Source organism: Telmatherina bonti (genome assembly GCF_933228915.1).
Source record: "Telmatherina bonti genome assembly, chromosome: 7".
Classification (NCBI taxonomy): domain Eukaryota; kingdom Metazoa; phylum Chordata; class Actinopteri; order Atheriniformes; family Telmatherinidae; genus Telmatherina; species Telmatherina bonti.
Genome location: NC_136625.1, coordinates 17,755,902 through 17,871,222, shown reverse-complemented (window position 1 = coordinate 17,871,222; position 115,321 = coordinate 17,755,902). Strand labels below are relative to the sequence as shown.

The window sequence follows — 115,321 nt, the reverse complement described above, 5'->3', positions numbered from 1 at the left end:
TATATATATATATATATATATATATATATACACACATTCATTCATTCATGTAAATCTTTTGAATATTGTGTTTTCTGACTGTGACTGTTTACCATCTAAAAATTGCATAGATCCACATTCTCATAAATGTGTTTCACGCGATATGTCAAACCGACAAATCAAGCACTTGCTCAAGAAAGTCCTTTGAGTCTTTAATGGACACTATAGTTTTCCCTACATGGTCGGAGAAGGGAGGGAGAGACCACAAGTATCCAAATGATTCACTGTGTAACTGTGTAACAGATGTAACCAAATCCTCCAAACTGTTCCTTCTTAAAAAAAATAAAAATAAAAAAAATAGAAAGAAAGAAAAATATCTAAACCTTTTAGAACTGTCTTAGATAAATAGAAACATTAATGTGAAATTAGTGTTTGTCTTTCTGTGGTATTTTTTTAAAAATAGTTTTTGTATAATTTTAAGAAAAATAAATCTGAATTTAAAATTGCATTAAGTTTAAAAGAAGGTACATTACAAATGACCCTTTGAGATAACAGCCCACCGAGACTGTAGATCTTTGTAAATCATTTCATATTTAATAAGAAGAGGGGAAGTTTAAGCTTTACATACCAGGTCAAATACTCATCAATGTAATTTTCACATTTCAGCAATGAAAAGATAATGAAAGATGTCAAACAACAGAAACAATCTAATGTAGGTGTCATATTTTGTTTCTGAGTTATGTCCCACTGAGTGAATAATGGAGTTCTCACATACACATACACAAAAGATCAAGTGACACTTTAGGCTTAGTGTTGAAAAAAAAAAAACAGTTGTCATCGATTGTTTTGAGAGCATGACACATCATACAAATTGTTTGAACTCGCATGTGTTTGATGCGAATAAGTGTTTTGTGGTAATGTGAAATTAGTGAACATCCTTATCAAAATAGATATGTAGACAATTTATTAACCTCTCAGGGATCATCCTCTGGAAACAGCAGTATTTTCTGCTTGACCAGATGGTTGACTTTGACAAGGCCTCAATGTCAAAACATAAGCAGCCGTCTTACTCAAAAGTAGAATTTTGTGTTGCGTTAAACTGTTATGGGATGTGACACTGCTCCACACATCTGAACATTGTCAGCTGTGAGTCTGTGTGTCACTGAGGAGATGTTGAGAACTGTGCATATTGTCATAACAGCATCTTCTCATCGTGTCTATAACTACATGGGCAGAGGGCTCCGAGGCAACCATATGAACTAAAAGTTCTGTATATGTACACTAAACTGTATGATAACAGGACTATAGATGTTAAAGTTGATAGTTATGGTAAATTTCTGCTGAAATGTTCATCTTTACTAAACAACTGTGCATTTGCCTGTGCATTTATTGCTGATAGATGTGATAATGGTTGGGTATTTAAATGCATGCATGCTTTCAGCTTTTTACATCATTGGGTTGTTTTTGGATTAAACAGGCTTTCCAATCATTTTGAACTAGTAAATGTAAACAATTACAGGATCTCTCACAGTATTTGTTAGTCTTATAGTTTAAGATCACATTTGTGTGGGTATTTAATGTTGCTTCATTTCATCTTACTGTAATTGCTCATTTGACTGATTTACTCTCTTTGTTTTTGTGGATTATGGTCACAGAATCAACTAGACTTATTTGAATAGATGTTGAGCTCAGCGTTGATATACTTATCTGTCTAAATTTGATGTTTTTAGTCTACAGTAGTTGCAGCAAAAAGGTGTTTTTGTGCCTTGTTTGTGTGCCTTCAGCCTTCAAGATCAGCAACCAGTCACTTCTATTTTGACAGTTTTTGAGCTTGATACTTATAGTTGTTGTATAATGTCAGAATATTACATTTAGCACAGTTTTATGGAGGATATACCACTGTTCAGTTGGTTAAAGTGTGTGTCTCTTGATTATTTCACTGACTTAGTAACTAGAATCTTAGTATAATAGTAGAGAACTAGTATTCATAAACAAATTCAACCCAGTTTTGAGCCTCAAAGGTGTATAATGTACTGCTGTTGTATCGATTAACTATTTTTGATGTACATTTCTGTATCTTCGAGCTTTGAATGTCAAAACATGCAACATACGTGCACATAAGTGCTAATAAAGTTGTAAAATGGGTTTAAAAGACATAGTATAAGTATATCTTATTATAATTGCAGCCCAACTAGCTAGGAATTCTGTTTTTCAGTCTTGTATTTGCTCCATTCAATTCCTACCAGTAGTGTTTCCATGGTGAGTAGGCTGACTGAAAAGCGGAAATCCATCGACAGCTGTATTAATTGTAAAGTACTTTGTGTTTTGACCTTGCAGACAAATTTGCAATGGAATCAAAGTGTTTCTATGAGATAATAAAAAAAAGCACTTTCAATTAAACAGAAACACCAAAGGAAAGGCGCTCTGATACCATGAAAACCACAAAAAAAAGAAAGAAAGAAAGAAAGAAAGAAAAATAGACCTCCCAGCCAAAACAAGTTGCCAGCAAGACAAAAGGTTACATGCTCTAATATTTCATTGGACTGCCTTCATCTTTGATTAAAACAAGTGTCTATCGTTCATTGTTCCTTTTTCAGCAAGATCTTGTTTATGATGGAAGAGACTGACTATTGCATGAAGCCTTTCTCCAGCACGTCCCAAAGATTCTGAATAGGTTCAGGTCTGGTCTCTGTGGTGGCCAATCCATGTGTGAAAATGATGTCTCATGCTCCCTGAACCACTCTTTCAAAATTTGAGCCCAATAAAACCTGGGATTGTCATCTTGGAATATGTCTGTGCCCTGAAAGAAGAAAAAAATCAATAGATGTAATGACCTGGTCATTCAGTATACTCAGGTGGTCAGCTGACCTCATTCTTTGGACACATAATGCTGCTGAACCTAGACCTGACCAACTGCAGCAATAGATCATAGCACTGCAACTGCAGGCGTGTACGCCTGCATCACTTCATCTGCCTTGCTTCTTGGCTTGAAGCACCCATCACTTTGGAACCGGGCAAATCTGACCTTCCATTTCTCCAGAATCCAATCTTTATGCTTCCTAGAAAATTGAAGCCATTTTTACCTCACTGATTAGTTGTTTTCTTATGGCAACGCAGCCTGACCCAATTCCTTGAGTTGCCTTACATTGTGCATTTGGAAATACTTTTATTTTCACTGTTAAACATGACCCTGACTTCTGTTGTTGTTTTTCATCTGTGCGATTTCACCATGATTTCATCATGTTTAAGTGACTCCCGATCACAGTCGTTCAGAATGTTTTTCTGGCTCCTTGCTATCCCTCCAGTTTTTAACAATGTGTTGGACCATTCGTAACCCTGTTTTAGTAGTTTTTCCTATCTCCTTAAATGTTTTCTCTGCTTGATGCAGGTCAGTGATTTGACCCTTCTCAGACAGACTAACGTCTTTCCACGACCCATGAGAAGTGTCTTTCCACATGGTTGTTCAATGTGGGATTACAGTCTTGCCATAATCTGAAACTGAAAGAAAGTGTTTTGAAACTTTGAAAGTGAGTGTTTGAAAACTGAATACCTGAAATATAATTTTGCAGATCTGAAAATAAGTTTTGAAACCTTGAAAAGTTTTTGAAAGTCTGAAAAAAAGTGTGAATGTCGGCAAGCATAATTTTGTACTAGGAATTTTACTTGTCATAATTGCACCATGCAGATTACAGAGTTTCAGTCTCGCATTTCAGAGATTCAGACCTCTTGTTGCACCCATTGGTGGAATTGTGGCATCTCATTTTCCCCACATCTTCTGCATTATGGTCCATAGACCTATTATTGGTCCATAGACAACAAAAATGTCTGTTTGAGTTTCAAGTCTCCTCAGGCTTGGCAGGGGAGAATATTACAAGATAGTATAAACAGATAAATAAATAAATCAGATCAAATTTACTAAAGAAAAAAAAAATAGGTAGTCAAATTACACATTTAGTCTAGATAAGTATGTCACATGTATTGAATCTAAAATACCTTTTAAGTAAAGATGGGCACCCAACCACTCCAGAGACGAGAAGATGAAAATCTTTCTCAACAAATTTATTTCCAAAGCACAAAACAGAAAAAGGTGCACTAATTTTTACTGTTTCAAGTTCCTGCTGAGATGCTTGCATTTTCTGCTACAACACAGCTATCATTTTAATCATTTATTTCCCGTAAGAGGAAATAACCAATTTTTCTTACTTGTAATGCAGCTAGTAAAGGTAGCACAATTTGAAATCATTTGACATTTAAGTGCAGTTGCGTAATGGTGTAGTGTGTGTTGGACTATTAGAATTACAACCAAAGTGTTTTAGCTGCTGCTGTCAGGCTTCTAAGAACATGTTTGGGAGACTAAAAGCATCCATGTCCTTTTCATTACAAGTTCTTTTGACATACTTGAAGGTACTGAGCTCTTTGTAGGAAGTCCTTTTTCACTGGCGATCTTGAATCTTGCATATTTGAGCAAACAAATCTCTCTTTTTCCTGCCCTGGCTATATGATTTATTGCAGAGGGATTGTATTCTGTCATTTTAGTAAAGTCTAGCTGCAGAATGACTTTCCATATAGGACAATAAAGATCACTTTGAACGTTGTAGAGGTCGGGGTGGAAGGCTCAACAAAGCATTTGTTGTGTTGTGAAAACACAATTTGCATCTCATTTCCTTTTCAAACAGTGCAGCTTAGAGCTACTTTGTTATACTTTGTTTTCAGAACTGATTGTGTCATTGTTAATGGATTTCTTTACAAGGTTCCACAAAGAAATAACTGAACCAAACCTAACAAGAATTGTATTTATAATTTAGTAAATCTTTAAATAAAAGCAACAGGCTGATAAAAAACAAAGAATCATGTCTAAAAGCCAGTATAGTAGGTTTGTGAGGCACATGAGAAAAAACAGAGAAAGCTGACTGTCAGCCACAATGAAGGAAAGCTAGGCTTCAGTGTTGCAGTCCTGTAAAATTTGTATTTTATTTTTACTTTACTGAGATCCTTGTCTGGTGACAAGCTGGTATTTGCAAAACCCTTCAGGATGCGGTGATGCTCTTTACAACAGTTGACAGTTGTAATTGTGCACAGATAAGAGGGATTCTTAGAGTTCTAAGAGGCTAATCAAATCATTTCATCCTTAGGTACACTGATGAAGCTGTCAGCTATAATTACTGAGATTACTGCCTTTTTCCCCCAAACTCTTGTCTGTCAAGGTGCTTGTGAATTAGCAAGCCATTACACATCGCAGGTTCTGTAATAGGCTCTCAGTCTTATTATGGATCCAACAAGCGTCATTGTTTAAAGAAAACTGGGCATTACTTTAACCATAAGGCACTGGACAAAGATACCAATGATAGAAAAATAAACACATTTAGCTCCAGATGTGCTGCAGAGCTTTCACAGAAGGCTAGTGATGTTAATGTCCACTGATTTTTTTTTCTCCTTATATTTTATATAAAAAATTATAATTTAAAAAAATAAAAGCCTATAACTTGGCCTGTTTCCAAGGTTACAGAGATACAGATGTCCAATTTTGTCATGTGTTCAAGGATGTATTTGGATAACAAACATATTTTAGCTAATTCTGATTCACAATTTCTTATCACAAAATCTGTCATTTCTAATCACTGGAGCTTTCATTTTATCTCCAAAATGGTGTTGGAGCAATTCTTCTGTGTGATCATTTCCATTCATCTGAGATTATTTTTAGTTTTCTCCATAGATGTTGAATAAGATTCAGGTCTGGATGCATCACAACCTTTTTAACCATGTTGGCTTCATGTTATGGATCCTTAGCAATTTGGAAAGGCCAGTGATGCTGCCCAGGAGCTAAGTTTTGCTGCAGGGGGAGCTGATCTTTACCTTGCATCCATTTATAAAGCTAACCAAGGTCACCCTTTAGAATCTAGTTAAGAAATACTTAAGCAAATAGTGAATAACAAAAATTTCTATGGACATTCCCAAGAAAAACTTGACTTGAGCCAAGAGAAGCACAGAAATGCTTAATTCGCTTTTTTTTTTTTTTTTTTTTTTTTTAAGATGATCAATTCAGTTCAGCACTTTATTTATCGACAAGGGACATAAATCCATGAATAAGAACAAAGCTTTAAGTCATCAAATGTGAGCTAGATCAGACTAACACATACTTGTCTGAACTTCCTTTATTTAATGAAAGAAAGGACATTGCTATTATCTTCAAGCCAGGGGGGCAGACAATCTTGTCAAAGTGGGATAACAGAGCAAGATTAAAATTCTGTAGGAAACATCATGCCCTCAGCAAATCTTAGCCTGGGGCTGTACTGCACTGTCCAACATGACAATGATCCAAAACAAAGATTAATTCTTAAAAACATGATCAACATTTTGGAGTGATCCAGACAAAGTCCACTCTTTATTAAAAATACACCAGTAAAATGTGAAAATTAAAAGTTTTATTCCCCCATTTTCATCTCATATTCAAGTCAGAGAAAACCTATTCAGTCATTAAAGTATTGGCAATTGAATAGAAATAATTAGTATGGGTTAAATTGGTTCTTAATTCACATTAACCATACATGCTACTGATCTGCAGTATACTGATCTGTAATAATATTAAACCATTATACATAAATAGATCAATTACAGCAGACACATATCTACAAAATAAAACTCTTAATTTACTTTTGATGTTTTCATATTTTTGTATCAGTGCACTTAATTCAATAGTGTACCTAAAATCTTCATTCATGATAAGAAAATAATCTTTAAACGAACAATAATTAACAACCCTTAAATTCACTAAAAATCCGCTGTTGTAATGTGGAGAGATCACTGTTTAACTTGAGGCATTTTTTAAAATTATGTTTTATCAATATTTCATAGTCATATTCACAGAAAGAACTAGTTTTAGTCAGCATCCTGATTTAACCCTACATTTATGACAATTCATCCGCAGAGGAGGAGTTAACAAAGACTGGTTGGTGACAGATTCTATCTACGGGGACAAAAGGCTTTCTCTGACTTGTAGTACCTCCGCTCGCCACTGGGAGGCAGCAGCGCGTCCAGACGCTCATTGGTCACGATCGTTCCCACCAGCCAATCCGATTCCTTTGCGTCTAGCCCGTCGCTTCCGGGTGTCTTGAATGCAAAATCCTCTACGTTTGATGCTTTTTGTATGATCTAAGAAAAGCTGAGGGCTTCGAGGCGATTAATCGTTTTGAAAATGAACAGAATATTTGGACGCGGGAAGCCTAAAGCGCCCCCTCCAAATCTGTCGGACTGTATCGGCACTGTGAGTACAGTCAGAACGAGTGGTGTTATTGTTTACGACTACATGAAGTGACCTAACGGTGCTGTTATTAGGCTAACACGGCCACAAAAGGGTAGTCAAAGCAGCAGACCATGCTAACGAGCTCTCGTGCTTCTGTTAATTCATTTTAATGAAATACAATACAAACACGGGCTGTCCTTTTAAAATGCTCGCTTGCCTGAATGTGGAAGAGTGATGTGTTTGTTAACCTTAAGCTTTTACCCCACTAATGCACACAGACACACAAGCAGAGCATATAAGCACTGTGATGGGTCCGTCTGGATGTTGGAAATCATTACCTCTAATTGATCTTCTCTTCTTTAAGGTGGATGCCAGGTCAGAGTCCATAGAAAAGAAAATAAGCAGGCTAGATGCTGAACTTTTGAAATATAAGGATCAGCTAAAAAAGATGAGAGAGGGACCCTCGAAGGTAGTATATGTCATGTTGAAATGATTTCAAAGGTTGCAAGACAGACGTAGCAAATATTCATATTTTCTATTTATTTTCTAATGCAGAATATGGTGAAACAAAAGGCGATGAGAGTCCTGAAGCAGAAGAGAATGTGAGTCCTTATGCAGTAACACATTTGTTATAACAAATATGACATGTACACTGCATGTACAATTGTAAAAGTAAATAAATATCTGGCCATGTGAATATTTGCAGTGCATTTTAAATCTCCAAACCTTACAAACATAAATGCATATAGGACTGAATCATTTTCAGAATGTGTGTGAATTGTAATGATGTGGACTACGATGGTCTGGCCCTTTATATTGAGTATTGGATTATTTGGCAGCTGAGTTATAAAAGGTACAACAGTCCAAATTTGGTTTTAGCGTTTCTTTTAAGACAAATGCAACTCTTGTAAGGCAGCTAAACTACTGAGGTGTGACTACTCAGTAATTACATTTTTCTTGCAAATTAAGAGGGTCACAGAAAACTCATGGAGGGAAAAATAATTGACATGATGAAAATAAACTTATATATATATATATATATATATATATATATATATATATATATATATATATATATATACATGTACACACACACATATATATACATATATATATATATATATATATATATATATATATGTATATATATATATATATATATATATATATATATATATATATATATATATATATATATGTGTATATATATATATATATATATATATATATATATATATATATGTGTATATATATATATATATATATATATATATATATATATATATATATATATATATATATATATATATATATATATGTGTGTGTATATATATATATATATATAAGTTTCTGCGACTTTAACCAGTGTCATGATGTAGCCATGTAGTCCACAGCTTAACAAACTAATAAAGACTACTGAAAGATTACTGAAAGATCTGTACAGTTGTCACCAGACCCTTAAATCCTATTGAAAACACGTGGGCCTTGTGAGATTAACATCAGGCAATAGGCCTGTTTGGACAGCATTTGACAAACTGTCATCGCTGCTTCAGAGAAAGTTGATTGTAAACAGATCATGACAAGAAATCAACAGACCACATGGATTAAATGTTGATGGTAGCTACTCAAAAAGAAGGGTTCATATATTTGCAACTGAGTATTGTAGAAATGCCAAAAGAAATTTTAAAACATTTTTATTTTGCTAATTAGTTGCATTTCCTCTAAACAAACCATCAATTATATTAGTTTTTATATATGCCAAATTAGTTGTTTTTTTTTTTTTTTTGTAATTGCAAACACTCAACAATACTAGTTAAAAATTAAAACATCTCCCCATTTATTTTAAATGGATGAATGTGGCCAAGGGGAGCCTTGCCACATTTTGTTAACTTATTGTGTTTATACTGTAAGATAGTAATTGAATTATCAAGTAAGACGGATAGCAACTTCTGTAATATCATCTCATTAACCTATTGTAATATATCAAAAGTGAATCTGGAGTATTAACCGCACTAGTCCAGTTTTGGACGACTGAGATAATTACAGAATAAAAAATAAGGGTATAACATGTGCTTCAAAGGCTATTGTATTGTTTTTTAACAGGTATGAGGGTCAAAGGGAGCAGCTGGCTCAGCAGTCATTTAACATGGAGCAAGCAAACTACACAATCCAGACCTTAAAGGACACAAAAACAACAGTAAGAGGACCACAGCTGACCAGGATATCAAGCGGCTTGACTTTCTGTTAGATTTATACTCTTCGTAGCATCCCAGATAAGTTTGAAAAGACTCTTGAGGCACTGTTTTGTGTTGGCCCTTTGTGTTACATGTACGGATTTTGTTTAGTACTTTGAAAAACAGATAAATCCCAGCCAGATACGTCTGAATTCTGGGCTTAAACTAAGAATCAGCTTCACCAAGTCCTGGATTTATGAAGTTATCTTGTTAAATAAATCCAGATAGTTGGGATGCAGCTAGGGGTTAATATGATGCTGGTTTTTAAGTTGCAAAGGCATGATTGCAAATGTCTAAATTCTGTGCTAGCTAGACTGTACAATTTAGGATTTCTTTTTATTATTTTCTTTTTATAAATAACTGGGTCGTTTTATGAAATGTTCATAAATTGAAGCCATTTAAATGGCTTGAAATTAAACAGCCAAGAAAACTTTGTCAACTCAGTTATTTTAATTTAAAGTCAGTGCTCGCCTCTTAGCTAAAGCATAACCTGTGCCGGAGTTTAGATTTCCTGCTTGAGTGGCAAAACACGCTGCTACGAAATGAACCACCTTTATTACACTGGAAACACAGGAGTTGAACCCTAAGTTACCTCACTAAGCCACTAATCCTGCTTCATTGTGCAGCTATAGGACTGATCTGCAGACACAGAGCTGTCTTGATGGCTGTCAGCGTGTGCTTTTACCAGCAACCTGGAAAGATGGATGGTGCTGCTTGGGACTAAACATACTTTGTCTTTACCTGTCTACTGTTCACAGGTGGAGGCCATGAAGATTGGTGCAAAAGAAATGAAAAGGGCTTATAAGGATGTCAAGCTTGATCAAATAGACGTATGTTTATTTGGACATCATGGTATTGTTTTTTTACTGCAATAAATTGGGTCTAATTAGGATAATGACGATGTCTTGTTCATTTGCAGTGTCTTCTATGTGCTCATCTGTCTCTGGAAGCAGTTATTTTTTTTATATATCTTTTTTTTTTTTTTTTTTATCAGTGCAACTGGTGGGTTTTTAAGCACATAAAACCAGCAGACAGCTTAGATCTTTGTCAAACAGGTTATTAAGAAAACAGGCAGGAAAACACACAGCTGGAGAACTAAGCAAACACATTAAAGCAATCTGGTCATGACTCAAAGTGGAGAACAAGAGTCTGTAAATTTGCACCATCTTGCAACTGTGGAATTGTTGTGAAATGGTGCACAGTGCACTTTAAATTACTATTACTATTGTTATGTAATGTGTGTGTCAGATGTGTTACCCATTCGGCTTAGTCATGTTTTTTAAGTTGTGTTATGGGAAAGGGCTATAGATTGATGTGAGTGGAAACTGGGAGGAGGTGAGATGGGCGTGTTAGACCTGTGACTGAGCCCAGGCTGAAAGACTGAGGACATCTGGTGGGTGGAAGAGGTTCTACAGAAAAACAAAACAGGACAAGTGGCTGACCTGTGACAGTTTTTTTTCTACAAGTCACAATCAGCTGTAATGTTAAAAAAAAAAAAAAAAAAATTGCAAGCCAGTAGATTTCTGAAACTAAAGGTGAGCTTATGGCCTTTTAGGACTTACAGGACCAGCTGGAGGACATGATGGAAGATGCCAACGAGGTACAGGAAGCCCTGAGTCGAAGCTATGGCACTCCAGAGATCGATGAGGATGATCTTGAAGCAGGTAAACTTTACACTGTGATTTTGTTTATAAAATCAATTTAAAATAAATTGTGACAAGTAGTTTGTGTAAAATTGTCTCAATACGCTGCTGCTCTGCCCTCTGTTGAGACATGTGAAGGCAAGAATGCCCGGCCCATCCATCATGATTTTAATTACACTTGGATTAATAATTGTTATTTTCTAAGTATTTTAAGACCCCCAAACATAATGTGTTACACAGACAATATAACTGTGATTTCAGAGCTGGATGCACTGGGTGATGAGCTGTTGCTGGATGATGACAGCTCCTACTTGGATGAAGCCTCAGCTGCCCCATCGATCCCTGAGGGAATTCCCAGTGACAGCAAGACAAATAAGGTGACGGTCCACAAATCACAATGCTCTGATGTGACATTAAAGGCTCTTAGTGAAGAGTCGTGAAAATACACGAGTCAGAAAATCAAAGACAGTTTGGTGATTACATCACCATGCCCATCATGCTTTTAGGATTATCGAAGTTCCAGGCAGGTACTTGTTTACATACTGTACAATCAAATGTCATCAAATCACATGTTGGCTCTTTCTATACAAACATTTAGTGTTTTATTAGCATTTAACACTCCTAATGCTTGAAATAATCATATACTGTGATAGCACGTCCATGCAACTGTGGTTTTGTCTTGTTTTCAGGATGGTGTATTGGTGGACGAGTTTGGCCTGCCACAGATTCCCGCAACATAAACCAGGAATTGATCAAAACAACTGCACTTCAACAGTTAACACTTTTTTATGTAGAGTAACATTTATACATGCAAAACCATTTGACCTGAGAACAATATGATTTTGAAGTTGTCCCGGTGTTGGGTTGTGTATTGTTACTACTACCATGCTAGCATGTGGCCTTGTGACATACTGAAACTCCTTTAAAACCTCCCTTTATTTTCTCCCTGTCAGTCTCACAAACCTTTAGTATTTGGATTAATTTATTTGTACATTTGACTAGTTTTGTGTTTCCTTTAGCCATTATCATCTTGTTTGGGTTTTAAGTAGTGGAGATAATTCATGCTTGGTCTGTTTGAAATATCGGCCGGGGGTACTTGAAACATGCAAAATAAAAAAAAATATGTTTTAACTTTACCTTGTGTTGTAGACTTATTGATCTAACTTGCTCCTCTTTTCTTTGTGGGGTTTTAACCTCCAGGTTTATTCTACAGGGAAAGCAATCCTATTACTTGTGGTTCTGTAGCTATTAATAATGCTTGACAGACATGTTCTGAGCAGTATCTCTTTATTGTTATGTCTTTGCATGCCAATATTTTTTTTTTAAAAAGGGACATGTCTGTTTCATTCAGAGGATTTTACATGTCTGTTTACATTGTCACTAAATTCTTGTGTAGTTTCTTTCTGACAGCTTTGTCACGAAGCAATTGGACAACATGCCCACCGAACGTGTACTCTGTCAGTAGTACCGCGGTCAAAAGTCCGACTCTGGTGGGACTCGAACCCACAACCTTTGAATCACTCCTCAAGTGCTCGACTAGAAGTCCAATGCGCTATCCATTGCGCCACAGAGCCAGTTAGCTTGAATGCTAGCTCTCACAGGAAAATTTTTCACGATTTCCCGATATATATCGCTTTCAAATGTTGTATTTTTTTTCTTTAAGATACAGTTCACGAATCTAAAAACTTATTCCACGTCACAGCTTAAAAGGAAAAAAAGTATGGAATCGAAGGTCAAACTGCGCATTTTGTTCATAAAATATATTGTATACTAAACACGTTTATAGGTATAACAATGCTTTTTCTTGTCTTGCAGTGAACACACGAGTAACTTCGGTGTGAATTAATAAAATAAATATATAAATAAAAAAATAATAATATAGCAAGTGTTTCCGGTGTTTACCGGAAGTAAACTAGCTATCTATCCAGCTAGCCGTGTGATTTTATGAAGTTGTGATACTAAACAGACTATAAAGACCAAGATGTCAGAACCAGCGCTGACTTTGACAGTGGCATACGGTAATACATCTTTTTACGAAACTAAACAAAAGATAGAGGAGAAATCTTAGTCTCTTTCTGTAAACCTCAGTTTAGAGATGCTCAGCTAACGTAGCTTTCACCAATTTCTTAACGATAACTTATTTAATCTCAAACTTGTCTTTGAATGTAGTTTACCTAAGAATTGAACTTTTTGATATTTGACTCATGTTGAATTTACAACTTTAAACCTGAATTTTTAGAAATTATATATATATATATATATATATATATATATATATATATATATATATATATATGTGTGTGTGTGTGTGTATGTGTATGTGTGTGTGTGTAGTATTGAGTTGTATTGTAATATAATGTGTTACTATTGACAGAATGAATTGTCCAATTATGTTGGTTTTTTGGGGTTTTTTTCAATGAAAAACTATTTAGTGGTGTGATTAGAGTTTATTTGTTCTTTAGGTTTGCTGAGCAATATGTAGCTATAAATCTGAGGGATTCATCATCTTTTTTTTTTTTTTTTTAAATTATACATATGTAAAATGTAAACACCCTTCTCCTCCCACCCCTCCAGGGTCAGCAAAACACAGCATCACACTAACAAACCAAGATGATGGAAAGGGACCTACTGTTAAAGACCTGTCAGATGCTCTCTGTCAAGCAACCGGTGTCCCTCCCACCTCACAGAAACTTATCTTTAAAGGTACTCTGCTGGCCTTACTTCTCTATAATTCCTGCTTGCCTTCAAGTATCCTGTTCTAAACTTGTTTTTTTGATCCTGGCATTTCAGGGAAATCACTGAAGGACATGGAGGAGAGTCTCTCTAGTTATGGAATAAAAGAAGGCAGCAAACTCATGATGATTGGAAAGCGGGTAAGGCCATTACCTGTTTTTTGTCCCTAGAATAGCTATGTGTATATTGTGCAATAATGACAGTTATGTCATAACAGAACAGTCCTGAAGAAGAAGCAGAACTGAGGAAATTGAAAGAAATTGAAAAATCAGTGGAGCAGATGGCTAAAAAGCTGGAGAAAGTAGACGGGGAGTTAACTGGACTGAAGAATGTAAGTAATGAATTATAACCTATTGAGCATTTAAGGTCTTATTTTCAAGTATATTAGTTGTATAATCTCTTTTTTTTTCCCTCATAGGGCTTCTTGGCTAAAGACCTCCAGGCAGAGGCACTGAGTAAACTAGACCATAGAGTGAAAATAGCAGCTGAGCAGTTCATGAAGATCCTGGAGCAGATAGATGCCATGGCAATATATTTTAGTATTTATTTTCAAGAATCTATTTCATTTATGTCTTTAACAACTAACCACAAACTGTTTTTCAACAGAATGTGCCAGAGAATTTTAATGATTGCAGATTAAAGAAAAAGGGACTTGTAAAGACAGTGCAGGTCAGCTTGTGTCTTAGCAAAGTCCTCATAATTTAACTGAAAACAAGGATGTAAAAGAAAACTTTTTTTTTTTAATGTCCATAGGATTTTCTTGCCCAGTGCGACAGGATCGAGGCATGCATATCAGACCACCTATCAAGGATCCAATCGAAGAACCTGGCGCTGACGGAGTAGTCAAGTCTCCAGTAACACGTGTTATTTGTTGCTCTGTGAGCAGTGGTGAAGTGTACAGAAAGCTTCAACTGTGAAGCAGATCCTGGTTTATTTATTGTTGGTGTGATATGTTTGAAACAACCTTCATAACAAAGATTCCCGTTAAAGAAAGATCCTGGATGTTTTGCAGACAGATTCCCAGGGTTAGACAGATATGAGGTGCTGTGTGAGACTAATATAATCAGACTACAAGCAACACCAGGTCAGATGCTTTGAAATTCAGTAGAACCCATTCAGACTAAGTGTTATATAGAATTTAAAATGCCCAAAGGCAAAACTGTGACACCAGATATCATAAAATATTAAGTAACTGTTCATCAGTGTACACCAACTTCAGTAAGTACCATGTGAGCCAGAATTATGTAGGTACCCCAGCATTGCACTCCTGTGTAAATGCTGACATACTAAATTTACAAGCAGTTGTTTGTTATAATGGAAAACATTTTACTGAAAAAGCTGAGTACATGCTGCAGTGCCTTTCTCCCATCCTGTTCCAAAAACTAATTATGCATAATTATATTTGGTCTACTTTTTAATTCTATAGGTGTTAGATGTGAGGTACAGATCAAGGATATCTATTCCTAGATACTCTCACATGACCTCAAAGGGAAATGTGCTGAGATAAAGGAAGGATGGAAAGAGGAATTGTTTTAAACTTTGGGAAAAAAAATCTAACAACCAATAAACTCAACTTCAGTGTTTCTCTGCAGTGGTAAAACTGAATCTGTTCCAAGGATGGCTTACAAAAATAGAAAATAAAAATACTGCAGTCCAGGTATTTTGGCTGATAATATACTTGCTCTCTATTGTCAAAATATCACTTCAGGATTCCACTAGGGGAAACACTAGTGTAATTTGATTTAGAGAATTTCAAGATCATAAGACTTAAGAAAGAAAGTGGATTAGTAATAGGTTTATGATAATATAAATGCACAAACAAAGAGGGATTTTGGAAATGTAAAAGGTATTTGAGATTATTAAGTAAAAGTTAGAAAACTCAAAAATAGTATATACTCTATAGCTTCTTACATAATCAAGATGCAGATTTTAAAGATGTGCACAACAGACCTTACAAACATACAGGGAATGCAAAGTTGTGTTTTCTGCATAATAAAACCACAAGTGTATTCACAGCCATAGCCATTGCCCTATAAACGATATAATTCATTATCAAGGCTGGTCAATAAACACAGCAAAGACAAAAATATTTGTATTTTGAACAGAATTTATAAAAGAAACCTCTTCCTGACCACCAGCACCTTTTGAAGTATCTGATCCCTTGTAGCTGTCTTTGAAACTTGAAGTGTTGAATTGTAATTGCTTTAAACCATCAGACTGACAATGTCCATCCATTATCTTTTCATTTAAAATAAACCTTCATGAAAAGTCAATACAGTCTTTGTGATTCATCCCAGAAGACAATTTAATCTTCAAACTTTACATTTGCTGCAACTGATTCAGTCGCAATAAGACACATTGTGTCAGTTTACCAGCTTTATCCATGAGGGTCTCTACTTGTTTTCTCAGACCCTATGCTAATGTCATCACACATGTGCAAATGAGTTTTAAAAGTAGAAGTGGAAGAAGACCAAGAGGTTCAAAAAGCAGCTTAAACAAATGACCTCAACACTGGAATTTTTCAAGAGCCAACTACAGCATATAGCTGATCTAAACTTGATGGAAACCCATTAAAGGATACACAAAGTGCAGAATGAAGCTCGTACGGTAGCACCTCCGCCTTTAGTCATCTTTGTCTTTTGCACCATGTTTTAAGATGCGTGTGAATGCTACATAGTTGAAGTTGCCTTTCTTGTCAATGGGCGCCTCACGGAAGAGCTCGTCAACGTCTTCATCTGTAAACCTGTCTCCCATTGTAGTAAGCAGCTCCCGCAGATACTCCTCCTGAATCACACCTGTGAAAACACATTGAAGTCTAATGAATGCACAAGAGTTGATGCTAACATTGAGCTGTCGAGCGACTGTTGCCACTGTCAGCCCTCCCATCTGATGACATATTGAAATAAAACATGACATGTTAATACAGAATAAGCTTATTTGTTTGTTTAATGTAAAAAAAAAAAAAAGTCCATTTTGCCTGTGCCCTCTTCGTCAAAGCAGGCAAAAGCGTTGCGGATCACATCTTCTGGATCTGTGCCGTTCAGCTTCTCCCCAAACATGGTAAGGAACATTGTGAAGTTGATTGGGCCCGGTGCTTCGTTCATCATGGCCTCCAGGTACTCATCTGTGGGGTTCTTGCCTAAAAAAAATAAGAAAAAAAGGTTAAAGAGCTGCTCTGGGTTGATTAGAAATTGCATCTAATTTACATACTACAAAAATCAGAATGTCTGAACAAATATTCAGAGTACCTAAGGAGGCAAGCATGTCATGAAGGTCTTCTTTGTCAATAAAGCCATCTCTGTTCTGGTCGATCATATTGAAAGCCTCCTTGAACTCTTGGATTTGAGACTGATCAAACATTGCAAACACATTGGAAGTGGCACGTTGGGGACGCTTCTTGGTGTTTTTCCCCTTGGCTCTTTTGCTTGACATATTGATGGTTGATAGGTCCTCCTTCCCAAAAGAAACGATGCTGTGACTGTCAGATGAGCTACAAGATCAGCTGATGTAGTTTAGTTACCTTTATGGACAAAGGTATGGTGTTGCCAGGCAGCAGGATGGAAGTCTGGAGAAAGAATTCTGAAGGTTATCTTATGCACACGACTTTTTTTTTTTTTTTAAGCAGAGAAAATGGACATTTTGGCAACTCAAAAAAAAAAGTCTGGCTATGTCAGGCAGACTATAACGTCAAATATTTTTCATATTATGAGGTGTATCTGTAAAGATGGCAACTTGTAGCTTGCAGTACATCCGTGGCAGCGAATTTAACACTGACAACACAAACAATCATAATAGTCATAAAGCTTAAGCGGAGGTTAATGACATTTTACCGTTATTATTTGTGTTCACCGTGAAACATAACTGCTAACAGGCCTTATACTTATTGCAACACAAAACTCTTCCCAAATTAATTACAACGCTTCCTTTATCACTATTACCCTTTTGACCTACATAGCTGGTTGATATAACCAGCTTTAGCGTGTTTGTAGAGATAAGTCTAAAGGTAAAACACACGTGTTTCCTTAGGATATGTTGTCCACGCAGATAAAAAAAAAAATGTGAAAAATCTACCTCAGACGAAAATCTGAGCTTCAGCCAAGAAGATGTACAGACCGCTATCAACACATTCAGAAAACGATGAAGAACCATCAATGTTTGATTTCCTGTTTCAAAAATTGGCCAATCAGAAGGAAGCCTGAGCTTTGGACGGAACCAATGATCTGGAATATTCCATACCATCACGCCTGCCTCTTATTATTCTTCCTATCGTCGTTTCTCTATGTTCTTTTCTTTTCTTTTTTTTTTCTTTTTTTTTTTTTCTTTTTTTTTTTTTAACTCCAGTGAATAGGAAACTTTTAAATACTATTTCCCGAGGATACGACAAAAAGGATAAAATTGTTCATTGAACCAGAGCTAGGGCAGCTACGTGAAAATGATTTGTTTGTTTATCTCACCTGGTTTTAGAGAATGTCCACCACCACTCGGTGGCAGCAAACACCTGCGTGTTTATTACTGCTAGGCGTATTGACTGCTGTAAGAAATCTACCACACATACTAAGCACAGCAGAATGACTTTCAGAACTTTCTCCTACATCAATTAAGTTGGTAAGTTGAATTTTTAGTCCTAAGAAGTGTTTAGTTATTTGTTTCCTTATCTTTGTGTACATATCGGCTCTTAGATTTGCCTGCTTAGTATTTGTGGCAGAATTCAGGGCCTTGCCAGGAGTTTGATTCAGGCAGATTATTTGAGATGATCCACATTTCATCCCTGAAGTAGGCTACAGTAACCAACAGAGGGCCGGGCCCAGAGACTCGTATAGCCCTTCTCATGGTCTCACGGTCTAAATTTAAAGCTGCCCCAGCCTTAAAAGGTCCTGACGGTGTCTTGTACATTCTGCCGAGTGGCAGCATTATTTTTGTTCTGTGGACTGCCTCCTGTCCACTGCCCCTCACCCTGCTGCTTTGCCTGGATCTGAACTTGCTTTAGCTACTTTTGGAATAAAACATCCATTTCCCAATTATTATCTGTGGTGGATTGGTGGATTTTCATTTGTGGTGAGTGGTTTCAGTCATCAGCAGCTTTGTCTCTTAATAAAAATTTTTTCTAATAAATGTATTTTTAAATTTCAAAACCCTGAACTGATGAGGCCTGAGGCCTTATTGTACTCTATCCATATTTGTTTATTCATTCCATATTGCTTTAATCAATCTTTCTGTTGCCTCCTAAACTAACAAATGCTCATTTTGACATGGTTTTGTAGATTACATTGCATGTGTTACTCTGGTGAAACTTCTAATCAAAGTAATCTATTAATTAATTATTATATCCTCAATATATTTTATGACCTAAATCTCCCTATTTTTGCATTGTGTATGCTCAAGCCTCACTACTGAGTTGAATTTGTAGCTCTTTATGACCAATAATGCCTGCAGAAAGTATTGCTTAAGCACGTAACTAGGATAAAATACATTCCTGCTGTTAATGGTCATATTTGGCAGTGTTATGGTCTGTGAATGCATCATGATGGTCTTTTCTCAGAGCTGCATATGTTTTCAGCCTGTTGAACTTGAGCAATATCTAATTCTGATCATTTTTGCAGATTAATTGCAAAATAGTTCTGGGCATCAATACTGATAATTTATGTAATTTTTTTTTTTTATTCCAACATTTCATTTCGTTTAATTTCGTTTCATGTCAGAAATTTCCTCTGATCATGGACACATTATGAAAATGCGGCTCCTGGGTCACAAATGTGTAAAAGTGCCCCAGTTCATCAGATGAGATTCATTTCCTTTAATCTAAATGTTGTTGCTTATTTGTAATATTTTCCTTTGACCCATCCCATTTGTCATGATGAAGGATTTTGGGCCACATTTTGTCTACAGTAATCAGTTTGGTCTGTGCTTTTTATATGGGCCATATTAGACTTACTGATGCTCACATTGCTTCTCATATTGGTCATTTACATGTTCATTATGACTTCACAAGTCTGTTGTATGATTGTTCATTTAGAATTTCTTTAAAGTTTTCCATCCACTTTTAATTATCACATTATGGTAGTTTTGCATTTCCTCTTTTATTCTCTTTTCTCTGCATTATTTAATTTTTTTCTTTTGATGGGTTTGTTTAAGATGTAATTTCTTATATTATACCTGGAGGCTCTGTCTCCTTCAGCCGGCTAGGTAGGCCTGTTTAATAATCTGTTCATGATTCTGACAAAGATATCATTTTTATGTCTGTTTTGGCAAAAAACAAATACATTTAATCTCATCTCCAAATAGCATAATATTAAAATATAATCACCCAAAGTTTGCAATTGATTTAAACTATTTACCCTTGTATTAAGAAGCTGACATCATATCACTTTTTAGTGATATCTTTAAATAATTCAGTTCGAGATAATCCAACATTAGGTTAACATTTTATCAATGCAAACATGTATTAATGAGAAATGTTAGCTAGTGAGAACTCACCGCTGCCAAAGATAAATTCCCTGCTGCTTCATCTAACACAGTAGATATAGATTTTAGTAGAGCTAACCCTTCAGCTGCTAGCACAAACAAAAATTAATCATAACAAAAAAACTTTTAAAACCATATTTTGAGTATTCGCTAATTCTCTAAACCACCACTCCTAATATCTAATTACCATCCTCTGCTGTCAACTAACCTCTAGTTGAGAAATACATTTATAATGATAACAGTGAGATTGATTTCCAGAGCTGGTAGAAAAAGGAGTCTCATTATAAGTTGGCGGAGTGGCCATCAGGATGTCAGGATCATTACAAGTGACGCAGAAACAGCTGCTGCATCAACAGCTGGAGAAGCAGCAGCAGAAGCATCACTATGAGAGCAGCTATTACCTGAGCACCAAGTCGTCTGTTAGCAAGCAGGCGTTCTCCACTCACAAGACCACCAGCCATCGGTAAGAGTGTGAGAGTGCAGCCATTACAGCAAAGATGGGTGATGATACTGAAATCAAAAGCAAGTTTCCTTAGATGCAACATACCATTTCCAGGGGTGCAGACATGATAAATGCCTTAAAATGTAAATGCCTTAAAAAAGACCTCAAATATTGAACACTATACTTGCAGCCTGAAGGGAAGTGTGTTCAGCAACTGGAAGGAAGATGCATGTAGGTCAAAATGGGTTTCATAGACAGCAGACACTTTCTGTTCTTTCACTGACTGATAGAAATGTTTTATGACCTCTGTATTTATTTATTTTTTATTTATTTTTCTCTTGATTTTATTTTACACTGTTGCAAATTGGTCTTCCTGGATCCATGTGTGGATCCAGTTTTAGTAATAACTTTTTTTTTCTTTTGTACATTTTTCATTGAAACTGTTATTTTCCTGCATTTATTTTTTTACTTTTATTATGTCCTTACCTATTTTTTTTTTACTTTTAACCTTTACATTTATTTATTTATTTATTTATTTGTTTGTTTATTTATTTATTTATTTATTTAACTAACTAAGATCAAAGACCAGGTCCAGACAAGGTGTAGGTGCTGAATGACAGAGGTATCTTTGTGTACAAGGTTATATGATTGCTACTGTTTGTTCGCAGGATTTTCCAGAGGTCATGGATGGATTTACGAGGAATCTGTAATACAGATGGGCCTTGGCCCAACTTAGACATGAATAAAATTGGATGTCAGACCGCATCCTGGTTTTTATTCTTGTACTTTATGGAGCATTAAACTCTCAGACTACTTATTTGCCACAATGTTACAAGGCCAAATTTTAGTCAAACTTGATTATCAAGCAATAATCTGTTACTTTATATTTAAATATTGTATATTTTTACAACTTTCCTGGTGTGCAAATGTACCAAAAGAAGCAAATGTTCTATTAATATTGAATCATATAAGTCTGAAGGCAGTTCGAGTTCTACTATTAATTTAAACTGTGCAAATGCAAAACACCATTAATACAATGACACAAGCAAGAATTGAGCTATTTTTTGAGAAGTGTCACAACATGTTTTAGGTCAACATCTTTCGCTTAGATTTGAATAATAATATACTAAGTTTTTACATTTATGGACTATTAATTAAGTTATATTTTTCAGTTTTTTTCTCCTATTTTTTAAAGTATTGGTTTATGACAAAAATTAAATTAAATGAAATAGAAAGTACTTTATTAATCGTAGAGGGAAATTACAAAAACGACAGACAGTCAGACAAACAAACTGATACCGTATTTCATATAAGATGGTAGATTATGTTAACATTACCTGCTTTACTCTGATTATATAGATGTTTAGAAAATCCAAAACATTTCTGATTAAACCACTGAGCCTCAAAGCTGTGTTTATATATGTCCAGGTGGGAGTTTTCTTCATAAGGTGACATGGTTCAACATGGTACACGAGTTTAAACCCATCGGTTCAGCAGTAGAATTATTTATTTGTGTGTATTTTCCTATTTGTAACATGGTGAACGTCTTTGTCCTTCATGCTGAGTGCCTTATTGTACATGCTGGAACCAGGCTGGCTTTCTAAAAACGGGTCAAGGAAAGAATTTCAGCTGTGGTTAAAGGCTGCCAGATATATTTATAGGCAACTAGGCTATTTCTGGGCACACGATATGAGATGCTGGCATCAAGCCAACTGTAAATAAACTATATGGAAGTCAGGAAATTGTTCTTGGCTTGAACAGAAGGCTGACACTGTTTGGAGCAGTGTCGACACACTGCTTGTCAGTGTATACCTGCATTTTATACGTGTATGTATTGCACTAAGACTTAGTCGCACATTGCAGCTTGATGAAACATTTATCCCTTTGATGCCCTGTTCAGTGCACCTGTTCAGCTAGCTGCCAAAGTCATGTCTTGATGCTGTGGAAGTCTTTTATGATACTTTCTCAATTTATCCGTCTCTGCTGTGCACGAAGCCCCTTTGTATTAACTTGATCTTGCTCTGCCGGTCTGAAATGGAGTTGACCAAAGCCATGACATTCCAGTTCTCCTCTAGGCCACAGGAATAGGCAGGGGGCACTTGGCAGAAACTGTGAGTGAAAGCAGGGCTTTAAAATGAACCTTTTTGCCATGTTGCATATCCATCAGATCCGGTTCCATTTATAAACCCTGCTGGCCAAAAGCAGGTCTGAGGTGAATGAGTCAGAGAAAAGTATAGTTCAGAGTCCCAGAGGAAGGAAGGAAGGAAGGAAATGCATAATTTTTTTTCTGACTAACCAGACTATAGCATCAGCTGTATATGGCTTTATGTAACAAGAACATTTATTTAAAGGAATATGCATATGCAACCAGCTTCCCAGGTGATGCTGTCCACCTTATTTTTAGGATACAGCAGTGCTACATTTTTTTTCTTTTCTGGTTAATTTTTTTACTTATCATTACCAACAAATATGTTGCATAAGCAAGCATTGCAACCAATAAACTTCAGCTTTAAAATAACTGAAGTTATATTTATTTTTTCCATGTCACATTGATGCTGGAATTTTCTTCATTATTTTTTCCCAGTAACACCCTGGTATATTTAGATTCAAGCTTTTGATTGAAACCATTGAAACCAGTGTAATTCAAAAGCCATTTTTCATTGTTCTCCATCTTTAATATGTTGTTTCTGACTCACTACACATACTTGCTATGTCTGAAAGGTTTTATAAGAGCAGGGCAGTTTGGAAAGGGCCGTTAAAAGTAGAGTATGTAAGATTTTCAATATTTTCAAAATGAATTAACTAAAAAAATAACTACAATCATAATTAGATAGTTTTTTAAACATCTAGGTTCCAGTCTGTCCATATTTGATGCATTATCAAATTACAAGTTTAATTAATGACAAAGACCCTTCTTGAATGTTTTCTGACCAGTAAAAAAAAAAGTACATTTTTTCCACCAGTAGGGGGAGTATAAGCGCATTTATTGCAGAGCGGCTCTGAGCTACAGCTCACAAGTGATTCCTGCTCTTATTAGAGCTGGCAAGGAGGAGGGGTGAGTTTAGCTCATTACTGCCAACCTGTTGTTGTTTGTGGAGGTAGCAGTTTTGTGGTTTTGCTCATGACCTGGTGTTTGCCACCTGGTGGTGGAAAGAATCGCCTTGAAATCTTGCATACTCTGCCTTTAAGTTCACTGAAATAATTTCTGGAAACAGTGGAGGTCAGTTGCACAGATAAAAGCACAAAATCAGGCAATCTGTTATGTCGTCATGCATGAATGTCTTTAGACATGACATTGCAGACTATCATCAGTTAATAGAAAGATTTTATGGTGTAACTACTTTTAATCTCCCTGCTTTGGCTTACCTTTTTAGCTTAAAGACCTCTGTGAAGACAGAGAAGGGGCAGGAGGTGGTTAAACTGAGCCCACTACCCAAGAGAGCCAAACGCACCTACCTGGCAATGGACAAGGACAAAGAAGTTATTGGTTACGTCATTCCTGTATTTCGGGCCAAGTGAGTGAAGAATCGGTTCAATTCAATATCGCTTTTATTGTAGCTGTGAACGCTGAATGACCTCTTTTCTGTTCTCATTTCTTAATGTTTTGGATTCTATCAGCCATGAGGTGGTTCGCAGCCTGACAGAGGCCCACGAGGACGACGTCACGGAGGAGGGAATTAACTATGTGGCCATGAGGAACCTGTTTGTCAGGGAGGCCAGGGAGGCTATGGAAGTTAAAGTTGAGAAGAAAACCAGAACAAAGCATGTCAGGGAGTCCGCAGATCGGCTGGAACTGGGCAAGACGGTGAATCCTTTTCATTCCCTCCTTGTGAGAAACCCATTTTAAAAGGAGGCAGATTTTGGTGACACATATTAACACAGGTTTATTTTCTCACTGCAGATGGAGGAGTGGTCTGAGTTTCGTAAGAAAATGAACCCAGACAGCTTGACACACCCTCCAGAGTTGATTGTCAAGCCCCGTGGACAGACAGTCTGGGAGGGCAAGACCGTCAAGCTGCACTGCACTGTGGCTGGATGGCCCAAACCCAGGATTGCCTGGTAAGTCACATCCCAAGTTCATTCGTTTCCCATTCAGAGGATCAACAAAAAGGCTGTTGAAAGGCTCAGCCAAATCTTTTTTTGCAGTGTCACATAAAAATGCACATCCCTCTTGAAATTAAAGACCCTAAACTATCAAAAGAAAGAAAGAAAAGAAAAAAAACACTCATTCTTCTGTTTTAAAGGTACAAAAACAATGTGCTAATTGATGCCAAAGCTCACCCTGAGAAATACACAACTGAGAGCAATTACAACATGCACTCCCTGGAGATCAAGAAGTAGGTAATCATTCGCCTCACACACTGCATGGCCAAACCTAAAACAAATGACCCATAATGCACATTACCTTTGTGTTTTCTCTATTGCACCGCCGAATGCAAAAGATATTCTGATCACTTTGATTTCATTTTCAGTTGCGATTTCTTGGACACTGCAAAGTATCACGTCTCCGCCCTCAATATCAAAGGGGAAGTTTCCTCTGTGGCTACTATTGTGGTCAAAAGTAGGTATTTTCTCTACCAAATGTTTTTCATTCTACTGCAGCTCCTATGGTACTTCAGTAAGAAGTCAAAGTTTAGGTTTAAAAATAGCGTTATTTTAAACTGAGCATGGGGCCCAAAGTTGTGTGAGTACCTTTTAATAGTGGAATGTTCTTTGCAGAACAAGGTGCGAAGAGGAAAAACAATTTCATTCAGAAATATGGAAGTAGTCTTTATGCTCACACTTTGTCCTGATGTACAAAATGAATCATTCTTTAAACAAAATGACTGACTTAAATATTTCTCCACAGGGTTCCAAGAGGGTATGGAAGAAGGACCACTTGATCCTAAACCACGTGAGATGATTTTGTATTCTGTATATATATTTGTACATTAGTGCTCAGAGTTATATACAAATCAAAACAATACATAATGTAAAACCGCATTAATTTACTATTTTAAAAGTATTTGTAAATATGACAATGAAAGCCATTAATTTGAATTATACATTTATAGTGCTCAATACACATACACATGCATACGCACACGTTTACTGTAAATGCTCAACCTTTGAGAGCATTTTTGTATCTATATTAGATGATCTGATTTGGTCTGTTGTAATCTAAGGCATTAACTTTGTTATAAATCAATCAATATCAGTCAATAATCACAGATATGAGGCAGCATGGGGGCATAGTAGTTAGCACTGCAGCCTCATAGCAAGAAGGTCGCTAGTACTCGGTTCTCTGCAGCTCTGAAGCTTCTTCCCACCCACAAGACATGCATGTTAGGTTAATCGCTATGGCTGTGCTAATTTGTTACTTATCACATGTAAGTTGCTTTGGATTAAGCTGTCTACCAAATGACTGTAGAATAGAATATATTTCCTTAGTTGATATTTGCCTGTATGAAGGCCACCCCATGACATAAGACATACACCGGTGAAGATAATTAACCAAACTGAAGTTGAAAGAAAATGTTGACTGGATTTCACACTTTAGTCATTTCTGCATCATAAAGTTGATTTTCCTCTCTGTCCCAGATGGTTTCTGCCCTGAGCATGGTGTTACCTTTGAAACAACCATCATTGACAAATTTGACGTAGCTTTTGGCCGCGAAGGGGAGACACTGAGTCTGGGCTGTACTGTCATTGTATATCCCACCGTAAAAAAATACCAGCCTGAAGTTGTGTGGTATAGAAACTGTAAGTAGATGGATCAAGTGGAAATAGTGTCTTTTCTTTCCCCAATAAAGAGTCTGTTCCACTCATGTGTTTCATTCTGACACTGTTGTTACCGACATATCTCATCAGCTGTCCCTTTGAAGCCCTCTAAATGGGTGCACTCTCACTGGTCTGGGGAACGTGCCATGCTTACTCTTACCCACCTCAACAAAGAGGATGAGGGGATGTACACCCTGCGCGTCAACACCAAATCTGGCTTCGACACCCATTCAGCCTATGTGTTTGTCAGAGGTAAAGTGCTTTGCATCATGTTTGGTGTTTTAAATGCAGCTTCTGACCCTCAAATCTGTCCTGAACGTGTTTTGTCTTTTTCAACCAGAAGCAACATACAGGAGAAATGGCAGGGGAACTGTTTAATTCTGCTGTGTGTTTTAAGTGACACAACACTGTGTGTGAGGTGTTGGGTTTCCTCAGAACATATGTTGCTTCTAAATCTGTCTTCATGCCAGAAAAGCTGTCATAGACAGTGTGATCTGTTTGAAGCAGAGAGTTTATATATCAGAGGTAAATCACAGGTTGCAGTTTTTGTCTGACGGAGATATAAAGTCCCGTATCGTCACGGTGCTGCCACATAATCTTCTCTGTAAAGTTATAAGTGGGTCAGAAAATAGAGCTTGAGTGTGTAATGGAGATCTGCCGGATTTAGAAACGGCAACACTCATAGGTGTGTGTGTGCAACTTGCTGTGCCAGATGCTGATGTGGAGGTCGAGGGGCTTCCTGTGGCCCCCCTCGATGTGCAATGTCATGATGCCAATAAGGACTATGTGGTTGTAACCTGGAAGCAGCCAGCGGTGGAGGGCAGCAGTCCCATTCTGGGTTATTACATTGACAGGTTGGTCAGCTTACCCCATATTTGGTCCATGTTTAATAAAGCTAAAAACACCAATGAAATTAAAGTCAGTTTATAAAACTTTAAACAATCTTGTTCTCAATAATTGAGACACGTTTTAATCTCCCAAATAAATGACACCCCCATCAGTTACCTGTTTACAACGTTGGAAAGTTTAGTTGCAACTACGTAGATTGGAACAATGGTCGCATCAGATCAGCTGTTACACAACTGGAATGTAAATGTGTTTTATGTTGGCAGGTTTGAGGTGGGCACCCATCACTGGGCTCAGTGTAATGATACGCCAGTCAAGTATGCCCGCTTCCCAGTTACAGGTCTGGTGGAGGGGCGTTCTTACATCTTTAGGGTGCGGGCTTTGAACAAGGCAGGAGTCAGCCGCCCATCGCGTGTCTCTGAGGCCGTGGTTGCCATGGATCCGTCTGACAGAGCTCGACTCAGAGGTGGGAGACGCACATGATGCCTGCTTACATATTATGACAAAACCAATCATCTCAGTTTTCATTTTTTATTTGTCTGTTGTTTTTGCAAACAGCTGGGCCCTCTGCACCTTGGACTGGAATGATCAAGTTCACAGAGGAGGATCCCACTGGTATGATCATTTGTTGCTGTGTTTGTTATGATTGATAGGGAGTTTTTAGGGTGCCACCATGTCAGGTGACATCCATGTCATGCCCAATAAATTGGGTGAGAATGACTCCTCTGTCTCCCATGTAGTTATATTTTCTACAACCTTAAATATTAGAAACTCTCAAACATAAAAAGCCGATAAGACATCACAATGTTTCTGTTTTTGCATCACTGCTGGAATAACTTTTGTTTGCATTCACACTAATAGCCAGCTGTCAGATTTAATAAAAATGGTCATGACAGGCATCTTCTTTCCCCTCTAGTCGGTGTTGTGCCTGGAGAACCAACTGATGTAGTGGTTACTGAGGCAACCAAGAGCTATGTGGTGCTCGCCTGGAAGCCCCCAGTCCAGAGAGGTCATGAAGGAGTCATGTATTATATTGAGAAGGTGAAGAAAAGTATAGAATTTTATAGATTAGTTAAACATCGGTATAAACTGAGTGGCATCTGAGGTTTTGCATTGCTGCCAATACCTGTTAAATAATAAGACATCTCATGTGGGTACGACTATAGATACCTATATGTATGAAGATACTGTATGGTGGTGATGTGTGAAGGTATATGAGTATATCCCATGTGTGTATGTATATATATATATATATATATATATATATATATACACTACTCACAAAAAGTTAGGGATATTTGGCTTTCAGGTGAAATTTATGGAAAATGCAATATGTTCATGCTACAGTGATATAATATCATAAAAGTAAGACATTTAAGTAGAAGGATGCACTACTGATTTCCTCATCTCAAAAAATTCATTCAACACAAAAGGTAACAACAATGGTAGTTACACCACAACAAAAAATTTGAATGTCTCAATATCTCGTCATGTGCCCTTGAGCATCAATTACAGCTTGACAACAACGTCTCATGCTGTTCACAAGGCAACTTATTGCCTGCTGAGGCATGGCATCCCACTCTTCTTGAAGGGCAGCCCTCAGGTCATTGAGGTTCTGGGGTGCAGGGTTTCGAGCCTCTACACGACGGCTCAGCTGATCCCACAGGTTTTCAATGGGATTCAGGTCTGGAGAGAGTGCAGGCCATTCCATTTGAGGTACACCAGTCTCCCAACAGCCGTTCCCTGATGATGTGGCCTCGATCAGCAGGAGCATTGTCGTCCATGAAGATGAAATTAGGCCTGTGCTGTTCATGTAGGGGCACAATCACTGGATTAATGATGTTATTCAGGTAGTATGGGCTTGTCACTGTACCATTCACAAAGTGTAGGGCAGTTCTGTACCAAGTGGACACCCCTGCCCACACTGTAACACCGCCACCACCAAAAGCTGGCCTGGTGACAACAGTGGCTGATGCATAGCGCTCTCCCTGACGTCGCCAACATCGTTGCCGGCCATCATTTCTGCTCAGTGTGAATCGACTTTCATCAGAGAACAGCACTGAGGCCCACTGGTTCCTCGTCCAGCGTAAATGCTCCCTGGCCCATGCAAGACGATGATGCCTGTGCCTGGTGGTGTGGTCAGGTACCTGTGCAGGTCGTCTAGCACGCAGACCACGCTGATGGAAACGGTTTCGAATGGTCTGACGTGACACTTGGGTGCCTCTCACCTCTCTTAAACGTGCCTGGAGTTGAGTGGCATTCATCATCCGGTTTCTCAGGGCAGTGTTCACAATGTAGCGGTCATCAGCACGGGATGTGGCCAAAGGACGTCCACTTCTAGGCCTTTCTGTGACTCTTCCAGTCTCTGGATATCTCTGTTGCAACCTGCTGATGACACTCTGTGACACTCCAAGCTCAGTGGCCACTTCTGTCTGAGAACGTCCTGTTTGAAGCATCGCAATGGCAAGGGACTGTTGTTCCAATGTTAGGTGTCGTCTTGGTCTCATGATGTCAAAATGTGAACAGCATGATGAGGACAACTGTTTAAACACCAGCTCTAATTGAACCAGGACATTTATTGGTCAATTCAAGGATCACGCACCTGCCGTGATTTTTGCCGTTAAGCTCCTTGTTAGAGAACAGCAACTTGTGCAAAATTTATTGAAACATTTAACAGTTGGACATGTGCATTTATAAGCTTAGAGAAGACCACATTAAGTTCACCTGTACAGGTTTGAATACATTTTAGGCTTGTTGTGAAATTTCACCCAAAAGCTGAATATCCCTAACTTTTTGTGAATAGTGTGTGTATGTATATATATATATATATATATATATATATATATATATATATATATATATATATATATATATATATATATATATATATATATAATATTTATGTATTTGTTATAAATTAAAAAGGAATAAAATCAAATTTAAAAAACGTGCTAAATCCAAAGCTGACGGTTTACAGGATGATTTTCGGTTTCTTTTAGACTGAACTTATTTAATGAAAGAATATAAAAAATTTGGCTTTTACACAGGCCATTATTCACAGACAAACTTCTCATTTTTTCCTACTCAGATTTCACTCACTGCAATCTTCTTGTGTCCCTGCACTTTCATCATTTGTTTTACTGTTTGATCCACAGTGTATTTCAGGGACAGACACATGGCAAAGGGTGAACACTGGCATGCCAGTTAAGTCTCCACGGTTTGCACTTTTTGACCTGGCAGAGGGAAAATCGTACAACTTCCGCGTGCGCTGCTGCAACTCTGCTGGTGTGGGTGAACCCTCTGAATCCACTGGAGAAATCACAGTTGGAGATAAACTTGGTGAGCTGACAAACTATCCAGATGTTCTACTATCAACAATAAATGTGTAGGCCCCTTTTGCAAACTCCAGTCCTCAAAGGGCTGCTATCCTGCAGGATTTCATTGTTTCACTGCAAAAACATACACCCCAATTTAACTGAGCTCCTTATGTGTTTTTCTTTTTTTTTTAGACTTGCCTTCGGCTCCAGGTGCTCCAGTGCCCACCAGGAATACTGGCACCTCTGTTGTAGTCTCCTGGGGTGCATCAAAGGATGTTAAACACCTGGTGGGCTACTACATTGAACATAATGTTGTGGGCACTGATGTCTGGATGCCTTGCAACAATAAACCTGTTAAGCAGACCAGGTGGGTCATTTTAAAGATTCTACCAAAAATTGGACAAAGATTAATTAATCTTTTATAACTTCTAGTTGCCAATTATAGTTTTTTTTGTGTGTATGTGTGTGTTCAGATTGATTCACTGTAATCTTTAATTATTTCACCCTCATCACCCATTAACCTGGTGTTAAACAGGTTAGCTATACCAGAGGTTTATGCAATGACTGAAAGTATGATGAATGGCAGTTACAGAGTAATGAATAGTGGTAGAAGAGTCTTAATGTCAGAAACACTCTGTAATAAACACACTGCATTTCACATAGTCTTAAGTGGAACAAGAAGTTCACATTTTTTATTTTCCGTGCATTTAAAATTCAAATGATAGGAAATGTCATTGGCTTTTTAAAAATGACCTTTAGTGCCATTCATGTCGCCTATCCTGACTGTTTCACATTAGTGTCTTTTGGGGTTGGAGTTAAATACTTCTGCCAGTCAGCTGGGGAAAAATTTTTGAACAAGCTTTTCATATTAAATGGAGAGTTTATTTTTAAGCAAGTCATTATAGACCAAATTTGCCTCTCTGTGTTGGCACGGTGATGGACTGGTGACCTGTCTATTGTGCACCCTGCCTCTCCCCTAATAGCACCCGGCTGCACCCCCCCCACCCCCCCCCCCCCGCAACACTACACTGGAATACACAAATATAGCCAATTGATGGCTAGATGACAGACCCAATCATCTACTTTTTTACTGCCAAAGCATGTACTTTCTATGCCTAATGTCAGTCAAACGGAAAGAGACAGAAAGTTCACGCAGACGTGTGGTATAAAACTAAGTGTTAAAAGTTCTGTGTCATATTCGAGACAAACTGTTTTCCTGCACTCGCGCAGCAACACTTACTCTTTCAGCTGCCTTGTCACATTATTGTGAAAAAGAGGAGAGGAAAGATGAAAAACAGGGTAGATTTCCTCTCTTTTTAGAGCATTGGCAAATCCAAGGAATAGTGATCAGCTGGATGTAGTAGCTCCGATTAAGCTGTTGTTAAGGTCAATTATATTTACTCAGAAATGTGTGTTTTGGTTTTGTTTTTGTCATCCACAAAGCAATAAAGTTTTATGGCTTATTTAATAAAATAAAATAAAATAAATGGTGATTGAACTAGTAATGTAAGGTAAATGCTCAAAAACATCTTGATTTCAGAGTAATGATGCACTCTGAATCTCTGAAAAACTGAAGCTCCAGTCTGTTAATGGAGTCAAACGAGTAGAAAAGATGATGTTATTTGTTGTAGGTTCGTGTGCCATGGCCTCACTACTGGGGTGAACTACGTGTTCAGAGTAAAGGCGGTGAATGCTGCTGGATACAGCCCGAGCTCCCCTAATTCTGATGCTGTTGTTGTACAGCCAGCCATCTGTGAGTAACATCATTGTAATTCACCTCCACTATTCACTTTGCTTGCCACATTCACCTCATTCCCTCTCCACAACTACTCCATGCCCCCAGCTCATTTCAAAAAGTTATTCAAAAAGAAAATTACTGACAAAGACAATCTCCTTAATTTACCTGTTTTTAGTCACATTCATAACTTTCTCCAACTCAAAAACTCTCATATTTTCAATAGTTTATTTGAATAATCTGACATTGTTTGTAGACTTGATTTCTGGCGGCTAAACTTCCAGAAAACAACATCTGCTTATACCTGCATGCTGTACTTAACCACTAACTCTAAATTCATGTTTCTTGTATTGGCTTTTTTTTTTTTTTTAAACAACAGGCAATCGGGTCATGTTTAAACATGCTTTGACTTTAAGTGTAATCATTTTGATTTTGCCAGAGCTTTAGTAACTCCTCAGGTGTTTCTCTTGGTGCATGATCAAGCTGAAGGCTAAAATATTGTGTTTTTAAAGAGCATGATGATGAGTCTAATGAGTCTCGCCTGGCTTCGGAGATTTTCTCTGTCAAAGTTGCCCTGCTTCTGGTCTAGAGTGTAAGTATTTCATTAAGTCAAGTAATCCTAAAACGTGTGTAGAAAGCATGTTGCATGTTCAACCTTAGCTCTTGTGACTGTAGTATTATCACACTAATTTGCACAAACATCTGTAGGAAATTTGATGAAACTGGGGACATATGTGTGAGTTTATGTAAAATTACAATTTTGTCTTTAAATAAAGAGATCTCTTCAGCATATTTTCTCTAAGAATTATTTATGGCTAGCTTACACGCTCTCATCATAGCTGTTCCTGGGAAGCCCACCAATGTGACCGTGCTGGAGGCTGTCAAGGACTACATGCTGGTGGGCTGGACTGCACCTGCTGATAATGGAGGAGCTGATATCAGGGGATATTTTGTGGACTACAGGACCGTGAAAGGAGACATATTTGGGAAATGGCATGAAATGAACCACCAGGCTCTCACCACAACCTCCTACAAGGTGAACTTTTGAACTGCACACATGCACAGAGTGTTTGCAAGCACAAATATAAAGAGCTGCTCAGTCTAATCAAATCTGTTTATTTTTTAATATATATTTTTTTATTTCTTCATTCAGGCTGAAAATTTGAAGGAAAACGTCTTCTACCAGTTCAGAGTTCGTGCAATGAACATGGCAGGTGTGAGTAATACTTCTTTGCCCAATGCAGCAGTGGAATGCAAAGAGTGGACCATCACCGTTCCAGGTATGAAATGCATTTAGTCATCTAATTATATTTTAATATAGGATTTTATATGATCTGTTATAGTATATAAAGGAATAGCAGAGAATTGAGAAAAACATGCAACCTGATGATCATTCTATTGCATGCAATCGTTTGGTACCGAGAAAAAATAAACAGCGTCTGAAGTACTTAAGAAAAGGCAAGTAGAGGGAGTAGTGGGCGTCAAACTGAAGTTTGGAAGACTAAGACCACTTTCCTAGAAAGCTGTCTGGGGTATTGCTAGAAAGATAAATCCAAACTAGTTTTATGTCGTTAAATCCTCAGGAGGTTTTAGCAAACCAGCATAAACCAGTGGTGAGGGCAACTGAAGATTGCATAGCCTTTGTGGAAAAAGTAGCTGATGGAAACCTTTTCTGTATGGTTAGTAAGGGTGGAAAAATCAAATAAAAATTGAAAATCTGGATTTTTTTTTGCTTCACAATTTTAAAATAGATCTTTTGTTAAAAAAATTGATTTTTTTTTTCCCAAATAAAAATAATCCATTCTGAAATTTTTGTCATTTTTATTGTTTTTATTGATCTTTTTACTTGTCTTATTGGGCATTATAGCAGCAGAATGATGATCTGGCTAATGAGTTGTTTTTTCCTCACTTAAATCAAGAAAGCAAAAAAAAAGTTTTAGACATTTTTTTTCTTTTTAATCTACAAAAATCAGCAATATCAAGGAATTGTGATCAATTTAAATTGAATTGGCACCAAAAAATCGGAATCGAATTGAACCGGGACAAAAGCATGTCATCACAGCCCTAATAGTTAGCACAAAATTTGGCACCTAAACAAAATAAGAAACACATTGGAAACAAGGCCTGACTTATTGTATTTTGCAGCTGCTGTGAGAAATACATCCGTGGAATACAGACTGCAGCACTTCGAGACATAAGCAGCTCTCCAATAGGTGTGGATTCATTATGCTTTGGACTAGTGTTGCTGCTGATGATACAGGGAGTTTTCAGATTTTACCAACAAATACTTGATGCCAATATCCTAAAACCCTCTCAACGTCCACAATGAGCAGCTGAGGGTTTTTGTAAGGACATCTACGCTGCTGGACCTACACTTCAATGAATATCTTCAGATTGACCTCAGTAGAGCAATGGCTGCAATACAGCCTAATAATCTTGCAGAAGAATCTTACAGAAAAGAAATTGTGAAAATTTCCACAAGGAATCTTAAAAAAAACTTCTAGTTGTGGTGACAGAAATATTGACTAAGGATGGCTAAATGTATACATGCCACTGTACTTAAAGTATATACTGTGTAACTTCATTTTGAATGGTCACTACTTTCTCATACTTAATAAAGTTATTTCTAGTTCTTTTAAATGTTTATATATATTTTCCATTAGTGTCACAGATTCTAAAATTATCACCATCATATTTATTTTCCAAGGTGCTCCTGTCAGCCTTCGTGTTCTTGAGGTTCGTGACACCTCTGTCGTGGTCCTTTGGGAACCCCCGGTATTTGATGGACGCTCTCCTGTCAATGGCTATTATTTGGATATCAAGGAAGCTTCTGCTGGGGAGGCAGGATGGAAGGCTGTGCATGAGAAGACCAACAAGGGGAAGTACATGAAGGTGAGGCAAACACGTATGTATCCTGACGTACATGTGAAATATTGTGGAGTACATCTTGTTTCTGAGGGCTCCTGCCACAACTCCCATCTGCTGATTTAGGTGACTGGACTGAAGGCTGGAACATCCTACGTTTTCCGTTTGCGTGCTCAAAATCTTGCTGGAGTTGGAAAGCCCTCAGCAGTTTTAGGTCCAATCCTGGCCCAGACTCGCCCTGGTAAGTGTGATTATGTAATTCACACATTCAGCCGCAATGTGCTCCTACACATAGCTGGAAAGTCTGGAAATGTTCGCAAAACTGATGCTTCAAAGCATTAACAGGGTTTTATGTAACTTTTAACTGACTCTTACGGTTCATATGTTTATATCCATAAGTTACTTATTAAGTGTTTCATCTTTATTTTTAGGCACCAAAGAGATTTATGTAGATGTTGATGACAATGGTGTGATTTCCATGGTCTTCGAGTGCTCCGAGATGAACGAAGGTTCCAAGTTTATTTGGTCCAAGAATTACAAGGAGATCACAGACACATCTCGCCTGACTATTGTCAACGAAGGGGGCAAGTAAGTATCCCTGCATGTCCATGGAGTCCAACATTTGTCTCTGCTGCAAACATGTTACTCACCTGACCAGCTCAAATCAGCAAAAGTCTTTCTTCCTTCCTCACATCTTCTTGTGTCCTCATCTTCAGATCCAGAGCTATCTTCAACAGTCCCTCACTTGAGGATTTGGGTACCTTCTCCTGTATGGTTACCAACACTGACGGCTTTTCCTCCAGCTACACGCTTACTGAGGAGGGTGAGTCAGTCTGCAGTCTTGTTAGTGTATATTCTGTTAGAGCAGCTGCTTCAGATGATCATCCTGAATGCACGTTGTGTGTGCTTTTGTGGTTCAGTGCTGCTCATCTGTTTAGTTTGAGGTCATTACATTCAGCTCTTTTGCTCTTGTGTTACTGTTGCAGGTCTCATGCGTCTTCTGGACATCAGCCACGAACACAAGTTCCCTGGTAAATATTGAAACATGGCACAGATTTTAACACCATTTATATTTTACTATGAATAAAATCCAACTAGGTTTAAGAGATTATTGCTTTACTTAATGCTTAGAATCTAAAGGCACATGTCTTAAACTGTCCTCACCTTATCACTTTCAGCGTACAACTACATAGAAAAATGCTTTGTTTGCCTTATAATAGCTTAATAACTGTGGTGTTTTTCAGTTATTCCCTTCAAAAGTGAAATGGCCATGGATCTGCTTGAAAAGGGCCGTGTCCGATTCTGGACTCAGCTGGAGAAATTTACTTCTGCCTGCCAAGTTGAGTACGTATTTAATGATGCCATTGTGGAACAAGGCAAGGTAAGGTTTCAAAACTCCAGTCTTCTCTCTTCAATATGTGACTTTGCAAACATTTTCAGTGTTACTATTTATGGATTTGAAATGTTCTGCGTTTTCTTGCCACCAGAAATACACAATGAACTTTGACAAAACCACTGGCATCATTGAAATGTTTATGGACTCCCTGGAAGTCACAGATGAGGGAACATTTACCTTTAACCTGGTTGATGGCAAGGCTAAGGGTACAACCAGTCTGGTGCTAATTGGAGATGGTAAGACCTAAAACATAATTCTTGCCCATAGATTTATCTATGTAAATATCAATATATAATATAAATCTGTAGCAGCGAATAGCAAACTGTACTCTTGGAAGTGTTATGGCTTTGGTGCAGTTAAAGAATTTGTTCATTGAGGGGCAGCAGAAGTCAACATTTCCTTTCTGCCATTGCTTTCTTAAATACTGTTATTTTATGTTATTTTCATGGGTGTAAAAAAGAAAAAAAAGAAAGTAGATGCATCTATAAATAAAACTCTACTTGTTTCGTAATCTGGTATTTAAGTTTTATTTTTCTTTTACCAGAATTCAGGGAGCTTCAAAAGAAATCAGAGTTTGAGAGAGCTGAATGGGTCAGGAAGCAAGGTAAAGGGGAACCACACTCAGTCTATGTTGCATCCGATTCAATGCCAATTACATAAATATGTTTATATAATCATGTTATTTTCTACCTACAGGTCCTCACTTTGTCGAGTACCTCAACTTTACTGTCACTCCTGAATGTGATGTGCTGCTGAAATGCAAGGTAAGGAAAACACATGAACCATGAATATACTTTTATCAATATCTTAAACAAATATGCAGCCCAACTTCTATTTTTAACCTCCTCCACAGATTGGAAATATCAAAGCAGAGACGGAGATCACTTGGTTTAAGGACTCCATTGAGATTACAGAGGAAGACGAGGAGGCACAGAAGATTGAGAGAAAGGACGGCGAGCTGATCTTTAATATCGGAAAGGTCAGCCTATTAAATGGAGGCTGTACTTTAAGAGGAACACGGTGCTTATGAGGACAGAGCTAAAAGCAATACCCATGCTGCTAAGCTTTCTTTGCAGAGCTTGACCAAATACTGCGCTACCAACCATCCCTCTCTGACACACTGAACAATAAATTATTAACCACTTTTTAAAAAAATATTCACCTTCCTGGGTCCAACAGGAGCGGTGTATGAGTCAGCACACAAGCACGGTGTACACAGGTGTCTGAATAGGCACACTGGGAACAACAGGTTGTCTTTGCAACATTTAAGGCCATATACAGTCAATGCAGCATGCGGTTCATGTGTTATTAATTCCTTCATCTCTAACATGTATTCAATTTAACTCCACTGGCAACTTCACTCAAATATTTAAATGCTTCCTTTATGAGAGTGTTGATGTGTTCTGTTTTTACGAAGGTCCAGTGCCAGTGGAGTTACCTTGACGTTTCATGAAACTGTATACACATACCTGATTAAGAGAGGGTTGGTGTCATTGCATGAGCTCCTGTCAGCTGCATTTGCAATAACTGGCTTATCTGTCTAATTCACAGTGGGTTATTAAGCAAGAAAAAAAGAAAGGAAAAGAAGGGAAAAAACCATCTGCAGAGGACGTTGCCACGCCACCAAGGCCTAAAGTCTGGACATAAACTATCTGCCATAAGTTGACGCCTAATCTCTCCATGTGTTCTTCTTGTCTTACCTTTTCCATGTCTTTCTCCATCGTTTCCATGTTTTTGTTTTGACGCCTGCAGCATCACAGGCGGGAGAAAAGCTTGACTTTTCGGTTTAGTCGGTCTCTGTGTGGGTGTTCTCCTGTCCGTTGACTGTCCTAAGAATTTAGCTGCCGTCCCTTTTATTTAAGAGAGTAGGGAATTAAAGGGTGACTAGATGATGCTTATTTGTTTTTTTCTTTTTTCACTCTCTAGATCTCGAAGCATGACGCAGGTATTTATGAAGTCCACCTGAGGGACACGAGAGGCAAAGATAAGAGCTCCTTCAATCTGACTGAAGCAGGTGAAGTCTCCTGAGTGGAATAAATAGGCTGGAAAATTAAGTGGAAAAATGGAAACAAGTGCTGTTAAAAGATTGTATGAATGTAGTATCGCTGATTATAATATTAATTACTGTTGTCAACCTTTTTCCCCAGGATACCAAGCTGTAATGAATGAGCTGTTCAGAGTTATTGGTGAGTAATAATTCACACTTAACTAGAAATGAAAGACACACACATAGTCCGCACATTGACAATAAAAAAACATAGCAAGAACACAATATGAATGTTTACAGCATTTTTCTTAAACACAAACTATTAGCAATATTTCTTTTGTTGCCTAAAGTTATTCTTTTTGGTTTCCAGAGATGGATGATGCTAACAAAGCCTGTTTTGTTGTTTTATTTGCAGCCAACTCTTCCAGCGAAATCCAAGTTGTCAGCACTGAACATGGCATCATCCTTTACTCCATGATCACATACTATGACGAGAATCTGCGGGTTGGATGGCTTTACAAGTAAGTAAAATTGACTTCACACGCTTTTTTAAATCCCTTTGTAGATCTTGTATCTACCCTACCGTTCTCATTAAATACATACATATGTACATAAAATATTAAGAGATAAGATGATAAAATGTTTGGTTGCTTTAGTTTTTAATGTGCTGTATTTATTAGGACTGACAGCAAGCTGTAAACATGTCAGATGAAGTCAAAATGCTGTAGGATTATATGTCAGTGCCAAACAAACAAACAAGAACATCAAAGTATTAAAAACCCAGATGGGTTATTTAACTTGGGGGGGGGGGGGGAAACAAATGTAGAGGAAAGCTGTAATTCACAGCAGTGTCCTGAAAACAGGATTTAAAATGAAAATAAACAATAAATGAGTTTTTTTACACAGTGACACAAAAGATGCATTATTTTACTGCAGAAACAATGTAAAAAAAAAAAAACAAAAAAAAAAAAAACCATTACGAAATCTTAAAGCCATTCGCCTCACTGTGACGAGCATGTCAATGCTGCATTCTTCAGATGTATAGCTAAACAAGCCTTGGTATGTTAACAACAGCTAGATAACCTTTAACCAGATGTGTGACTGTCAAAGTGTCTGGTGGGGGTTTGGAAATTAAATTTGATAAATGAAAAGTGATTCTTTTGAAAACTGATTAGCTTTTCGTAGACCATGGCTAAACATGGCTGCAGAATGGGGTTTGTCCTTTGGAGCTCTTGTGTCATTGCTTAAACGGAGTAGAAGAAATACTGTTTGCATTATTTCCTTATAAAACAGGGATAATTGTAAAAGTTTCAAGGGTCAACTGCAGACACCTTTCTTTATATTAATTGTTCTTTTTTTTTCTTAAGGTTTCAGTAAGTAGTGTATTACCGTACTTGATTTTTTTTCTCCAAATTTCGTTACCAGAGATGCTAAGATTGCTGCTTCAGAGAGAGTTAAGTCTGGAGTCACAGGAGAGCAGCTTTGGCTTAAGATCAATGAACCCACTGAGAAGGACAAGGGCAAGTACACCATGGATATCTTTGATGGCAAGGATGGTGTGAAGAGAGTCATTGATCTGACTGGCAAAGGTAAGTGGGAGTTAAAGTCAAAAAGAACCATGTTACTTCACATAAAAACACACACAAACTAATAACATCTGATTGATTTTGACTGTATTTATTCTTTTGTAACCAAACGGTAACTGTTCATTTGTCCTGGTGTAGCTTGGGAGCAGGCATTTGAAGAATTCCAGAGGCTCAAGTAAGTAAACAAACATGTCTGTGTTTTCTGTATTTCTGCCCTAAAAAAATAAATATCACCAGCTGTTCCAAACCTAAAATAGATTTGTACTTTTCCAGCCTTTTCACAAGCACTCAAAGTACATTTCCTGGCATTGTGTGGCTCACTAATATTTGAGAAACCATATTTAGATGGTTCTGACTATCTCTTGTCTCTTTTACTCCTGTAGAGCGGCAGCTATTGCAGAGAGAAGTAAGTGGACATTAATTTCTTGGTTTCTTCCCGGAGACAAAATGACGTAACATTTTCCAGACATGGTTTACTTTCAGCTTGAGTTGAAGGAAACTGAAGATGAGTCTAGGCCTATCATAAAGAGGGTTAATGGTTCATTTACCATGTAAAAATGAACCACTTAAATTGTAAGCAAGCCAATGCTTTCAGGCTGAGTGATTGTTGGGTGAACATTCGTGGCTCTCCCATGTGTTTTTCTGCTTAGACCGTGCTCGGGTTGTTGGAGGCTTGCCAGATGTCGTTGCAATCCAAGAGGGCAAGGTAAACAAGTTGGATATCTTTGCAAATACACCGTTTAAATTTCTCACCATCCACTTTGTCTTTCATTGGTTTGAGCCTCTTTTTCCTCCGAAGCGCGATACAATCATGTGTGGAATGTGTGTTTGTATGACACACATCAATCCCCCTTTTTTGTGTGTAGTCCCTGAACCTGACCGGCAATGTATGGGGCGACCCGGTACCTGAGGTGTGCTGGACAAAGAATGACCGGGAGCTGCTGTCCGACGACCACTACAAACTGAAGTTCGAGCATGGCAAGTTCGCTAGCATCACGATCGCTGCCGTCACCACAGCTGACTCTGGCAAGTACGCCCTCGTGGTCAAGAACAAGTACGGCAAAGAGGCTGGCGAGTTCACCGTCAGCGTTTACAACCCAGAAGAAGAGGAGAAAAAGGATGGGAAGAAAGACTAAAGGATGATGAAATGTATTCAAATGAAAAGGATTCACAACTTGGCTGTCTTTAAAGCATTTTACCCTGGCACATGCTGGTGCAATAAAGCAGTTAAATAAATCGTGATTGCAGCTGCTTCCTCCTGCGTCTTTCATGTGCTGGGCTAAAGAGCTTTTGACATTGCTTACCAAGGAAGAAAACAGTGCAGAAAGGGTCTTTTTGTGCTTCTAGTTTTGTGTTCAGTCTCCTGTGGCAACTGTCAGCAGTGTGTGTATTGAAGATGATTGGCCAGTGATTCTTTTTTGCTTGAAAAATCAATTTAAAATGCAAAAGAAAAAAAACTTAATGCAAAACTCTGTCTTATAAGACTGAAATCTTTAATCTTGGTAACATTTGACATTTTCCCTGAGATTTTCTTACTGTAAAGGAATAAATATATTTGATGCATAGTAATATTAAAGAAAAGTATGTTTGATAAACTTTTGAGAAAGGACATGTCAGATATTTCACAGGTTCAGCTAAACAACTTTCTATTATGTTAAAATTGCTGTTTGCATGTATGTTCTAAATGTATTGTCTGCAAGCTATGAGTGTAAGTCATGTTGCTCATTTGTAGGAGAGGTAATAAAAACTGATGATGTGTAAAGTAGGGGAGTGTGACAATATAGACAGTAGATGTTACAGGTTCACTTAAGACATTTGCAACAGCCCATAAATCTGTATGCTATGTGCAACTAGCATAACCCTTTTGAGAGGATTATTTTAAACCTGTCTTGAGCTTGACAGTGCATCGACAAAGGGTCAACGTTTCAGGGACACGAGAGAGAAAATGGGATTAACTAATAAGCAACAATTGGCCTGAGGCCAAGAAACTGAACAAGTTAAACATGTTTTTTTCTCCTTTTAATAAAGCCACAGTTGCCTCAGAGATGTTTCCCTTGGATATTAAGTAATCTCCTATTAACATCATTCTTCAAGAAAAGAAAGCCTTCCAGTGGAAGCTTGTTTTGCGGAAAGCTTAAAGGCTTGGAGGTCTAATGATGGCTTATTAGGAAACTCAGGCTATCTGATTTCTGCCTGCTTTCATTGCTGGTGCCATTTATCTAGTGCTAAAAGTGGAGTCAAAAAGTTACCTCACCCAAACAGCAAACCTTTGCCTCTGTCAATAAGTGCTCTGCAAGATTGTTGGAATGGATTTTGATGGGTTTATACAGGACATGTACAATTTAAGAAAAAAAAGCATGTACTTGAGAATGAGAATTTTATTTTACTCCTGAATACTCCATTCTGGTAAAAGAACAATTCAATAAGGATATTTCTACTGTAAAGTAGTAGTTGGAAGTTATTTGTGGAAAAAAAAAAAGAAGATAAATAAATAAAACACAGATAGCCTCCACCTAATGTGTCACCCAGCCATATCTATGTGGAAAGGTAGAAAAGCTAAAAGGACTTCTTATACACAAACCCAGGGATCAAAAGTGTCAGAGGGTCCCTGGTGTTTGTTAGAAAATAAGATAGACTTAATATTACAAACTTTGGCACATACAACCAAAACAAGATATAAATAAATAGGAACAAATAACTGGAAAGATAGTCAACATTTTAAACTAAAAGTGATAGTGATTACAAACAGAAAAAAAGCCACTCAGACTTGCAAACACCAAAACAAGCGTGACCAAATTTCTCCATTTATGTTTATATACTGGACTGTTAAAGTCCCAGTAAACTCAGTGGAGCTTTTCTAAACCCTTTTTATCAGTGCATTATTTCCACATACATTTAAATGTTTGAAAAATTGAACCTGGCACTTCTACTGCGCCATATAGAAGAAACTACTGTCCCACCAGCTGTGAGAGGTCGCCACCGCTGTGCGGCTCTGCGTCCCATCAACTGTAACCAGTAACCACTCACACACCAGTCGGTCACGGTGGTCCAGGCAGGGGACACGTCAGGAGGCTACAGGAGTTTCAGAGTCATAAATATGGGGTCTCATTGAAGAATAATCAACGTCCGCAGCATCCCGCTGAAGTAATACAAGGTGAGGACTTAGTAAAAATAATGAGCTCAACACATTTTATCCGGTCGCTGCTGTCTTTCAATGGATGTTTCCGAATCTACCATCAGCTAATGTTAGCTAGTGTACAAGCTGGCTAACATCTCTTTTGAGCTAGAGAGGATCGATTTAACTCACAAACAAAATGACCGGCTGGACATTTATTCTTTGTATTACTAAATGAAGGTATAAACACGTAATCGAAACCAGTAGGTGAAGGAGTGACTGTCGCTTGCTAACCATTTACGTTAAGCCAAACCAGACGATAACAGTGAAGCTAGCTGAGGGCTGACAGACTGACGAACAGCTAGCTGAGCTTACTCTCCATTCATTTTTTTTTTTTTACCCTTGGTTCAATTTCTCTTTTTTTATTCGTTTTTATATGGAGCAAATATATATTCCTGTCGAACACCGCAGGTCCAAATTAGACACGAGGTGGGTTCGGGTTAGTTTGATTGTTTTTCGCTTTTGTTTTCACTTTGTATTTGAACTGGCGACGCTTCAGTCAAATCTAGTTTTCGGGATTGATTTAACTTTTCTTTTCTTTTTTCTTTTTTAAGCTAAAGCAACTATAGTTGTAGATTAAACGTAGAAATGTTTGTAGCTAAAGCCATGCCTTGTGGTCAGGTCACTGACGGTGTCGTGGCATGAAAGCAGAGCTAACAAAACACCTACCCGTGGGTGATACTAAATGTCAGCCAGTGTCATTCATTTTTAAAACAGCTTTGATGAAAAAAAAAAAAATATATATATATATATGTATATATATATATATATATATATATATATATGTATATATATATATATATATATATATATATATATATATATATATATATATATATATATATCTGTAAAAATATAACTCGACTAGCTGAACCTTACCTTTTCTGTCAATCAGTGACCGTGAAACCCAAACCTGCAACAACTGTACAAATCATTTAAGTAAATTTCAGTCTCACAGGGTAAATTTGATGCACTAAGCTTTGGCTTAGGCAGAAATACTCAGCTCTTTTTAAAACTTATTAGGATTATGAAATGAATAGTTGATTTATACTATAAACAAAGGTTAATAATATGAAATAAATTCCAGTACAATCACCTGGCAAATGTTTATTCTTAGATGTAACATAAAATCTGCTGTACCCCTGTGAGTTTAGACACATGAGAAAAATGCGAAAAGAACATTGTTGTATCTTTTTCTTCCTGGTTCATGATAAATTGTGTTACTTAATAAGCCCTGTAGGATGATAGTTGATTAGTACTGTGTCTGGTTGGCAGGCACTTCGTTATGAATGACATAAGTGCTTAAATAATGAATGACAGCATAACAATCTGTACTTCCCCCACTGCCTTCTTCTTTCTTCTCTAAACTATTCTTGATTCTTGACAGTAGCAGCTCAGTCCAGTTTAAAGCTACATACACTAAAAGAAACATGTGTGATCCAGGGATAAAGTTAGAGGTTTTATAGACATAATATAATTATCTGTATTTGTTTTTTTTGTCTTAAACTAAACAAGCAAAGTCAAGAGAAAAAGGAGGGGGGTTGATTGTTTTAACTTTTGATAAACATGCTTTTTTAATATCCCCTTTTAGAAACAGTACAAAAACTTTAAAATGTTTGAGGCTTCTTTTTTTTTCTCACAGGGTGAGGTCTCAGTTTCAAATGCCAAAGCTAACTTTAGAGCTTTGAATATGACTGCTTTGTGAATCACCATCGGTACATCAGCCAGGAATTTTGGGGAATGATGGAAAATAGGGGATTAACACGTGCCCTTTTTTATTTTTTTTTTTAAGCACTCCAGACTTTATTAGGGTCCAAGCCATACGAAGAATGGCAAGGCCCTATTGTTTTTTGCTTTGTTGTTTTTTTTTTTTTAATAAAAAAAAAAAAAAAAAGAAAGTTAACACTGTTTCTCTGAGGTTTTTGCTATAGTGTGGTACCTACATGAGATGACTGGTTTCAGTTGCAGTTTACAGTAACCTAATGCTTAAAGTAGTGCAATCTGAACCAAGCGTGCACTGGTTTGTTAGCTCAGTCGCAGCACTGGTTCCCTTTTCACCAAGTAAAAGCAAATATGCATTGAGTAATTTCCAGATACAAACTAAAGCTATGTAAGAAGTGTAAAGATGATGATATTCCTAACATCTAAACTCTTTCAACTTTGATTTTATAAATGTGTAATTTTAGAACAAACTCTGTGGTATAGATATAATTTTTCTTGCTTCTAACATTTCACTAGTGTTCCTTCTTAAAAGCAATCATCTATATATCCATGGCTCTTGTTGCAGTCATAACGGGTCCTAGCAAAGAGAAAGGAAAAAAAAAAAAACCCAAAACTTTCAGCTCGGCCAACTAGCATGTTGTCTTTGGTTATGTTTACAAAAGACTAAGCAGATGAGACAGCCAGGCTGAGGCCCTTTCTGGGAGAGCCTCTTGCATAATTTTAGTTTTAAGCAGTTACTTTGGACCTAAACTAACTAGGAAGTCACAAGAAATCAGACCAAAGAGAACATCTTACTAAAGAAGAAACTTTTTGTCATTATTGCTTGAATAACTTTATCAAAAGTCTCTCTGTGTTGTGAAGTGACTTGTAGTTGATGTGGTGATAATTTGGCAACTTTCATTGATCTTAACGATTCAATAATCCCAGTTGTGATTATGCTTTTACTATTTAAAGACTTCTATGCCTGGAATGTCAGACAGTTCAGCTGGAATGAACAACAAACAAACATGTTGCTATCTTGTACAGTGAAGGTCCCATGAGTTGACTTTTGCAGCCAAATGTCAATAACTTTCCACTCCCTCCACCCCCTCCTGATAAGCAATGCACAATAACAAGCACACGCAGCAAAGATTGCAATGTACATGTGACAGACGATGCAAGAACATCATGCTTGGTAGTGCTTGGCTTTTTTCCCTGAGTTTTTACTCTTATCAGAAGAAAACATTGCATAGCTGTTCACAGGAAATGGCCATCCCTTATCAGCAATCCACTGCCACCTTAAAGATGTCATCCCATTGGTTAACATCCTTGTACTCTGTCAGCTGACTGGACAAGTAGAAGTACACATTCTGCAAAGAATAGCCCAGAGGAAGGATGGCAAAGTTTATGACAGCATTGCACAATCGCCATTTGTTCAAGGTAGCATATCTGTATTTACCTCTAGGAGGGTTATTCTAAGGTGATTAGGTGGGCCCATGTTTGAGTTTGATTTCATGATGGCAGAGGGACAATATCACCAAAATCGGAGGACAGATATCATTGGTCCCAGTGGAGTATCCTGAAGTGGGTAAAGTAATGAAGAGACAGAGGTCTTGGGGGAATTGGGAGCTCCTGGGAAGCAACACCGAGGACAACACAGACAACAGTGAGCAGGATGAGACCTCGTCTTTGAGGTCATCCTGGTCCCTGGTGAGTCAGAACTAATGGAGGACCTAATCTTGTTTGGTTTGGCTAGTTGTTTGACTTATAGCTGCTGCCAGTTCAAGTTGGTTGACATTTAAACCTAGTGACTTCGATGATGACAGTTTTTGAGGTACACTGAACAGGTATTTTCAGACTCAGTTGTAATGTGAAAAGAGATGCTTGTTGTGTTGCGATCAAGTCAGACATCAGGCTCAGCTGGGAGGAAAGAACAGTGGAAAAAGGTTTGATTTGTTTATAATGCTGAGATTTCCTGCTTTATAGCCTGATGGTTGGACCTTTGATTCCTTCTTCATGTTGCGCTTCACATTGTGTCAACGCTAATAGTTTAGGTGTGCGGAGATCTGCACTTGTGCAACTTTTTATATGACACAGAATAAAGCCGAATTTAAAGTTATTTATGAGTAGTTTCTAAATGAGTTTCACATGTTTGCTTGACAAACATACAGTTGTAGTTTCTGTTATGGACAGAAATTTTACTACTAAAGTGTTTTGCTCTTTAAGCTTTTCAAGCTTTTCAAAATACTCAGCTTTTAGCTCTCTAAAATCTACCAGTCACATGGTGTGTGGACTAATCAGTCTTGTATTGATTTACCCTTGTTCAATGATAAGTCACAAATGCTTACTTTGACAGCTTTTGTTTATTGTTATTTAAAGATTAACATGTTTGTAAGTTGCGTAAACAGTTCTGCAGTTATTTATAGTATTTATTTATAGCTATGGCAATTTAATTGCCTTTCTCCCATTGAACAAATTCACATCCCTGTGTATTAACAGCACAATTTCTTTATCATTGAGCATGAAGCTGTTGCCAGAAAACACTTTTATTGGCTGTGTGATATTTTGCAAAGGCTACAAAGCTTTTCTGCCTCATCTTTTGTGCAGCAATTTAGTTTTTTCCAGAAGTTCCTACTTTACTCATTCCTCACAACAAACTGCACAAATCTTTCTACAACTTGTAGTTTGATCTGATTGCTATTGAGTTTCTTGCCATACTTGCACAAATACTTTTTTGTACCCTTGTTACCGACCCCCTCTGACTCCCCCCTCATAGTGCTTTCATGGTGAGATTTAGAACAAAAGGTCAGTGTGAGATCATACAATTTTACAAGGAGAATGTGTTTATTGGCCTGACCAAACAAAAATTGTCCCCTAATCTAGTTTCGGCTACCAAGAGGCAGGGAAGCACATGTACGTGTATTCTTGACCTATATGTTGTTTCCTTTCTTATTTAAGTGGACTCAACAGATTGCTTGAAAAAGTGTTAACAAGTGGCTTTTATTGTTATGAGAAATTCTGCAGCATTAATCCTCAGTTGCCCATGTCATTTTAGCCAAAGGAACATGGCTTCAGTATTCTGTTTGATGTAGTTAGCAGAGTTATAAATGTAAACAGGACACCAGCTGCTTTCATTGCAGCTGGGCAGTGGGATTTATGTATGAGGTTGGCTCATTGTTTGGGTCTAGCCATTTGCTCCCCTCTCTGATGTTGTTCATGTGGGACAATAGCCTGTGATAGGATGACAGTGGCACTCTGGCAGCCTGCATGCAGGTCAGGAGATGACTGATACTGCGGGACAGGCAGCCAAATGAGAGACCTAAAGCATGAAAGCAGAAGACAATAAGACAACCCGACTGTCTGAACGAGCATTTACTTAAATCAAAGACAACAGTTTTATGTGCGAATCAGAGGAAAATGAAGAAAGACAAATAGTTAATTTAGCAACTTCTGCAGCTCAAAACTGTCTCTTTTTCTCTACTCATCCTGTGTTTTTCTTTTCCATAAGCTCAATGAGTAATTTGTTTCTTTCCCTCTCCAGACGGACACCATGAACTACGTGGGGCAGCTGGCAGGTCAGGTTCTGGTGACCGTCAAAGAACTGTACAAAGGAATTAATCAGGCCACCCTGTCAGGCTGTATTGATGTTGTGGTTGTCCGTCAGAGGGATGGCACCTACCAGTGCTCGCCGTTTCATGTTCGGTTTGGCAAACTGGGTGTACTGCGCTCCAAAGAGAAAGTGGTAAGTTGTTTTTAAAATGTGCCTGCATAAACATTTAAAATACTATGTTTTGAGTAGCTTTTTATTGGTATGGATAGCACAAGTTTAGTTGTGAAACCCCAGCTCATCACAGTAAATTTTTCACAAATGCGACATGAGATCATAATAACTTGAAATGAAATGAAATGAAAAGAAAAATACTTTAATCCCCAAAGGAAAACTTGTTAATACTATTAAGCCAATAATGATGAATTTTCTTAAAAATTGTTAAAAACAGTTTTTTGCAAGTCTACCACCCCAGCTGCTTTCTCTTTTTATGATTCATTGTGAGGGCATGTCAGTTCTAATTACACCACCATTGCTTTGTATAAAGATTATAACATAAAGATAAAACATTTTATTTATCTCTTCTATTTAGTTTTTCCTGAATATTATAGTTTAAATTATCATTGTTCTTTCTGGGTAATTTTAAAGCCTTGTTACATGTGTGGAAAAACAGTTGGATTGAACTTTTGACTTTGGTATTGTGAGCGATATTGTTGTCCTTTGACATAAAGGATCATGTGACGATAAAAATACAATGTCTAGCTCGGCTGCAGTGATTTTTTTTTTTTTTTTTTTCTCCAAAATTGTGGGCCTGCCATTGTTTTGAACGTACAATACTTAATCAGTGAAGCTGTCGTATACACTTGGACACAGTTTATTCTGCTGTATAACTCTTCCAAGCCAAATCACAAGTGTTATAAAAAGGGCCAGTGACTATATATATCACTAGAAGTTACAAGAATGTAACCTAAAAATCCCCTCCTGTTCACCTAAGCGGCATTTTTCAAAATAATGCATGGAAAATATGTATGAAATTAACATTTCCCCAAAGAACAGTCTAGCTCCTTATCCAACAAAATCTCCCTGCACTCAGTTCAGATAAAGCTTGATGTCACAATTCCAGTGTGGATAATAAGTAAATATTGAGCATACAGATCACACTGACTGTGACTGTCAGGAAAATCTTTTTATGTTTGTTAAACTTTGTTGGGATATTCTGGGTTTTTCTTCCTCAATAATTATAGCTATTACTATGTATATTCTTGCCTTGTGGTGCAGTCCAATTTAGCTATGGCTGAAGAACTGTTAGGTTATTTTTAGCCACTTTCACTAGAGGAAAGTGTGTGTTTGTAGCACCTTAGCCTAAGTGATGGGTAGAAGTAGCAGGTTAAATCCGCTTTAGCAGTTTTTTTATGCATGTTGTGGTCATGTATAAATACCTAATTATGGTACTGTAATTTTTTTTGTTTTGCTTGACTTTTAGTGGTTACAGTGAGAATCACAACATTGCGTTATTAGTGATAAATACTGTTGAAGGTGAGTTTCGACAGAACACCAACATAAATGATGAGTTATTCTTGTCATCTATTCTTAGAACAGTTATGTAGTGCTCTGTCTTGAAGAAAGCTATTTTACTTCCTTGTGGACCAGAGGGGATAATGATTTGTGGTGGACTGACACAGTCTTTACACCGATCCGGAATGCTGATAGCCTTGGAGAGTAGGAATGAATGAGTGGTTTCTATGGAAACAGCTCTACAACTTGAATGCGTGGGGGGAGAAAGAAACATGAACAAGGCCCCAAAAAGGGCTGTTGTGTAACAAACAGTCCTACATGTGTCCCCGTTTCCATTTATCTGATCTACAACCACTCTTGCTTCCATTCAACCATCTATTTAATTACATTTGCAAGGCATTTTTTTTATCACTTTGAGGATCTATAGGCATATAATGTATGCGATAATATCTAATCCAGCAATAAGGCATGGTGTTTGTAAATCCATCGTTCAGCCACTCAAATAAATACAACCTGGCACCGACTTTGAATGGATAAGGAGTACCTTCATGTATTTCGTCTCATTATTAACTTGGGTTTGACATTCTTTCGCATTACTGCAGATTCTCCATAGCAACCCTAAGGGGATGAAATGTTTCACTGACATTGGCAGAAAGCCACACCTGCAATAAAGCATACCAACAAACAGAAAGACAGAACAAGAGAAATCACATACGAGGGAAACAAACAGATTATTCTGGTGACCACTGGTTGTAAATTGATATTGATTTGGTTTCAGGTGACAGTGTAATTGTGAGTATGCCCCTCTGTCCCTCTGAAATCTCTGCCAGACGTGACCTGTTTTTTTTTTTTTTTTTTTTGAGGTGTCACGTTTCTGAATGGGCTCCTGTCCTCTGAGGTTTGCCTGGTCAACTTGAATGGCCTTGTTCTTATGGCAAGCTCCACAGAATGAAAGCCCGTAAGACCCGTATGCTTATTAGGATTTAGAAACCCTCGGGCAAAAGATGAGGCTTCAAGCCTGCAGTGTTATCTGACAAAAAATGACGCAGAATACATTTTATGTGAACAAATGACAGAGGGGCAGAGTTAGTTTTGCGAGCTGTGTTTTCAGTGTCCTTGTGATTTCCTTAAAAAAGCAGCTTTGCATTTATTATGTCAATACCCGCTCAGACAGCAAGAACTAGACCGTTGTTGGGTCGAACCAACACAAACAGGGATCTTCATGAAACTATGCTTTTCCAATAGAATAGTGGTACAGAAAATATCAGTACTGTCATTGAATTCTGATTGTTTAAGCTGCATGAAGACCACCTACAGAGACACCTTCCCCCTTTTTCATTTTGAAGCACATAGAACTCTGAAGCAGACCACTGAAAGAATAATGTCCAATGACTCAGACATACCTACGTCTCATAAATGTTGCTACAACAAAATTTAGATAATTTACAAAAACAGCAATTACAGCAAGAAGAAGAAATGCTAATATGTGCCCTCAAGTTAGCAACCTTCGGATCACGGGTGTGTTATTCTTGACCTATGCTCTGTGTAACTCATCTATCACTTCACACACCTGTGCTGCTTTACCTGCTAAACAAACCTGGATGTAAGTCTGTATCTTCTGCCAATTATTTTCCAGATCGACATAGAAGTGAATGGAGAGCCCGTAGAACTACATATGAAGCTTGGTGACAATGGAGAAGCCTTTTTTGTCCAAGAAGCTGAACAACAAAATGTAAGCACGTCACACATAGAATAGATGAATAAAAACAAAAAAAAAAAAAAAAAATTAAATTAGTCTCGATCTGATTTGTTCTGTTAGAAAGTTAACCTAGTTATGTTTCAACATAGCCAAACTCCTGATGATTTTCTTTAGGGAGACTTATTCAGCGTTGCTTTAATGTTCACCACTGAAATTCACTGTCTTGTGATGCCTTTGCTTATTATTTAACAGCTATCTTTAGTTAAAAAGGAAGAGCCTTCTTTGAGCCAGGAAACGATTCATCCATTGTTGTTCAGTCCTTTACTTGACAGTTGACCTATTGCGTAAGCGACCAGATCTCCTATTGTAACAACTCAGCACTGACTGACACGCTCTCATGAATTCACTCTGAGAATAAGACTAATCACTTTTGCTTTCTCCTATTCAAAAAATATCTTAAGGTTCATTTATCTGCCTTGTTACTGTAGCAGATTGTCCCAGCCCACCTGGCCACCTCCCCAATTCCCACCGAGAGCCATCTCTTCTGGATCTCAGAGGTGGAGCAAAGGGCACCAAAAGATCTTGAAGATGACCCTGTTGACGCAGAGGACCCACCAGAGCCTCCTGCTCCCAGCACTACGGCTACAAAAAAAAAAAAGAGACGGCGAAAGAAGCATAAAGGAGACCCCCGTCGAGAGGAGCTGACACCACCAATGTCAGTCACTACTGGTAATGCTGCTGCTACTACAACTGCTGCTATGTCCAGCACTGGGCAAAGTGAAGAGATCTTTGAGATGGACCTGAGCTCTGATGAGGAAGCTGTGACACATGTTTCCAGGTGGGTTCATGTTCAAGGGTTGTTGGTGGAACAAGTATTTCTTTAATAAAGGTGAAACAATTATCCATCCCTTTTTTGCACCCTTAATGTAGGTCACCTTCAGTTACCACAATACGTGACGTTGACCCCAAATTACCTGCAGCCAGGCATAACCACGATGGCTACCCATTGTCTGATAGCGAATGGCAAGCAAGTGATGGGTATGTGTGGAACATGGACACAAAAATAAATAAATACTTTTTCTTTTTTTTACTTATTTAAAATATACTGATTGTTTGCACATAAATATCCATATATTTGTCTTTTAGTCATGGCTTGTCTCAGGCGTTTTCCCCAAAGAGTGATTCAGAACTGGTCATGAGGCCCTCAGAGAGTTTGCTCAGAGCAGAGTCCCACATGCAGTGGACCTGGGGAGAGTTTCCAGAAACGACCAGGGTAAGCGCTTTGTTCCTGTAAAAGTTAAAGCCAACATCTGAATGTTTGTCTTTATAGTAACATCTCCTATTCAATACCCAGGTCACAAAGAAGGAGAAACCAGAACCACTAAAAACAGTGACCATCACCCCGTCAGAGAGCACCCACTTCCGTGTCATTCTCAGCTCAGAGGCCATGGAGGATGAAGTTCAGACTGAAAAGGAAGATAGCAGCCACTCAGTGTGTGCCATAGTCAAGCCAGAGCCACGGACCCCTCTCACCACTGTAACACCTGATCATCAACTACCACAAGTTAGCACCATAACCTGTGTCGCAAGTCCCGTAACCCCCACAGAGCCTCTCGATGTCCTGCCATCCGGTGTGACAACATCAACCCCTGCAAACAGCCAGCAGAGTGATTCACCTTCAAAAAAGAAAGGTACATGAGGGCACATATTATTGTGGTTCTAGTTATAATTACACATAAAATAATAGATACTTCAATTGTCGGAGCAGGAGTCCCAAAAAGAAGTCAGCATCAGGGCCCTGAGGACATCTACCTAGACGACCTGAATGTACTTGAACCAGATGTGGCTGCAAGATATTTTCCTAAGAGGTTTGCTTACGCAAGAGTCACCTAATTGCCTGACCTCTTTTAATCAAAAATGTGCCCTATTTGAACCAAACCCATGTCTTATTAATACCCCTCTTCTAAAATAACACTGAAGACCAGATAATTTTCTTTGTCTTTCTTTACCTTTATTCCACCAGTGAGTCAGAGGCAGCAACTAAGCATTGGATGGACTCGGAGATGCACTCTGGTTCGCAGTCTCCTCAGTCGGTGGGTAGCGCCGCTGCTGACAGCGGGACAGAATGTCTTTCTGACTCGGCAAGTGACCTGCCGGATGTCACCCTTTCTCTTTGTGGAGGTCTCACAGAAAATGCTGAAATATCCAAAGGTACATTCGATGACCTCTATTTCACAGAAGACAGAACTCTTTGTAGAAGTTTATAGCTGCCTTCCTGTCTGAGGAGGCTGTGTGATGCATAAATGATAAGCTTTGTTGTATCAGTGTGTAAGATATACTTTTGTGGAAGTGTGTCGCTGAATCCCTCTTCTGGTGTTACTGAAGGAAGTGCAAAGAGTCTTCACTTATCTGTGTAGTAAGATGTTTTGGTTTACAACCGCTGACCTTTCTATCTGCTGTCTTTTAATGAGTCTTCCTCTCCTGTCTGTGCTTGCAGAAAAATTCATGGAGCATATCATCACATATCATGAATTTGCTGAAAATCCAGCAATTATAGATAACCCCAACCTGGTAGTAAAGATAGGAAATAATAAGTAAGCCTGGTTATTTAATGTAAAATTGGAAAATTTTATATAAGGAGCAATTTTTGTATATTAACCTGCATTTATGTTCCCAGGTATTATAACTGGGCGTTGGCTGCACCGCTGATTCTAAGTCTCCAGGCGTTTCAGAAAAATTTACCAAAGGTAAATTAAGTTTTTTTTTAAATTTTCACTTGTGTAAATTATACATTAGCAGTAAGTTCTTTATAAAATGACTTCATCTTGTTGTTTGCAACAGGCTACTGAGGAGGCCTGGGTGAAGGAGAAAATGCCAAAGAAGTCAGGCCGCTGGTGGTTCTGGCGGAAGAGAGCAGACAGTACAATCAAGCAGGTGTGCACATTTTATAAGAACTGAAAACAATAGCTGAACTGCATACACATCAGTTTTCAATCTGTGCCTTTATGTTCTGGCTCGCAACTTCAGATCGAATTACCTGGCTGTTTTAATGATCAGTGATTTCTTCTTTCCCTCCCCCAGTCAGAGACTAAGCTTGAAACCAAGGAGGAGGCTCAGTTGACAGAGGAAGGACCGTCTATGTCTCAGGAGAAGTTGGCCTTACAGTATGTGTTGCAATGCCCAGTACTTTCTCCTGTGTAGCAATCAGCAATTTAGAAAAAGTGAAATGACAGAGTGGATATAACCATTAATGATTTTATTCTCAAAAAGAATAAGGATTTTCTAAAGTGCATGTTTTGAGTACATTTGTTATGATCGGTGTGAATGGACAAACAGTAACTGTGTTTTCCCTGTAGGCCTAAAGTAGGAGACACATCCAGTGATGAAGAAGCCAAGGAAGTGAGTGCTGTGTCTTGTCAAGAAAGGCTGCAGCCAGGAGATGGTCAGCACCACTCCTGCCCACACACGTACAGGAAGTCACTGCGTCTTTCTTCTGATCAGATCGTGAGTGAATCCTTCACTTTTTCTCTTGTTTCAGCTTAAGATATAAGCTGCTTACTAATTTAGATTATTCATCTCAGTAGTTATGGAAGTAGAAATGATTCAGTAAACGACTTTCTGAAATGAAAGCTTGTGTGTTTTTTTTTGTTTTTTTTTGTTGTTATTCTTTTTTTTATTTTTAATTCCAGGATTTATCAGATTATTGACTTGGTTACTGCGTTTACTGAATTTGTATCTTTTTCATTTGATGGTTCAGAGAGCCCTCTGCTGGTTAGCTAGGAAATGCTTAGTTTTTACTCCTCTTTCTGTCAGTAGGGGGCATTAAAGACCTTTCTTCATTATACAGTGGAATAAATCATTCTGTATTGGACTCACTTGGAGTGAATGAAATAAACTCTCTCGATGCCTTTATGGTTTTCTTCTGTTTTTGTAGGTCAGTTTAAAACTCAAGGAAGGGCCGAATGATGTGACGTTTAGCATCACCACTCAGTACCAGGGTACGTGCCGCTGTGAGGGAACCATCTACCTGTGGAACTGGGATGACAAAGTCATCATCTCTGACATCGATGGCACCATTACCAAGTATGTGTTTCCAAGGAAGGATGGTTTTCATAAATCCTGTAATTGCACCAAATTAGTGTGACTGCTTATACATTTATGTTGCAGTGTAATACACAGTATAATCAGCCAAAATGTAGCAGCACATCAGTTCTTCATGAAAGCTGATGAACATGTCCTGACTGCCAACAGTCCTGCACATCAAAGCAAACCCCGTTACTGTTCATACCCTTCACATTATGAGGAGTTTCCACAACGAGTGCAAACAAATGGAATCCTTTCCTTCAGTTTTCTGCTCTGATTACTGAATATTGTTAGCTTTCATTCATACTTATCATTTAAATTAGCTTCTTTCACTTTTGCTACGAAATGCCGATCTAATAATAGATTAGATGGAGAATTTAGATAATGCCATATAAACGGCCATAATACAGAAATGGTAGCGTTCTAAGTAGTTGTAGCACTTTATGGCTTTTCAGTCAGACAAAGCTTATTTAATTAAAGATACAGCATACATATATGAGGTAAAACAAGTGAATAGCACTAATAAATAATACAAAGATTTGTACATTTTCATTATCTTTTTACTTTAGTAATTTTTCTGCTCTCTAGCTGCGGTGTAGTTTGTCTAAAAAAAAGAAAAAATAGAAAAATGCAAAAGGCTTCTTGTACGTCACCTTTTTTTTTTTTTGTTTGCTAACCTTTTAAAGTCAGTGGATGGAAGTTATAAGAAACCTAAAGTGATTAACAGCCTGACTAATTTCCCCAGCCATTTATTGATCCAGCTCATTTCTTTGAAGAAAAGCTCCTTATTTGATGGCACAAGTGATGACCTGTATTAGAGACTTACTGGTGAAGGGAAAAAAATCCTACAATATTGCAAAAAAAATTAAAGGTTAAAGACAAAATTTAAAAAAAAAGTGTAAGAAAAGTTTTACAATAGACTCTTTAGTTCTCACTTTATTATCAATATGAAAGACACAGTACAGTTCTCTTTATGTAAAGCTATTAAATTGTCTTAAAGCTAGTTGCACTCTTTTGTAAAAAAACGGATGTCTGCAGCTGCTCTGATTTCCACTCTGAGGTTCAGAATAAGCATCAAATAGGTCCAGATCCACTGCAGCTTATTATTTCTGTGACCCTTCAGGCCAACCTGTGACATGTCACTTTTTGAATAACAGGGTGAAGAGCACAGGGAGTATAATGAGCCCATTTACATTTTAGTCTGTAAGCACACGCTATCATAAGCGGAGTGTCAGACAGCGACTCCCCTATGGGCCAGTGATCTTCATTAGCAGAGAATAGCCTATAATGTTCTGTACTTATGATAAAATGAGGAAGTAGGGTGCTTTATTTAACCTCTTCTGAACAGTCTGTACCACAAGTCTGTTTTATTTTCCTTCTCAAGCATATTTTGGCTGTGTCTGTCCCTCCCAATCTGTCACATTTTATATTTCTCAACCATGTGCCAACCAGATCCTTCCCATTATGTTAGTAATACTTTTTGCTTTGTTTTAGGTCAGATGTGTTTGGACAGATCCTTCCACAGTTGGGGAAAGACTGGACCCATCAGGGCATTGCAAAGCTGTACCACTCTGTTGCTGAGTAAGTGTGCAACACCACAGATTTGGCAAAAACGAAGAATGAATTGTCTGTTAGTGGTTAGGAGTGCTTATGTTTTATTCCCAGTTTGCTTTCCTTTTTTTTTTTTTTGTTGCGTGGGATGCTCTGAGGTGGATGACTCAGCATGTTTAAAGGAATCATTGCAGAACTAAAAGCATCATTAACTGGATTTTCTCTAAAGTTTTCAACTTTTGGACCTGTCTTTGATGCTGTAGTTCCACAAAGAATGCAAATTAAATGCACGTAGGAGGACGTAGTGTATAAAGAGAATTGGTAATTGCGACAGGGACACCACCCCTCATTAAGATTGTCTTTTTTTTTTTTTTTTAAAGATAGTCTTTGTCTTTGACTTCTATAGATTTTCTGCACATTTTAGATAACAATGTATTTGATGCTATTAAACTGATACGCTTATAAGCTGCTGTTGTGTTCATTGAGAAAATATAAAACAACCACTGATGAGCGCCGCTTCTCCCATCAATAGGAATGGCTACAAGTTCTTATACTGCTCAGCTCGTGCTATAGGCATGGCAGACATGACAAGAGGTTACTTGCAGTGGGTCAACGATGGAGGCACCATTCTGCCACGAGGACCTCTCATGCTTTCTCCCAGCAGCCTCTTCTCTGCATTTCACAGGTAAAGTCGCCTGTCACTGTCATCATGAAGATCATTGTTCTTGTAAAATCTTCTTTATCCCTCAATCCAGATTCTTTTCTTAAATAAAGGGAAAAAAAAATCCCTTCCCCTTAAATTTAAGTCATTTTACCTGCATGGTGATTTTTACTATAATATCCTTGAATGTTCAGCCTCAGAATTCTCATTCATTTTTAATTAAATTGGTATTAGCCATGTTGGTAGCCATGTCATCAGCTCCTGGAAGTTTTCATGATCAGCACATTCAGAACTTCATCTTTTCGTCTTAATTTCTGTTCTTCATCCTTCCTGTTCCTTTTGGGAAAATGCTATTCAAGAACAGGAAATATCTTAACTTTAATGTGGCTGTACTGCGTATTAATTAGCTTGTTGTATTTGGATGAAAGTCTCCTAATGAGCAAAGGATGACTTTTCTTTTTTTTTCTTTTCCTTTTAATGATTTATTTCTTGTAATCTTGCGGGGGAGAAAAACAGCCCAAGAAAATACAACAAAATTGTAATTGTTGCGTCACTTAGCTTTGTGAACAAGGGGTCTTACAGATATTTTGTTTGAATTATATGAAGCTGTTTAGTAGTAAATGATTTACAGCATGCATTAAATGTTTGAACAATTCAACCTTCAGCATATTTTCCGAGCCTGTAGCTGTGTGTGGTCACAATTTCCATTGGCTGAAATCATTTTCCAAAACTTCCACCCTTTGTTTTAAATGCACTTCCAACAGACACAATGAAATACAAGTCTTGTTCTCACACACATGTGTTGACTTGCAAACATGACTGAAATCATAATAGAATTACTGTTGTTACAGCATGGTAGGAGAAACTACCATCTTTGTAGAAGACAGCTTTGCTGTTTGAATCATCCACTTCAGCAGTGGGAATCTTTCGTGACCTTGGATCCTATATATCATGGTTACTATAGCAACCTACAACATAGGTTTTGTGATTATTCACTAAGCTGCAGATACTTTATTCACACAAGCCTCTTGATTTTATTTTTATTGCAATAGAAACACCTCAACTATACTTGTTTTCAGACTCCTTCTGACTTTGAAGTTTTAGGTGTGTTTTGTTTTTTAATTTTTTTTTTTCATTGATATTCATGTGGTACCTTTAGATGTTGGTTTTTCACATAAGTAATACATTGGTTGTTTAAAAAATAGCTCTAAACCAAAGGACTGAAGTTAAACAGGTAGTAGAAAAAATTTAGCCAAATGACTTGTAACTCTTGAATCATGGTCAGGTCTTGCAAATATGTGCGGCCCCTAATGAGTCTGCCTGTTTGTTTCAGGGAGGTCATAGAAAAGAAACCAGAGATCTTCAAGATTGAATGCCTTACAGACATCAAGAATCTCTTCCAGCATAACAAGCAGCCGTTCTACGCTGCCTTTGGGAATCGAGCTAATGTGAGTTAAATGCATGCTTGAAGATGTCAAACTGCTTGACAATAAAGCACTTGTTTTTTTGTTTTACATGTCAGGGGAGCTGCGTTTTTTTCCAGAAGTTGATGCAGTCAGGGTTTATTTTAAGATTAACACAGACGGAAACATCTGATATCAGAACTGGGCTGAACCTAAGCTGAGGTCAGTGGCGGAGTGTGAACCCATGTGACTTCATCTGTGGAAGCAAGCTCAAGTTGGGCACAGCATCCCTTCTTCAGCTGTATAAACACCGACACCCACATGAAGCAACCATAAAAACTCTGTCTCGCTTACTAAACAAAACAAAACAAAACAAAACAAAACAGAAGATGGACAAACACACACAGTCTTTCTCTTGCCCAAAAAAACATTTACTTAAGAAATATTGCCAGTACAAGCATTAGGTGAAACAGGAAGTCTGGAGCTGATGTTGTTAATGCATTTATTTCAGTTCGCACCAGCGTGCATTATGTATGAGAGGCTACTCTGTGAGTATTACATAACGTATCCATAAGTGTGTCTCAGATGGTTTGAAAGGGACTGTAAGCTTTTTTAAAATCTTTTTTTCACACAGATAACTATTTTAACCTCATATTTTATTGAAGAAAAGCTTTTTTCTACTACATGATAAAAGAAGATAAAAGAACTTAACACTAACATTTAAAAACATGTACCTTCATTCGAAGCCATGATTCATTTGGCTTTTGGCTCAGTAGCTAGATTAAAACATTCAGCATTGTCTTTGTTTAGGATGTTTTCGCCTATAAGGAGGTCGGCGTTCCACTCTGCAGAATCTTCACTGTTAACCCCAAGGGAGAGCTGATCCAGGAGCAGACCAAAGGCAACAAGTCCTCGTAAGTACTTGTTGACATTGTGCATGGTAATTGCTACAACAGGATAGAATATCATGGATACGGCTGGAATTTTCTAAGATCTTTCTGCTTTTTTTTTATTTGTGTTTAGTGTCAGTGCTCTGTTATTGTTTCCTTAACAAAAAATTTTCATTAACTGACTTTTTATTTCCTACATGTAAGACATTTCCAGCATTTTATAATGTTAGAATTTTAATAAAAGGAAAGGTTTATAGCTAACATAGCATAGTTTTTAATATGTACTGACTCATCTGCAGTATTATAACCAGTATAGGATCAGCCAGATGTGGTCTTCATGTAGAACGCACTCGTTATTCACAGCACAACCCGTTTACATAAGAAGTAAATGCAAGGAGCCACTCCTAACTGGCAGAGTGGGACTCCATGGCTAGTGTGGCTAGCAAATGTTTTCCAGGCTTAGCAATAACATGCCGGCAGGTGGCTAGCAGGACTGGGTCTTGCTAAGTGAATGGGTGCTAGTCAAAATCTTAGCAAACAAGTTGTTTGCTATTTACTATAATCTGGATCTAAATCTAGCGCAAATTTACCACAGCTTTTGGGATAAATTTGCAAGTCAATTCCCCCTCCTTCTTGAGGAGTTTGACCAATCCATACATTTCACTCAACAAGAACTGAAGGAGAAGCCCCCGACAGGAAAATTTTCCTTCCTTGATGTGACATGATGATTTATTTAGTCAGTGTGTGACTTTTATGATCTTTCATTACGTCTGTTATTTGATCTTTCTCTCTCTCCATAGGTATGGTAGACTCAGTGAGCTGGTGGAGCATGTGTTCCCTTTGTTAAGTAAGGAACAGAACGAGGCCTTCGTGATGCCAGAGTACAGCTCCTTCTGTTACTGGAGACAGCCGATAGCGGAGATCAACCCTGATGAACTGCTCTGATTCTGCACATATTTATAGCCAGGTATACATTTTTCTGGGACTGGACTGTGCACATAAACACATCTCTTAAATACACATGGATGGAAGACTATTGCACTTAAGCACATGCATCTCTGCTGTGAGTCTGACACAAAAACATGGTTGAAACCAGAAAAACAAAAAACTGGTAACTGTACTCATGTATAGATGAGATTATAAGCACTATGGGAAATTTCTCTAAAAAAGTTCTCTAGGAGACAAGAGGCCAACTCGTCTTGGCAGAAAGGATTAATTCTATAAACCACTTGTTAGTCCAGGTCATTGTAAAGAGACAGTGACTGAAGACATCATCTCACTCTGTAAATCTGTAGCAAACTGGATGGTTATATTAGCCATGAGGACAAACAGCCCTACCTGAGTTGAAGCAAGTTTTCTTAGTTGTATTTTCCACATTTTTCCACAGCCCAAACGAGTGCTATGTCACCCTTAAGATGAAGAGGGCATGCTGAATTAAAGCTTGTGAGGGAATCTAAATCAGGCAGAAGTACAGTGTCCTCTGTGCTTGCTTGGATACAATTATCCAGCAACAAATGGGGGGGTTGTATTTGGTTCTTCAAAAACAGACAAAAAAAGAGATATAAAATGAACAGTAGTTTGCTGATAACAGATTACACCCAGCATGAAGCATAAACAGATGTTAGTTTTCAGTAAAGCTGTTCATTTTTGACACTTGATCCCTTTTGGAGGAACAGATTTGTAAACTTTGTACTGAACAAATCATGTCTCATATTGTTAATATTCAAGATTCTACATGGGATGTGCCAAGTATGTGAGGATAGACACTTTAATTGTTACTTGGAGGAAAAAACGGAGCAGCTTCTTGATTTATCGTCTTGCTGATTTAAGATGTTTATTCTGTTATACAAGCTATACAAAGCAAGTGTATTCTGTTAAGAATGCTGTCATTATTTATGATAACTAATATGTTTAAGTTATTGATTTCTATCGTGATGCCTTTGCTTGTCTGAAAAAGTAAATTATCACAAATGTAACGGCGAAAAAAAAAAATTCTAACTGGTATTCAGTGTGGATGGTCACTGGTTAACATGCACTTATCAATAATTGATGCTTCATACAATATTTGCTTCATCATTTGTTTTGTCACGTCACAAAACGGCCAGTTTTCCTTGTTTGAAACTTAAACTTTTAACATGAAAAGCACATGCACATCCCTTAGAAAAACCTCAGAAACAACAGCTTTAACATAAGGATGTGTGTAAATATAGGAGATGACGCTTGGGTTGCAATAGTGGAAATAAGCAGATCTGAAAGAAGCTTAAAAATGAAGGATTTGGAAGACTATAGAATGATGTGTGTGCGTGTCTGTGTGTGCATATCTAATCACAGTGCTGCTACTGTTGGGTGGTAGTATCCTCCATCCCCTTGCTTATATTCCCCTCAGTGGCTTTACCAAGACTTATCCAAAGCACTTTGTCTAAGCTGCACCCTGAGATGCAGACTTGCAACTCAGCACGATCCTCACCCACATGCACTTCACTGATGGTCTCAATAGACAGTGGACCAGAGTATGCAATTGTTGCAGGATGAAGAGTTTTAGTTTCACCTTAATAATCTTATCAGAGTTAGTATAAATACGTCCCTGTGATTAATTGTTGAAAGGCAGTAGATATCATTTCTTTGCAAAGCAAATGGTGGGATTAAAAAAAAAAAAAAAAAAAATCTTTATTTTTGGGTGCTGAAGAAAAACACATAAAGCCACCTCATATCTTAAGTATGTGTGACTGTATGTATGTGTGAGAGAAAGAAAGACGGATCATATGCCTCTGATGACAGTAGGAAGAGGAATTAATTCTTGTTTAGAGATAAACAGGAAATACTTGACTGTCCAAGAAGCCTTTAGAAGCACTTTCTTGGCATTATGTATTATTAGAAAATGATTTGCTGACATGAATCACGTCACCCACATAAGTGTAACCTGATAAGATGTGTTTGAGTGGGCTGAAAGAGCAGGAGCAAACAAAATCAGTTTATGGGAAAAGGGGGGGGAGCACAATGTGTGATGACGGTCACATCCGGTTTGTCAGCTGCAGTTGCTTTGTAGCTGTTTTGTAAATCCAGATGTTTGCTTTGATTCTTTTGCTTTTCCTCTACCGTTTGGTAATGTCAGATTTATCATATAATTAACAAAAGAAATTCCATTCTTTCTATGAAAGTAAAGCATCTTGTGTGAAAGAATCACACTTTGCCCTCTATGATTGTGGGGTATGTGGTATATAATGTTTGCTCTTGCTCAACTGAAGTGGAAAATGATCTGGTATATATGCTGATCTACATTTGGGGTTTTTTTTCCCTCTGTCTCGATGCCTTTTTGTTTTTCTTATAAATGTGTATGATCTTTCGTGGGATTGTGGATGTAACGCTTGCTATTTGATTGTCTGATCAACGGAAATACCTTAAATGTATGTTGTGTTTGATTTGTATAAATATGTGGTTCAAAATATGTTTAAAGTACAAAATTCATTGTAAAAAAACAAAACAAAAAAAAAACAACAAAGAAAAATACAAGCCTAATGAAGCTAACAAAATGTGGCTTGTGCTCCTATTTGTATTAAATTTCTAACTGAATATATTTTGTTTGCTCTGTTATTTAATTCTTTTCGTTCTGCGTCAAAGTCAGAAAGTTCACTAGTACCCACAGGCTAGTGGAGTCGCTTTCATCTTGGGCTTTGTTTTAAAGGAACAATACATTAATGAAGTAATCGCAGTGGAAATCCCTCAGGTTGTTCTGAATTTCAGTCAACTTTATTGAGCATCAAAAACATCAAAGTTTTATAGAAACAGTAATTTAGGGCACAGTTATATTTAACTTTGAAAAATAAAAATCTGAATTTTTCCTTCTTTCTTAGGGTCAACAGAGGCTAAACTGAGGACGGCTTAATATTTGGTGAAGTTTCCATTTGGAAAAAACGTTGAGTCTTAGAAGCAAAAAGGAAAATCTATTTTTTTTTATACACACTTATTTTATATAAATGCCCACATGGGGTGGTTTCCTCCTTATCTCAGTTTTCTCTGTGCTGCCAAGTTTAAGATGTGGGGGAAAAAAAAAGGAAAAAAAAAATCTTACTGAATCTAAATTTTATTCCCATTAATCTCCCTGTGTAGGTGTATTAATCCTCAGTTTCTCTGAACTCTGTGTGCACTGTAAGAACAAGTGAGCTCATGAAGCTCTCTTGCGGTTTATTTCAATACACCACTGATAAGCTAACAATATACACCCCTAAAGGTCAGTCGAACTATATATAGAGTTGTTTGCCATTTGCGAAATGAATCTTGCATTTCATAGATTTTCAAGTTACCTTACAAATGGAGATATACACAATAGATACAACAGTTCAATTTAATAACCAAATATATTAGTGACAAACCCAGCCTCTTGCTTTCTGGTATCTTTTGCAAATGGCTTATAAAAAGCAATATAACTTTTTTAAACAAACATGATGTTTAACAGGATCTTCACACAGTGACACTGCATGTTAAATAGCTGCAAACTGCAAACTGGCGATAAATAGGATTTGTTGAGTATTTCTTCCAGTCCTGCTATCTGGAAACAAACTAGTCTTAATTGCTGCTGCTCAGCTGAGCTGCAGTTATCTGTTGGCTTGTGATGAGTAGAGAAAGATGGCGCTGAAGGTTGAGAGGATCTCCCTGGCCTCAGTTGTGGCCATCTGGCCACCGGTTCTGACCAGGCCCACGCGGTCTCCCTTCCTCAGTGGTAGGACAAGACTGAAGGACACGGTGCCTCCGCAGTCGCAGGAACCATCAGTTTTGCTATTATGTGGAGCAGCTCCCGAGCTCTGCAGCCTGTGCACACTGCGGCTAGACACGGACAGGACAGCTTGAATGCGGTCACCCTGCTTTGCAGTCAGTAGACCTGTGATTAAATATCGGCCATCCTGTGGTACAGTGAAGATCCCTGTGGATGAGATTAGCCGATCAATGATCTTACATTTGTCACAACTCTTTTTCCTGTCTGCTTTTCTGGCAGGAGAGTTAACCTCATATATCTCAATTTGCCTTTTCTAACCTGAACTTTAGCCATAAATGGAAAGTACAGCTGAAATCATCTTAGCTTCTGATAAAAATAAAAAAAAAAGGCCATTTAAGTTCTTTCTGCTTTTGGTTGAAATGCAGCTTTAGTCTCCTGAAAAAAGGATCTGCTGCTCCTTCTTGTAAAGTCAACCAAAGAGTTGAAAGATCCTAAGTCACTCCTGAGCTCTGACTGCATTTATAATGAAAGCAAAAGTGAATTTATTACTACAAGCAGCTCTTTTTACCTTAAACATAAACCTGCTTCTGTTTAATTTTCTTTTTGGCATTTTGCCTTCATGCATTAGCCAGACAGGAAACGTGGGGAAAAGCAGAGGGATGACATGCAGCAAAGATTTCACTCAGCTTAGAATTCAAACAGTAACGTGTTTAATCTTTTTTTTACTAAAATCTATTTTTTTCCTGGGAATAGGTGTACCTGTGTGAGGATCATAGTGTCCGCCGTCGTTCACTATTACCCTGTTAAAGCGAATGATGCCAAAATCTCCCAAAAAGGGCGACTGCTGTGTGAGGCCAGCAGAAAAGGAGAAGGGATCTGCAAAGGCGCTGTTGTCTACTGAAACTTGACCCAGAAAAATCCATGTGAGTGTCTCATGTCAAGGATAAAACACCTTAAAATACTTTGAGACCATAACACTAAATAAACATTTGCAAAAGTGGTTTTAAAGGAGCTCATGATGTTTGCAAGGTCAAGAAAGGTTAAGGTTTATCTTTATAGAAGGATCTTACCTGGGGAGTCTGCCAGAGCTTGATACATCGGGTTCCAAGGTACCTTTGTTGCTACTGGAGCAAAAACACAGTAAAAAAAAAAACAAAAAAAAAAACAAACCTATGTCAAATGGTGATGTACTGTTTCTGTTTGAGATGCCTGAGCCAGAAAAAGACATTGCTTTTCACCAGTATCTCATTCATAATACTTAGGTTTAAAAATGAAAGTAATTAAGGCATTGAATGCTTTGTTGGTCATACACCAGGGCTACTCAATTAGATATTCTGGTGGGCCAGATTTTCAAATAAAAAAATTATGAAAGCCAGTAAATAAAGTAAGGGAAAATGAATCAGTAGAAATAAACGACTTATTTTTCAAAATGTAATGATTTATTACTTTTTTATTTTAAATGCAGTCCCACATGACAAGGGCAAATGCACAAAAGAAAATAATGAAATTTTCAGTCGGAGCCTATTTTTCTCCTAACTTTTAACATAAAAAGGTCATATCAATGTAAACTTCTCGATGTGGTGCCTCCCCACATTATAATCTTTAAACACCGCCACACACTCATTGCAAATTAAACACGTCGTTTTGGCGCACGAATGTGACGGCAAAATAAACAATACTTTTCAGTCCAGGCGGGGTTAAATCTGCGTTTTCGTTGTCAATTTTGTGTTTTAGGACAGAGAGCAACGTGCTTGCTAGCGCTACTCTTACAACTTCAAAACACAACAACATGCGCTGGGGGTTAAATGTTGCTAGGCAACCAGGTGTTGCATTCATGGTTTGCACAACTGTAGGATTGTAAGCTACTTGATCAGCGTAGGGATGACTGAAGGTTCGTTATTAATATCTTTATTCTTTTACATAAGCTGGGCCACATAGAAGTTGGTTCTGGGCCGCATGTGGCCCGCGGGCCGCCATTTGAAGAGGTCTGTCCCTCTCTCTTTATATACAGTCTATGGGTCTGTCATACCAAGAAGGGTCAGGTCTTGTTTTAGTCTTAGTGTGTTGGCGCCACTTTATGGTAAAACTAAGTGTCTCAGAAAGAGTACGGTCTTGGAATATTTTATGTTTACATTTAATGCTTAATAAAAAAAAAAAATTAAAAAAAAAGGTGCATTTGCATGGAAAACCCAAGTGGTCTTATTATTTTTTTCCACTGTATGTATCAAATATATCACGCTGGATTAATGTGTTCATATTTCTGCAAACCTAACTCTGTGGTCACATTTTATTCATTACCTCCAATTGTAAAATTATCCATGCAACTCAGGGTGAAACTTTCTTGTGAGTGCCTGCAGACAAGCTAAAATCATTCCACAATCCGCCCACACCTCCTTGAACAAAACACATCCAGTTCCCACTCCCTCTCACTCCCAGGCTACAAATTATTCACAGCTTTTTCACTGAAATGCTGTATACGCATGCAGTGTAAGTGCTACAGTACCTCTGCGGCTGGCTGATTGAGGGTTGAAAGATGCGGGCTGCAGAGGAGGATAGCCTGGAAACGAGACAGATGACAAACGCATTATGTTTTATCATCATCTGAAAATAAAGGTCAGAGCTCTGTTTTGGCACAGGCTGTTTGGCTTTCCATCTGAACATCATGGCAAAGAAGCTTGGAAAGTAAAACAAACCTGCTAATAGTCTAGACTCTAAGACGATTGCTTTAAGTGTGTCCTTAAATAAAAATAATTTAAAAAAAAGTCAGTTTACAGTGTGAGCCTTAGCATCCATCACCAGGGGGAAAATATGCAGCTACTTGAATGAATAAAATATAAATGAGTTTGAGGATTTGATCACCTTCATGAACTAAAATTCAACTGGGAAGCTTTAGTATTTGCTTCCCTATTTGTTAATAATTAAAACATTTGGCAGAGGATGTGAACTTATCTTGTATTTAGCCTCTGAAGATTACCCATTTCAGAAAATATTTGATAACCCCTGTTTTTACACCTGAGCCTGAAGACATTCATTAATTATCAACTTTATATTTCTTTGGGTAAAATTTCCGATGCATTGGCATTGACATGGCATTCTCCCACACTATGAGGGAATAGTATAACTAATGTAGGCTGTTCTCTATTCTCTTTACTGCCAAACAACATGGGGGCTACAACAAAGCCTTTGTTTCAGTGTTTGACGTGCTTTGAAAGCTTTCACTACACAGTCCAGGTAATTCAGTCCAGATCTTTCTAAATCTGTTATTAGTTGTTGTCTTCCGTTTTTATTTGATTTGGCATTCTTTTGTGGTTTACTGTAGAAACTATAACTGCTGAAAACATTGACAAAACAACTCGTGTACTTGTATGACCGAATCCTGACTGTGTTCCAAACACCAAGAAGGCAAAAGAGAACCGAACAAGCCCACACATTTATCTACATTGACAGCACCATTAAAAAGATCTATAATTTGTGTCACAAATTATAGCACTGCAGTTCCTCTTCCTTTTAGCTTTCGGCTTGTCTTGGTTTTTGTTGGAATAATCTTAAAGCGCTACAGACACAGTAGAGTCCGGGATGTGCAGCCACGTATCGATGTCTCGATAATACTGCATTGTCTGTATTCATTTTGAGACCAAGATTTGTCACCATTTGCTAGTACAAAGTGGAGCTCATCCATTTGGGTATCCAGCAATCTCATGTCACCTATGAGAGCAGTTTGAAGACGCGGTTTGAGTTTTTCCTCAAGCCACACTCCTGCCCTGCATCCTCTTTGCTTTCTTTTCAACTTATGTGGCATTTGTATTTATTTCACTAATTATCCTGGTTTTGGATGACTTGAGTTGATTGACTGGCAAATAACTCTCATGTTGCCATGGAAACTCATCTTAAGTCTCAAAGAAGTCCAAAATTCATTGAGTAGAGCAGCCTCTGAACAAAAGTAAAAAATCTTCTTGAAAAACTTCACGGTGATTATCTTGTAAAAAAGTCAATTTAATCTGAAAATGAAAACAGCAGGTCGAACCAACAATGGTTAGCTGCCATCATATGGCACATTCCATAGTGAAATGGTCATTGGATCCTTACAGGGTTTTATATTTGATAAAAACAGAACTTCAGATTAATAAAACTACAAAATACACTCATTATTCATTTAACAAAAAAAAAGGGAAATAGAAAAGAAAAAAAAGACTGCAAAATGCCCCAGTAAAAGTCAAAGTTTTGGCAGTTTGATTCAGGTGTGTGTGTGTGTGTGTGTGTGTGTGTGTGTGTGTGTGTGTGTGTGTGTGTGTGTGTGTGTGTGTGTGTGTGTGTGTGTGTGTGTGTGTGTGTGTAAACACAATGTCAAGAATGTAAGACACCAGTAATGATCAGCAGATGCAGCTTCCTATCAATCTGGGAAAGATCAAAAAGGCATTTCTTTAAAATTGGGAATCCATCAATCTGAGACAAATTATTCATGAGTAAAAGGAAAATTTCATAATAGTTCCCAATCTTTCAGGAGTAAAAAATCCAGCAAGATCACCCCAATATCTGAGAATGCGATGGACAGACAAATGACAGAAAACACAAGGCCTCCCCAACTATACAGACCTTAGTTAGCATGTCAGAGGGTTGAAGATAATACATTTAGAAGATCAAGCAAGCATGGTTTATTGGAAAAGTTGTAGGAGAAACTTCTTCAAAAAAAAGGACACAGTATCTTAGCTTAGATTTGTAAAGATGCATCACAAAACTCCTGGAGCAATATTCTCTGGACAGACAAGATCACTAAAGATATATTTGGCTATGACGAGCAGTGATGATGCAAACGAGACTCACCATAACAGCACAAAAACCTCATATCAACTAAAATATCAAGCATGCTTATGAAGAGAGGATGATGATGATGATTTGGGTTTATTTCCAACTCCATGACCTGGATTATTTTCAGTCTTTAAACTGACCATGAACTCCCATGAGTCAAATGTGAAGCTATGAAGAATCAAGGCATTTCAAAGCCCAAGTCAGAGTACAGCTCTCAATGTAATTAAATAAAACTAGTGAGAGCAGCACATAAATAAATGAACTGAAGAAACATTGTAAAGACTAGTGGGCCAAAATTCCACCCAAAAAGTTATATGAGGTCCTAAATAACAGGACTTCTTCAAATGACGACTGTCAGGGTGGTTCCATAGATTACTGAATAATAAGGTGTGTCTTTTCTACACGCTGCTTCTCCAGTTTGGCTTAGTGTTTGCTAAAGCAGCAATGACACAGTGGAAAATGTGTTTTTTCCATTAGGTGATGTATTTACTTAATTTTCAGACCTGACAAAGTCCAAATTAATATAATTATTATCATTATGTCCTGATCTGTAAAGTCTTAGAATAAAAAGAAAGTGTCCTTTCTGTCGCACACCACGAGAGAGATTGTCATAGTGCCAGAACGATGACTATCCTTAATTTGCTTCCTGTCACTGCAGTAATGAAAGATTCCAGTACACTCTGAATCAGAATCTGCTGGACTGTTTTAAATCACAGCTTGTCAGAGACAACAAAGACTTTTGGGATCTGTCATCAATTAAATACTGAGTGTTTACCTACAGTAGAGTGAGTGTTCCAAAGTACTAAAATAAGTGGTGGGCAGGACAGATTAGCGAGCAAAGATCATTTCGAGCAAAGATCATTTCAATATGCTCTCCCATGATCTTCTCTTAAAGTACAAAGGTATTAAATGTACCTTATTTTGTGATTATTCTAACTTGTTATGAGGAATATAGATTTAAAAAAGGTTTTGGATGTGTGAAAGATGTGTGGTGTAGAGAACTATGATGTGTGTCATGACCAGCAATATGAGTTATTCTAGTTATTCATGCGAACATCTTAGACTTCTTTCACATATACAAGGCCAAGCAGTAAGTTGGTCTCTCCTTGCATTGGAGATACAGCAGGGAAAGAAAGCAGAACAGCATATTAAACGTTCTGGTTTCTGTTTCTGGTAAAGTCAACAGTGTTCCTGGCAATTAATTAAAAAGAAATGTGTTTTGGTCACTAAACAGAGGTCACACATGCTGACTGAATTTTGATTTTGTGTTGACCAGTAAAGAGTTACATAATAATGTGAGATTGAACTTTTTCCCAGGGATGCCGACCAATGAAAGCACTTTACGTGACATGCAACATTCACCCATTCACATACACACTCCGACCTCGATAGACACATCGGAAGTAATTCGGGTTCAGTGTCTTGTCAATGACACCTAGGCATATAGTCAGGGAAAGCCTGGAATCGATCCACCAATCATGCAGTTGGTAGAAGACTGCAGTTGCTCCTGAGCTACATCCTTACAAATGACTGTGTATGAAAACTGGCAACACTAACCTGGAGCCCCAGCAAACCCTTTCACAGGTTTGCTAGATGAGTCCTCAGATCCTCGGCGCACAGTGACCCGACGGACATATCCTGGAGGTCCTGCCTCCCCCGTCTCCACCACTGGTCTTACAGGAACCAGAGGCAGAGTGTGGGGACCTGGTTTCAGAGGGCTTGAGGGCTGGTTTGGAGGAATGATCTTGATTGCGTGCCTGTTAGGTTGTGGATGACTGTAAGGGTGCCTGGGGATGGTTGGCGGTGGAGGAAGGATGACAGGGATGTGGATTTGCTTGACTCTGGTTCTGGTCTGAGTTGTATCAGGCGAAGAGGCAGGCCGTTCTGGTCTTAAAGTCATTACTGGGAAAGTAAAGGACAAAGAAAAAAAAACAGCCACAAAACTGTAAATGTTTTGTTCATTTTTTTTTTTTTTTTTTTTTTTTTTTTAGCTTCATTTACACAATCCAGGTGACACATATGGAAAGATTAAAATGCAAACATGTCTTTGGCATTGTAAAATTTGCTCCCTTTGTTATAAATCCTTATTAAAGTACATATTATAGAGGTGCATCTGGAAAAGAACCATGCATATAAACATTTTAGAGCAACATGTACCCCCATTCATATGATGCTTTTTTCACTGAAGGCCTTTAGTATGTCACTAAACCAAAGATTACACCTATTACAACAGCGTTGCAGACCAGTCTGGGTGCTGGACTGGTCCTCACAAAGTCCAGATCTCACACAAAGCGCAAACATTTGGAGCATTATGAAATGGAAAATATGACAAAGAAGCCTCAGAGCAGCTAGAATCTTATCAGACAATAGTACCAAAGCATTTCTCAATGTTCCATCATCAGGTGTCCTTAGTTCTCAGATATTTATGGAGCTGTCATCATATTTGTGATGAGCTAACATATTTCACAAAACTGTAAAATGTTTCACTTGCAATATTCTATTTATTTTCTGTACTCTAATGTGAGTAAAATACAGGTTTATGAACTTTACTAATCTTCACATTCTTGTTTTAGTTACATTCTACACAAAATTAGTGCTGACTTGTACCTTCTTTCCTACCAGTAAAGTGAATTCTAAGTAACAAGAACCATCTGTATGGAGGCAACATGGCTGCATGCCAGATCTCTTCAAGCCTCAGACATCACCTGAGCCTCTAAACTGAGCATGCTGAACCTGTGAGTGTCCTGCAGGCCAATAACAAAAATAATCACACAATCTTCATAGAAGCAACCCTCTTTCACAAGCATGTATCAAACAGAATCATGTCATTTTGTTTGTAAATAGCTGGGCATGGATGGGTGGATGGATGTTTATGTGGACCAAATATAGCAGGATTTCAGTCATTTCATTTGCACTGATTAAATCAAGAAAATGTTTCTATTGTAATTTAAATAACAGTGAGCCTAAGAGGAAAACAAGAACATGTTGACTATTACTGACTGACTTAACAAATAGCTGCGCACCCAGAAGCAACTTACTACATATAAGCAAGTGTGTCTGGATCTTTCTGGTCAGGTGATAATCAGGCATGTCTGCTGATCCATGAGGAAAGCATCTGATAGCTAAAAGGACTGGTACAAGGGTCTCTTCAGTGTCCTGCGTTAACAAATAATGGATCATTGACAGCGAGACTAACTCTAACCCAGCTTCTGTGAGACTGAGCTACAGCACTGTGGCTGTTGGCGCTAAATGCTGAGGCACAAACATGCATTAGGGATATGTTTTTCAGATGTTTACTATGCTCAACATTCATGTCTTTTGCAGAGTTTTCTTTATCATGGAATGACCTGTCAAAAATCCTTTTTTTTTTATTTAAAAAAAATAAAATCTAATTTCACTAGTCACATGCTTAGAAATTGACTCTCTTATTTAAAAAATGTATCATCTATAAATGTGTACATAAAATATTTCATACACAGAGTTTAGGGTAACACTGCATAACTTTATGACCTTATAAGGACTTTGTCTCGTTTTGATAGCGCCCGTGAAATTTATTTTGAGAGAAAAAAAAAAAGAAAGAAATATATTATGAGCGTTCTGAGGAGTGTTGTTGTTCAGCTGCTTCCCAAGCCAAAGAAATCCAACGACATCACAAGGCAGCAATCAGATATCAACACAATGTGCATAATAGCTCATTTATCAAAGATTCACCACATTATTGGGGGAAGCAAGGAAAAGAAAACTCAAAAGGGACAAAGCAAGACATAATGTAAGAGTCTAACCTTCGGACTGACCTTTATTTGCTGGAGAAAACTCAAAGTAGAGGTAGTATGCAAGATAGATGTCGAAAAGCAGTTGTTCGAGGGTGCTTGATTGAGTAAATCTGCAACTTTGGCTTTAAAAATCTTTACTCAAACACATTAAAGCAACACAGCTTTCTGGCATTAAAACTCAGTGCTTCTGACTCATTTCGATGGCACTTAACATTCATTTCAGACACTACTGGGTGCATCATGGCCCTGCAGCATTCTGGAACTGAGAAACTGCACTTAACAGCACTATATTGTTCGATGGCATCGTGTCACACTCTTGCAACCAGATATCAACAAACTAGATGTTTTGGGCAGCATGGCTGATTTACAAAGAAACATAAGAGTGCCTTATTGGAGGATGCAATTATTCATAGAGCACTAAACTCCCAAACAGTTGACCAAAGTCATCTTCATCTTCATGCTGCGTATCTGGGGTCAGGTCGCGGGGGCAGCAGCCTAAGCAGGGAAGCCCAGACTTCCCTAAGCAGGGAAGTCTGGGCATCTGGTCCAGGCATCTGGTCCAGGAGGCATCCTGACCAGATGCCCAAGCCACCTCAACTGGTTCCTCTCGATGCGAAGGAGCAGCGGCTCTACTCTGAGCCCCTCCCAGGTGACCGAGCTCCTCACCCTATCTCTAAGGGAGAGCCCAGCCACCCTGCGGAGGAAACTCATTTCAGCCGCCTGTATACGAGATCTCATTCTTTCGGTCACGACCCACAGCTCATGACCATAGCTGAGGGTAGGAACGTAGATCGACTGGTAAATCGAGAGCTTCGCCTTCTGGCTCAGCTCCTTCTTCACCACGACAGACCGGCGCAGAGTCTGCATTAATGCAGACACCGCACCGATCCGTCTGTCGATCTCGCGCTCCATCCTTCCCTCACTCGTGAACAAGACCCCGAGACATTTAAACTCCTCCACTTGAGACAGGACCTGACTCCCGACCCGGAGAGGGCAATCCACCCTATTCCGGCTGAGGACCATGGTCTCAGATTTGGAGATGCTGATTCTCATCCCAGCCGTTTCACACTCGGCCGCGAATCGCTCAAGCGAGAGCTGGAGATCACGACCAGATGAAGCCAACAGGACCACGTCATCTGCAAAAAGCAGGGACCCAATCCTTATGGAACTCCGGGCGGATCTCATCCACCCCTGGGGCCTTGCCGCCAAGGAGCTTTTTGACCACCTCAGCGACTTCAGCCCCAGAGATAGGAGAGTCCACCCCTGAGTCCACCAGCTCTGCTTCCTCATCGGAAGACGTGTTGGTAGGATTGAGGAGGTCTTCGAAGTATTCCTTCCACCGACCCACAACGTCCCGAGTTGAGGTCAGCAGCTCCCCACCTCCACTGTACACAGTATTGATGGAGCACTGCTTCCCCCTCCTGAGCCGCCGGATGGTGGACCAGAATCTCCTCAAAGCCATCCGGAAGTCTTTCCCTCCAGGTCTCACTGTCATTGCCCACGTGAGCATTGAAGTCCCCCAGCAGAACAATGGAGTCCCCAGAAGGAGCACCCTCCAGAACTTCCTCCAGGGACTCCAGAAAGGGTGGGTACTCTGAACTGCTGTTTGGTGCATAAGCACAGACAACAGTCAGGACCCGTCCCCCCACCCGGAGGCGGAGGGAAACTACCCTTTCATCCACCGGGGTAAACCCCAACGTGCAGGCACCAAGCTGGGGGCTGATGAGAATGCCCACACCTGCTTGGCGCCTCTCACCACGAGCAACTCCAGAGTGGAAGAAAGTCCAGCCCCTCCCGAGGGTACTGGTTCCAGAGCCCAAGCCATGCGTCGAGGTGAGTCTAACTGTATTTAGCCGGAACCGCTCAACCTCGCGCACAAGCTCAGGCTCCTTCCCCACCAGAGAGGTGACATTCCACGTCCCTAGAGCCAGCTTCTGCAGCCGGGGATCAGACTGCCAGGGTCTCCGCCCCTTGCTGCTGCCCAGCTCACATTGCACCCGGCCCCTACGGCTCCTTCCGCAGATGGTGAACCCACGGGAGGTGGGGCCCATGTAACCCTTTCGGGCTGAGCCCGACCGGGCCCCAGGGGTGAAAGCCCGGCCACCAGACGCTCGCTCTCGTACCCCACCTCCAGGCCTGGCTCCAGAGGGGGGTCCCGGTAACCCTCATCCGGGCAATGGAACATTTCTGTCCGGGTTTGTGTTCATCATAGGGGTCTTGTGAGCCGTACTTGGTCTAGTCCCTCCCCTAGACACCTGTTTGCCATGGGTGACCCTACCAGGGGCATAAAGCCCCAGACAACATAGCTGCTAGGATCTTTGAGACACACAAACCCCTCCACCACAATAAGGTGACGGCTCAGGGAGGTTGACCAAAGTGCTGAACAATAAAACAACAGCAAATCAATAGTCATCATCAGACTTTTATTGGCTGGAGGGAGCTCAGATAAGAGAGAAGATGCAAGCAGAGGTGCCATTTCCTGGTTCAGAAATTAAAAGTCCTGTCCGGCAGTGGTTCCGACCAGTCACCAAACGAGCTGAATTTAATGAGCAGAGTTTATTTGCCAGGTAAACAAGCCTGTGAGTGAAAACACCTGTTCTAAATGTACAGGTATATCCAAAAACACGGCAGGACTTTTACTTTCTGGACCAGGAATTGCCACCTCTGGATGCAAGATAGATGTTACATTAGCCTCTGTTAGTGTACTCTAAAGGGTGAAAATCTCCCAGAGTTCATTACTGTGGCAAATTAAAATGACCACTTTTATTAAAAAGTGGCTGTACACGTTTTATAATTCATATAACCCAAACAGTAAATCAAGTGCTTTATCAGTGTGTGCTTACATATAGCAAACTGATGCTACATTATAAACTGAGAGGCAAAAGTGTCATTGTTAAGACCATTGCACTACACACAATTAAACTGTGATCACCTCCACTAGTAAAGTTTGAGTCCTGGTAATAATATCAACCTAACTGCGTCATGTACCATCCACCAAAACACATGCAACCTAAAACAGCATCTTGACAATAGTTCTCCACTCGTTTCCACACCACCGCCACCAGCAGTCACACAGTAAAAAACTGCTCTGCAGCAGCTTAAAGAATATGACAAGCAGCCCCAAGGTGTTGACCTGGACACTAACTTACCATGTTCTAACAAAACCAGACATGCCTTGGATGAACTGGAAAAAAACCCAGTTCACTTCAGATTTGTGGGAAAAAAAAATGTGATCATAACAGAATCCATCTAGCAGTTATTGTGTGATGACAGTTGTCAGTGGTAGCTGCTGTTGTGGTTGGAGATTGCAGCATGAATTATGTTACAAGTACACTGTATTTTTTATACATATGAAGCTCAATAAAATACAGGTACAAATCTAGTTGTATTTTTACCATCCATGCATTTTTATGGTCATCCTCGATGGATAATGCTGACAAGATGTACAAATATTGATTTTGTCCAAACAGAGTTGAATAAAAGTTAGTTTTTGCTTTTTAGTGAGAAGTGAGCTCTCACAATGTACCTTATAAATAAATGTTAAATATCTTTAAACTAAATACTATTTTATAACAGCTTCAAATAAACATTCATATGAGCTGCAGTTTCCCACATTCAAAGTAATCTTAAATTAATGGTTAATTTAATTCCACAATAAGTCAGTGATCAATCTTAAAGTACCTAAAAGAAAGCTGATCTTATCCGATAAAGCATCATCAGCCACCAACCAAATTCCTCCTTCCTACCACAAATGATACCGCAAGCTCCTCAGAAACCACACGCATAATCAAAAGTAAATTAAGCTCAGCAATCATGCTGGACTGAGATAATCTTCATTTTCTCCCTTTGCCTCCTTCAGGATACTGGTTGCCAGAGTACATATTTCCCAAGAGCTCTTTGTCTGTGTCTCATTGAGGGGGCAACCACAAAGTCAGAAAAACACACAGAAAGATGTAACACATTCACAAGTAGTGCTGGTACAACTGAGAGAGTCACCAAAAAAACAGATGTTATTGCCTATAAGCAGTAGGGGGTGGAGGGGAGGGAGGGATTCATCACTGGCACCTCCACAGAACTGGGTGGCAGCTCATGAGTTCTCAGAAGTATTTGAAAGCATCCAGGCATATTGCAGAAGGCAGGCTCACGCGATGGAAAACGGTGTTAAGGAGCACAGAGCAGGGCGTGGCGGTTACACACTTACAATAATGCATCACTCACTGTCTGACATACATTTTTCTGGTAGTCATTCTTGCGTCTTGTTATGCACATGGACACAATTTCAACCTCCACCCCGTGTTCCTCAAATATTATTAATGATTGAAGGTTTAACTTGCACTCCATGGCAGGGCCTCTGGAACTCCCATGGTGCATATGCGTCTCTTCTGAAGACTTCCAGATGGACTCCTGGCTCTGAGATGGAAACACCTCACCTCACAACCTCAGATGTCTCACCAAGGAAACAGTTGCTGTCAAAATGCCCCTGAAAATTCTGGTACCAACTAAATATATACAGTGTGTGTCTGTTTGTTTATATGGTGTCAAGTACAATTTTCCATTCTTTCCCAACAGACATCCATTCACTTCAAAGAGCCTTTTATGTATTGTTTCTCTTGTGCTCCTTCATCACAGCATACACATAATCTTCCTGCCTGTCTCTCCAATAAAAGCCAGTGATCAATTGCGATGCATTGATCCATGAAATCAAAGCCTTTGTTTTTATCCCTGCTTTAGAGCAGCTGCCTAGTCTTTATTTTCTCAAATATCATGAGTCAAGAGAGACACTTAAAGGACCTTGTGGAGAGTATGGCAAAAGAGGAGTCCTCTGACGTTCGTGGAAGGACAAATAGAAAGAAAAACACTGGACTGAAAGAAGAGAGTGATGAGGGAGTAAAGTGAAGAGGCTCTGAGATTACATGGAAAAAAAAGATAATAAGGATGTGATCTGAGCTGGAGCATGGACAGCACAGTAAAGTCGATTAGCCGCCATGTGCACAGGGAACATTTTAAATGAAAGCAGAGAAACAACTGTTTACTAGCATTTACTAAACCAGTTTGCAACCATTAACACATCTAAAGTCCAAAGAAAGCTTTAAAATGACAGCAGTAGATCACTGTTAAACGTTTAAATGATGCAACAGTCTTGTCTGCTTGTCCAAAACTCCCTATCAGACACACAACATCTCAGCAGCTGCAGCTGCTGTGGGCGCAGCAGTGCCAACATTTTGCAACTTAAGTCACACAATTCCATTCAGCAGTTCCAGTGAGTTGGGGCTATTTCAGCTAATCTTACAGTTATGTATCACAACACCTCATCTGTTCTCCGTCTCCTCGGGGTGTTCATATGACTGTGCGGAGAATATTAGCTCACAAACCATGAGGAAACTTTTCAGTAGGCTCTCATCCACTACCACACCCACAAAGCTGGAAGATTTTGTGGATATTTAATCTCTATTTAGATTTTTTTATCTCCTTTATAAATCTAAAAAAAATAAAATAAATCATGAGCCACAGGCCAGTTCCATTTCTTCAGGATTTAACTTTAAAGGGGTGCTCTTATGGTATTTGGAGTTTTCTGAGCTTTCTACAGAGTTACAGTGTTGAATCCTCATCAGACATGTGAACGGCACTGTTTTTTTTATCACCTAAACGCATGTTTGAGTTTGAGTTCCAGCGCTCTCTCCATTCGGTTTCCATGGCGACGAAAAACGTGTCGTTTTAGAGAGTTTTTTCTACTTAGAAATCCTTGTGATGTCCTGGGGGATAAGATTCGGTGATTGGTTACCTTCTACTGGTAACAAGGGCATGTAAAAATACATCAGGCGGGTGGAAAACTTTGGATAAAGTTATTTTGGATAATGGCTGGTTAGTTTTAATGCTATGTGTTGACATTGTATTTTGTGTTTTTTGTTGAGTTCATATTAGCCTAATCCTTCTGTTTATGGGATGTTACAATGACGGCGAAAGCAGGTGCGGTGTGCGCTCCCGATGTAGTACAGTGGCGGGAGGCGGGGCTTAATGCGGAAGAGTCTCAATCCACTCGTTTTGCCCTGACAGCCTACGGAGAGGGTCGGTCTGAAGTAAATGAAGCGATTTGTGGCAATAACTCAATCAATCCCAGCCCTTCTGGGCTCAAAAATAAAAATAAATTAGCCTGAAATGCACATAATAGTTCCACTTTAACAACAATTGGTTGGATAAAATGTTAGAAAGAGAGAAAATTATGTTTCCCCTAACAGGAAATGTGTGACAATTTTGTAAATATTATTCACAATCAGTTTGCTTACTGTTTAATTACACTCTCTCATCTGAATAGTAAGGTACTTGAAGCAGCTATAGTTTGGCCACATAGTGGCACAAATCCAGCATGTCCAACAATGGAATGAATGACACTCCACAAGTGGCCCAAACACACTAACTCAAGTACAAGTGGTGTACATCTTGTGAAAATTCAGGTTAATATCCACAATTTGGGTTATTTCAAATATGGCTAAATGTGTTAATGTTAAAAAAAATTCACAGAAATGACAAAAGTCATTTCTGTGACTTCAATTTAACCTGTCAGTCATTACTAATCAAAGCTAATTTGACTAGAGAGAAAATATTACGACTTAAAAATTAAGCCCACACTGAGGTGATGAAAACATGCACTTCCTCAAATGGCCACTTGGGGCTGTCTTAAAAAGTCAGTCAGTGAGGTCTACATTAAAACATCCAACTGGTTTGAATTAAACTACCATTTGACCGAGTATTTCTAATTGAATACAGATTTTGTCAAATGCAGCAAATATCCCAAAACATTTCACTATGTTGTTCCACAGCCCTGGTTTTTTTTTTTTGTTTTTTTTTTTTTTTTGCTTTTTTTTTGTTTAAGGCAAAAAACAGAAAGTTGCTCTGACCAATCCACAGAATGCAATTCCAGCCAAACACTGCTTCGGGGCATTCCTGCCTCTGGCTTGCAAACTGAATGCACATAACAAAACCATGAATCCCCTCAAATCTTCTGTGGAAAAAAAAGTTGAGGGACATTCCTACACCACACCCCTCATTTGTTTCAAGGGAAGCACACAAGACAGCAGGAAAACACAGCAGTAGTCCACTCTTCTAGTTGGAGCGATGAATGCCAACATGTCAGAGAGATTACCACCTGATAAGGGAACATATTCTCCCATTTGAATGACATTTGCTTTGTGTTTCTATAGGATCATATTTGTCTGTACAACATGGCCTTTGAGTTTTCCAATGAAACTAATCTAAAAAGATCTGGAAGAGATTCTGCTTGAAGAATGGACTGCAAATCCCCAAATCATCGTCCAAAACCTGTACTTTTTGATGTTCTGAGGCAACTATTTCTGCCAAAGAGAGACTGGTTCATTACTGATTAACGCCATTGCTGCTCAACAAGTTCTTTTCTTATATCTTATCCAACTCCTGTGTGTTCATCTTTAATATACAGCTTCTACATTAAACACGTGCAAAATACAGCTACACTTTCTACATGAAATCTTGTGTCAGGTTGTGAAATCAGTGTAGAAGTTTCCTTTTAGTGACAGTTGAACAAATTTCATAATTATTTCTTTTCCAGAACCAGTTACTAGGCAACAAGTGACAGGAAGTTGCAGTTAACTTGTTTTAAAGCTTCAGAGGTTAGAGATGTGTTACATTTAGACAAAGCTGAGCTAGCTGCTTTCCTCTCCATCTGGTCTTTAAACTAATTTAAGCTTGCCAGCTGGTCCAGAATGAGCCAGATTATGGTCAATCACAAGTCAAATGTGTTGTCCAACCGCAAGCGTTTGTAGTATTTTCAAAACAACCACATGGGATGGTGGAGCAAAGAAAAAAAAAACTGGCTGTAATTGAGAGAGTGGAGGTGATATTTAAAATGGTGAAAACAGTGCACATCAGTCATCAGATAATCTCTCCAGAGAGATGATGTTTGCTTTGCTTTGACTTACAGAAATGAAAGGGGCCACAAATAGTAACTATAGCTGGTGAAAGGGACCAACTAGAAAGGAAGGGTAGCTGCCAATCATAGTTTATTAGACCGTGAATGTTGGATTGCCTATTCTGAAAAATTACAGAGAACTGTTGATGCAGACACCCTCTCTCTGATGTTGGAAAGGTCTCATAGCGGAGAGATTCTCACTATATCCTGCAGAACAACGCTTGAAAGAAAGCAGGAATTCTTCCACATAAGGTTGTGATATAACATTTTAGAAATACAAAAAGTCTTCAAGCTTTCCATTTCTGCACCACAACCATTATTTCATCTGTCATACTTTTTTTTTTACATCAACTCCCTTTCATGCTATTGTTTTGGAGGATGGCGTAAGAAAGGGAGGCACCAGCAATGGGGCCCCAGTCATGACATCACAGCTGAGGGTAGTTGAAGCATCTGGTCCTGGGTGTGGAGCCCTGCGTCTCCTTTCTCCATCAAGACTGGCTCCAGCAGTGAGTCAGGGTCCTTAATGAGGACCAGACTCCACACATCAGGCTGAGGTCACCCTACGGGAATCTCTGGAGGTTGGTATGTGGACGTGGGGAGGGAGAAAGAGTGGGGAAGGGAGGTGTAATGTGCCAGAGTGTATTGAGAGACTGGGAAGTGAGGTTGAGGTCTGCAGCTCTGTGGTTAGTAAAAAAGTCATGTCACGGTGATAGAAAGTAAACCTCACAACTCAACATGCTCATAAAGAGTCTGAGGAGGATGGAGGCTTCTTCTTGAGTACTCAGACATTTATTGCACATAAGGTCATAAAAAATAACACAATACAAGGTAAAATCACCAGAAATTTGGGACAGACTGTAAAAATGTAACTTTCTGTTTATCTGTCTCTCCCCCAATATTAAAGCTAGGGAATTCTTGAGACAATATAAGTCACAGGAAGTCTCCAGTGTGGGCCTCTGCCTCTTGCTGCCGGGACATATTGAATGACATAGTCAAGGCGAGCACAGGGAGGCCCAGTGAACTCATGTCCTCCCACTATGGGAATGCCCTGTAGCAATTCACGGGATCTGAGCCTTCCCTCCAAGTCTCCATTTAAAACATGCATGCAGAATGCATTACATGGAGGATAATCGTCAGGAAAAGTTTGTGTTTACACAGATGTTTATCACACTTGATAAACTTCTATGTTGGATGTTAAAGAGGAAGCTGTTTATCTCACTTTTCATTCACCTCCTTTTGCTGCCTGCTGCAACTATCCTCTGTGCACCATATAATTAATGGTCTATAAAGACAGCAATGCAGTATAATTTGACTCTGAACATGGTCTTAAAACCCTGTCATTGTAATTAAACCAACTAATGAAGCAAAGTATGATACCATACTGTACATCCGGTGCAATGTTTTTATTGGTGTTAAATACCTGCTGGTGACTCTTAACATTATAATCATCATGCCAGGAATCACCTCCTGTCATTATGCTCCCACAGAAGTGAAGTTCAGACAGCTGAAAAGCCATCACCCCCATTACATCTTTCTCAACTCATAAATGGAAGCTGTTTCTGATGATTTCTGTTACTTTTTCAGACTGATGCCATGCAAACTATGCAAGCAGCAACTTGTCAAGTCTGCGAAAGACAAGCAGTGGGAAATTTTTCCTTCAGTCTCCTTTTCTTCATTCTTTACACAGCCACATCTGTCACTGAGTCCCTGGATGCCTTTCAGTAACGCTTCCCAAAAGTATGCACCATTATGTATCCCTGTAGTTGTTACTGAGTCTTGCCATTCAACGACAGCTAACGTTCCAGCGCACCTCATTGTAAAATGCCTTCTTTCACTTCTGCCTTTCTTCACATCAGTGGGACAATACACAAACTTTTCATTTTAAGCATAGGTAAAACTGTCGCTCTTCATATTGTGTTTAACTTGTAGGTTTATAGTAGCATGTGGTCATGCAAGCGTAAGCATGTCAACTATCAACGCCGCACAAACTCCTGTAACCATGATGCGTCTTAGTACTGAGTCTAGTCACCAGTGAACAACAAAAGAACGCTGCATCAGTTCCCTGATCCACACATCGCCAAAGATAACAAATGATGTCATCAAACTGTCAACAAACCATCAACTTACCTGTGTCTTTGGCTGCAACATCTTTCAAAGCTTGTTTGGCCAACTGCGTCTGGAGCATGTGCAAGGAATTCCGTAGAGCAAGGATGTCTGCGCCGTGATTTTCACAGGTGACGTTCATCTTGTTGACGCAGTCCCGCAGGCCACCAACGTGTCTCTCGAGCCCGTCTTTCAGATCTTTGATGTTAACAGAAATCCCGTCTAACCGTCCACACACCTTTTCAAGTCTGTTCACGCGTCCTTCCACTGATGATATTTCATCAGAAACACCCTGTGTGTTCTGCCTGCACTGGTTTAGTTCAGACGACACCTGCGCGCTGAGCGTGTCAATCCTGTTCTTCAGCTCGTCCATCTGCTGGCTAATGGCGTCAGATGAAGCCCAGTTGGCCTGTGCCAAACCTCCACCACTAATATGGCCCGCATGGCAGCATGTTGAGTTTATTCTGTCCATATCCTGGTTGGATATGCTTAAGGAGTCACCTAACCCAGTAACAGCAGAAGCCAAACCAAGCACATTATTTTGAAGATTAATCAACCCTTTCTGGAAGTCCGCCATCATCTTAATGTGCCTTTCATTTCCAACTGACTGGCCTTGAACAAGGTCCTCAAGTTCTTTGAGCTTTTTTGAGTCGGAACTTAAAACCGCGTGAAGATCATCCAAATCATCTCTATACCGACTCAGGTCCTTCAAAATGTTTTGTAGCTCGTTAGGTGGGAGTACACCGCTTCCTTCACCTGCAGTAACGCCTGAGCCTGAACATCCTGCAGAGCACAACTCCTCAACAGCGTTAACTTTGTCATCCAAACTCTGCAGGAGAAACTTGTTGTTCTGGACTTCTACTTGGATGGCATGAATGTCCCCAGAAGTCCCCGGCAATGAGTTGTTGCTCATTTCCAACAGCATGTTCGTAAACTGGTCCTCCACACTGTTTACGCGCTCAGCCAGAAGCCGCCGAAGTTCTGCCACTTCTTCAGTGATTGTCCGGGTTAGCTTCTCTTCAATATAGAAACAGTGCGTCTCTGCATTTTGCTCCGAAATATTTACACGAGCCTCCAGCTCTTCAATCAACAGGCTAAAATCACCATTGTCTTGTTGTGGGGACAAATGACCCAGTTCATTGTCAATGCGAACGTTAAGGATCCTGTAAGCCTCTTCAATTCGATCAATCTCGCGCCATAAGTCTTTATGATCACTGTGGTCTTTATCCTCTGTGGGAAGATCTATCTGCCTTTGACCTTGCACAGGCCCGTCTGCGGCGGCCATTTCTAAACGAAGCGCTCGGATGTCCTTCCTAAGAGCAGATTCTTTGGCTTCCACCAGCTTGTTAAACCTGACAAAAATTTGGTCATGTCCATCATCACAGGTCTTCTGCACTGTTTGGATTTTGTCATTGCACGAAGCCTGTGTTTTGGCCATCTGTTCCTCAATATTCTGGTCTAGCTCCTGCTTCAACGTCTCAAATTTTCCATCAATGTAGGTCTGTATACTATCAAAGTCAGCAATGGCTGGAGTCTGAGACTGAGAAGCATCCATTAAGACGCGTATCTGCCCATCGTGGCTTGTTGTGATCCCTCTCAAGTCCTCCAAAGCTTCATCCTTACTTTTGAGTGCGCTATCAATATCATCTAAACGAGCTACTATTTTTTCTAGGGCTTTCTCTCCAGCAACCCCACCTCTGGTAGCCTGATGGCCATCTAGAACAGCTGGGTTCTCCTCCGTGCCTGCACCACTGGAACTATCAGGTGGGCGTATGTTGTTCAGAAGGGTCACTAGCATCTTCTTTGTGTCATCCTGCAGATCTGTGCGGAGGTTGGTGGTCAACCCTGTCAGAGTGGACTGGAGATCCAGAACTGTCTGAGAAAGACGCTGAACTTCACCTTCCAAAATTCGCACCTTATCAGTGGCACCATGCCATGCCTCATGGTGCGCGATCTCCCTCCGCTCTGGCCCTGTAATCATGGAATAATTTATTCATTTTAGGAACAAAAACAAGTTTTGTCTATGAAATGAGCAGCAGAAATGTATCTTTGTTTCAAGGTTTAACCTGGGAGAGTATTTCTTACTTTGCGTGTGTCTGGTTGATAAGCCAGGATTTTGTGGGTGGTAAGACTGTGCTCCTGCTTGTCGCTCTGGGGGTGGTTTTAAATCCCTACAGTCGGGACCTTGGTAACCAGGACAGCATTTCCACTCTAACTCTGTGATGGACTTGTATCCAATCTTGTATGTGGGTCGAAACCGTGTTTGGAAACTGCAATGCAAAGTAAAATAAACAATCCCTCAGCATCAAATCCAGGTAATTTACAAAATGTTGTCAGTGTTACTGCTTTCTATGGCAGAGCTACTCTGTTACTTAAGGAAAAGGAGAAACAGTGACAATAGTATATGCTTTCTTTGGAAAGTGTTGAATCCTGTAGCTTCTCTTTCAATTCCCATTGCACGTTTCAGTTTTCTAGCCAAAGAAAACAGTTCCCAAGTGAAACAATGGATGAGATCATTCCCTGAGGGCAGAGGTCATATCTTGTAGAACATCTGGAAAGCTGAAGTCGGAAACATTTATCTTTTCTCATCTATCACTGGTAACACCTTTCTAGCTAACACAAAAGGAAATGGAAAACATTTTGGTTGTTAATCAGCAGCTGAATCTCTGTTGAAAATAATAATAATAATAATATGATACCAGTGCTGCTAAGCATAACGTGAGGTGTCTGTTCTTTCTCCCTGCTTTTCTTTCTTAGCACAGACGTGTGTTCTGGTGACCCGAAGGCGATAAGCTTCTAGGAAACATTTCCACATCACTAAGGCTCTTGTTCATTAGTTTGTGAAAATGAGTCACAAAAGTAAACCACAAAACCAAAAATGATTCATAAAGCAAAAGATACTAAATTGTTTCTTCCAGAAACACTTAAACATTTGGTCACCGTTTATCGGTACAGATTGTCATATTTACAAGAATACCTTACAAAGCATCATGGCATTTTATGTATCCTAAAGATGGTTGTGACATGTGTTTTACTCACTGTGTGTTGCTTTTACCTAACAAATTATTTTGAAATCCTTAAAAGGGAAGACATGCTTTGGATTTATGGCTCATATTTGGATTTTCAACGAGAATAATAAATATCCATGTAAATTAAAACAATTAGGAACTACACTTGAAAGAGATAAATAAAGATGTGGTGTCAAAGCTAAATGTTTATTAATGACAAATCAGCTATTATTAAGTGAAATATAACCCCAGAACACTAGAAAAAACAAACACACAAAAGATAAAAATTTAGAAATATTTGTGATGACATTGTGATTGGAAACATAGTTAAACCTTCATATTTGGCCTAAGTTTTTGGATTAATAAAAGAAAAAAGCAACAGAAATTTGGCTTAAGTGTAATAAACAATAAGTAAGTCTGTTTCATTAGTTGTCATGTTAAAATTATAACTATTGTTGTTAAGAACTCTGAGGGACCTGGTCCACAATAATATTGTGTTAATTTAACAAAAGCCTGATGATAGTGAAACAGTCATTCTGAACTATATGAAAGGATGGAGGTGTCAGTCAGCAGTAAGAAATACATCTTTGTGACTCCCAGTGGTGTAATGGTCCCCCAAGAAGTGGGTATACTCTGTATACCTGCTTATACTGGACTAGACCACTGGTGACACCCTTGTACTTCTGAGTTTAAAAATAGTGCTCACAAACCATTAATTTAAAAGGCAATGAAATGTCTGATTTTGCTGACAAAAAACTTGTCTCAACTTGGATAATCATTCTGTGCACCTGCAGCAATAAATTGGTGAGTTAATAACTATAAGGTGAGTTCCTGAAGCACTTTTTCATTCTTAGCTGCACTTTTTTAGCTTGCCAGAGATGCCAACCTTCTCTGCCAACTCCGATTCTTCCCGACAGCATGAACATTTCTTCCTCCAACTTTCTCAAGGAAATATTTTGTATCCAATCTCAGGCATCTAAAAAAACAAGCACCATGAACCTCCCCCCCCCCTCTCTCCACATGCCCCCGGATGCTCACGTCACTTGTTGCTGGCAGTCGGGCTGGTAGGCCGGGCAGGGGGCCACCACGGGCTCCTGGAATCTCTCCGCACTCCCCTGCACCACGCAGCTCACGTTCCTCTGCACCACATAGGCGCACCAGTTTCTACAGAAAGGTACACACAAACAAGTGCATGAAGTCTTTCAGGGAATTATTAAAGAATAATAACACTGGATATCCATTATGCAGTGAAGAAATCCCAAGTTTCACATGCACACTGCATAAAGGTTGCCTTTTTTTCCATTTTTCTTTCCCTTAGTCTATTTTAATTTATCAGCTAAACTCAGAAACGAAATTTTGGCACGTTTCGATGAGATATTGAAGAAATCAGCGACATTCCAGCGTTTATCTGCATCTTATCACCTCAGGCAACGCTGGAAAAGGGGATCCAAATTAGGTCACTACCTGATAAAGTAACAGTTAAATACAGCAGTCTGCAAATGACCATAAGAGGCTAACTCTTCCCCGAAATGGGGGTCAATCCGGTCACCGAGAAGTTTGGAACTCAGTGGATTTTTATTGGCGGCTGCGCAACAAAAGCGCACAGCTTTTTACCTCCAGAAGTGTAAAAAGAAACGACCGAGTTGGAGTGGTCAAAAATATCGTCTCAAATGCAACAGAGTTTAATATGCTTCCTCTCAAAAGTGTTTTAAAAAACGTTACTCACCTATTTCTGTGCCTGTGGACTGCTCCAGTGTATGCAGACCCGTGGAATAAGCCATAAGAGGAGGGGGACCCGTAAGTTAGGTGAAAGTTTAAAAGGAGTGTGAAAAGCGCCCACCGCCAGTCCATCTTCCCATGCCTACAATTTACCCCTAAAAGACCTCTTAACAAGTACATCTTCAGTACAGAGAAGTAGGGCTACCCTTTTATTACCCTGCACGACGTGCACAAACAGTAAAGTTACATCCCTGTGACTGATCCAACTCCACTTGGTGAACTTTAAGGAAGTCCGCATTTACTGCAACTCCCTTAGAGTGACGTTTAAGGGTCCACACCCTCTTCTCAAAAACTTCCCCCCAATCGAATTTATTATTTATTTATCTTTTAAATCCCCCAAAGAAGTTTAACTTAGGCTTTAATTAAGTTACTCCTTTAAGTCTTTAAAAGTATGAGGTGATTAATTTGTTTGACTTGGCACAGTGAAGTCAGGCATCAGCCTATAATTCACACCTCAGTAATGAATAACATAATGTCTTTTGAATGTGACCACAGGAGCCGAGAGGTGTGTGTGTGTGTGTGTGTGTGTGTGTGTGTGTACTGTTGGTGTTAATGATATTCATAGCCAGGGATAACAGTAGTCATTTACATTCTATCTGCCCTGTTGGCAAGCACTGATTGTATATGGGAACACATCTGCAGCAGCTCAAAGGGCAAATTTAAATTTATAAAGCCAAACTGAGCAGTTTCTTCATTTCTTAATGTGCACTGAGAAGGAAAACAGTAAAAGAAGAGCTTCACTTTGCAGCACTCGAAAGAGAAAGTCATTGTCAGTGCTTCAGCAGCACTGTGTGAAAGTGTGAGTTTCCACACGCACATTGGTGCTGTGAAATTACTTTAGGAACAAAGCTTGAAAAAGTTTCCTTTTTCAGAATGGTTGCTGATTTTTTTTTTCAACCACACATCTTATTTTAATGAAAACAAATGTGGTTATTATGAAAGAAGGAACTGAGTAGGTGGGGGTATAGCATGACAGAGGAGGAGGTGTCATTGAGCGGGGATGGTTGAGAGTTAAATGAAGGTAAAACGCGCTACACTACAAGATTCAGAGGGATGCCAACAATCATGAATGGATCCAACCCATTCTTACCCCAAATAACCTTTTACCACAGAACAGGCTGTTTTTACTGCTGAACTGCTGTCAGACCAGAGCAAGCCTTTCCCAGAATAACCCTGCTGTTTCATCAAGCAGCCAGCAACATGCCAGCCAGCTGAAAGATGCAGGAATATGTAACGCAAGACAATGATATGAAATTGGGATTTCACTTTGGTTTCTGAATCAACATGAACAGCCATCACGTAATGCTGATGTGATGATCCCCTCTAGCTCCTGGCAAAAGATCCTTTGAAGATGCTGCAGAAATCTTTATCATTTCATGTGGTAAAGTCTAACGCTTTAAGATAAATCTGCAGCAAACGTAAACATTCATGCTGTGAAGAGAGGGCAACGTTACTAAGCTTCACTAGAGTTAAATTAGTCTGTTAGCTGTTTTTAAATTTTTTTAAAGTCTCCAGAAGAGGGCAGCACAACAGCAGTAAAGACAGCAAGAACTCCTTGTAGTCATGGCAATTCCTTTCCAAAGTGCTGAAGTGAGAACAGGACATTTCATTACTGAGGCAATATAAGTGTTGGATTTCTGCTTCCAACACCTTGCCATGCTATGCTCATCTCAATTCCTTCCCATCATTTGCATGGTATTAACTTTGCCTTATTTATTTCCAAGGATTTTATTGATCATATCCGATATCAAGCTGGAATTTTAGCTTCATCTGTTTTCAATAATTAGTAATGATTTACATTTACAGGATATCAAAAGTGATATTTTCCCCCCACTGTTTTAATTCGAGGTGGACTAAGGATCTCTCGCTTTACCTAATTTGCTATCATGACATTATCAAGCTGCCTAACTTGTTCCTATCATGCCAAAAATAGTCATTAACTTCATGTTTGCCCTGACATTCACGGGGAGCAGGAAGCCAGATGAGTCATGACTTAAAGAAAATACCAAACCTTAGCTTCCACATAGAAGAAGGAAAAAAAAAGACAAAGCTGCATTGTTTCACCCATAAATCCGAAGCACATTTCCACATTTCATCTCTCTCCAATCGATTTCTTATTTTTTGACTTTGTAGAAGTTGGAGGACTGATTAGAATTTGAACAGTCTGTGTTGAACCAAGGGAGGATTCCTCGCAGCATACATCGCATTTGTCATTGAGACCTGCATTTTACTCGGCCACTTCTCAGCTTCCTTTCATTCATTTACATTCAACCAACTCCCACTGGAGGTGTGACCTTGATCTTTACCTTAAATATGCCAGCGCACTTGGGAGGGTGGGGTTGCAGATACTGAGGTACCAGAAAACAAATTTGTCTTTGAATTGACTACATTTGTAGTGAATTTCAAACCAAGGAAACCCAATACATCATGAAACAAGCATCGCTTCAAAGCTTGTGGATCAGATCAAATTCAGCCAGAGCTAACTGTAGCATGTAGGCGCCCCATGGACTCTGTGGGCACCGAGGCTTCTTAACACTAAATACCCCCTCATTTCTCGACTCTGACTTGTCATGTAGCGAGAGTGAGCAGTGCTGCAGGGATCTGTTTGATTTAAATGAAAACCAGCACCGTGCGCATCATACTCTGGTGCTGCTGTGCTTACACTGGGTGACTCAGTGGGACAGCTAAGGCCTGCGTGCACTGCCTACACAGGTGCATTTCAGTGTGGGGTCAAAAGGCTGCCCAAGGGTTCTGTGGTGGGATTTCTTAATTTTTCTCTCTCATAGCTCCAAATGGAGGGACAGAGACTGAAGCACAGTGTTTTCATCACACATTTTGTTTGACTCACTCACCGTGAGGCAGTTTTGAGCTGAGGTGAATTCAAATGAACTAATTTGAAGCACTAGATGGGGAAGAAGCCTGAGAGTTTCCATACCATCCTATATGTCCCCACGTAAATATATTTATGTCACCACGAAGCATTTGGGGACTCCTGGTCTTATTGCTGGCTGTTACGCCGTCTCTTGGAGGCTTTTTGAATCTGGGCTTTGTGAAGGGGAGGCAGAAATGATTATACTGCTGAGTCTTCCAGCATGATTTCAGATTCATCTCCCATGTATCCATATCTCCCCTCTCACTTTTCCTGCAACTTTCCAAGCAGAGAAAACATTCAGTAGGAACTGTACTGCATCAGCGTCACTTTGTAACCGTTGATTAAATGAAAACAATCCTTATCAGCCAACTTTTTCTATTAACTCCAACAATTGTGTTTGTGTGCCCTTTGCCTGAGGAGTCGATTTGGATTATTAATTGGCATAACTCTGCGAATGATGTCCTTATCCTCAGGTTGTGCTTTGTTTTTTTTGGTTTTTTTTTAAAATGCCATGATCAGAAGTTAATACTAAGAGAAAGTTCAAACAAATGTCATGGTCAGAGACAGATGTGAAGACAGGCTTGAAGACAAAGGGAGAGATATAGAAGGATGTGGATGCACACAGATAATGCGCCCACCCACCTACATAGCCCCCACCCACCCATCCCCTCACACATGAACATAGACATGGGTCTGTGAACGCAGAAATGCACAGCAAATTAGGGGAAGTGATTTATTGGTTGTAAAATGTTAATATAGCTATAAGCCGGGCTCATGAATTGTTAATTATGGCCTTGACATACTCGTCACCTAAAATGTTAATGAGGTGAGATTGCGTCGGGACTGAGAGGTCTTTGTGAGCTGAAGAGCAAATTCAACAGATGAGCTGAATGCACAAGACCCCCAAATGCTATATTAAGAAACGCTGAGAGCACCCGAGATGAGACCTGCCAATTCGGCTACTGAGTAATTAAATGAATGAATGGCAATCTGTAAATTAACCATTGCATTGGTGAAAGTAAACGAGAATTACAGTCTATTTTTGCTCCTCAACCAGCCTACGAGTGTTCTCTTGTCCAAACAGATGTGTGTGTTTAGGACTTATGGTAAAACTCTGGAAGTTTAAAATAATCATCCAGCACTGAGAGTCCAGTCTGGTGGAGAGTCAGATCAAGGATCTCCTGTGGTGTTAAGCGGTGTTTCCCAAGGAGAACGTTAGGGACTGGTGATCATTAACATCACATAATAAGGTCTCATTTCATTTATCTCATTTAACAATTAGGGAAATTTGACACGTGACATTCAGGGAAAATAAATCAGCTCCAGAGAAGTGATGATAATAACCTACGCCTAGCTTGGCGCAAATGGCTTTATTATTAATTAGTTATACCTGTTTTTAATGTAAGACAACCCTGGTGAGACAAACCTGGTGATGTAATAGTGTTAGGTTTGTAATTCTGTCAGATGCAATGGTGCCAGAAGCTCCGTCGCTATCACATGAAGAAGGTTTATGGCTCAAAACTCAATCGGAGCTTCTCTGAGTGGATTTCTGCCTCGGCCTGGGTGGGTTTTCTCTCACATGGCAAAAAAAGGTGTGTAAGGTTAACTACTTCTATTGTCATAAGTGTAAGTATTTTTCATGCCTGTCTCCTCTGTTATCAATCTATATTTTAGGAGTAATACTGTACAAATAACATTAAAAAGGAAATTGTTAATGTTGAGCATTACATTGGACTATATTTATGCAAAACTTTACAGTTTTCCAGAGAAGGTCTTCTGTGTCATCAAGACAGTGCCAAATCACATTTTGCAGGTACTGCGATGGCACGGTTCCTTTGTAATATTGAAGCTGCCAAAGTGACTTTCCTGAAGTCCAAACCTGCCACAACACATTGAAGACATGCTGCACACATGAAAGAAGTCCCTGAACCATTTAGAGGTGGAAACCTTACATCAAACCAAACAGGGAAAATTCTTAGCTATTCCCATCCACAGCTGCTGTTCATGAGCCACATCTCTACTACTTTTGATATATTGTCTCTTTACTTTTGATTTCAATTCAATTTGCTTGTAATATTCACATTACAACAATTAAACACACCAACTGTTTTCAATCACTGATCTTGTTCACATTAGCTTTTTATCTTTTTTCATATCATTTGGATTCAGTTGTAGATCTTTTACTAGATTTCATGTTAACGTCTTGACCCTCTATCTTGCCTGCAAGAGCTTGACCTCAGATTTCCCATAAATCCTGTGCTTTTAAATGTTTTGGTTAATAACTGCTATATCCCATTCGGTTGCATTTAATTTCATTTGCCATTTGAAACATGGAAGTACCAAAATATTTTAATATAACATTATAATTGGGTCACATGATGCAATTGTACACCATGGCTGCTGCTTGAACAGAAAGATGCAGCATTGTTATTAGCTTGCAGTTAACCTTATTTTGGGCAGGAAAGACCTATTTTTTTCTTGGCTAACAACTAATCTCTACAGTTTATTTGCTGGCTAATAAAATGTAAAGTTAGTTTCCAATTTATGGGTAAACTATGTAAAGCAGTGAAATAAACCTGCTTTCATGGTGCTTTTGCTTTTAGAGAAGTTTTAATTGACCAGAGTTAAACTACTGAAATATGGTGAATATAACATAATAAATATCTGGTGGTTTAATGTAAAATAGGGGTTTAATCAAGTCAAACAACTCCAGAATCTATATCATACAGTTGAATTTAAATCTATTTAACTCTATTTAGGGAAAAAAAATAGAACAGGCTTTATAGCAAGTTTGCTATGTTGGTGAAGCAACTCTGTAAAAACTAATATTTGATTATATCGTCTTTATTTTTACATTTTTAAATTAGTGCCAATTTTTAGGTATAGTTTAGTAGTACACGTTTAACAGTTTTGGCTCCTATGTTCTTACATTTAATAACTTTTGTGTAGTATTGTCTTCATTGCAGGCTCAAATAACCTTTGTTGCTGTCAAGATAAGATGCCACCATCACATTTTCTCCATACACACTTGACATTCATGCAGGCTATCCAGAACTATCCCCATTCACAGAAATAGGATTACATGACATCTTGCTGCTTTGTATTGCAATTATATTTAAACTGCCGAGCTCTTCTTTACTTTGCTTCATACAGTTGGTTAACGGTGCTTCATCAAGAGGAGATTATCAGCTCCCAGACATGAGTGTGTGATGTGTAAAGAATCATCTACATGGCATAGCTGACATTTCTATGTCTTCATCTAGCGATTATGTGTGCTTAGATTCAAGTTATCCAACTTAGCTGATTGCTTTGTTGCAGAATTAGCCTGTTATGACTGCAATATCAAGACTGAAACTTGCACGCAAGTAAATATATTTCTTAAATAACACTACAATTTCATTTAGTTCCTTTGGCATTAATATGATAATGCAGTAGGACAAAAATAATATCAAGTAAATTTTAAAGCTTAAAAACTTGTGGTGAGCAGAAAGAAATGCTTTTAAACTAATCATTTCAACCATTAGAAGAGAAATCTTTTTTTATTGTTTATCTGGTGCAAAGCTGATCAGCTGTAACGTTTGAATGTGATGAATTATGTCTGTAATTGGCCACTGAAAGGGATGTTAATTGTAATGTGGCAACCAGCTTTACAGTCAGTTTACCAACAAAATGCCATCACTGTGGTTCTCTGTATTCGCTTCATTGTGTTTCCAGTTTATGTATTTATTTTTTTGTCAAAACTGCATTTAGAAATCTTTCAGTTTTATCTTTTCAAGATGGGAAATGTAGTCTGAATATAAAAAAAACACAATTAATGATTTCAAGTGAACATTTTTTCCTTTCAGAAATCACCAGCTTTTCTTACCATGTTAGCACAAAATATTTGCCAAAGATAAGTTGTTTTTTGTTTTGTCTTGGAAAATCCTCACTGGATTCTATCTCACATCTGTCTTTCAGTTTAATTGCTGATTCAGTCAAAGATGTTTGGACCAGAGCTCCACGGACACCACATTATCTCACGCAAGAGTGTGTTTTATTTCTTTATTTTGTCTTTTTGGAATTGGAAAAGTTTTTCTGTGACTCTAGTAACATGATGGTTATTGTTGTCCTGTGCAGCTGAATACACGTGGGACGTGGGTGTCTTCCTAACATCTTATAAAGCATCTTATTAAGATGTTTTAATACTGATCACGTTTTTTATATATTTCCTGAAACTGAGTGAAAATTTACAATAAAACCAGGAAAAGTCTAACCGGTGTCAGTCTCTGCCATTTCTACGTTTTCCATAGACGTCAACACACTAGTAACCGTTGTCACAGTTACTAGCATGTTATAGCGTTGTTATTAACTCTTCTTTTGGACAGTGATTTAGAACCAGAGCTGAAGCACAACAGAAATAGAGAAGACCTACAGGTATAACATGTCATTTCCTTTCCACTAGTCTCATCAGCTTCGGCTCATCAAAAAGTAATCGGTTTTAACACGTGAAGTCATGTTGTGTGCTAATCATGTTATTTTAATTTATGAAGTGATGGGACAGAACAACTTAAAACCCATAAAGGGAAACTAGAAAAAGCCACGTGTGACCCTTATCTGCAGCTTAGATATAACCCCACTGTGTCCCACATGCTGACTGGGCCGTGGCAGGTTTTCTTGAACCTCACAACAACAACAAAAAAAACCAAAAAACTCTTTTTCTAATCTTTCCTCCTGTTTTGATGTTCCCCTTTCATGTTGTACGACTTTTTAATTTCTTCCTTTTCATTCTTTTGAAGAGGAGTTGAACACCTCGGTTACGTAAATCATTTAGTCAAGGACTTTTCTGAATCCGATGCCGGCGATGTGAAAGCCTTGTTCAGATTTTTCTCATTTTGTTGTTCAGATGGAACAAACACTTCTCCCTTTTTAATTTGAGTGACAGTGTGAAGAGATTTCATAAAAAAAAAAAAAAAAAAAAAAAAGGTGAGAAGAAAGAAGTAACCCTGAGATTTTGGTTTAAAAACATTTATTGAAAAATTGCATTAGCTTCCAAATATGTGACACACTGTGTACTGCTATGAATTGCTTTGTATGTTGTCAGTTTCAGACCACACAACCACATTTAGGCGCTGGGCTTAATGCGCAATGTGCTGGACTTACTGGTTAATGATGAAGCCGACTTACGATGGATACTTATCATTTTTCTGACATGAAATGTATTGATCCAAAACTTTATACTGCAGTATGACTCAGAGTGATGGGAACGTTTGCATTGAGTGCATAATGGTTACGGCTGGGAGCGATGACATCAGCATGACATCAGACACACATCCTGCAATGCTATGATTTGCACGAACCACTTCTTCTTACTGTACATATTCCCTCAGGGTACCTATTGTACCTCCCACAAACAGCACACCCCCGTTGCATGCCATGTGTCACTCACCCAGTCGAGCTTCACACAGAAGTAGTCATCTCTTTCAAAACACCAAGAATCTTCTGTTCTTTAGCAAGACACCGAGCAAAAAGAGGAGAAAGAAAGAAAAAAAAGATGCAGATCACCAGTGGTCTCTGATCCATATTGGTGTGAATGTAATTGATTTCCCGCTGTGCGGAATCTGTCTTTCAGAATCTCTGAACGAACACTGAGAATAGTTGAAAGGCCTGTGAGAATCCGAACCTTATCGCACAGTTCCGTCAACGCATCCGTGTCAAAGGGGGAGTATAGCACATGTGGCCTTTCTGTAGATCATATCTTCATTACAGCTGTGTCTTCAGGCTGTTGGTACATTATTAACTCACAGGTTTTTATTTTTTATAAAAGCAAATGATACAGAACACTTGTTTTTTGTTGTATTGTGATGGCCTGCCAAGGGACAAACAATGGAAATTAATCTTGTAAATAATCTTGTACAAATACATTTGCTGTTCATTAAAATGTACTTTCTCTTTATAAAAATAAAATGAGCAGCGAAAATTCAGGCTGAACACAGCAATTGGAGAAATGTTTCAATACAGTTATGACTTTCTGAGTTTGGTGCATATTGACTCATTTGGTTGAGATTCACACTTTTGAATTCACTGAACTTTGCCCTGCTGTCTTTTCCCAAAATAACTGCAGCTAATTATAATATAAGGATATCATTTTATCAACAATATTACAAGCTTTCTCTGAGGCTTTAAGCTCTTTGGAAAGGCCAACCATGGATAACAAGAAGACTTGGGAGAGATGGCAGGGAAACTGCAGAATTTTACATTTGTTGTTTCATCTATGTCTGTAGATCTGGAGAACATGGCAATTATAAAGGTTTTGTGACAGAAGAGACCTTGTTTATTGTTTTATTTCTTTTAATATATATATATATATATATATATTCTTTAAATAAATGAAGGTACAAGTGTATTTTATGAAGTTCTGTCAATAATGTAATTGATTTCACTTTAGTTTTACAGCCTCACCCTAAAACTTACTCTTTAAAATGCAAAGATGTGTTAATGTATGTAATTTATGAAGCATTGAGTAGTATGTTTTCTATATAAAGGAAATTTGAAAGGCACATTTAATACAATAAAGTGTTTTGCTGTGGCCTCACAGCAAAAAGGTTTCTGGTCTGAGGCTCGGTTGGAGGCAAGTTCGAATGGTGCCCTTCCTGTGTGGAGTTTGCATGTTCTCTCCATGTATGAGTGGGTTATATCTGGGTACTCTGGCTTCCTCCTACATCCAAAGACGTGCATATTAGGTTAATCGGTTACTCTAAATTATTAAAACAGTGAATGTGTGCATAGTTGGTTGTTTGTCTCTCTGTGTTGGCCCTTTGATGGACTGGCGACCTGTCCAAGATGTACCCTGCCTCTCGCCCAATGATTGCTGGGATAGGCTCCAGCTTCCCCGTGACCCTTCATTGGACTTAGCAGTTAGGAAAATGAATGAATTAGTCAACATTTCTTATCTACCAGATTTACAGCGTCTAGTATTTCAGTTCAGCACATTCGGCAAAAACAAGCTGAACAGAAATATTCCTAACATCTCAACAAATCTAATGTATCTTTATGTCTTACAGTCATTTTACTAGAAGACTGGCGTGAATGCAAACAGCAGAGCAACCAGCTAAGTCTCACTGCTACTTTGTTGTTAAAATATAACATTCATTCTCTCATTTTCATTCATTCAATCATTATCCAGATTAATCCAATTCAGGGTCATGGGGAAGCTGGAGCCTATCCCAGCAGTCTTTGGGCAAAAGGCAGGGAAAATATAACATAGAAGTGCTTATTTAATTTCCCAAGTCTCATCCTTCAGGCAGACAGAGGTGAAGCAATAAAAGATTTCTAGGAAAGGAGTATTTTCGTACTGTAAACAGTGCACCAAACTATTCCTTGTTAGTTTATGAGATAATGCTCCATTACATCTTGCAGGTTCCTGCTCCTTGCCGTCATACATTTTTGTTGCAGGTTTCTAAATCACATATGATGCTCACAGAAAGAGCATAATTCAATCAAAATTTTGCTGCAAAAGTTATTAGATTCGAGCAGAAAGTGCAGCTTGATCTTCAGAGTTTTAATGTGATACTTGCCTTCGAAGTTCTTCACCTGTTGTTGTGTGTACTCATTTGTCTTTTCGAGCTGCGCCTCAGTTGGGACTTTGGCTGCCACAAACCCCTCAGAGTGAAGGCGCTGTTGGCAGTAAAGACTTATCTGCAACACTGGAGACAGTGATTAGAGAGAGGGAATCAATAATACATAGCGAGGGACTGCTAATGTACCACAGGGACTGACTGACAGACAGCGACGCCGCGGATACCCAGCCTGCTGTCTCATATCCGCTGGTTTCACCACGGTCAGAACAAGCTCAAGAGGTATGAAAAGCAACAGGGGAAATAAAATGCTAGGAGAGAGAAAGGTTAGACAAATTGAGATAAAAGAGTTGAAAGTAGGGAAAAAGATCAAATAGTGCAATTAAAATAAGAGAAAAAGACACTGAAGAGAAAAAGGAGCTGAACTTAACTTTCAGATGTTTGACTGAACAAATAGTTTCCTTTAATCACAATGAAATTTCTTGATCGACTGCAGAAAACAAAAGAAAAACAAACAAAACAGGAAAAAAAATATACATAGAACCGAATTCTGAGGTCAAAAGAAAACCTTCCATCTTAATTCTGACATGATGGTTTACAAATCAATATGGGGCTGTGAAACTAGCCAAAATGAAATAAGCGCGCAAGCTATCAAGGAAGTAAGATTGGCAGGCAGACAGAGACATGCCAAAGGTCCCTGGGGAATGATGCTCACCAAGCGGTCTCTCATCCAGAGAGATTGGGGTTAATGTCTCCCCCTGCATTAGCACAATAGAGCCACATCAGCTATCTGACCTCAGCTCCAGGAATCCGAGATGAGCCGGCACACACATAAATGAGGAGATGAACAATATACGTATTAGAGAATGATGATGTAATTATCAGTCAATGGAACGACCGCATGCAGCATTCTCCTGCCCCCACCCCTCTCCCTCTTCATTACACCCCCACCCCTCTGTCTCGTTTTCAGCACCGCTCATCATTAGGCTACGTACATAAACACACAAACAGTTTATGAAGTCAGACACAAAGAGGAGCCGATGCACTGACACAGCCTCTGTCAGAATAAAACCTCATTACCGGATTGACACTACAGACTCATGCACCAAGACACCACAGGTGGCTCGTTACTGCTCGACTTTCTCCTCGCAGCTTGAACCTCTACATCAGCAAACCAGCCCGTTAGCTCTCCCATTCAGCACCACTACCTATGACCTCCTGCTCATCGTGACAAAAACGCCGCAAAGAAGCCATCAGGCAAATACATTTATTTATTTTGTCACGTTCTGCCTTTCCAGCTGCAGAATTTGTTCATGGATTGTCTCCATTGTATCATGAAGGACACAGACAAGGCACTGGGCTGGATGGGAGGTGGGGAGCTGTCTTGAGGCATCAGTTGAAGCGTTACCACGGAGACACAGGTGAAGTTACTGAACTGTTTTGACTCCTAACCTCAACTCAGATTGTGCTGATGTAAAGCTCAAGAGACATAAAAAGCTGATCCTTGTGCTGAGAAGTCTATTGAGAAAGAGTGAGTCAAGCTCACATTTGTTCCCTTATTCAATTAATTCAGTTCAAGCTCAAGGCGACAGATAGAGGAGGGAGTTTATAAAAACTGCTTCTAACGCAGAACAGAAAGAATTATAAAAAAGCATTTTCATCACACATGCTGCTGGTGTACTTAGACTGCATCTATCACATAATTTCTTATGAACACTGGCTGGCCATTCACTCATTTAGAAAATATGAGCCAATCATGAGGCAAGAACAGTCCGTTTTGTTAATTCTAAGCTGATGTGTTCAACCCCAGCTCTTCTTGTCTGCTCAACACACCACAAACGGAAGATTTCATATGATACAGACCACCTTAAAAGTTGGAACAGTACATCTCCGCCATATTTGCTCCACTGTGATACATTATTTAACATCTAAGGTTCAGTTTCTCCTTGCAACCCTTAAAGTGATAGCTACCTCTTTCTATAGAAGTGGGGGCTGGAAATTAATTTACAAGCAGTTAATTGCCTATCTGCAGTAGACAGCGATCAGCACACTGGAACAGGATGGAAGAGCAGGAAACATTTCTGAAGGCTTGCTAAAAGTTACCCAGCAGGGTCACCAGAGGACATTTTCTGCATTTAAAGTGGCCCGATGTCCTCGTTGCAACACTTTGTGTCGTGTAGACGTAGTTAGCTGCCACGCACAAAGTCAGGAAGATTAGATTTCATAGGATTGTTTTTCTAATTCAAGAAGACCTTTGTTCTTTTACTAAAGTATTTTCTTTTTCTGCTTTTCAAGAAATTCAAACACTTCCACTTATAGAGAATAGTGGTCTATCATCACTCGCATTAAACTGAAACCTACCAGGTATAAAAATATTCCTGAGGATTTCTTTACATTTTCCTCTATAAGCAGCACGATTGTATTTGTTGTGACTGAAACGTCTACGCTTTCTGTCCTGCATTTAGCAGTATTTCTTTCTAAAATCAAGACACAGCATAGTTTTATCACTGTAGGTAATTAATTTTAAAGATTTCATTTAATTTTCTTTACAGATTTAATGGAAATAGTTGAGAGTGTGTAAGACAACTGATTGCTTTATTAGCTAAAACATGATTTTCTTCCACATACGAGCAGAAGAAACTTCCAAAAGGATGAATAGCGGATTTGCTCTGAACCTCCACAGTCGCTTTCCACACATGAACTTCGCAGTAAGACGTTCTCAGCTGGAGACGCACCCTCAGCTGGAAATGTGAGAGAGGGAGGGATGTGGGGAGTGCACTGACGGCAGGACATGAAGCCAAGAGAATACAACTGAAATTGATGTTGAAACACAGAAGCTAGCTGATGAATGATGATAATGCTGCCCCCCCCCCAAGGATTTAACTCTTGCTTTCTGCTAGAAGGATAGAGTGTGACCTACTACCAACATGTGAGCTGCTTATTCAATAGAAACAAATTCCATACAAATTGTGCCACAATGTCAAGGTGACCAATCAGACTTTCCTTCAATGTTTAACACAACATTATTTGGTCTATTTAGAAAAAAAATATATACTGAACCAAGTCATTTCCTTTGTAATGGGCTCTCTGTAGAATGAAAAACAATGTTTCTAAACTTCTTTTACTTCTTCAACTTTTAAATTCATTCAGAGATCTTTAACACATTAAGACTGGAGGAAATTCTTTCATTTGCAAAGTAAATTCAAAACAAACTTATCAAAAGGCCACGTAATGTTTTCATTTACTGGTTTGAAGTGGAGCCCTGTGATGAACTGGTGATCTGTCCAGGGCATACCCTGCTTGTCACCCAATGATTGCTGTGATAGGCTCCAGCTTGCCTTCGACCCTGAATTAGATTAAACTGTTAAGAAAATGGATGGATGGATGGTTTTAAACGGATGAACCAGGCTGCTTGGTGTGGCCAGAACATGGTCGTATATATGTTGCCGTTGGTCATTATTTTGCAAAACTAGCTTTCCTAACAGAAAACTAACCACAAACAAATAAAAGAACTTGCAGACATCCACAAGAGAAAGCTTTTCTTCAGGATTTACATACATTTCTGGGAACATCTGTGATCATGTCTGGTTTACTGTTTGCTGTCTCAGACCAGAAAAAAACTGGTGAAGTCACATCGTTTTTCTCATTTCAAGGACAGACATGATTCACAAAATGAAGATACAAGTTAGTAGTCATTAAATAATAAGTAATTGGTGATGCCACTGGAATAATTCTCTTTGGCTTTTTTCTTTTTTTTTTTTTTTAAAAACTGCAGATCTTTTTCTTTTTTAAATTGGTGGCAATTTAGACACAAGTGTGACCAGCCTGAACATGACAATCTGACTTAAATTGATCATGACATGATAGTAACACCACAGCAAGCATGTAAGGTTGTCACAAACGCGCTGACTGGCACCTCATCAATTGTTCATTCACCCTCGATTCGTCATGTGCCCTCCATGCCAGGCGCCATGATTCATCTCCCAGGAGAAGGTGTTTAAACTGTAAAGAGCCATTTGTCTGTCGACCCCTCCTGCAGCCTCTGCTCAGCCTGTGATGACATTTTCATTTGACCCATAGCCAGCATTTCTGTAATGAGAATCCATCAAAAAGCAATTTACTAAAATAGAAAAGGATTTCAATTTGAGGATGCTTACATTGATATGCAAAATGTGTCAAAAAAAAGGCCTCGCAGTTGGATGAGTTATATACACTGGAAGCTGGTGGAATCCGTGTCATGATGCATGCGATTGGTTTGTTCAGTTTATACCAGAATGGAATTATGCTAATGGACATGGACTGTGAAAGGGAAAAGGGAATTTTAGAAAGGAGGAAAAATATTAATCTGACATTCAGTTTATTGAAGATGGATGATTTCTTTCTAAGGGTTTCTAAACTAAACAAATGATACATTCCACATAATTGGTCCACAAGAAACCCCTAAGCAACTTCAAGTCCATGAAGTTGTTGTTTTTAGAAGTGCTACGAGAACATATCCGTAGAGATGAGTGCAACTCGACAGCTGTAATCTGATTGACATATTTTAAAAGATTTTTTGAAAAAAGTTATGATGGAAAAACTGCTAAAAACTACAAGAATTTCCCCATTTGTGCTCATTAGTAGCTTGTCCTCCAGAATGGGTTTCAGATTACAGTTTCTCGTTTGATCTTGCCTCTGGTAAAGTCCCTGTAATCCTTGTTAAATCAACTTTTGAGCTGATAAAATCCACAGACTGATGTCACAAAAAGTCATTTGGGGACGATTTGTAACAGACATAAATTTTCCTAAATTTAATTTTTGATCTATCACATAAAGCTTTAATTAATTATATATATAATAATCTATTATGTGAAAACAATGAAAACAAATCTGCTACAGAGCTTGTCCCCCACCCAGCAAAGACATTTACAGTAATCAGATGATAAAGTACAATGTGCTTAGACCCTTACAACATGTAACATATAATAAAATATATGTAATTTTTCTAATAAAATAGAAAACTTGTTCTGTTTGAAAATAATGAAAACAACTCTTCCCACTTAGATGGATTAATTTCAGAAGTTTTATTAAAAGATGTCATTTGTGACTTTATTCTAAAAAAAGCTGAAGTAATTATATTTTCTGCTATGACCTATAACGTATAGTGGACCATAACTGACTGCTTTGAATAAATTTGATCAATATTTTGAAATTTTAATATGTCTTTTCTTAAAGACTTTACAAGTCTAGAAAGTCAATGATCTAGCAAAATCTTTAATATCAGCATCCTCGGATTTGTGGGCAGTGAACTGTAGTCTTCCCACTACCTGAGCAAAGGAGCAGTTCGGATTATTTATTACCCAACAGGTGGTTGTGCAACCATTTAAAAAATCAGATCAAAGCAAAATATTACCGTTCATTTCAGCTGCTGTGAAGGAAGCAATTTGTTATGGAGCGGGGAGAAGAAAAGGGGAAAAACATGCAACGGTAATTTTCATTTAATTTTCCTCCACGAGTGGAGCCAGATGAAAACATTACATGCTCTACTGTCATCGGGAGGTTTCATTTTGTCCCGAGCCTCGGATGAAATCTAACTTATTGCAGCTTCCCTCCTCCCCCACACCCAGGCGTAATGAGAGAATATTTCCCCAGAGTGCAAGAGCAGATCCTAGCTTTACTTTTAGAAACTTTATTAAACCAACATAACCAATTATTATTGTGTTTGCCTTTCTTCTGATGAGTGACGATCCATTCAATAAGGCCAGTAAGTGTTAATATGAAACAACTTTTGTGTTGAGTAATTTCAGAGCTCAGCGATGGCGTTCCGGCCTGCCAGCACTGCTGCCAGCAACAGTTTCGTATCTTCCAGCAGGCTTGGTTTAGCCCTATAGGATGTAGGGATGTTTGGTGATGGAGCAACACTGCAAAAGTCTGGCTAGACTCCAAGTGGGGCAGTCTTTTATTGAATTGCACAGTTAGCCTGTGATCAAACACTGGTGAGGGTTGATTGCATTGCTTGGATGACATTTATCTATTTATCTTTACAGAAAAAGAGGGAAAATGGAGGGAAAAAAAAGTCAATCAGGCTTCAGAAAGAAGTCAGCAATGGCTGCAAGCTGACAGATGAGTTGTCACTTGGTGTTATCAAGGACTTTAGCATTCAGCCTCGGGAAATACCAAAAGTTCTTTCACAAGTTAGATGAGTGGAGCTGCAAGTGAGACACAGAGGGTGAACAGAAAATGACAAGTTACTGATTTACTCCTGAGAAACTCTTGATCACACGGTTTCCTATGATCAGGTTCCTTGCACACTGACATTCATCCTGCACATTTCTGGAGCCATCATTTCCCTGCAGTCACTTGAGGCTGAGAAACCAGACTTCACAGCTTTCTTTTTCAGCCCGGGGCGTCATGTGATTGCTGCGTTTTGCTATGGCAGCACATTCTACGCCAGCGAGTAGATATTAACATTCTGGCCATTTTGGCTGATTTAGCAAATTACCACGACAGGATATTATTGGACAAAGCACGAGAAAGTGACATAGCAAGCAATAAGACAAGAGTCAACATCAGAATGACTTGTACTAGCAAATGAGAGCTCATCACAGAGACAAGATGGAAGTCCAATGCCCGACTAGGGTTTGTTAGGGGGCCCAAAGTGTGAAAACGTATCAGTGAAACGTCTTTAAAAAAAATAATTAGACTAATTTTATACCAACATGTAGCAGGTACAGTTTATGTAATCTAATCCTTTTTATTTTCAGGTGTGCAGTGCAAAATACACAATAGCATTCTTAACGTGTGACCCCTTTCTTTTTGAGTTACCCTGAACAAACTCGTAGACATATGGAAATGTATTGTCTCTAGAGTTCAAAGCACCGTTGTGCCCCAGATCTCTTTAATTCAGTGCGACAATACCGTGTGTGAATGCAGCTGTTCCTCATGGAAAAGTGTCATTTTTATTTCTCTCCTGCACAATGGAAATGCTTTAAACTGTCACGATTCACATAAAAGAGGCTCAAAAGAGTTTCTGTATTGTAATTTCAGAGGGATGGAAGGCTTTATGAGAAGTTGCTTCTACCTTACAAAAATGTGATTTTTATGTATTTAAATGGGCAGTGTATTCTGTTCAGTTCCAAACCAAGGGAGAGTTACAATTCAAATGGTAAAACTGCCTTTAGCAATTAAAAAACAAAAGGAAAAGTTAATCATAAATGCTTATTGGAAATCTCCTGAAGACAAAGCAAAGATCCAGGATAAACTCACATTTATCAGTGGTTTAAACAAGATAATATGTCAAGCTGCGTGGACTGGGTTTAACACCAATCTGCTTAGTTGTGGGGAAAGCCTACTGAAAGATAAGCTTAGAAAATACCTGTGGAAATTGCATATTGCTGTCACCCCACCCCCCACACCATAAATGTCAGGGTTCAGTTGTATGTGAAAAAAATTCAAGCTAGATCTAGATATTACATTGTCATGTATTTATTCTTTTAAAATTTGAAAAAAGAAGCAAAAAAAACAAAACAAATAAACAAATAAAACACACACACACACACACACACACACACACACACACACACACACACACACACACACACACACACATATGAAGAAAGAAACAAACAAACAAAAAAAAAGAACCTACAATCCTTTGAGTAAAATTAAAAAATGGAAATAGCTTACAGCACCAGCTCAGGATATAATGCAAGATATATATAACAATGCAAAATCTGGATATAAAAGTCAGTGAAGAATTAACACTGACCTGATGTCCAAAGTCAAACAGTCAAAGGAATTTATGATCTGCTGCAGAATGAAGCGGTTCATAATTCCAGATATTTGGTTAAGTGATAGTCTCATTGCAAAGGAGGTGAGGTGAATCTTTCAGTGTCTGAATAATTATTGTTCCTAAATTAAAAAGGATGAAAACTTAAAAATTGCTCACATTGTTTTTAATCTTTATATTAATGTGATTTATGCTGTTTCACGTGTTGAACAATCTTTCTACTTTTCTTACTTTTCATCATGTCCTGTCACAACAGAACCAAAGCCAGAAAATATGGACAAAATAAAACATGTTTTTGCACAAAACATAAATTGATTCATTGCCTGATTTATCATAATCTCACATCATCATAAAAACTGATTAGATACATGTCACAAATAGTATTTTGTTTTCTCCTCAAGAATTGTGGTTATTTTATCTTTACATCTTACTAATATAATAATATGCCTGCTGCTGGCAGCTGTACTTCTTACGTACACTTTGCACATACTGTATATCTCTAGCAATGATACAAGAAAAACAGGATGAATCTTGACAGCATTTTAGTTCTATGAGCAGCATAACTCCACGTATAGATTATATTTTAAAAAAATACACAAAAATGTCACAGGAATTTATTATCAGATATATTAGCTAAGAAAGGATTTATTAAATAGCTTACAGATAAAATCTGATTTAAAGGTGGAGTATGTAAGATTTTCAATATTTTCAAAATAAATTTACTAGAAAAATAACTACAATCATAATTCGATAGTTTTTTTTTAAACATGTAGGTTCCAGTCTGTCCTTATTTGATGTGTTATTAAATTACAAGTTTAATTAATGACAAAGACCCTTCTTAAATGTTTGCCTACCAGTAAAAAAAAGTGCTTTTTGTCATTTGTCATTAATTAAACTTGTAATAACGCATCAAATATGGACAGACTGGAACCTACATGTTCAAAAAACGATCTAATTATGATTATATTGAAAAATTATGAAAATATTGAAAATCTTACATACTCCACCTTTAAAGGAGAAGAGAGATATTTCTTTTTAAAAAGTCAATTTCAATTTCTCAGATACATTACTACCATAGCTAAGAGTTGGTCATACAAATTACACAGCAATACAGCAGATAAAAATACAGTTTGTTTATACTGAATTTCACAAGTGTACAAATGATAAGTCATTTTGCTATGAAATATGAAACTGTAGTTGGTTCTTTTGAAGCTTTCCATACAGGGTGGAAGCCACAAATGATGGCATGATGCAGTTCTTTTGACACTAACACCGCAAGGAACTAGTGGACTAAGTCACACTGGTGTGCATATTCATGTTTTCTGTTAAACGGTTGATATGATTGAATAAATTAGTCAAGACTCCCATTTTGACTTTACATGCTGAAGTACATATTTTCAGCCAGTTTCAGTGGCTTCATTTCACAAGATTCATTCTCCTCTACATTTCTGCTTAGTCTTTGTTCCTCATTCTGCAACATTAACATTAATGATATCCAAAAAAATAAGCTAAGGCATATCAATTTTTACTTTAGTAGACTGAATAGGTGAGTCAGACATTGCTCTGTGCTTTAGCTTCAGCATTATGTATTTTCTTTTCACACAACACTGCTAAGAACTGTAAAACAAACCCCTTCAGATGTAGAACAACATCCATCCAGCTGTCACTGTGGGGATGGTTGAGTACCTGCAACGAGTTCACAAAACAACTTCCTGATGTTGCTGCCATCCTGCATTACAGAACTGACTTTCACATGTAGTGGTTTGCTTTGAATTTCCTCTTGTTTAGAGAAAAATCGCAAGAATATCCATATAAAGAACTCAAATAAACCATAGACTAAAACATCTTAGCTTCCTCCCATTGCCCAAAAACATGTTTGTAATGTTAATTCGTAATTCTAAATTCTCCATAGTAGCGAGCAGGTTGTGAACTGGCAACCAGTCCAGGGTCTACCCTGTCTCTTGCCTCGTAGCTGCAAGAATTTGGCTCCAGTCAATAGCCCTGTATTCGTATAAGATGGCAGGCAAGCAAACATGGATGGACAGATGTATATTTACCAGGGATATTTATAGGCACATTTTTAAATAAAAACAGAGAATTAAATTCTGATCGATGGCCCCACTTAACTATAAATTTAACTTATCTTCAGTAAATGTAGTACTCATTTAATCAATGGAGAATTACATTCCAAACTAAAAGTATCCATAAAATAACTGAGGAATATGATGTACTAGATGTCATGATTGCAGGTTAATGCTCCAGAGATGTGACAAGGAAGCCCATCCGGTCATACTTATTTTCTCATTAACAAACGACTGCATTTACAAACTCAATTCGCACTTTCTCTGAACTCCACATAGCACAACCTGCTGTTACCATGGTAGCCGTGGGAGTCATCACTGTTATAGACCATAAAAGGAGATTGAACCACACAGTGTGTTTAAGACCTTGAACACAGTCACATGACCATGGCTTAAGCTTTTCAAAAATTTTGTAAAAGTAAATTGTGCTGAAATTAGGTTGGATTTTCAGATCCTGGAATGCAGAAAGGTTTTACAGTTCATGTGAGGCTGTAAAATGAAGGGTGGGAGCATCAGTGATGCACTTCCCAAGGGAAATGAGGGGCTGAAACATATGGCAATAATTATTTCCTTCATTCTTCCGGTCTGCCCACTTCGCCGCTCTACTGTGTCCCTGACCTCTGTTACTCAGAGACCTGTGTTTGTTTGAGCGCAAAGTATGGGTTTAAACGATCTCTGTGTGTGTATATCTCTATATATATTTTTTTGTTCAGTAGTTATCATTAGCCATGGATTAACATATGAAAAAGCAGAACAGAAAATGTTTAAATTTACATGCAGATTCTGCAGCTCTACTCAGCGTTGCTAAAAATAACTAAAGGCTAATGAGAACTGTCAGCGAATAAAACGACTTTGCTTTAGTGTGTTGTATTTTGCACTTCTGAAGCCAGTTTTCAAACCTCTTGGTAGAGGATACATTTTATTTCTAGTTAGAACTGCACACAATACTGAACATACTGATAGGGATGCTTTGAAATACCAGCAAGTTTAGTTTTATGTGCCGTTAGCATAACAACAGCTACATAACGGTTGGAATATAATAAAACAGTGTTTTAAAGTAGTTCATGATTTTGTCAGCTTGTACTTAAAGGTACAGTGTGTAAGAATTGATGACATCTAGTAGTAAAGATGCGAAAAGAGATGACTTCAAATGCCAAGTTGATAATGGACGTCAGGCACGGACTGGAACAATTGCAGATGGCCTGGATCCTAAATGGCTGACTCGTCTGGTGATGCACCATATTGGTGCAGCAGATTTGCCTAGCTAGCGCCGTCTCATTCCCGCAGACAAAATAATTTCTTCTTGTTAGTTTTTATTAAGAAGGATGATTGGTCAAAATAATAGTGACAACGTTTTTTTTAGATGTGAAGAATGAATACAAGCAAACCACACGGTGGAGGAACAGTTTGGATGCAGAGGAAAAGAAAGAGGCAAGACGAGAACAGAAGCAGATAGAAATCTTATTTAAAAAAAAAATAGGCATATCATGGTGAGGTGGGCAGGTGTCAGAAACTTTCTGATGTTTTTTTATGTCTCCACCAGCCACAGTATTGAGTCAGCTGCGACAACAAGTGAGTTCACTGTTTAATAAATAAGTGATACAGTTGAGATAGGTGGTGGGTTGCACCCTGCAAACTTTCAGGTCAACACAACATGATGATCAGTAGTTGAGATTCTCCATGGCTCTTTTTGTTCACCTGTAAAAATGACCCTGGTGCCACTTGCTGGAAAAAAAAATGTTGTCAGAAATGTTGTTGTGGTTTGTTGCAGTACTGTTATATCTCCCATTAGCTCAAAGAGAAAAGTTACTCAATATAACAAACTTGGACATATAGTAGGTCCTACGTAGAATTTTCTTTCTTTATTTCTTCTTCTTTTTTTTTTTTTTTTTTTTTTAACATTTCTTGTCCAAAATTAAAGCAAAAAAATTATGGTCTGGCTGTGTGTTGTGATGAGCAAATTTGCTTCATAAGAACAGCTTTTTATATATATATATATATATATATAAATCCTCTTGATAATTTGAGTTCTTATTTCTATTTGTTTGTTTGTTTTGAATAAATGTTTGTTTTGCTGAGTTTACATAGTACTGCTGGATCAGAAAGTAACCCAAAAAAAAGAGAGGACAGACCATCTGCTACACTTGTACAGAAACATAAAGAGCATCGCATGGTCCCTTTTGGAGCAAGTCAGTAACTGTAAAGAGCACCAGAGATGAACAAAAAAGCTGTCAAAGTCATCATCTCAAAACATGAATCCTTCTTTGTCTTTGCCTCGTATTATCAAGATGCCTATGCAAATCTGCAGAAAAAGTGTGGGTATTAAAAACAATCACTGGAAAAAAGTTTGATGAGCTTTGCATGCCACATGGGTAATGGGCTCATCCAAGATGATGAGGAACGAGAATCACATCCACAATTACTCTGGTCTGTCTGACTTGTCTGCCGTTCCCCACTCCCTGTCCCCATACTGTTGCTCCTTGAACATGACACCAGCTGTGAGGAGTGTGGGATTGAAGCTGAATCCTGGATGATTTTAAAATTTCAGCCAGAAGCATTTATTTTGACCTCAAAAAGAGGACTGGTCTAGGTACAGAGGACATTACTCATAGCCCTACTATGAGTAACGGCTAACTTATTTCTCAATCACAGTTCTCTTCTTGTTTTCTCATCTGAGCTCTGACTTCTACTGACTACTAACAATACTTTACATAACATGACTTTTGACAGAATTAGACAGAATGAATATAACCATCAATGATTTTATTCTCAAAAATGTCAGAATTGCATAATGTATTCTTATTTTGCTGTCACAATTGCTTTGAAAAATTTAAATTGGTTTGTTAAACGGTTCTTCCAAAAGAGGTAAATAACATGTTCAAACTATTTCTTCAAAAAATGACCAAGCAAATCTATTTCATTGGTTGACTAAATTCTTTCAGCTAACATACTGGCAAGTTGCAGCACAAGTTTATTTACTCTACTCTAATACTGAGGTCACAACTTTATTTGTATTGGGAACTTAATGAGAAGGATGATTTTAACACGTGACACATTAGTTTGGATAGCTGTTCAGGTTTCTTCCTGTATGTTAAATGTATACAGGATGTGTTATAATGATTGCCAACATTCATCGAACAAACTACAAGAATTTAGAACATGAAAATAATGCATTTGAATGGTGTTTCAATACAGTAAAGAGAGGTAAACTATCAATATTTCATTCATGGATTACAATTATCAGTTTAAATCTAAATGTAAATTGTGCATTTCAGATGAATGAATCTCAACTAAATGCTATGGGTTGCTTTGAGTGTTTCAAACCTTGCCGAACGTCAGAGCCAGCTTGGTAATTTAGTCTAAACATACCATGCAGTCTTGAAAAGTGACGAGCACAAGGATGAAGGATTATGATGGGACTCCCATGACATGGCAGCACTGTGAATATTTCCACTGACATGGGGTTGAAGGGTCATCCATCTTTCTGTGGAGACAGAAAGACAAATAGGCCTACACTCTCTTGTGACTGGCTGTCATATATCTATCTCATCATTATTGAGCCGCTGGAGACCAGCACCCCATCAACCCATGTCACTCTGCCAGCATTTCCACTCAGCCATGGTACGCAGGATCAGACACAATGACATTAGATAAGAGGCTCTTCAATATGTGTTGAGAATCCTAAAGAGAAGGTAGGAGTTTGCCTCTGAGGTTTAGAATAAAGCTAGTTTTTGCAGATGCTGGTTGGCTCAGGGTAGTGAAGAGAGGCAGCGTTAAATTATTTCATTACGTCACATTTTTCCCTCTTTGTAGACTGAACAGCAATTTGTTTCCTGAATGACTGACAAATAAGAGCAGATTAATCTTCTCGAATATGAGCATTTGTTTTACATTTCATTCAGTACCATAGCATTTTGGAAAGATGCTTTGTAAGATTAACAGTTTGAAATGTTGACAGATACATTCATTTTTCACTTTATTTAATCAATGTTATAATTAAAATAAATGTAACCTGACAGAAATATTTTTAAAATATCTGAAGAGCTCAAACTGAGGTCACCCACAAATTTGCATTGTATTCTGATATTTGATCAAAGATAACATTGAGCAATTTAACAACAATTAAGAAAGATATCAGGCCAAGAAAGGGTTCATTACAGCTTTTGTGAAACTATAAAGGGCAATTTCAGCAGCTTTTGAAGACAAAAGCTTTGCAATCTTCTTTCTAATTGTTAATCAACATGTATAAAAAGCTATCAGAGTTTCTATGATACTCCCCAAACATCTAGCCTCAGAGGAAATACCAGACAGAACATGGCTAAGAATAGACTGAGGCTGTGAGGATCGATCTGAGCAGTCGGCCATCAGTTGGCATATCCTGCCGTGCTGATCGGTTTTGTTTCTGGTTGGCTGTTTGGTTAATCACCAGGTGCAATGAAATCTCATTACCCCAGGTCCTGATCTTGGCACAGAGGGCTGAATAGCAAATAAAGTCAGTGCTGTGTTAAAGCTGTGACCCCAGCATTAATTGGGCGTGACCTGTTGGGTGGCTGCACTGGGAGTGCGAGCGAGATTTTCACTGTGTGGGATCTTCGTCTACTCGGCAGCTTTTGAACCGAATAGGCAGAGCATCACGAGACGAGATTCATTGGCCATTGGAGACCAATGCTTAGCGACTATTCATTTGTGCCAGAATTTGCATCCAGAGCATGAATCTTTTTGCTTCAGAGCGCTGCCACAGATACTGGCAGTGAAAGGTAGATAGCGCTCACTGCTGTCCATCTACAGTTCAGTAAGCCCATTTTCTCTATTTTGAGCTAAGATTTATTAGGTAATAACAATTCTTAGTTATTCAGCAGCCTTTAGAGGTTTGGGCAAAATTCTGATATTACTGCCTTGCAGATATCAAGATGCTGTGCATGTGTTTGTTTCTGTTTGTAAGCTCTTATGGATTTCGACTGTGTGTCCACATGTGTGCGCGAGAAACGTCTACAGCAAAGCCTAAGGAGCAGACAAGGTTGCCCCTTGAGATTAGAGTGCAATAAAGGAGGATGAACGCGTCCGGAAAGCTCCAGAATGTGCTCCAGACAAAGCTTTACTGGAAATCAATCCGTTAGGTCAGGCCCCCTGCGTGCTTGGTTTAAGTGGGAGTGATGGCAGGAGAAAGTAAGGAACAGGCAGAGAAATGGAGGGGAGGGGTTTGAGGGAATGGCTAAGTGAAAGCATTATGGCTAGCTAGATTATCAGGCTACCTCTCAGCAGTCAGGTCTGAGCAGAGGTCAGTGTGAGACAGAAGGCACAGAGGCTGCAGCCAGGTTTTGTTTGTTTTCTATAACACTCACTGGGTGAGGCTGACATTTATTGAAGTCACAGGTTCAAAACACCAATATCTCTGTTAGTTTGAGAGCACACTCATACAGAGGTCAGTCAACTCTCTTTAGATAGAACCAAACAAAAACAAAGAAGAACGTAAAAAAATCTTAATTAATGATTCAGTGAAACTTTTTCTCCACTGCTTGAGTGTCTGTTTCGGCGAGGTTGAGAGAGATAAAGGTCAGTAGTCGTGACTGTAATGCTGAAGCATGACCTAACAAAACTAAAGTCTCAGCAGAGAAACATTTGTAGTGCTTTCGAACACAATAATCTTCAATTGTTCTTTGTTTTAAATGTGTCAGAGGTGTCAAATGGACCTCTTTAGCAAACCACACACTGTGTCTATGCTGTCACTGTACCCACACTGTAAACAAAGAAATGCAACACAAAGAAGAATGTGGGTGCTTGTCCAGAAGGAGAAATCTGTTGGGGAGTTGTCACACATTGTGTTCAGGCACACATAAAAGTGTAACAGTGTTATTTCTTAAACTTTATTGATGCGAATTAATCATCAAGAAGGAAAAAAAAGTGACAGGTCTGTCTTGGTGACATTGGTGTGCAGACATATTGGCAACTTGCTGAGTTTCACACTGCATATTAATGGGATAAATCCTGAACAAGGACTGCTGTGAATGACTTGCTTAAACAGCAGACATATTAATTTTTTAGTTAAGGTACTTTTTTTAAAAATAGATGTCAGAAGGATGAAGGATCTTGTTCATTTGTAATGATGACAAATCCTATTTTTTTTTCTAAATATGTTGGCAGCTCTCAGCCTTCAGCATTAAATAAATAGTTGAGCTCCAGAAATACACAATAATCTCTTAGTGCTATATAAGCTTGTAGATTTAAAAATTTTGTTGTAAATTTTAATTCACATTGGAATGAATGAGAAATTAAAACAAATATGTTCACATTTCCAAAGCATCAAATACAGACGTCATGTGAAAGCCCAGAACAGCATCAGTACCTAAGCTAGCATTCCACACTTTTCTCACTTTTCTCGTTAGTTTTAGAAAAAAAAAACTCCTTTGGTGGGATTAAAAATGGTAGTTTGAGTTAAAATAAATGTTCTTTTCATACCGGTGTTGCACGAGCAAGT

The 115,321-nt window shown here is 38.5% G+C and overlaps 6 protein-coding genes across 9 annotated transcripts; 4 read left to right on the top strand and 2 right to left on the bottom strand.

The window, feature by feature from the left end:
• The first annotated feature begins 7,085 nt into the window (after positions 1 to 7,085).
• On the top strand, positions 7,086 to 12,170 carry chmp5a (charged multivesicular body protein 5a). Its single transcript, XM_079244150.1, has 8 exons — positions 7,086 to 7,240; positions 7,584 to 7,688; positions 7,775 to 7,821; positions 9,323 to 9,416; positions 10,212 to 10,283; positions 11,009 to 11,117; positions 11,358 to 11,473; positions 11,786 to 12,170. Exons 1-8 carry the CDS (start codon positions 7,172 to 7,174, stop codon positions 11,834 to 11,836), a joined length of 663 nt encoding a protein of 220 aa, XP_079100276.1. The 5' UTR covers positions 7,086 to 7,171; the 3' UTR covers positions 11,837 to 12,170.
• Positions 12,171 to 12,991: 821 nt separating this feature from the next.
• Positions 12,992 to 16,102, top strand: bag1 (BCL2 associated athanogene 1). Its single transcript, XM_079243623.1, has 7 exons — positions 12,992 to 13,114; positions 13,671 to 13,799; positions 13,887 to 13,969; positions 14,047 to 14,160; positions 14,248 to 14,355; positions 14,436 to 14,498; positions 14,583 to 16,102. Exons 1-7 carry the CDS (start codon positions 13,078 to 13,080, stop codon positions 14,670 to 14,672), a joined length of 624 nt encoding a protein of 207 aa, XP_079099749.1. The 5' UTR covers positions 12,992 to 13,077; the 3' UTR covers positions 14,673 to 16,102.
• Positions 16,103 to 16,259: 157 nt separating this feature from the next.
• myl12.2 (myosin, light chain 12-2) lies at positions 16,260 to 17,992 on the bottom strand. The gene is made up of 4 exons (XM_079243624.1): positions 17,901 to 17,992; positions 17,078 to 17,394; positions 16,807 to 16,968; positions 16,260 to 16,624 (listed from the first exon to the last, which is right to left on the bottom strand). Exons 2-4 carry the CDS (start codon positions 17,259 to 17,261, stop codon positions 16,452 to 16,454), a joined length of 519 nt encoding a protein of 172 aa, XP_079099750.1. The 5' UTR covers positions 17,262 to 17,394; positions 17,901 to 17,992; the 3' UTR covers positions 16,260 to 16,451.
• A 746-nt stretch (positions 17,993 to 18,738) lies between these two features.
• Positions 18,739 to 42,269, top strand: myom1a (myomesin 1a (skelemin)). 3 transcript variants are annotated; one of them, XM_079244049.1, is made up of 38 exons: positions 18,739 to 18,884; positions 20,550 to 20,754; positions 24,108 to 24,248; positions 24,352 to 24,538; positions 24,635 to 24,792; positions 24,978 to 25,070; positions 25,206 to 25,294; positions 25,583 to 25,627; positions 26,314 to 26,475; positions 26,584 to 26,745; positions 27,206 to 27,347; positions 27,606 to 27,805; positions 27,898 to 27,954; positions 28,256 to 28,380; positions 30,495 to 30,678; positions 30,849 to 31,023; positions 32,288 to 32,409; positions 33,231 to 33,427; positions 33,545 to 33,671; positions 35,099 to 35,283; positions 35,383 to 35,497; positions 35,688 to 35,844; positions 35,973 to 36,079; positions 36,243 to 36,287; positions 36,501 to 36,637; positions 36,744 to 36,888; positions 37,197 to 37,256; positions 37,349 to 37,416; positions 37,506 to 37,631; positions 38,204 to 38,287; positions 38,579 to 38,666; positions 38,800 to 38,838; positions 39,055 to 39,160; positions 40,065 to 40,228; positions 40,364 to 40,400; positions 40,609 to 40,631; positions 40,876 to 40,931; positions 41,092 to 42,269. In XM_079244049.1, exons 2-38 carry the CDS (start codon positions 20,600 to 20,602, stop codon positions 41,359 to 41,361), a joined length of 4,533 nt encoding a protein of 1,510 aa, XP_079100175.1. In that variant the 5' UTR covers positions 18,739 to 18,884; positions 20,550 to 20,599; the 3' UTR covers positions 41,362 to 42,269. The 3 variants fall into 3 exon arrangements, with proteins under 3 accessions (XP_079100175.1, XP_079100177.1, XP_079100176.1); XM_079244051.1 differs by lacking the exon at positions 20,550 to 20,754; XM_079244050.1 differs by lacking the exon at positions 38,204 to 38,287.
• Positions 42,270 to 43,243: 974 nt separating this feature from the next.
• Positions 43,244 to 64,010, top strand: lpin2 (lipin 2). Its single transcript, XM_079243583.1, has 20 exons — positions 43,244 to 43,379; positions 48,643 to 48,843; positions 51,800 to 51,895; positions 52,351 to 52,700; positions 52,793 to 52,900; positions 53,009 to 53,135; positions 53,217 to 53,553; positions 53,631 to 53,730; positions 53,886 to 54,073; positions 54,360 to 54,456; positions 54,540 to 54,609; positions 54,704 to 54,796; positions 54,944 to 55,026; positions 55,219 to 55,366; positions 55,797 to 55,945; positions 57,440 to 57,526; positions 58,029 to 58,181; positions 59,491 to 59,605; positions 60,371 to 60,474; positions 61,251 to 64,010. The coding sequence occupies exons 2-20, from the start codon at positions 48,652 to 48,654 to the stop codon at positions 61,393 to 61,395; spliced, it is 2,742 nt and encodes a 913-aa protein (XP_079099709.1). The 5' UTR covers positions 43,244 to 43,379; positions 48,643 to 48,651; the 3' UTR covers positions 61,396 to 64,010.
• Positions 64,011 to 64,265: 255 nt separating this feature from the next.
• emilin2a (elastin microfibril interfacer 2a) lies at positions 64,266 to 88,760 on the bottom strand. 2 transcript variants are annotated; one of them, XM_079243496.1, is made up of 9 exons: positions 88,520 to 88,760; positions 87,832 to 87,957; positions 85,871 to 86,055; positions 83,810 to 85,756; positions 71,525 to 71,869; positions 67,665 to 67,718; positions 66,232 to 66,285; positions 65,921 to 66,064; positions 64,266 to 65,368 (listed from the first exon to the last, which is right to left on the bottom strand). In XM_079243496.1, exons 1-9 carry the CDS (start codon positions 88,690 to 88,692, stop codon positions 65,043 to 65,045), a joined length of 3,354 nt encoding a protein of 1,117 aa, XP_079099622.1. In that variant the 5' UTR covers positions 88,693 to 88,760; the 3' UTR covers positions 64,266 to 65,042. The 2 variants fall into 2 exon arrangements, with proteins under 2 accessions (XP_079099622.1, XP_079099623.1); XM_079243497.1 differs by having other exon boundaries at positions 66,232 to 66,282.
• Positions 88,761 to 115,321: the final 26,561 nt, after the last annotated feature.

Coding starts and splice junctions, on each gene's coding strand:
- chmp5a (XM_079244150.1), top strand. CDS start 7,172: ATGAACAGAATATTTGGACGCGGGAAGCCTAAAGCGCCCCCTCCAAAT. Junction 7,822..9,322: donor GTCCTGAAGCAGAAGAGAAT/GTGAGTCCTTAT, acceptor GTTTTTTAACAG/GTATGAGGGTCAAAGGGAGC. Junction 11,474..11,785: donor GTGACAGCAAGACAAATAAG/GTGACGGTCCAC, acceptor TCTTGTTTTCAG/GATGGTGTATTGGTGGACGA.
- emilin2a (XM_079243496.1), bottom strand. CDS start 88,692: ATGTACTTGTTAAGAGGTCTTTTAGGGGTAAATTGTAGGCATGGGAAG. Junction 86,056..87,831: donor GACTGCCAGCAACAAGTGAC/GTGAGCATCCGG, acceptor TTTGCATTGCAG/TTTCCAAACACGGTTTCGAC. Junction 71,870..83,809: donor TGTTGCAGCCAAAGACACAG/GTAAGTTGATGG, acceptor TTACTTTCCCAG/TAATGACTTTAAGACCAGAA.
- myl12.2 (XM_079243624.1), bottom strand. CDS start 17,261: ATGTCAAGCAAAAGAGCCAAGGGGAAAAACACCAAGAAGCGTCCCCAA. Junction 16,969..17,077: donor TGACATGCTTGCCTCCTTAG/GTACTCTGAATA, acceptor TATTTTTTTTAG/GCAAGAACCCCACAGATGAG. Junction 16,625..16,806: donor CTTTGACGAAGAGGGCACAG/GCAAAATGGACT, acceptor GTGTTTTCACAG/GTGTGATTCAGGAGGAGTAT.
- myom1a (XM_079244049.1), top strand. CDS start 20,600: ATGTCAGGATCATTACAAGTGACGCAGAAACAGCTGCTGCATCAACAG. Junction 20,755..24,107: donor CACAAGACCACCAGCCATCG/GTAAGAGTGTGA, acceptor TTACCTTTTTAG/CTTAAAGACCTCTGTGAAGA. Junction 24,249..24,351: donor ATTCCTGTATTTCGGGCCAA/GTGAGTGAAGAA, acceptor GGATTCTATCAG/CCATGAGGTGGTTCGCAGCC.
- lpin2 (XM_079243583.1), top strand. CDS start 48,652: ATGAACTACGTGGGGCAGCTGGCAGGTCAGGTTCTGGTGACCGTCAAA. Junction 54,457..54,539: donor GTAAAGATAGGAAATAATAA/GTAAGCCTGGTT, acceptor TTATGTTCCCAG/GTATTATAACTGGGCGTTGG. Junction 54,797..54,943: donor CAGACAGTACAATCAAGCAG/GTGTGCACATTT, acceptor TCCCTCCCCCAG/TCAGAGACTAAGCTTGAAAC.
- bag1 (XM_079243623.1), top strand. CDS start 13,078: ATGTCAGAACCAGCGCTGACTTTGACAGTGGCATACG. Junction 13,115..13,670: donor GACTTTGACAGTGGCATACG/GTAATACATCTT, acceptor CCACCCCTCCAG/GGTCAGCAAAACACAGCATC. Junction 13,970..14,046: donor TCATGATGATTGGAAAGCGG/GTAAGGCCATTA, acceptor ATGTCATAACAG/AACAGTCCTGAAGAAGAAGC.